The sequence below is a fragment of the Mytilus galloprovincialis genome, chromosome 7, assembly GCF_965363235.1.
Source record: "Mytilus galloprovincialis chromosome 7, xbMytGall1.hap1.1, whole genome shotgun sequence".
NCBI classification, from domain to species: domain Eukaryota; kingdom Metazoa; phylum Mollusca; class Bivalvia; order Mytilida; family Mytilidae; genus Mytilus; species Mytilus galloprovincialis.
This window is the reverse complement of record NC_134844.1, coordinates 40,427,508-40,571,686: the sequence shown is the minus strand read 5'-3', so window position 1 is coordinate 40,571,686 and position 144,179 is coordinate 40,427,508. Positions and strand designations below refer to the sequence as shown.

General features: G+C 30.8%; 3 protein-coding genes across 15 annotated transcripts in view; 1 reads left to right on the top strand and 2 right to left on the bottom strand.

Moving 5' to 3' along the window:
- Nucleotides 1-31,759: 31,759 nt before the first annotated feature.
- Nucleotides 31,760-36,708, bottom strand: LOC143081696 (uncharacterized). The gene is made up of 5 exons (XM_076257437.1): nt 36,544-36,708; nt 34,626-34,792; nt 33,440-33,553; nt 32,396-32,493; nt 31,760-31,923 (listed from the first exon to the last, which is right to left on the bottom strand). Exons 1-5 carry the CDS (start codon nt 36,641-36,643, stop codon nt 31,839-31,841), a joined length of 564 nt encoding a protein of 187 aa, XP_076113552.1. The 5' UTR covers nt 36,644-36,708; the 3' UTR covers nt 31,760-31,838.
- Nucleotides 36,709-48,160: 11,452 nt separating this feature from the next.
- Nucleotides 48,161-114,558, bottom strand: LOC143082987 (MAP kinase-activating death domain protein-like). 13 transcript variants are annotated; one of them, XM_076259061.1, is made up of 36 exons: nt 114,426-114,558; nt 108,613-109,326; nt 105,850-105,991; nt 102,472-102,630; nt 101,914-102,045; nt 100,146-100,259; nt 88,949-89,026; nt 88,219-88,230; nt 86,887-87,057; nt 86,358-86,516; nt 84,645-84,864; nt 83,333-83,443; nt 82,633-82,862; nt 82,146-82,204; nt 80,275-80,521; nt 79,665-79,788; nt 79,139-79,192; nt 77,157-77,216; nt 76,518-76,632; nt 75,780-75,966; nt 74,023-74,229; nt 72,633-72,741; nt 71,408-71,515; nt 69,277-69,686; nt 68,384-68,543; nt 67,668-67,788; nt 66,137-66,353; nt 65,496-65,603; nt 64,877-65,041; nt 63,826-63,898; nt 63,410-63,516; nt 60,284-60,331; nt 58,184-58,256; nt 54,918-54,964; nt 53,572-53,647; nt 51,842-51,981 (listed from the first exon to the last, which is right to left on the bottom strand). In XM_076259061.1, the coding sequence occupies exons 2-35, from the start codon at nt 109,230-109,232 to the stop codon at nt 53,573-53,575; spliced, it is 5,022 nt and encodes a 1,673-aa protein (XP_076115176.1). In that variant the 5' UTR covers nt 109,233-109,326; nt 114,426-114,558; the 3' UTR covers nt 51,842-51,981; nt 53,572. The 13 variants fall into 13 exon arrangements, 12 of the variants coding, with proteins under 12 accessions (XP_076115168.1, XP_076115171.1, XP_076115170.1 ...); XM_076259053.1 differs by lacking the exon at nt 53,572-53,647 and having other exon boundaries at nt 48,161-51,981; XM_076259056.1 differs by lacking the exon at nt 53,572-53,647 and having other exon boundaries at nt 48,161-51,981; nt 60,293-60,331.
- Nucleotides 114,559-140,687: 26,129 nt separating this feature from the next.
- LOC143084197 (uncharacterized) overlaps nt 140,688-144,179 on the top strand; it is a 6,590-nt gene continuing 3,098 nt past the window's right edge. Inside the window, exons 1-2 of the mRNA XM_076260609.1 lie at nt 140,688-140,693; nt 141,542-141,699. Coding sequence (XP_076116724.1) covers nt 140,688-140,693; nt 141,542-141,699 — 164 coding nt within the window. The remainder of the gene's footprint in view (nt 140,694-141,541; nt 141,700-144,179) is intronic.

Sequence of the window (144,179 nt, the reverse complement as noted above, 5' to 3'; positions counted from 1 at the left end):
TTAAACGTTTTAAAAATAAGAAGATGTATTTTTCCAATTAAACAACGATTCATCATACACAAAGTGACGTAAATGTTAGCAGCTATATAGATCACCATACGACAATCAACAATGAGTTATATCTATACTGTATATTATTCATTAAATGCCAATCTGTAAACAATTCAAACAAGAAAAATGACTCGATGTCTGTGGAAAATAGTTATTGCATGAGATACAAATCGTAGACATCAACCAAGGACAACTATTTATTACAGGCTACTAAAATGTAGGAATAATGATAACTGAAACTGATGATTAAAAAGAAGTATAAAGTGTTGTTTTTTGAGAAAAAAAATCACAAAAACTTCGAGGAAAATTAAAAGCGGAAAATGCCTAATCAAATGGCAAAATCAATCGATAAAACACATCAAACGAACAACTATTATACATCATCGCTGACACGGTACAGGCGTTTTATTATGTAGAAAATGGTAAAACAAATATTTGTGCTACATGTTTAGATGAAACACCAACCCTGCAATAGCACTCGAGATCACGGCTTATTTCGGGACGGAGTTTGTGTGTGGTGCTCAGTATTTTGTTTTCTTTTTAATGATTCAGGGCTTAATCGTACATTTGGTTTTTCTTATTGAATTATTTTGTTTTACTGTGGAGTTTTCCTCAAGTTCTATTTGAGTTTTAAATATCCCTTATGTATGATATGCAGATTTTTACGATCCATGTTTTATGTTTTTCTAAGAAAAAATATACAACAATAATTCTCAAAAAAGTTTTGATTTGTTTTCAAAGTTATACTACTTCCCGTTATTCTATACAAACTACAGATGTAGAATTATCAGATTTCAGAAAGGTAAGGTGTAGCAGATGGTTCTGAATTTACCTGTAAAAATGTTTTTCAGCAAACTCAATATAATATCTCTAGTGTCCTGTTTTCAAGGTAGCACATATTCTATATCAGATGTTTACTTTTCATTTCCGTGTAATAGCCTGAACACCGGTTATGCTTTAGTCGTCTTGTAATGAATAAAATTGCATGTGTACATAAAATTGAAATGCAATTAAAATTAAGCTAATGCTTTTATAAATGTTTTTTATAAGACAGCAAGGTTTTTTAACTTCCGTATATCGAAAGAAAAACCAGTTGACATTACTTTCCTTTTATAACAGTATTTTAAAATATATTTCCCATGTTTCACCCAAATGACGACTTATTAATGCCAAATAAACATTCAAACTAATAGATAGAATATCTAATGATAATTGAATTGAAAGGTACAACTCAAATTCAAGTTAAGGTACTGCCAATTATTCAATCTAGAATTAGATACTGATCATGATATTTATACTTATGTTTGTTTAAGTGGATCATCTACATTTGACAATTAATGCTTTGAAATTTCTACATATAATAATTGATGTAAGTTAAAGTTTATGTTTTATGATCAGTATTTTTGTACCTTGTAGAATATCGCGAGTTCTTAATTTAAAGTGCATAAAATGTGAACTTAGATAATGGTTTCTCCACTTATTCATAAAATGTCTTCCAATTGAACACACACCAAGAACAAGAAACAAATACAAAAAAAAAGTAATTTACAATCGTATCTATCTGTTAATTTTGTTTTCAATTGCATATTTGCTTTAAAATTGTGGGTGCTAGCTGTTTCATTGTACTTTGATTTGCTTTAAAATAACTAAATAATCAACTTTGGTGATTGTTTAAATGGCTACGATTATTAATGTTGGTGAAAAGATGCTTGTCTGGCTCAACAGGACGAGAATCTTTATAATGACATAAAATACAGTTAAAATGTAGCAATAAGACAATCAGTGATTTGGAAAAGAGACTCAAAGGTCTGTTCTAGTTAAATATATAACACTTGCAATTTTGATTGGATTCACATGTCTATTTTTAAAAGTCTATGTTACGTTAACTCATTTTAAGAATAAATATAAAAGAAGAATTTAGAAAAACAATATAAACGAGAAAAAACACGTCAGAGAGAAGTGAAAAATATCAGAGGAACGTCCAAACTCATAAATCGAAATGACAACACATTGGCTGAAAACAAAAAGTCTACAATGCAAACAATAGCTTACAAAACACAACAAAGTCACATTAAGGATTCTCATTTAATTTTTTTTTATCTGATTTTATAAAACTTTACCTAGATAGAAGTGCACTTAAACATTATCAAAGGAACCAGTCTTTTCATTATAAATGACAAACGTGCGTTTCATCTATGAAACAATCATTTTAGGCACTCGTAAGAAAAAAGTAAAAAAATCGGACTTGAAAATTTTGTTTAAGGGCAAGCTGAAGTTTGCTTAGAAGTGCGATTTTCCCTCGCTGTGCTGAGGACCAATTGGTGAACTTTGAATACTGTGTTTTTCTCTTTGATCGGATTTTTTTCAATGCATACAAAATGCATAAAAAGTTATTTAAGTTTCTTTTTTTTCAATGTTTGTTTTTCTGTCATGTACTTTTCTCCGGGAAAAAATGCAATTATAAGAAAAAACATATGATTGTTTACTTGAATACTATACTTCCTGTAATGATATACCAACTGCATAAGTAACATAATCATATGTCGGTACAATGAACCTGATCAGATGGTGCAGAATTTACCTATAAAAATACTTTCTATTTACCAAACGCAACACGTCATCAACTATTTATCTTTTTATTTTTGATATTACATTATATTAAAATATGAACATTTGAATGTACAGCAGAAGTGCTATAAATGAAGTTAACATATGAAATTATCTAAAATATCTAATACAGCACCACATATTTAAATTATCTTTCGGGTATCTTAAATAGAATCAATTTGAGTTTGCCTGCCTTTTATAACAATATTTTTTAATATATATGTACCAATTGTTAAAGAAAACTGAAATGACGTCTAGATAATAAAAAAAAAAAAAAACAATCACACTGATGAATTGTAAATATTAAGGTTGAACGGAAGTGACAATTGAACTGAAGGCACTGCTAAACAGCTCTCTGAAATACCAAGTCAAGAATATAAATGTTGTTTTTCACTCGTCCCGTTGGTTGATTAGTTTTATTTTGTCCTTTTTTTTACGAATACGAACAGCCTTTTTATTTTATACGTCTTTGTTAATTAGACTGTTTCCTGTAAAGATTTTCATTATACGCTAACAAAACTATAAATCGTTTGAATCAGCAAAAGATCATATAATACAGACAAGATTATATGTTGCAATTTCATTTTGGGGACTTTGCCCCAAATTGAAAATGATGGAGATAGATTGCTTCCTCATTGACCGCTGTTTTTCAAAAATATGTTATTTTATCAATTTGGGGCTTTTGCCACACAATATACAAGCCTGCCAATATCAAATCTATATCTCGTTTGAATCAGCAACATAATCATATAATACATACACAATTATATGTTGTAATTTCATTTTGGGGACTTTGCCCCAAACTGAAAATGATGGAGATAGCTTGCTTCCTCATTGAAAGCTGTTTTTCAAAAATATGTTATTTTATCATTTTGGGGCTTGTGCCCAAAATATACAAGCCTGCCAATATCAAATATATACACATTTCATTCAAATAAAGTGGGAAAAAGAGAATAAAATAGATTTTCTCTTTTTCAAATAGAAATCGTTTTTCTCAATTCTATTCCAGAAAAAAATGTTTAAAGTTGACTTAGAGACATGTGAGAAAGTTAAGGACATACGATACAGTTTTAATTCCGTATTTACAGTTCGATGAAAATTTCCATATATTTAAATTATGCATTTTTTTCAGAAATAACTCATATTTATCAAATGATCATGAATTGAGAAAAAAACGTGATTTTTTGCTGTATATTTATCAAAATTAAAAAAATGCACTATTTACAGTTTTATAAAATTTGGTCCACATAATTTCCCTGCAAAATGAAACAAAATGTCGTTTTCGAAAATAGGGGTCCATGCACTAGTTTTCAAATTAAATCAGTTTGAATGATAAAAATCAGTCAAAAAATGCATCTTTTCCTGATATGTCATAGTTTGACGTCGCGAAAATAACATTTTATGTTAGCAACGTCATTACCTCCCCTGTAACTGTATCGTATGCCCTTAAATAGAACTTTTAGTGACAACGTTTTATTCTGACGTGTTGATTTGTACATCCAAATTAGGTCAAAATGAGAGATTTTTGACGAAATTTGAGGAAATTTGCCAGATTTCAAACGAGTTTTGGGCCAGGAAACATAAGGCGCAGGTATCTACAAAATAAATATTCAGGATAGACATGTAAATAATTATCAAAGGTACAAGGATTATAATTTAATACGCCAGACTCGCATTTCGTCTACATAAGAATCAATTTCCACTACACACATCATTTTGAAAATATCTTTTTTTTTTCGTCAACGTATGCGCTCTATGTGTCCTGTCTAAAATTTAAGGTAAATGTACCAGCTGTCTTTGATTTTTTCGTGGAAAATTAAAATGATTATTACTGATGACGTCATGAATAACACGAAGGTGTTTAAATTTTCAACAAAAGGCTTATTTCCTATCCTATGTCATGTAAAAATATAAAAAAAAGTAAATGATAAAGAAATTCAAGTAATATTTCTTTGTATGTACCTAATGGTTTCAATTAAGTGCTTATTCTTCTACTTATATACGATATGAACCAATGGCAACGCTTTTAGTTCGTTTTGTTTACAAGTAAATTACTTTTTGTCCCCATAAATATTATGGAAGTATAAATGATTATTGTTATATGTAAATTACTAGTATGGTAAAGGATTCTCTACACTTTTTTGTTCTTTTTGTAATCAATGAAAAATTCATCCCGTGATTTTTTCATTTGACTAGTATTTCATATAAACATTTTAAACTTGAATTGTCTTTAAAATATGGTAGAATGAAGGATATCGGATGCAAGCACAGCAAATCTTTTTCATAGGAATTTGAACATCACTCTTCGCATATTTTTTTCGGAAAAACAACCATCATTTTGCATACATTTTGCTAGTATGTATTTACGCCATATTGCAATTCATATTATGAAAATGCCGTTCATTGGCAGCTGAGTTTTTGGTGGGGTTATTGTTTTTAATCTTTGGTTTTCTATGTTTTGCTTTGTTCAATTGTGTGTGCTTTGGTCTTTTTTGTATTTGTTGCCGTGGCATTGTCCATTTGTTTTCAATTAATGAGTTTAAATGTCCTTTTTGTATCTTTTCCTCACTATTTGAAAGACGTTTTAGATTTTGAAAAGAGAAATAGATATGTATCGATCTTGTTATGTGCATATGAGTAAAAGTTTCACAGAATATAATCTGAATAAAACCTCCGCAGTAAAGCTGATCACTAATGCCTTAGAAGAAAATTTGAATGTTTCTTTTTATCTTTCGACCCTCTATTTGAATAAAAAGTTTTAGCTCTTGATAGGGAAACAAGTAATATGTGTCTATCATGTTCAGTGGTTATGAGTAAAAGTTTCACAAAATATAAATTTAATAGAACCTTCACAGTCGAGCTGATCACCAATACCTTGGAAGATAATTTGAATGTTTCTTTTCATCTTTTGCTCCTCTATTTTAAATAAAGTTTAAGTATTGGAAATAGAAACAATTATGTGCCTATCTTGTGTATTGCCTATGGGTAAAAGTTTTACAAAATATTTTTTCCATAAAATCTACAGCGTCAGCTGATAACTAATGCATTAGAAACTAATAATAATGACTATTAAAGTTGGACTTTGGGAAGTATTATTTTATGCATTTCAAAGCTAAAATTAAAAAAGAAAGGCCAAGACTTATCTTTTATAACCGACCATACAGTAGGTTTTTTCTCATTATTGAAGAAGGCCAAACAGTTGCTTGTAATAACTTACATTCAATTCATTTGAACTTTGGTGGATATTTGCTTTCTCGACAATCACACCACATTGCCTTATTTTAAGAGTGTGTACGTGACAATGTTCTTTTCACTAATAACAAACGATTATTGATGACATCAACAATGCATGTTGCGTTTAACTAGGGTCAAAAAATGTTCGTGTTGCTAGTCTTTAGTTTTTTCATGTTGTGTTTTGTGTACTTATGTTTGTCTATTGGTCTTTTCTTCTTTCTTTTTTTTTAGTCCTCGCGTTGTCTGTTTATTTTCGACGTATAAATTTTAATATTCATTTGGTACCTTTCTTTTCTCTTTTTCGGTATCATAAATACATACTAGTACCAAATAAGGAAGAACATTTCTGATATAACGGAACTGTAACAAGAACGTCAAATTAGAAAAAAACAAGAACTATATGAAAAGCTTGTTTAAAAATGTAGGCTAATATATTGTGTTGTGAGTACGACAGCATTCAAATGTTTATATAATCCAGAAGTTCAGTATCAAGAAAATGTCGACAAAGTGTCGCTAAAATGATTATCTTTTGACTAAAATAATCATCTTTTCCTTTCCTGTAGTTATGGATTGTCTTCAATGAACCAGTATTAGTCCCGTTTTACAGTTGCAGTTATGAAATTTACTTAAAAAATGGTTATTGTGGATAGGAGTAAGCCATTTCAAAGGACTGTGCATTCGGATAGACTGTATGATTGAATATTTAAAAAATCGAAGTCTTACCTAGAAGTTTAAAACGTGTTGATATATGATTTTCTTCATTGAATTTGCATTACAAAAATAAGTATATTACACTATAAGTAAATGCGATAAGATGAACTAAAGCGTTTGTTTTTGCTGCAATGAAATGGAATTGACAATTGGAATGTGATAATCTTTTCTTTGATAATCTTTTCTTTGATAATCTCAACGATTATAGTCTTAAGTCGACCACGTGCACTGTTATCGGGGAAAGATCAAGTTATGAAACATACTTTCTTCTTTCGTTAGTATTCTTGATTAACGTTCACTGGAATATATGAGATGTAAGCACTCATTGTAATGTGGGTAATGGATGACTGAATATCTCAATATATCTGAAAGTGAATTGAGACCTAAACAAGATGTTTTTCGTCGAGAAGATTCGATGCGAATATTGTTTCTTATGGTTACAAAACAGTAAGGACAGTAGCCGTGCACAAAAAGTGCCGATTAGAGAACTTACTGTCTTCTGCAAAATTTTATCCACCAGACTCATCAAATAAGTTATCAAAGTACGGCATATTGATGATATTATAATACCGTTTGTGGTGATAATACCGTTTGTGGTGATCAATATGGTTCTTCACAAAGTAAGTTGTTTATGACATGAAACAAGGAATTTGTTTCTACGTTTTTATTTTATTTCAGAATTTAATTGATGAAGTGATGTAGTCGAAAGATACATTAAATCGTGAAATATAAAAAAAATGATAATGATTAGTAAACAAAATGCACCCAATTCATTGACTTATCACTTAAGAAAGACATTATAGAATACTTGCACAAGCTAAATCTGAGTTGAAAATCATAAAATCAAACCATTATAGATTTAATGTTTACACAAATACACTTATTGAACTCAGCACGCGTTTTTATCTTGCTATAGAAAATCATCATTATTTTTACAATTAGCGTAAGAGATCTACTGATATGATAATTTTGGAAAAAGTACATTGTAAATCTTTAATAAACTGGGTTTTTACGTCTGAATAAAACGTCATTGATGCGCGAAAAACCCCAATAACAAAAAGACAAATTTGTATTTAGAGAGAAGCATACTTTAAGTTTGTAACCTTGACCTACCTGATTGTTTCAAATCTTTAACAAGGTTAGTGTCAATTTATAAATCCGAATGTAAAAATGTACCTTACATGTGTTATATTAAGAAATACACTGACCTTATATAAAAACAAAAATGGTTTCAGAATAAAAAGAAAAGGATGTATTTTTTTTTTGTTTGGGCAATGAATTTATTGAATTTTTTTCTTTAAAAAAGACAATTTCTTTCTTTCTTGTACAATACAACTTCGTTTCGCTGATGAATGTCTAATAAAAGTTAAAGTAGCTGAAATGTTTATGACAAATATTTTCTACATGTCAATTTTTTTCTGATGAAAATTATTCTTTTGTTCAAGGTGAATAATATTCAATAACTGAAAGGACCGTATAAGTTCGTTCTCCTTACAAAGGAAGGTTCGATATCAGAATCAGCGATGATTTGACTGGTTCTTTTCGTACCTAGAATTTCACCTTTTGTGATGATGATGATGATGATGATGATAGCGATCAACTGTTGGTAGCTTTTTCATGTATGAAATCTAAAAAAAGAATACAGAGAAATTTATATTTGCAAATTTGCAAAATTTAGTTATATGTTTATAATATTACTAAGTCATAACATATAATAGTATTTGAATGTTTGCTTTTTAATGTTTATCTCTAATGCACTTCAATTTATCCAGCATGTTCTTTTCTTTCTATATATTTAGTGAATTTAAAAAAATTTAAGTTAATTTGTTTTCCATTAATAATCTTGGCTATCGAAGGTTACGTAGAAGTATGATGTGCTCTCTTGTTACGTCGCTACTGGATCATGGTAATGGTTTAATGTATGGTGTGACTGCTCAGAGTCTATCAAAACTTCAACGTGTTCAGAACACAGCTGCCAGACTAGTAACCCGCAAAAAGAAGTTTGAACATATAACTCCAACACTTATGACTCTTCATTGGCTACCATTTAAATTCCGATGCTAGTACAAACCGTTGCTTTACGCATTCAAAGTCTTGCATGACGTTTCAAATTCGTATCTTAGTGAACTAATACATTTTTACAAACCAGCACGATTGTTGCGATCTGAAAATGCCATTTTAATCGAGGTGTAAAAAAATGCACAGACCAAAATGTTTGGTAAACAGAGGTTCGTTGTAATGGCCGGGACTCTTTGGAATAGCCTTCAAACAAATCTTCGAAATGAACAATGGCTAAAACTGTTTATATAAGAAAGGATTAAAGACGCATTTATTCAAAGTTGCATTTGTAGATCGCTCATTGTTAAGACATGGAACCGTGATTGGTTGTATTTGACTGATGTTGATTTTTGATATTTTGTACATTTTAGTCTGATTTGATGTATTTCTGTTTAATTTAATATCACTTTTTTTATAAGCCGATATGTTGAAGTAACTTATTTAAAATACAAAACAGAAGTAGCAGTCAGCAATTTTAGAAATATTTAGTTAAGATAACAAGTACCGGTATTTAAATATTTACTTTTCATTGATACTTCTTTAATTAATTTGTAACCAGGTTTTAAGAGTCTTAACTTTTATAGTTGATTTGATGTTGTATACTTTTAAACATATTTTGGTTTATTTTAACTCTGTAGTTTTGTGTATGTACGAACTTGTGAACCTTTGTTTTAACATGTAAAGCGCTTACAGTTATTGAAGTATTATATAATTTGCTTTTTAAATGCCTTATAATAATAATAATAATAATGTGGTCTAAATAGATTTTAGTAAATAAACTGATCATAGATAAGACGATCTATACGACTTACTTGTAAGAAACATTCAAGAAACATTCGTTGCAAGTTTTGGACTTCATTGTAGGAAATGTAAATGAGGATACTTCCAATGACTAATTATACAATCGAGGGAAATAAAAACTGTTATCTCCGATTAGTTGGTATTCAGTGAAAGACAAATAATGGACTGACGCGAGGTATAAAGCTGATGCATTGTCAAAGTTTGGCTGAAATGACGGGAAAACATCCACACTATCTTTTCATAGAATACTTTGGATGTTGTACCCAAGGACTATATTAATTTAGTTGTATTTTACAAAGCAGTCCGGACTTTGAGAACTTAAATCATCTTCAACTTCGTATTTTAATGTGGTTTTGTAGCATTGTTTTTGTATTTTTACTTTCACTTATGATTGCTTAGTTGTCGACAAAACGCGTTATACATATAAGCCTTGTATATATAATTAGTTTATTTAGATTGACGAAATTGATTACAATACTGTATTATCAATTTCCGTTCATGAGAATTCAGATATTAATGAAACATAAGGAGCTCAAACGTCGTCGATATAGTATTTTCCGTCAAATGCAGATTGAGATAGACAAAAGTACTGTTATGAAACAACAGTAACATTTAAGTTATCCCTGTTTGAATAAAGTCAACACTTTGAAAACCATGTGTCCTGTTATTGTTTTTCGTCAATAGAATGCGACTTAGATTAAAGCCTTTTAAATGATTGAAGCACAGTAACTTTGTCACAATCATGTTAATTTCTTTATTTCTTTTTATTATTTCCCTTGGCATCACTGGTGCTAAACTGGTAATCGTAACTGGAATTACAATGAATTACGACGCCCAATATGGCGACTGCACAACTTGGTAAAATCTTTTCAGTCATTTTTCTTAAATATCGGCTGTTGTTGTCAACAGTTACTCAGCTGCAAGGATTTTCTATACCATTACCATCATATTTGAATCGTAACCGTGCACTATAATTGTCTAGACGCTTAGAAATTTGCCGTTGAAAAATTCGAATTAATAATTCGATGGCATTTTTTCTTTTTTGATAATTGTGATTTTTTTTTGTCAGATAATAGTTACTGAAAAATAATAAATGTGTCTTACAGTTTTTACATTGGATTTGGTGTGTAAAAACGACAATGTCCCGTTCAACGGTGACATTAACGCAAAAATGAAATGAGGCAATTTATAGGTTAATATCTTGGACAAATTAAATAATATATTTGGAGTTATAACTGACAGCAATATGCATAACCTTTTAATATATACATGTACCTATTTAAGATATGAAAAATGACGCAGCTGTCGAGTCAGTTATTGTGGTAAATATATATTTTAATTTCTTTCAAAGTTTCAATGTTGTGTTTACGGTTTAAGAAGGGGGTATTACCAATATCCCATATTCCAAAAGTGCAATTCTTTCAATTCATTGTTCCCAATGAAAATGCTGCATACCACATTTTGATATGCTGTATGTTTTTCCTCAAATATTGCATAAATCCAATCAAAATAATCAATAAAAAGGGCAAATTAACCTTCCCTATTCCAATATACCCTATACTACGGGGATGGATGTGGGTTACTTCTTATATAAAGATATAAGTCATAACATGAATCAGAGTATTGTTCTGGGCAATTTATGAATTGGGATGTTTTGTATAAATTCCAGCAATATGCTAGAAGCGACCACCACCCCTTCCCCGTGTCCTATACAAGCCTAATTTATTATTGGATCGCTGCCAGTTTTGAGTCCCATTTTATTAATATTTAGGAATTGGTCCAGAAATTTTGAAAAAGAGAAATGGAAAGGGCGTGCTATAAACTTTTATACTTTTACATTACGTTTATACTTAAATTCTGCGCGAAATGGACAAACTTGTCCATTTCAACAGTCTTGTTTTTTTTTTACATGTGTTATTTTGGGGTCTTTTATAGCTGACTTTGCAGTATGGGTTTTGTTCTTTGCTGTAAGCCGTACGGTGACTTATTGTTGTTAGTTTTTTTGTCATTTGGTCTCTTGTGGAGAGTTATCTCATTTGCAATTTTATGATTAATTACTAATCTGACACGCGCGTTCCGACCGACGATTACTGTCATATCTCACAACTTCCATTCTAGTTGTCTCTTTTCTCGTTCTTATATTTTTGGGCATTCCTAGTTCTTGGAGTTTTTTGTATTTTAACATGGTCGTGTTTTTCCATTTTCAAATTTCCTGAACCTTGTTCCCCTTCAAATTTTATGATATTCTATGTAGCTGTTTTCACTAGAACCCTTAATCATATGTGCTCGAAAAGAAATGTCATAATATTTTGGATTTTTTTTCTTGATTAATTCATCATAATAATTTTATCATATGATAACCGTTTTATATATGTGTCAATATAAATCAAACACTATCTAGTTACGATTATCTGCTCTTTTTTTAATACTGGAATTACGATTTTCGTTTCTTCGAATAACGATTATCCTCCCGACATTTTCGACGGCAATTTTCTAAGCGCTTACACACTTACAAAATGTATAGTGTACCGACACGATTCAACTATGATAATAATGGTGTAGAAAAACTTTAAAGATAAGTAATTCTTGACAACAAGAGGCGATATTTGAGAAAAATGACTGAAAGGTTTTACCAATTTCTACCGTCGCCATATTGGGATCGTCGTAATTCCAGTTACGATTATCAGTTGAACACCAGTGGGCATGGGCAGATCAAATTTAAAGAAATTACCAAACACCGTGTTTCATTGCCCATGCATATTTTTGTATAACGCTTAAAGTTATAATCCTTACAACCTTCAACAATGAGAAAAGCAATACCATATACTAAAAGTACAATCTATAAAAATCACATGAATGACAACATCTTCTACAGTTTAAAAGACAAACTAGGCTTGTTTAAAAGTGAACAGTAAACTAAAACATGAGGATATGTAAAAAAACCTTCAACAAGAACTGACCTTACTGATTTCTGAACGCTCCCTCTAATCTTGAAAAGTGTTTGTATTACACAACAATAGTGCAAACTGTAAACAAAACAGGTAGTCAAGGATTGATTCAATAATAAATATTAAAACTAAGAATAAAAACAACTACCAACAGAACTTATTCCAACTAAAAAATAATACCATATACTAAAAGTACAATCTGTAAAAGTCATAGACATGACAACATTTTTACCGATTTAGAAAATAAATTCAGACAACCATCAACAAGAACTACTGACCTTATGTGAGTTCTGAATTCACCTAAACTTGAACAATGGTCTAATACCACCATTAGTACAGACTTTGAACAAAACAGTTTGTCAAGGACATAAACCCAAGGTAGCGATTTAAGTTTCCCAGACGACCGCTTATAATATAAGGTAAACCAAGTTCAAAGCTTATTCCAATTCAAATATAAACCTTTTACACATACTTTTATTTTAATCTGTAAATATCTAATTAAGTATGGTTAATGATACATATTTTGAGATACGTATGGCCTCGTAACTGTAAAGATATACGTATCAATAAAAAGCAGGTTAAAAATACATGTATCAATAAAATAAAAGTTGAGTTATAAGTCAAGGGTAATGTTATAAAACAATACAGACAGACATATGTACGTCATTTAAATGTATATGTGTTGTCTCAAATGGTAGACAAATGTTTGGATGTATTTCAAAAATGTGTTTATCAGCAAATCCTTTAACACATGACTACACCACTTTTTATGATTTGACTGAAAACAACAACGTGTTCTTAATTCTGAAAAGCACAAGCTAATGAGCCTGGGTTTTAGTATCCAACCGTTTCATTTTAGTTACAATCAGATTTTACAAATTCTGCCCTTGAGATTTTAAAGAGATTGTACAATGCTTTTTTACATAGCAGCGAAAAATATCAGAACATGTAAACAAACAGAACTGTGTGTTTCCTGATGCATAAAAAAACATAAAATCTATGCGTAAAATAAGTTCCTATCCTAAGTTTTTGCAATACATAAAGAAAACAATGTTGGAAATGGTATCAATTTGCAATAAAACAAAATTCTGCTAAACTTTATGAATGATTTTGGCACATCAACAAGATGGTCAAATCTGACGTCATACAAATTAAAATGGATTGGTTTATGAGCTTCGATCATTGCTTGCATTGGAAGCTATACTTCGATATGTCAACTGTGGATTTGACAATACATTTTAGCCTATGAAAAAAATGTTCTATAAAATTGTTGGTATAAAAAATGAATATTCATTCTGATTTGTGATAACAATTCATGGATTGTGGAATTGAATAAAACTTTATGTTACAAAGGGAAGTACGTTTTAATACACGTTATTTCATTGGAACACTTATCAGACTAAACAACAGATCGGATCTCATCGGCTGTTTTTAAACAAATGGTATAGTCAGTCAGCTTGCACCGTTTGCCGATCGTAATATTTGAGATCCGTCTGACGTCCATTTTATTTATCTTTGATTTTTCTTTGTTCACTTCTATTCATAATTCATGTGAAAGATCGATTTGATTGTTTCAATTAATATAGCTTTTCATCAAAAATGTATTATGTAGATACTAATTTTTAGGTTTAGGCCTTAAAAAATCTTACTTTTGGACGAACCATCCTGATTCCAAGATGATTTCATCAACATGTTAGACTTTCATTATCAACATATTTATTAAAATAAATATTTTAGCAAACAGTCGGTATTCCAATGAAAACCTATTGTACATCATTACTGTCTGGTCGGTGTTTTGTATTTATATGAAGGAAATGCAGAACCTTTGCAAAGACAAACGGAGAATGTTGTTTAAATTGACATTTAGATATATTGATATAGATTCCTACACTGCAACAAGTGTATTACGATATTTCTCCCCTCGAAACAGTTAAATTTTATTATTTAAAGCGCGAGAGTGGAGAAATATCGTAATACACGAGTTAAAGTGTCGAAATCTGTTTCTCTAATGCTTTTTATTCTTTTTAATCAAATTTCGACTAATCATTTGCCGAGATCAGATTTTTCACTAGTGAGGAGAAATATTTTTCTCAGTAATTTTGATCAGTAATTGCATTTCATATCCCAGTGAAAGTAAAATAAAGGATACTACTGAAGACAGATGGTTCGCTTCGTATCTTGATCCATTCCGCGGTATTGTCAAAGATGAACATCTTTAAACTCAAATATATGACCGAAGTGATAATTTAAACTTTCGAATTGTCAATTTTCCATTTTTAAGCAGCAGTGAAATACCCTCTGTTCAATCATAATCAGTTTAGCCTTACTTTCTTAATGGAAATTATACTCACGATGGATAAATGAGGGAATGTGTTTCAATCTGTCGAATAATTTTGTACATTAAATGAGTCTAAACAATCAGGAAAAAACCTGCAGAAATCATAAATTTAGACCAAATAGTTTGAAATTTAACACAACTGTGAACAAGAAAACATGCGCTCGTTGAGGGCTAGAAAGAAAAGATATCATGAAGGTTATCAGTACACTAAAAAAACCAGTATACTTGTCTCTAATTTTTGTTTTAAACATTGGTGAACTACGGTCGCAATATTCACTTTAAGGTACTATTTTCCTTATTATTGAAAGCAAAACGAAAAGTTTACATTTTTGTACTTTCATCTCTGTTTGATAGCTATCATGTCATCGTGTTTTTATGGTACATTTTGTTCGTGACAAAACGTTAAAAATAGTACTGTGAAATGTTTTGTAGCGGATAAATATATTATGAAGTGAGACTTTATCAAATACCAGGTACAATTCATAAAGTTTCGATTATCTAACATGTGCCTGTATCGTTTCTATATGGGTATAAAGATGACCTGAGTTTATGGTTTTTATTTTGAGAAACGTTTATTTCTTTATAAGTTTCATCTAAAAGATAAATATTCAAACTTGTGAAAATTAGGATTTTTGTGATATCCAGTTTTATATAAGTATATTTTCTTTTATACAAACACTAAATGTTCCCTACTTCATTGTCCCTCAAATTTGACTTCATACAAAAAACTATTGAGGAACTTCTTTAAGTGGCAGACATATGATGTAATGAGATTCGAGCATAACAAATGCTTGTTTATGGATACATACCATTCTGACAAATGTTGTATGTCATGTTTTCATTTACCCTCAAGAATAGATGGTGTATTATTAATGCAAACATTGCAGAATAGTTCGAATTGGAAAAAAATCTTAGATTGTTGTATTGTTGTTTAACGTCATGATATATTTGTATGCTGTGTTGTCATGATAAGGCTTGAACCAAACATTGTACATAAAACTGCATATGTTTTATATTTTGGTCTTGATGTTTATCAGTAAACTATACTTTTTTATTCATTATCCTGCATATTTTATATTTTTAATTGTCGAAGGCTACAAGTGTAATTTGTAAAATATACACTTTTTTCTAATGTTTCCCTTCTCTGTTATTTCGATGTTATTTAATAATATATAAACATATGTATAAAGTCATTTTAACTTTATATATGTCATAATTGCATTCAACTATTTATAACTGACATATATTTCAGTGCACTGCGATCTATAAAAGATCCATAATTTCACTATATTCGATCCAAATCTCTATTTTCTTTAGAAAGCTGAGATTTAAATCAGCTGAGACTTATTTGTATGTATATTGCATACCAGTGTCAGTTCAATGATGATATACACAGATTCATATAGTCTAGGGGTTTCCAGAATTGAAATAGCCATTTAGGGACTTCACTGTTTAAAAGGTCTTTTACCTTTACATATTATGTACATGGTCGCTACAAAGTATATTAAATAGTTAGAATTTGTAAAAACTCTGGTGAAACATGTTGAATGATCAAAATAGTAATTTAAAGATTGAAATATGTATTGTTGATCCAATGTTAGACAAATTCTGGGGTTTTTTTTAGTAGGGAAAATAAAAGCTAACTTGTATTTCTGTAACTCTTTCCGAAGCCTATAAATAATCTGAAGTGAGACTTTTTTAAATGATCAAGTAACTTTTCATTCAAATTTAATAATTCAATAAGCGTCTGTTTCATACCTACATGAGTACCCACATGACGAGATCTAAAGTTTAATAAGTCGAGAAATGGCCAATTGTTATTATATTCCCTAGTAGAACATTATAATTATGACAACGGTTTCCACATGTGGAGCAGAATCTGACTACCCATCCCGAGCACCTGAGATAATCCTTAGTTTTTATTTGGGGTTTGTGTTTCTCAGTTATTAGTTTAAAATGTTTTATTTTGTACACATTTTTGTCTTTTTATCTTTGTCCTTTTATTTACAACGCCGATATCAGTTTATTTTCGACATCTTAGTTTGAATTTCTATATGGTAGCTTTCGCCTCTTGAGAAAATTCTGATTTTGATATCTATTTTAATACAATTATCTTCCTGAACAATAAACCAGCACTCTAAAGATGACTTGGTTCTTCAAAATGTGAAGTTATACTTAACTGAAATATGTGACTTTTTAAGATGTCATAAAGCTGGTTACAGCTAATTTCCTAATGCTTGTACAGTTAAAATTTGGTTGGCTTGTTCTCTTTGTTTGTTTTAATGTTAATTCAAGCTTTGTAATTAAGATTGACGTCTTCAAACAATATATATAGGCATGATTAAACCCGTATATATTATATTTAAATTTTGTTGGACGTTATCCCAATATAATTGAACAATATACGAACAAAGCAAGCAAGCTAACCAAAGTCTTCATTTACATGCATTAGGAAATTAGCTGTAAAGGCAATCTATATCAGCACCTAGCATTGGTGCAAATGGTAGTGCTTATTAGGTGGGACATTCGATCGTCATTTCTAACATTATCATTTCTATTCACGACATAGTTTCAGTTTTTTTATATTGACGCTCGTTCGGATCTGAATGCCTATTTTTCAACTGTGTAAAGAAAGCCCTTTCTCATTTCGATGACCTTTGAAAAGGTGTGATAAAATTCGTGTGCAAATTTGCAAACATTTAATGTTCAAGGTTGGTCTAAAACTAGGAAACAAAAAACGGCCAACTGTTAACGTAAATTGTTTCGTAAGGGAAAATCTATGTCACATGAGTGCTACATTTATTCTTTACTTGTTTCGGTTTTTATTATTCATGGCGTAGATACTGTCAGTAAAGTTTCAAATATAAAATCATTAACCTATAAGCATTGAATAGAAAAAAAATGAACTACATAAACTTTTAATAAATATATTTTGATACAGTTCAGACATTTGGTCGAGTATTTTATCAGACATTAACTCGTTTCTCGTTTTTATATAGATTAGACCGTTTGTTTTCTCGTTTGAATAGTTTTACACTTGTAATTTTGGATCCCTTTATAGCTTGTTGTTCGGTATGAGCCAAAGCTCCGTATTGAAATTCGTACCTTGACCTATAATTGTTTACTTTCATAAATTGTGACTTTGATGAAGAGTTGTCTCATCGGCACTCATACCACATCTTCCTTTACCTATTAAAGCAGGTGAAGTATAGAAGGTAAATGGGTTAAAACTGTTTAAGAATTATTGAAACTTTCTGACTTTTACATTTGATCAAGATTGGGGACGACTTGTTTAGACTTTTCAGTTGATACATCAGACATGTTTATAATATATCTATAGACGCAGCACGATTTACAGTTTGGCTTCACAGTTTAGTAGTTGTTTATATTCACAGTATCGTTTTAAATGTTAAAAGAAGAAACGCTCTTGATAATAAGAGAAATATGAATCGATATTTGAAATTTAGTTTGGATGAAAAATGTGCAAGTAAATTATCGTCATGACATTTTGTGTTTTATGTTCTTTTTTCATATGGCAGAAATTCTTATATTATTTGTATATGATTTTGACGCGCATTGTTCATCCATAAGACATCATTACATTTTCCTGTTAAAAAACCATTACTGGTGTTCAAATAGAAATGTCCTGAGCCAAATGATTTTTATCCTGCCTTTTCACCTTCACTTATATAAATGGTTTACAATAACTGTCTTGAAAAAGGACGATTTTGGGGACATAGCATGACATTGTTTTTTGTTTAAAAACTTGATAACACATTTCCTTTCATCAAGATGGATGCGTGTAAAGAAAAGCATTGATTAGTGATAACTTTTTAAAACACATAAAATGGGAGTCCATTAACACTGATCACATTGAGCATTAACTAATTTCTGTCATCTTTCTGTTAAAAAAAATACATTTGCTTTTAACTATTTTAAGTTTAAGACAGTTTGTCCTAAATCTATATTTGTTAGTATTAGTTAGAGCATCATATAAAGTAATGATTGCGAATAACAAAACAATGAGTGTTCTCTCGTTTCAACGTTCTATAATTCTTAATGATAAATTTACCATGTAAACAACCTAAAGTATATTTAGTTTCTTATTCCAAATAATAGATATGTTGCCCAAATTATTAGTATAAGTTTAATAACATTGAAAATGGTAACCACCGTCTCATGACATTTTACGACATTTGTTTTCAGACATGTCTGGAATATATTATCTACATGTACACATTAAAGACATTACTTTATGACAAAATAACAAAATAACATCTCAAAATGATCTGACCGATGGTCCAAACAATCAAATAGTCTCAATCATTGTTAATGTTGAAATATAAGAAAAGGGGAGTTAATTCAGGTAATATGAAACATGCCATATAACTAGTAAATAGATGGTGTCGATTTCAGCCATATTTTATTTCTGTTACGTTAATCTAAAAATAAAACAAAAACAGTCAAAATTTTGTTGATAGGAGATACTTCAGTTTAAACATATTTTATTGTTCAAAATGACAAATGGTTAAGACACAAGTTTTACAACTTAGTAACGTCTTCTCCAAATGCCACAATTAGACAGGCATTCATTTAAATCTTATACAGAGAGATACTTTATTGTAACCTTTTTTGAGTACATCCTATTTAATTCGTGTGCATGTCAAATAAATTTCGTTGTTCAGGGGTCTATATACAACACAAACACCATTTTCTAAAAGAGTAAAAAATTATATCTGAACAAGTAAAAAATCATATATGAAAAAGTAAAAAAAAATAAATCTGAACAAAACGCATCTGACTAGCAGGTCAAACTATATATTTATGTGTGTGTGTTTGGCTGAACGTTGGCAAGCAATTCATTTGTCAAATGCCAGTAGGAACACTAGATGATGATTTCAATTTCAATGTTTATCACACTGTCATTGTCACACTTTTCGTATTGACACTCAAAACTGTAAAAGATGAGCAAGGTCCGGAAGACCCGGTTACTATTTGTGATAAGGCTATTTACTCTTGCTCCGTTATATATGCATATTCTGCAGTGTAACATGAACAGACAGACATACAGGGATTTGGTGCTTATAAACATTGTAGTCCTTCGTTTCTATAATCACCCACCTGCGTCAAGACTCTTGTACATAGATGACTATACTAACTACACAGGGCAAGGATTGTTACACTTTCTTTTGGTCCTCCATGTCTCCAGACATGAACCGTATCGAACATGTCTGTGATGCCATTGGCAGGAATCGAAATCACAAAGATCAACCTTTGCAAAATCTTGGCAATATAAGAAAGGCAATTATTAATGAATGGAATAGATTTCCTAAACTCTTGTTCAGAAGGTTGGTAAAGTTTATGATTAGCCGTATTTTCGAACTGTACCAGAAAAGAAGTGATTACACATCCTTCTTTACTCAAATATTAAAATGAAATTTGCCGAATATACCTTTTTAGAGAATTTCAATAATATGAAGTGATAAATTTTGTAGAAACATAGAATCACAGTGAAACATATATTCAATTTCTGATTTTTATTTTTGGCACTTTCCAATGGACGCAAAAATTTAAATGCATAGAAAGTTAGCAAAATTGCTTCTTTAATGTTTTTATTTTTCGATGAATAACTGACTTTTTTAAATGAAAAATGGTTCGATTAAATTGATGCAAATTTTAAACTTGTCTATTGGACCAGAAGGTGTGAGTGTGTTACAAAGTAAACATACCTTATTTTGACACCTTGGTTGTTCTTGAATTACAGGTTTTGATTGGTTGCTGATACATAGATAAAAGTCGAACGATGAACACAAATTGATAACTTGCTTTCACAATTCGCACATATCAATGATGACTTTCGACATGCCTAAGAAATATTTTAGAAAAAGGAAGGAGGTGAAGGCACTAAAACGAAAGCAATATTCAGAGGATTTGGAAATGTTGTTTACAGCAATGGACAATGGGAGATATAAACTTGCGAAAATTTTAATTTTAGGAAAACTGTCCGTCAATTGCAAGAACATTGATCATGCAACACCAATAACTGTTCTTTGTAAAAACTATTCCAGTTCCAATGAAGAAGATAGACTAAAGTTTATAAAATTTCTTTTGAAGCAGAGAGCTAAACTTAATATAAAAGATATTCACGGCATGGATGCTAGTGACTACATAAAACAAAACAGTCTTCAAAAAGTAATACAACTTGTGGATGAAAATCTGGAGGAACTTATTTCTTTTGTCATGCTTGTGGCATAGTAATATAAGTGAATAAAGACAATTTCAGTCGAGAAGAAAAATAACTCTTGAGTTGCTAGACTTAAAATCATATTTTTTAAAATTGTTTGTGTGTAATTTTTATACATACTTTTTATCAATTTACTATAATTGTGTATAAATATAGATTCTACCACTGCATTGAGTGTGATACGAAATTTATCCACTCGAGACAGTTAAATTTTCAAATTTAAAACGCGATGCTCGCCGAGCGTTTTAAATATTTAAAATTAAACTGTCGAGAGTGGATAAATATCGTATTACACGAGATTTGGTGGTGGAATCTGTTTCTCTAATGATTTTCAAACAATACGCAGGTAAACTTATTCCTTCTTTACGACTGATCTGCAAAAAGATGTGTTCTTTCTATGTGACGTCATCAGGCATGGTCGCCTTTTTTATGCCGTCAAAATAGGAAATTCAGAGGAAAACAAGTAAATTCGACGTCATAACCGGATTTTAACCAATGAAGAACTGAGATCAAATGCAACAACACGTTGATTATTTTTTTTTATACAATGGGTGCAGAAAGCGATAAATTGCCGAAGATTAGAGAAATATAAATAACTAGTTGTAAAACAGTGGATTAAATGATATTAAGCATCTATTTGTTTTTATATTTTTCGTCTCACATCTTTAATTATATTTTTCTAATGGGTTTATTTGGAAAATTATTTAAATAAGATATATTTTATATATGATTAAAGTTTTCGTAAACTTGAAGTCTATTCAAATTGAATTGGTGTTTTCATCTGCAAAACGTTACAGGCTTTCGTTAAAAATTGGGAAAAATTATAATTATAAAAGGGCATATAATTTTTAATGTACATTTTACGAGCCAAAGAATTATCATATATTCCAGAAGGTTGGTCAAATGAAAATAAATTTAACATACTATTTCGAGTGTCAAGTAGAATAAAAATAATGAATTATAACATGATCTAAACACAAGTAAAATTTTATACAAATATTTGAAACTGTTGTGAATAAATATTATAGGACACGATATACATGTACTTTGTGTATATACAATAAAACATAGGAAAATGATATAGCAATATAGAAGTCTTTATTTGATACGTATGTGATTGCTAGTTTTGTATGTAAATTGTATGTATGCTGTTCAATTTTAACTTTTTTTTATGTACGCATGTTCAATTTTAGCTTATTTATGTACCCATGTTCAATAAATTAAAATGTTTATGAAAATATTCGTCCTTTTTATTTTGATAAATATATATACAGGCGTGATAATCCGTGCATTTGACAGCTATTTCACGACACGCAACAGTTGAAAATGGCATTTGGATATACTATCTTTAACAATATTGTCTTTCATAAGACTTATACTTCCAATTGCTCCAATTTTCTGGACAGTGTGAAAATATGCATTCCCAGTTATATATATGAAGTATGCGCTAACAACACCAATGTCATCAAGATATAATAAACCTCAGGTGAAAAGAAAACAACAAACAAGGATTGTGACTAAAACATAAATAGAACCACTTTGGGGCAGCTGATATAGTTTCCAGAACTAGCACAATAGTTGTCTGACTTGTTTACTTACTGAGTGTGTCATTTCCTCAATTGTGACATTAAGACTGAGTGTTGATTCAAATGTCGGTTGATACATGCATGACAGAAAACGCTTATCTTGTCAGGCTACTTTTATTAGTTTAAGAGAATGCTTCTGGATCTGTTTTTTACTTTTATTTGCATACTCTTAATTGATATTTAAACTGCGGCTAACAGCCCTTGCCTTTTTATTTTTAAATTATGCCACTCAACTTATGTTTGATCAGTGTGCTGATAAAATTTCAAAATGGACGAACAATTATTATCTATACTTGAATTACTGTTCATTTGGTATCACTGAATGCTCGCAATTAATAGAATCAAACACACAGATACAGTTAATATAAAATCATGACGTCGTCTGATATAGTATTGGCTGTGGTGTTTTTTTTAACGATAACGTATAACTTAGTTATAAACAGTACAGGACAAAATTACACATAAGAAACGTATACAAGAAAGCAAAAAAAAAACAATGTACGGCATAAAATGACAGAGTGACTGACTATACATTTGCGTACTTCCAAAAGAAATAGAAAAAATACCACCGACAAGTTACTGTTAATGCTGATGCCAAATAATGTTATTGAGAAACAAGATCAACAAGGTACCTTGATGTAAATAAAACTTTTAATGATTTTATTTCTTCATTTTTCTAAAATATTGAATGGATTTTCTTTATACAGAGCCAACTATGTACAGAATGGGCAACAACTTAGTTACTAAAAAGCATGTTCAAACAATATCTCTTCAGAATTCCCAATCTTTAATATTAACATAAACTTGATATTTTAAATAATCGAACAATAGCTTAAATAGTTTTATAAAAGGAAGTTTTATTTTACGACAACATAATAATTCCAGGTTAGTATTATACTTTGTAATACTTACAGTACCAGCAAGTATTATTTGATGTAGCACATTTTTTTATACGCTGCTATCTGCTACTATATGGTCAGGGATATGACATTTGTTATCCATTAGTTTGTTATTTTGAACTTTTGATTTTGCCATTTGATTAGGGACTTTGCGTTTTGAAGTTTCCTTTGAGTTCAGTATTACTGTGATTTTACTTTGTACTATGTTGTCTGATATACAATATGTACAAGCATGCACAGTATTGTGTTTTTTTTTAAATGATTTAAAATGATTTCTATTGAACTTCTTTTTATTTAAGGGGGTAGGCTTTGGTTCAGGGAGATAACTCTTTAAACCAATTAAGCGTTTGTAAAAGTCAAGTTCGTTAATGTATTTTAAGCATTTACCTGAAACAGATTAAAAATATTCTTTGTAACCTAGAAGCATAGAATATATTTTTGAAAATGGTTGACATAAACGTACTGATGATTTCAAGAGTTATTTCCCTTAACCTAGGTCTACCTCCTTAATTTTAAATTGAAAATGAAGACTGATATCTGAATTAATTATATATAATATAAGCCTTGCTAGTCTCAATTACAGAACCTGGTCATTGTTGGTTGTGTTCTTTTATGTTCACATCGGTTTTATTTTTATGAAATGAATTTTGGTAACAGATATAATATAGTTTGTGTTAAACTTTAAAACTTTTCTACACTCATGCTGATATTGAGATTGACATAATGTAGAGACAATTTCATAATTTAGAAGAGTATTTTTGTAAGTTCTTGTTTTGTTCTTGTTTTGTGTTATTATTATCTTGGAAACGTGATAACAAGTTTTTCGTTTTAATGTTTAAACAACATACCACTTATGTGTGTATTTTGGCTAACTAAACTTAAGAAGAATTGGATTACCATATGATTAATCTAACTGTTGAAACAAAAATTAATCTACAACAGCGCCTTTTAGTGGAATGGCCTCAAGAAAATGAATACATGAAGATAGTATTACTGCATTCTTTACTAATCTTAGTCTATTTTCACAACGTTAAGTTGTATTCAGATGTCTTTGTTTAATCCTTATAATAAAAGGGTCTTTAAGAATATTCTATGATAATACTGTGTCCTGGAATGCACTGTTAATGCAAGGTTTCTTCGTTTGATCTGCAAATTGTGCTGTATATTACAATCATGCAAGTTAACATTTATTCAAAGGCATAAATAAATGGATGGCATTGAAATAAAAAGTGGCAAATCAAAATTTCAAAATTCCATATTAACTTTGTTTTTGTTTTTCAGTTGTTTGTTTTATCAATTTGCTTGTGACATTTCGTTTGTTCCATTTTTTTAAATTTTGCTTTGTTGGTTGGGCTGATTTAAACAGCCTCATAAAAAAGATGCAATATTTGCAAATACTTCATTGTTTTGTCTTGATCAAACAGTTTTTCCAATCGATATTTCATTCGTAAAACTATTATATTGTGTGACATAAGTGTTATTGTTTGCGTCGCCAACATTCAGTTTACAAAATTGGAGACGAAAGAAACATATAACATAAAAGAAAATCTGTACTTATTTTGAGTGCTGGTTTTGTTAAACAACGTTTGTTATCTAACTAATCATAATTTAAAAGGTCATAGTTGACATATCAATTTCTATCAAGCCATGTGCTTGTTTGTGAAAATTCAAAAGTCAGTGTGCTATCCGAACATACACTGTTGTTAATTGTGTAGATGAAGGTGTTAAAGGCAGGTGTTCGATGGTTTGCTTCATTATCATTTTTAAATAGCCTCATGTGATGAGTATTTATACAATTACAAACTAGAAAAGTCATTTTAATTCCAAGAATGTTTCTTTTCTTGTTAAAATTTTCTTTACAAAAAAACGTTGACACTTGCCTACTATTAAAGATGAAAGGGCTTTTTATTCTTCTATTTATCATACTATTTTGTTCGTCGCTATGTTTGAGTCTCATTGAAGTCAGCACACAAGTTTTCTTTTCTTTTTCTTGATCATTATTATTTTTTGTAAATACGTGGACGAAATACGTTTGAATGCATGCCTAAAATGGATAAAATTTGTTCTTAAACAACACTAGAATGATGTATGCCAAAAAAGGATCCAATAACCGAAGAAACATATTAAATGTACATCTGCCATTTGTGTAATGTTTTTCACTTTTATAGATGGTTTAAAAAAAAGAATTTCAAGTTTGACCGTCTGTAAGATTAATAAAATATTTATATATTTATATACGATGCGTTCGGTCACAATTGTCCATCGACATGTTGATATTTCCATACCAAAAAAGTCGTCTGATTTGTAATTCCACCAGTTGTGACCTATTCTGACATTTTTAATATCTGCAAATGTGCATGACAATCAATGCACGCATAAAAAGAAAAACGTGTCATGGCAATGTTCCCACTCTCGCTCAATTTTGGCGTACATTTGATTAAGACTAAATGTGTTATTCTAAAGTTGCTATTGCAATGGCTAAACTAACATTTTCCAAGTTTCATAGTTAAAAAATGCTTTGTCTTTTACGATTTTTATTATATTGTCAGTATTGTACCCTTTGCTAAATGGCTGATCTAGGTTGTCAAGCAGGTGGTTGGCATATCAAAACCTACTTTAGTCTCGCCATTTTCTTGTTTGTGAAAAAAGAAGACATATAGTAATGTGTTCACGTATATCAAAATGTTTTTACACTGTGTAGACAATTATATACTATTCTATTGTTGAAGATTGCAAGAATTATTTTATTTTTTTCTTCATTGTTATATTCATGTTACCATGTTGCCAGTATTTTTAGCTTTCATCTGAGTTTTATTCGAACTTGAATTCCAATCTTTTGTTGTTTTCCCTTGTCAACTGATTTTTTATAAAATCTTACAGCGAACAAAACTGGATACAGCAAGTTTTAAATCGAATGCGTTCGACGCGTGTTTCTTGATTTGCCTTAATTAGGAACGACCAAAGCCAAATATTAAAAAGCAAATGATGTAAAAAAAAAAAAAAAAAAATGAAGAACTCTTTAACCAAGCAGGACCTAAAACAAATAGCTGCCAGTACCGAAGTACGTCTTTCATAAACTAAATTCGTGACAATAACGTTAGTTACTAAAACATTCCTCATTTTTCACAAATTATAAGTTTGATAAGAGGAAAGTAGATATATACGAATTACATTGCTTTTATGTTAATATTCATGTATGTCAGATTTTTCCCTCAGTTTTGGTTTGTTACCCCGATTTTGTTTTTTGTCCATGGATTTATGAGTTTTAAACAGCGGTATACTACTGTTGCCTTTATTTTTATATTCAAAATGGTTATAGTATATCATGTGTATATGGTGTTCTCATGTGTATAATAATTTGTTACAGTTTTGCTATTCTTTAATATACATGTAGATCTTGTCTACCATTTTACTAAGGTAAATTTGGCTGCAAAATTTGATCCACGTAATATTTCAACGACGTGAAAGAACCGCAAATGGCCAATGTACATGTTCTGTTAGGATAATCGTTCATGAAATAAGATAAAGACTTTGACCTCCACCAAGTTATTGCTATTACTGACGTCAAGATGACTACCAGGTCGCGGGTAAGGTTAAAAAGAATACTGCTTGTTCAGCGAAGTCAAATAATGCATTATATTTATTGCTAGTTTCAAAACCAAACAGACTTTGATGTGTCAAAAGATGTGGTTTGAATATAGGTATCAAAAGTACCAGGATTGAAAGCAGCTATTGTCAAGCTTAAATAAGATACGTGGTAAGCAATCAGAGATAAAAATATACATGATAAGAATTAGGCAAAAGATGTGGTTGGACAGTACCTGTTAGAACCTTTCTTATGACACTAAACAAATACAAGTGTTTGGAATAAACTTTCAGAAAAATATCTGAAATGGCTGACTCAAAAGATGAGAAACAGCTGTTAGAATGTTCACAATGTAAACTTAGTGAAAAAAAAGGTTGGAAAATAACGCATTCATATTTATTATTTTGAAGAAGTATCACTGGTATGAAACCAGGTCGATGTTCAGTATACGAGCTTGTGGTGAATTTCGTAAAAATTTAAAGCATATATTTCATCAACATCTGGTAAACATAATGGCCATTCAGCCACTATTTTTAGATTTCATCTGATTTTTTCTCAAACTTTAATACGAGTCTTTTGATCTTTTTCCTAAATGACAGATTTTCTTAACACAGGTTAAAAGTTTATAAACATTACATTGAACAAAAAAAGAACATCACTTTATACGAAGCGCTTTTTGTAATTTGCCTTCCTCAGACCAAAGCCAAACATTTGAAAAATCAGTAATAATGTATAAAAACCGGAACAATCAAAGAACTATATAACCAAAAAGTACTAAAAGAATAGCTGCAAGTACCGAAGTACAGACTTTCATATACATTTTGTACTTAATTTGTATTTTTTCTTGTTCTGTTGCGTGACTTTAGCGTTAGCCACTGAAACTTTCATCAGTTTTGTACAATCCATAAATGTATTAGGAAAAAAGCAGCTATATTGTAATACAATGTGTTTTATGCTAATATTTATGAATGTTGGACTTTTAAAACAAACAAAAAACATATATTTTGGTTTATATGTTTGCTAATTTGTCACTCTATAGTAGCACATCAAACTTAATTTTACAATCCTCAGGAATCACTTTTTGCTATTCTATAGTATAAATCTTGATTATCATTTATGTGGTTCTATTTAGTATTACTATACTTCAAATTTTATTAACGTTATATTGCAAAGACGTCAATGAACAGTGAATGCTCAATGTAAATGTTGATATGTTTTATGATAATCGTTTATAAAATCAGACAACGACTTTGTTCTCCACCAAGTTATTGCTATTAATCGGCAAGATGACTCCATGATCGCAGGTCAGATTAAAATCATACAACTCATACAAGTATCTAGTCTTAGGGAGGGATAAATCCTACTTTGTAAAGGATCACTCTGATTCGAACAAAAAATTCTCTCAAACTGATATTATCATGATGCTTGATTTCTTGATTGACAACATATTTGTTATGTTCGGAGGACGTTAGCACTATCCTTTAACTCTACTTTTCGCTATATAGATAAATAATTATCATTAACTATGTGGAACGCATATATCCAATCGAGCTAGAGATAAAGGATACTACAGATACAGTTAAGTCGGCCTCATATCTTGACTTACATCTAGAAATTGACAATGAGGGCCGGTTGAAAACAAAACTTTACGACAAAAGAGATGATTTCAGGTTTCCAATTGTGAACTTTCCATTTCTAAGTAGCAACATTCCAGCAGCACCTGCATACGGGGTATATATCTCCCAATTGATACGATATTCCCGTGCTTGCATTTCCTATCATGATTTTCTTGATAGAGGGTTGCTGCTCACAAGGAACTATTAAACCAAGAATTCCAAATGGTGAAGTTGAAATCATACCTTCGTAAATTTTACGGACGCCATCACGAGTTGGTTGACCGTTATGGAATAACCGTATCACAAATGATATCGGATATGTTCCTTACGTCGTAACTACAATCCCCTTCCCTTTCCTGAATGTGACCTACCGAATTAGACTATTTACCGGATTTGTTATCACATAAGCAACACAAAGGGTGCCGCATGTGGAGCAGGATCTGCTTACCCTTCCGGAGCACCTGAGATCACCCCTAGTTTTTGGTGGAATTCGTGTTGTTTATTCTTTAGTTTTCTATGTTGTGTCGTGTGTGCTGTTGTTTGTTTGTCTTTTTCATTTTTAGCCATGGCGTTGTCAGTTTGTTTTAGATTTATGAGTTTGACTGTCCCTTTGGTAATTTTCGTCCCTCTTTTTTTGTACAAATGATACATTTCACGTTTCTAGTTTCAAAACAAAACAGACTTACTGGCACAAAGATTATGTTGTTGCAATTAAAGATATAAAGTAGAAACAGTTAGAAATTACAACAAAATAGAACTCAACACAAACGTGAAAGCAGACTACATAATAAAAAGAATATGGGTTAAACCTCAATAATGTAGCATATTTACCGCTCAGTAAGAGGAATTATACAAATGATATCGGACATGTTCCTTACGTCGTAACTACAATCCTCTTCCCTTTTATAAATGTGACCTACCGAATTAGACTATTTACCGGATTTGTTATCACATAAGCAACACGACGGGTGCCACATGTGGAGCAGGATCTGCTTACCCTTCCGGAGCACCTGAGATCACCCCTAGTTTTTTGGTGGGGTTCGTGTTGTTTATTGTTTGGTTTTCTATGTTGTGTGCTGTTGTTTGTCTGTCTTTTTCGTTTTTAACCGTGGCGTTGTCAGTTGTTTTGGATTTTTGAGTTTGACTGTCCCTTTGGTATCTTTCGTCCCTCTTTTATAGGACAAGATATCTAACAATATTTTAGTGGTCGAAAAATGAGAAAGTCCTCTTCATTTATAAACTCAAACACTGTATCTACATTAAATATTTTTATATGTTCCTATATCTATATATGATTAACATTGTGTATTGGTAGCCTAGATATATATAACATCGTGTATCATAGAGACCCTAAAATAATTGATTTTATAAAATAACATAAGATAAAAATGGACAGTTAAAGTATAATAGCTTGAAAAATCTTATTTTGAAAACCAGAACATCGATTTAAAAATGCCATTTCAACTTTTATGACACATTTTTATTTGCATATTTATTTAAGTTTATTTGTTTACGGAAAATTTGTTCGCAAACATATAGGATTTTATCATTTTTTGTCGACATTTGAATGTCAATCTCCAGCCTAATTTTATTGAATTAATTCTATTCTAACTAAAATTATATTGATTTGAGGAATTTATACAGACATTTGACATTTTCAGGTATTCATAAGCTATATTTAGTATAATAGTTCATTGTTTTATGATAAGTATCCCATTTTTATCTGGTTTTTGACACATTAACATTTAATTGCTGCTATGATTTGATTGTCCAAAACGTTAAGAGTACATATATAAAAAGCATTGTAGTTACCTAATTAAATGAAAATGTCTAAAATGATTTCACTGATGACAATATGCTGAGTAACAAATCCGACAGTACCAAACCACTTAACCCTGTTACATGTAACATGTGAAAATAGATACAGTTCAATTTCATACATTAACGTTAAGAAAAACAATGAAATTGGTACTCTCTCTCTCTCTCTCTCTCTCTCTCTCTCTCTCTCTCTCTCTCTCTCTCTCAAAAAGTGTATATAATTTAAACAAAGTTGCATGATGCATATTGGTTGAATTGATGGTTTTGTATAGCCCAGTTCAAGAGTTGTGAATAATTCAAATTGTTTTACAATACATTCACCATATATGATTAAATCTGAAATTACAATATGGAAAGTCTTTTATCAAATGGCATAATCAAAAGCTTAAACACATCAAACGAATGGAAAACAAAGTCATATTCCTAACTTGGTACAGACTTAATTATATACAAGTTAGTGTGTCAAACCTAGTTTTCTAGTTACCTCAACCTCTTACTCAACTAAGTGTGAGTAAAACAAACAGACATAATTCATACAAATGACAACAATAGGGGTACAGCAGTCAATATTGTCCTATAATCCGGATTACTAAAACATTTATAAATTCAAACAACTATGACAACAAAGAATTACAAAATGGCATACAGAATTCTATAGACAAAGCACATACTAATAGGCAAACATAGAAGGCAATAATACAAAAACTGACTAAAGCACAATTAAACAACGAGATTTATGACAATAAATAATAGTGAATCAAATAACTGTCATTTTCGTCCGAATTCGGTCAATAGAACCTAACCAATTGGGGACATAATTTTTTTAATAGATGCTTTTCAGACAGGATAAAAAATTTAACATTCCAGGCTGAGAGTTTATATTCTCTACGATTTTGGATTATAGAATATAAATCCTAGCAGAGAAGTCACTGTATATCCTGTGACATTTATGCTACGTCATATTCTGTTATTTTTATGTTCAACGAAGGAATAATATTTGCTAGCAGTAAAATCCCAAAAATACTGAACTCCGAGGAAAATTCAACAAGGAAAGAACATAATTGAATGACAAAAACCTACAGCTCGAACGAATGGATAACAACTGTGTGAATTTATTATGAAATTAAATGATTCATTATGATATGGATTAAAATGCAATTCATTGGAAATTATAATGACAGCACTGCACTTTCAAATTGTCAATTAAACAAACAAACAAAAACAATTTACTACAAACAGATACAATTATATAATAACACGGCCAAATATTTTAAGTATAAGTATATTGATTTCAATTTAGTTCAATACTTTTTGTCTTTGTTTACTCCTCCTTCCAAACTACTATTTGCCGAGGTATTTAGAAATGATTGCCTGTGATATATCTACATGACAACGTTTAGCAGCATTCAACACCTGATTGATTAATCTGCAATAGAAATAATGTACATTAATTTGCTATACATTAAACGTTGCTGTATAAAATTTTGTTTGAATTAAAGTTATCGATGTTTTAGTATATCGAGGCATGACTGGATATAAGCATGTTAAAACTTTGAACTTGCCAGCAGTCACTATAAGAGAATTATTCAAAAACGATGTATGGTTTTGGCTACTTTCGTCTTGTTTTGTTTGTTATCTTTCGTCACCTTAAACTTATACTAGTTTTTTCTGGTTTTAATTGTATGAGTTTATATACCTATTGTTGTTGTTCGATCAACATTAAAAATGGGATTTGGATCTCGACAGAGATGTTAAACCTATGCACGCGACCTTCCATGTAAACTTTGTCAAACATTTTGTTCTACAATATCTCATCTATATATACAAAAATCGTTCGGTATATGTTCATTCTTTTGATTTCTGTAATTGATTTACCTATCAAATAATATTCAACTTACTTAAAATTTAAAAAGTCTGCTTTATCGAAGGTTTTTAAAAACCCATCAAAATTATCCAAAACGACATCACAGTAACCACTTTGAATGTAACAGTCCTCCTGAAAAAATCATATATTGATTATCTATTTGTATTTCATTTTTCACGTATTTTCAAATGTTTGCAGTTCTGATTATGAATGCAAAGACATATGATATATTTTCTGTGATAACATTCACCATGTACAGGTTGCACTATGTAAATACAGCTCTTGTAAAACCACGAGATATTTTAGATTCCTAGTTTTTTGGGGTTTTTTATCTACTGGTTCCCAGATAGGATATCTGTTTCATCTCGTTAAGATATAATTTGGGAACGTAACCAGTATAAAACGACATAATTAGCAGTTATGAGGAAGACAAAAAGTGACATTAGAGGTAGTAAAGACTTTAAGTAGAAGTTTAAACTCTACGAAGGTCGGAGCATATGCATGTTGAAAATATGCCGCACAGGCCTTTATTTTGACCTTTGCAAAATAGTAGTACTGATGAACTTTCCAACCAGGATATATTTTTTTACGAAACGTAAAGGTAAAAGTAGTACAGTTTAAGCCGTAAAAGGAGTTTCTTTGGGAAATTGCATGGTCTATATTTACAGACGAGCAACCTAAATCGAAAAAGTGTTAAAGCCTTGTCATGTGAAGGTGTTCTTTTGTTTTATATGATATTTTGGTATATGGTGGACAGTTGTTTCATTAGTAATCATTTTTACTTTATATACATGTGTGTTTGTTATGACATATATTCAAGTTTGTTTCAACTGGACTTCTTTTTTTATAATTGTTACAAAACTTAACACGAATATTAGCAAGGCAAAATTAAATTTCTTCCAAACTTGTATACGAATATTCTCGAGGATGCTTAATCAACAGAAGTTGCTGGAAAGAAACCTTCAGTAAGCTTAATAAAGAGCAGTGGTTGGATAGCAATTATTAGAACCTTTCTTTTTGAAGCTTCAACAAGAAACGTGGTTGGCAAATTGATAATCCTTGATCATATATAACTTACCTGATGTTTAAAAACCATGTCGTATTCTGTAGAGCAGGTAATGGATTGCTGTTCGTAAAATGGTAAAACTGCGTCCATTTCACATTTTGACATCTTGTCGAGAAAAACTTGACCCTATAACAATCAAAATATTTGTTATATATGAAAATCAATTATTGACTTGAGGATTTTGAATAAAAGATTTTTTATAGACAGTCTTTTTAAATTTATACATACTTTATTTTCGAAAGCCTATGTTTTGTATAAACCGCTTAATTTTATCATCTTCTTATTCAATTTAACAATCTTTATGCTTTTCAATTTTCAATTCAACTGTAAGTTTGTATATTTTGCAACTCCCTTTAAAAAAAAAAAAAAAAGGTTACTCGTTACCGCTCTAATTTGATAAAATTTATATCGGCATTTTTTGAAACTTGGGATTTTTTTCCATTAAATATTTTTTTATCTTTAGCAGCCAAAAAAAAAAACAAATGAATTTGTTTAAGTTGAATACTACTCTGTCCATACAGTTTATAAACGGCTTGTTAGTTTCAGATCAAGCAAGTATATAATTTTGTATAACCCAAAAGATGTCATTAGAAAACGATATCAGAGCCTGTATCAGGCAATTGGACCGATGATATTTTTTTAAACTATTTACAAATCAGCAATGTAAAAAAGAATCACATGCAAAGAAATTTGAAAATAGAGTTTACTTCTTTCATTCTGCAATAACTCAAATAACAGGTTTATACAGCTAGTTAATTCTTTATTGATATACAACGCGCACAGTAATATCAATTGTCAAAATTGCTGTTTACGTTACCATTTGTTTTCATGTCCTTTTGGCGGTCTGTTTTTAAGCAATGCAGATAAATATTCTATAATATATGGATAACTGTTTGGAATTAAAGTAAATCAACGTTTGAGTAGCAACATCATATTGCAGCAATTATATACTTGCATTGTCGAAAAGTTAAAAATGTTTGTGCCCAAAACGTAATAGGAAAAATAGTTGGTTTGATTTTTTTCTTTCCAACTCTAAAATCTCGATGTTGTTTCTATGATAACAAGGAACAAAAAACATAGAGGGAAACATTTTCCCCTTGACACAAATATGCAATAATCAACTAAATAACTTGACAGTCATCTGTGACGTCGGCAGGTACAAATGATTGGTATAATCAAATCAATAAAAAAAACTTACTGCAGCATTAAATAAACTTCTGAACTGAGGCTGTTGAAATTTTCTGCAGTATTTACCACCATATCCTAATGCATAACCTGAACTTCCACATGGAAATCTTTGTTCAAAACAATCATAAAAATCACATGTACCATTATGTGCCCAGTCAGTACACTCAGATCGCACATCTATTGAACAAAAAGTAAAACAAATTAGTTATCCAAAATCCTTCAATACAGAAAATAATTCAAATGCATGTTTTCCCAAAAAAGCTGGAATAGCTCAAGAATCTACGTTGTTTTAAGAGATTGAACCGCTTGATTAAGAAACCGTTCGCTATTAAGTGAATAACCCAGCATATTCGAAATGTTATGGTAAAGCAAAACTCTACGTATATATACCTTTCAATGGATTTTTTTTAATAAAACATAGTCAACTTCATCTATCTGCATTCTGTTCGATTATAAGTGCAATCAGTAAAACAGATTTGACTAAGTTAATGTTTACCATTGACCGCTACATTCAGATCAGTTTTAACAAAACAAAAAAAAAAACAAAAACAAAAAAAGTACCGTGTTATCGTTACAACAGAATCCTCAATGTTTTAAACCTATGGTATCGTTACAACAGTATAAGCTTCGTTTAAGGTAATGAGCTCTAACTTTGATGAACATTTGTTAATAACAACAAGATATTATTCTCATCAATTACTATGTTATCACTTTATTAGGGTGAACTTAGTCCATTGTTACCATGTGACCGTTAAAACAAGATAAGTTTTATCTATAGAAACAATGTGATCAGTAAATCTAGATGTATTATTGTAGATCTTATTGTAACAATGTTAACACTACAGGGGTAAATTCAGTAAAAAATCTCCCATTGACTTTAATGCTAATCTATGTGTGGAAATAAATTTATACCTGATTTACCTTTAGAAATTAAAAACTTTCATATATCATTCATGAAAGTACAACTGTAGCTCTATCTTTTGCAACAATAAAAACATAGGGTCATGCGGCATTTTTGGGCATTCACATGGCCTTGTTTACAAACAATGTAGATTCGCACTGAATTTCCGATACTGACCCCCATTTCTTTTCAACCCTGTAGGGGAAAAATAGTACATTCAGCATTTATTTTTTATTTTTTTTCAACTCTAGCTTTGATCCATCTACCATAAAATATTTATTACAAACATTATCTACCAATCAGAAGAGCACATGACTTCACTTTTAGACAGAAAGCTCTCCCCCAAATGGGCGGTCCCTGATGACGTATATTTATTTACTGAATTTACCCCTACAGCAGTGTGAAATTAAGTTATAGTCTGATTGAGGGTGTTCTTGACTTTTATTTTGAATGTGATTATTTTTGCTAGATGAGATAAATATCCAAAATACCAAAAGAATCTTTGGACACACCAATGACATGAAATGGAGGGTACAGCATGTGCAACTTTATAAGATTCAATATCTCGGGCAGTTTTTAACTCTGTCTTAAAAGAACCTATTACTCTTTGTCTAAATTAAAGCAGTTAGGTACGAAAACCATTTGTTAACATGGACATGTTACTTGCATTTTTGCAAAGTACTATGTCGTTTGTCAATGACAAGAAGTAATGTGTTTTCATCCTTGCATTTTCTAAAATAAATTCCTTTTGATGTAAGTCATTATTTTGTAAATGGTTTAAAAGTGATGATTTTATATTTGATTGATACTGTAAAACAAACCTTGCATGTTGTATCGTAGAGGCGTCATTTTCGTAGTATTCTGGCGTTTTGTTTAACAATTATAGCGCATCTTCTATCATTTAATTCATTACATATAATTTCTAGAGATTGTCAATTAAGAAACGATCATTACGCGTCTATTCCTTTCAATGTGTTTTAAAATTATTATATGCTTGGTTTTATAAACCTAGAAATCTAATTTTTACCTGTTTTTGCAGTAATTGTATTTGATCCACCATGTGTATTCAGATTAAAAAGAAAGCCATTACAAACTCCTACTAAAAAGAGATAAACAACCGTTTTCATTGTTGAGAATTAATTTTATAAATTTGACTATCTCTTGATTCGACCAAATGTGATGTTGTACTATCATGTCTTGTATTTATAAGAGATTGTTTTATAACGAGTACACTAATACTTGTTACATTGTGGAAGAACACGTGAGTTATAGAAAGATAAGAAGATAAACACTCTTGAAACTTATTGATTTCTTTCATAAGCCATATGTATATCCGTTCGTTACAATAATGCGATCCTAACCAAGTTTTTCTAAAAGATGGTAGAATTTTTCATTGTTATTATTTAAGTCGTGATATTATTTATATCCCAATCTTATTAAAGCAAAATTCATGTAATAAAAAAAATCAACTTATCTAGATTGTACAATATACATAACTTTCTTTCAGCGCAAAAATACAAAATTTAAACTGATAGATATGATGATTTTGTTTTAACTCATTTACTTCATATACAGGGTATGATGTTAGCATTCAATATGAGCAGATATGGGGTGAATGCTCGTTTCTAGGGGAATGAACGCTATGAAGAATATGAAATCGTAAAGACAAACCCAGTGATGTCTAGGAGAATCAAATGCACCTATACTATTTAAAAAAATAACCATATGCTCTGCAAAGGTTTAAAACACATTGGAAAAAACCATTGACGAATGACAAACATAATTATGACTTTGTTTAGGTATTTATCACAGAACATAAATTATCCAGGGATTCCGATTAACATTGTGTGAGAGTGTCGCGTAGATTGATCAAAGCGAAACATCACGTCATTTCTTAAGCTTTTAATTGTAGTAATATGCTTTGGACCTTCCAATACCTTGGCCTCAATTATCACTGAATAGACATTTGTTATTGTCAGGCGCATTATGTGTAGTTTCAAATTGGTACCGTTATGTTTGTATAGACATTAATGATCTGTCTCGAAATATTCTACTCGACTATTCCGTAATACTTGCCCAACTATGACTCTGATGCAAAGTTAAATAAAATAGCTATAAATAATTTCGTCAATTGAAATAAGATTCTAGGTACTGACGTTGTTTATCATCTTAATTACGTGTTATATTGTTCTTTTATTTGAATGTCTTTGTATAGAATAAGTTTTACTCTTTACTACTTTAGTCTCTTTTTGTTCTGTGTGTATACGGGAAAAGTAAAATAACAACCATACCAACAAAAATTCAAAACAGAAAGTCCTTTAATATCAAATGGCAAAATCAAAAGCTCATGCACATCAATCGAATGGAAAACAACTGCCATATTCCTGACTTTATACATTTCCTTATGTAAAAAATAGTAAAATGAATATCATACGGTAATAGATAATCGCACTGTGTGTGTATATGGAATGAATGTTACAGAGATGTAGGTAAAAATGATGTCTGCATTTGAAATCAACATTAGAAAGTCTACATTGTTACATTTTATCGACAATTGATAAGGCAAATTATTTACTAGTATTTGTCAAATAATTTATTACGTAGTTTGCTTATATCTTTTCAGCCTTGATTTATTACTGGAGGCTTTTTATTATAAATTCATATGTTTATTAAAATATTAAGTTATCAAGAAATCAAGACATTAGTAAAGACGAGCCTAATAATTAATTAAACAGATTCTCAATTAAACAAAATAAAAGACATTTACATTTGATCATATACATGATTTAGCAAAATACACTAGAATCAACGAAATTTCTAAATTAAGTCATCATAAAACTTCATATTATGTAAATTAAATTTGAAATATTAGGTATCATTTATTTATATTGAAAATTGATGATAGAATATAAATAAATAAGAACGTGGGTATTTGTTTTTTCAAATAATAGAGAGAACAAAATTGTCAGACATATGAAAGTTGGGATATAGTCTTCCGCAATAAACAACGGCATGAAAGATAGGTGAAAAAGCGTTACATTGAAACAAAAGTTCATATGTATATTAGAATATTCAAATAAATTAATTTCACATATGAATGGAGAAATGTGTAAAATCTGTTAATAAGACGCTCTTTAAACGACATTCAAAAACAGAAATACATTTGGAGGTCAACGTACAGTCACGAAAAATAGACATGAATGAAAGGACAAGATTAAATCGTCAGTAGTTGTTATATCAATTTAATATGAAAAGATTAGCCCAGTAGTCAGCACTATTTGTACAGACATGAATTGTCATTGATATTGTTATATTTATAGATTTACTGTTTACAAATTTTTGAAGTTTTTGAAATACTAAGGCTTTTCTACCTCAGGCATAGATTACCTTAGCTGTATTTGGCAAAACTTTTAGGAATTTTGGTCCTCAATGCTCATCAGCTTCGTACTTTATTTGGCCTTTTAAACTTTTTTGGATTCGAGCGTCATTGATGAGTCTTTTGTAGACGAAACGCGCGTCTGGCGTATATACTAAATTTAGTCCTATTATCTATGATGAGTTTATTTTCAATGAAGGCTTTCAATTATCGAACGAAAATAATACTGATTTGGAAATTAAACATTTCATGTTTCTAGTTAATTGACTTTATATATAAACTCCATATAACGCATTTACTAACAACAGAGTACCAAAGATATCTCTAAGTCTGATTGGAGAGTTTTATGATGTGATCACTTTTATAAATTTCCTGATACAAAACTTTGAATTTTTCGAAAAACTAAGGATTTTCTTGTCCCAGGAATAGATTACCTTAGCCGTATTTGGCACAATTTTTTGAAATTTTGGATCCTCTATGCTCTTCAACTTTGTATTGTTTGGCTTTATAACTATTTTGATATGAGCGTCACTGATGAGTCTTATGTAGACGAAACGCGCGTCTGGCGTACTAAATTATAACCCTGGTACTTTTGATAACTATTTATGTAAGGAAAAAGATAAATAATAAGCTGGCCAAAATATTGCTTCCAAATCTGTGTTGTGCAACGCTACGGTAAAGTGGAATAACATTGGTTACGGGCATACACTTTGATGTAGAATGTTAATTTTGATAAAAATCAATGCAGTTTTTAATATTAAATGCTCTTAAAATTGATTTATTATATTTCCTATCAGGTAAATCTGTTTATTTTATATGTGTTATACGTTATTTTCATATTATATTTGCTTATTTTTATATACCCTTGATTGGATTCTTAGAATAAAAATAAAAGAAAAAAAGAAGCAGAAAATAAATTTTTAGACATAAGTAGATAACTAAAGTGAGGGTTAATAAAAAAAACCTTGCAATTGCGCTGTTGACTATCATCGAATATGCTATGATGTACAGATTGAAACGAAAAATGCCAGATACAATCCATCGTTCATGATCTGCAGTAAGTATTAAAACAATTTAATATGACACATTGTAAAATTTATTACCATTGACAGACGATTTTTCAACATTTTTTTGTGTTTTTACAAAAACTTTAGAATTCAGATGGAAACGAAACTTGTAACAGCAAAATTGATTGGCGAGACCAGATCTACAAATTATCAAACATGACCAAAATCTACAGTTGATTCCTAATGTCATTGAAGAATCTGTTTACCAATTTTCTTGTTTTAAATGAAAACTATAATTGATCGCGAGAATTTTTTGAAACTGTATATGGCAAACAATGATCAACAGGACAAGGTACGCTGTAAGTAATATTGAGGTCATTATAATTTGACTCATAATAGGAGATATTGTTCTTGAAAGACGATTTGTTAACCGTTTACTAGTAGTTTTGTGTAATTATTAATAGTACTTCAATAATAACTATCAGGAGCAAAATTTAATCAATAGGACAAAATATACTAATCAGTCAACATGGCCAAAATTCTTTTGTTCACTTCTTTCAGGAGTTATCGCCCTTGAAAAACAGTTTTTGGCATTTATTGCAGGTTTTTTCAGAAGCATTAAAGATGCAGAGAAACTGTATGTAGCAAAATTGACCAAGTCACGATCATCTATTAAGTTAACATCGCCGAATTGTCAGTGGTTTTTCACATTGATATTATTGTCTTGAAATATAATTTTAGCAGTTCTGTGTTTGTTTTTTATTGTGTAAACTACAGTAGATGGAGATAACTTATACAATGCTAAATTTATCAGTTAAACCATGTGTTACCTTTCAGTAGACATACACAATTAAGCGTTTATAATCACTTTTTAGCTAAATGCAGTGTTCCAGCTAGGATTTCAAAGGGCATGGTGCCAATTCTGAAAAATGTCATTTAACGCGTGATATGACAATATGAAAAGGGCATGTTTTAATAAAGATATTAATCAAACATTGTATTGCCTTTCAAAAAATATTGTTAGTTATTTTAAAACAATCCGATTTCACAAACGCACACATGTTCTAAATATTCAACTTCAACTTTTGCTATATATTTCTTTATGTTTTAATACCGGTAGTTCATTGTCTATTAACCTACAATGTATCTGTAACCTCCGAAAACGATAAAACTGGCTTACGAAAGCACAAATGTAAGGTTCATGAATTTATTATACTGTATTCATATATTCGAATTCACATTATACATATATCGAAAATAACATTAATTATTGGCAACGATGAATAGTTCAATATTTGTGTAAAAATAGAAAAACACAAAACATCATAAGACTAATGAAATGCAGATATAAATTAACTTTAACTTGAAATAAAGATTGCTTTTTCAAATATCAATTAAATACAATAGAAACTTTAATTTGTACAAAGCTATATAAAAGCTTTAAGAACACGATTATCTCCCTTTCTGAATATTACAATTCATAACATTTCTCAAATCAAAATATGAACACAAGAGAAAGTCTTCAAAGTAAACAACATTTGTTTATGAATAATCAATATTTTTTCAATTAGAAATACCAAAATTAAACTAAACATAATCATAATATCAATCAAGGGCACATAATTACAATTCAATATACATACCCTAAATAAGGAAATGGCAGACAATTTTACTGTAATAATATCATCTTCTAGTATGAAAATCACATAGATCTACCTGTGAACAATATTTATTTTAATTTTATCAGAACCTTTTATATTTAAAATGTAAAACACATCTTTCATAGTATAAATATTTCTCAACAATGCCTATCAATAAGTTCAATAAAACTATATTTCAAATTCAAATGATTAAACAAAATTTCAAAATCATATTTGCATTTGCAAAACTTCAGATAAAAATATAGAATGTTATTTACATGTACGTATCATATTTTTGTTCTTTTTGTATTTTATAAAACTCTTTTATATCAAACAATCATATTCACAATCATTATAAATATTTACAAAATACACCAACCTTAAATCTTCAAATAAACTGAGACACAACTACACCTGTCGATCAGTTATTTATCAATAGTAAAAACATACAATGTAGTGAACAGTTTTTACCTGTACACTAATTACTAGAATGAAGTAAATAATATTTTGAAATACCTTTAAATAATATTTGGACAAAATAATCAAACTATATCATAAATATGATTTGATAAAATATATAAATGCTAATATAAAAATTATCTTTTCTCTTTTTTCCAATTTTATTTAATTTCCAAATTTCACTTCATTTGCTTAACTCTATACAAAGAGAGATAACTCAGGAATTTCTAATGTAAAATTTGATGTTACAAAATTTCAAATGCTGAACTTTTTACATTCTAATGTAATTTTTGACATGTTACAGATCATTTCTCACTTTTCGTTTTGTTTATGTTTTGCTGCTTTTCTTTTGTGTCTAGATATAATAAAACAAACACACACCTGTATCAAACTATTCATTTTCAACCTTGTGTTCTTCGATTTGAAATTTAAATGTTTATGAATCTTTTCTTCCTTTTTAAATTTGGTTTTGTTTCTGTCTCAAGGTTCACACAGTCTTCAGGTTGTATGTAATTTTGAAGTTGTTAAGCGCGTCTTATCTTACGAATTATAAGACTGGTATGATCACCAGCCTAGTAGTCAGCACTTCGGTGTTGACATAAATATCAATTATGTGATCATTTTTATAAATTTCCTGATACAAAACTTTGAATTTTTCGAAAAACTAAGGATTTTCTTGTCCCAGGAATAGATTACCTTAGCCGTATTTGGCACAACTTTTTGAAATTTTGGATCCTCTATGCTCTTCAACTTTGTATTGTTTGGCTTTATAACTATTTTGATATGAGCGTCACTGATGAGTCTTATGTAGACGAAACGCGCGTCTGGCGTACTAAATTATAATCCTGGTACTTTTGATAACTATGATCTCCTTTTTTTCTTTTGTGGTTATGTTTATAAAACAACCCACAACCACAAACGCAAACATGGTCAAAATATTCAACTGAATCATTGTTTTTCTTCAATTTTGTAGTTCAAAGGTTATTTACCTATATTTTCCAAATTTCGTTTTTTTTTCGCAGCAAAATGATGATATTTACAAATTATCTAAAATTTGTTTTCAGCTCATTCGAGAGATTGCCGTTTCTAATTGGAGATATTGCCACCAAAATTCAAGTATTTTGTTAACTCTATTATCACTCAAACACAATCTTTGATAAGAAGAAACCGAGACTTGTGATAATTTTAACTTTAGATCAACAATCATCAACTATATTTGTCATCTATAAAAAGTTATGAAAATTGAAATCTCTCTTCGAAAACCATATATTTCAGGTTACTTTAAAAGATAGCAATTTATGACTACGACGATAGCCACATGTGGAGCAGGATCCTGATAACCCTTCCGGATCAATTGAGATTACTTACAGTTTTTGGTGGGATTCGTTTTCTCTGCTTTTTTTTTTTTTTTTTAAGTTTTCTTAATTGCCTTATGTGTACTATTGTTTGTGTCTTTGTCTTGTTTTATGTCATGGTGCTATCAGTTTATATTTAAATTATAATGAGTTTGTATCTTTCGCCTATCTTCTACTTTGTCATTATGACTATAAATTGTTGTTTTAAGTGTAAGATTTGACAACTTTCAAAATTAAGCTTTCATGGCGATAGTAGGAAAATGTTTTTTTTTTAACAAATAAACTTATCCATTCCCTTTTTTCAGTCTTTTAATCTTTTATAAATAAAACATTTTAGTATATTTGTGATAGGAGAGAGAAGTCAAAGTCAGTGTCAAGTTCTAGACGATGTACATGGAATTCCTTTGTCCGACTCATTTAAAGAAAGGCTAAAGATACCAAAGGAGCATTTAAATCCGTAAGTAAATATAAACTTGTATACCATCGAAAATAAAGTTAAAAAGAACCAAAAAAATAAAGAACAACAATCAACAGACAAACAACTAAACAACACGGCTGAGCAACACGAACTACACCAAACAACTGGGGTGATTGCAGCTCCTGGATCCGTTGTGTTGCTAAATGTTACGACAAACCCAGTGATACGTTTAATAATGTAGTTCACATTCGGGGGAAAGGGCTTTGTTATCCTTGTATAAGATCGTTCAACGTTGTTCAAAAAGACAGTAAACTTATGGTTTTGAACTTCTATTAAGAAACAATTTTTAATTCACAATTTTGTAGAGATTTGACACGTTACAACGGTGTGAATTTAGGGAGTTGCCATTTGGTTTTCATAAGAGGGGGGCTAGGATGAAATTTGAAAAAAAAAAGATGACAGGTATAAAAATGCAGTATTTTTTTTTAACATCCTAGCCCCTCCCATAAAAATTAAATTGAAGCTCCCTTAATTAGTTTAAGGTTTCATCCCACTTTATTTATATTTATATAATTGGCAAACATGAAAATATTTGTATTTTAATTTAAAAAAAAGAGTGTGAATATAGAGAAAAATATCACTTAAATCAATTGTCAATCGTAAAAAGTTGTGTAATCTCCAAATGCTTACTCAGAGGGGAGCTTTCAAAGTTGTCAAATACAGCTACATTTAGCACTCGAAACTTGTTTCTGTCATATTCTGAAAGGGTCTTGTTCTTTTGAAAGGTTATAGAAAATTAAAGGATTCTTTCATGAATTCAATTAAACTGTGATCTAAGTTCAACTCGGATGATCTTGAATATACAAATTGTATGTGATAATTTAATTCTATTAAATTGCCACAAATAATAAAATATTAACGTCTTGAATTAGATCCAAATGAAGTAAAACAATTTTGGGAATTCTTTTTAAAATGTTATCAGGCAGTTTTATTTCCAAATCAGGTCAAAGGAGATAATAATAATCTACCAATTAAATTGCAGAAAAGGAATCGTTAAACATTAATTAAATATGATAATTGAAACCATTTGAGTGACTTCTGCCGTAAAACATTTCAATCCTGGTATCCATGATGAGCTTGTTATTCAAAATAAAACACAAACTACATCTAGAACTTTTTTAAGAAAATAAAGTCGATAACTTGAAACAGTCAAACCTATAATAAGGTCTAAATAAAGACAACAGTAGTATACAGCTGTTCAAAAGTCATAAATCGATTGAAAGAAAAGAAACCAATCCGGGTTACAAATTGAAACAGAGGAAACAGAAACACTAAAGTACAACAAAAACACTCTAAACACATAGAAACGGACTATTTGATAACACCTACCATATTCCTGATTTGGTGAATAAGATTAAAAACGGAGCGCATGAATCGGATTAAAGAAATCTTATCTCCACCGGGAGTCGAATCTCTATATTACAACTCGGTACTCTGACCAGCTGAGTAATAACTGCTTACGATTTGCTTAGAATGTATTAAGTAATATCTATACTTCAAGGGAAGCAATCCAAGCACAGTCTAGATGTTTGTTTGTTTTGTTTCTGTATTGTACAGCTAGTTTGTCTGGCTATTTATGACCGATTTGTTAGATTTCTATTGCAGGTGTAATTGATATGTGGTATATATTACCCTGTAGATGTTCTACAATGCAATTACTCAATTTGTTGGATGATCTGGCAAAGATCTCTGTTTACATCGATACAAGAGACCATTTTGAACAGTCAGTGCGGCGAGAAGTTATGTTCAATGTTTTGAGCCTTACTCATCAGATGCAACTAAAATAGGTTAGAATGAGATTCAGTTTCCTCGGGGCTTATAACTAATTCGTGTTGGTCGTGCCTGCATGGATAAATATTGTTATACTTTAACTGAGGTCAGATTTCGGTAAAGGTAAAATAATATTAAAATTACAAACTGTATGAAGCAGATAAAGGTACAATATTATCTCAATGTCAGAAAAATATCAACTTATTGGTATGAGGCTAAGAAACTGGGGAAGGGCGAGGTTCACCGAGCCAGTCTACCTTTTCCTGTCAAATACCAAAAAGTTATGATTTTCCTGACATGGCCTTATATTCTTTGTATACTGCATATAGACGTGGCTACAAAAGCTATGCAAATGAATAAAGCGTATATTTCATCTCTTAACGAACCCCAAATTGTGAAAAACAAGAGTGCACACGTTGAAATGTCTCGCCTTCTTTACTAATCATTGATATTATGTTGATGGTCCTAAATATAAAGCTTTATTACAACTGTCACATAAACTTACCATTAACCAAGATAATTAAACAAAGACCAATGAAAGATGAACCATGCCAGGCAGACATGTACAGCTAATAATGCTTCAATACAACAAATATAGTTGACCTATTCCTTATAGTTCACGAAAAATAGACCATGCCAGGCAGACATGTACAGCTAATAATGCTTCAATACAACAAATATAGTTGACCTATTCCTTATAGTTCACGAAAAATAGACCATGCCAGGCAGACATGTACAGCTAATAATGCTTCAATACAACAAATATAGTTGACCTATTCCTTATAGTTCACGAAAAATAGACCTAAACACAAAAATTTAACACTGAGCAATGAACCATGAAAATGAGGTCAAGGTCAAATAAAACCTGCGCGACCGACATATAGATCATAAAATATTTCCATACATCAAATATAGTTGACCTTTGACATCTAATATTAGATTAAAAGACCAAAACTCAAAAACTTAACTTTCACCACTGAACCATGAAAACGAGGTCAAGGTCAGATGACATCTGCCCGCTAGACATCTACACCTTACAATCATTCCATACAACAAATATAGTAGACCTATTGCATAAAATAGGAGAAAAACAGACCAAAACACAAAAACTGAACTATGACCACTGAACCATGAAAATGAGGTCAAGGTCAGACGACACCTGCCAGTTGGACATGTACACCTTACAGTCCTTCCATACACCGAATATACTATACCAATTGCTTATAGTATCTGAGATAGACTTGACCACCAAAACTTAATCTTGTTCACTGATCCATGAAATGAGATCCAGGTCAAGTGAAAACTGTCTGACGAGCATGAGGACCTTGCAAGGTACGCACATACCTAATATAGTTATCATATTACTTATAATAAGAGGGAATTCAACATTACAAAAAATCTTTTTTTTCAAGTGGTCACTGAACCATGAAAATGAGGTCAAGTTCATTGGACATGTGACTGACGGAAACCTCGTAACATAAAGCATCTATATACAAAGTATGAAGCATCCAGGTCTTCCACCCTCTAAAATATATAGCTTTTAAAAAGTTAGCTAACACCGCCGCCGCCGCATCACTATCCCTATGTCGAGCTTTCTGCAACAAAAGTTGCAAGCTCGACAAAAATTTAATGTGGCACAACATATCCTTTCATTACATTTTTTGGTAGATAGACAACAGGAAGTGTAGTCGCTGCAGTATTAATATCTAAAAATGTTCATGATGTTCAAAATCACTGATAGCTTTTGCTCTTATTAACTCATTATTTGAAGCTTGCTATCCGGTGATGACTAGAACTTAAAAGATGTGCTTTCAATCTTACAAGTGTTATCTTTGGTAAGTTTTACTATCATCTCCATCAGTTTGAACACTAACATCAACACCTTTAAAAGCTATTAACATTTGAATTGTTATCTTTCTTTTATTATCTTTAAACAACATCTTCCAGTTGTTCTGACTTTAACAGATAGCCAAGGAATCTCGTACAATTATATGTAACAAGTCAAACGTAAATAAATATACAATCATAAATTAGTCAATCAGTGACAGCGACAATAAGGCTCAGTTTTGAAAACTTTTTTCTTGCATGAAGGAGTTAGTTTTTTTTGCTTCTGCATATTGTGAAAGTTAACCAGCTTCCCAAAAGATAAGTTTAATAGCCTTAGCACAGATGTATTGCTCCCAAATGTTCTAGTAGACCTAATGCTAGAGGAAGTCTAGTCTTTGTCCGAAGCTTTGTTCTCAGTTTCTTTGGTGCTGCCTAAAGTTAGACAGGGGTAACCCTTCAACTAAATCAACACCCTTAGTGTCAATCATTCTTTTGCAGAAAATGGTACCTCTGAAATATCAAGTAGACAGAAACATCTGTGTTGTGTGTTTGATTCTGTATTTTAGGGTTTAAGCATGCCCCTTTCTATGTTTTTCTGGGACAAGCCCCTAGACTTTATGAAAGACCACAACAACATGCTAGAGATGAAAAAAATGTTGTACAAATCCTTATTTTGATTTTAAGGGATGCGTTTTCAACTATTTCAAGGAATAACAAATAACAATGAAAAAATATGTCTAACAGGCTTTATTACAAGTTTGTATATATAACATATTCAATATTAACAATTTAATTATTGCACGTGCATCATTACTTTCTATATACAACTATATTTATCACAAAGAGCAAATTAATACACTGTTAGGTATATATATATAGTACACAAAAACATAAACATATGTAAAATAAGGATTTCTATAATATCAACAAAGTTAAAAACTAAAAAAAAAAGTTTCAAATGGATTTCATTGAATGAGTGGTTGCATAAAAAATTGTATTCTTATATATTCTTAAATGCATTGCTAAACCAGACAAAGAATAGCAAGACATTTATCTTTGTAACTTTACCAACTAAACTGTGCTGTTATAACAAATATTTTTTCCCATAAATCAAGTATTCTTATATTTTGACTGTATTTACTTTCTTATAAATTGCAATTAATTAGGGCAACCAATTCAACTGGTGATAAACTCATATAATAAAAAATATTTTCTTATAGATCTGAAGCACTTTAGCTTGTACATAGTACTATAGAAATTAGTTTAAAAAAATCATTTATCTCATGTTTTTAATGATAAAATGAAAATGATACATTAGTACTATAATACAAAATAAATTTAAACTATAATGAACTTAAAAATAAGTGCACTAAATGAAAATTGTCATGGATTTCAAATCAATCAGAACTTGGCCTCCCATATCACATCACAAATTTAGGTTAAGGTAACTAATTATGTATGTCAAGATCAATTTTAGAGCACAGGCAAGGTTTTCAACAAACAAATTTATTCATCTTACATTTCATAATTTCAGATATTTAAAGAAATGAGTCTAAAAATAGCAATACCGGTACCTCTGTTTTTCTCTGTTCCTCTTTTATACTTTATATTTATTATATAGTGAGAGAAAGAGACAATCAGAGAGAGAGAGAGAATTTATTCTTAAATAATATGAAGCTATGCTGGTTAAAGCTACTTCATCACAGAGGGATATTGTAAAAGAGACAACATTATTTATTTACAGAATGCTTCACCATTTCTAACAACTTTTGTTTTATGTCAGAAACTCAATTATAGTCAATCATAACTAACACAAAGCTTCCAGTATATTTCAATACTTTCAATGCACTAAATCACTACATGTGTTTGTGAATAATTAAAACAATGCCAATTATTGAATGCAAACTTTCATTTTTCTCTTTAGAACAACCCAAAATTTACATTACACAGAAATTTTTCTAGAGATACTACAAGTCTTTTATATTGACAATTGCATAATTCATTTATATGAATCAACAGCATATGGATATGTTTTTGAATAATAATAAAATAATGCCTTCAGTTTCCTTGTAACTAATACTGGAATAATGCCTCAAATATTAGTAATAATGTAAACATACCATAAAAGAAATAAATTTCCTGCAATTTTTTTCCCTTTTGCTATTAAGAAATATGTGCAGATATCCACCACTTAAATTTGATTATAAAAATCAACAATGTATGTGTGAAAGACAAAACATTTGGGAGAAAATTCATACCTGTTCAAAAAGTTACAAATTTCAAAATATCTCCTTTTACAACATTTTCACTTCCAATTTCCTGTAAAGTTGGAAACAATCTGTTTGAATTTTAGTATAAATATTATGGTTCTTATCAATATTCGAAATTAAAGAACCTTAATTGAACAAGCTTATATACCTCAACATACTTCTACAAAGGAACAGATTGTGGTAACTTCATGGCATATTTTATCTAAGTTAAGATTTTTTTTCTGTTTTCAGACAGTAATATTATCTTAACAAATCTATATGTTTAGTAGCGTTGACCTTAAACTTAGACCTAATGACTTTGTTATCAAAAGGGTTAAGTGACCATATATCCAAGTAAGGTTACAATACCATGTAAAATATTTGATTTATAATTGAAAACCTAAAATGACTGACAGACTGTGTAAATGAAGGACAGGTAATATACACCAGTTTCTTTGCAGCATGGGCTATAATACAAATTATAATGCTAGGTATTCAGATGAACTCATGTAAGAATCTAAATGAAGGAGAGGTAGACAAAAAATGCTACTTCTATGAAAGGTTCTCACATTTTCTTTTACAAAAGCGTCAGATAAAAAACAAGTATATCTACATCACAGAAAGTAACAGTTAGAATTTATTAAAACACAACAAGAATTATAAAATTGTTTTTCTACAAACAACAAATTTATCACAAAAACATCTTTCGCATATTAACACAGTCAATAAATTATCTAATTACAACCTTATATATATAATTCAACTATATGACATTACAAAGGACATAATTTGCATTGTTGTACACATTGTTTTGTAAAGCAAATACAATCTTAAAATAGATCTTGACCGGCATCCAATAGGTCATGGATAGCTTCAGATTCACAAGTAAGTCTAGAGAAAAGTAATTTGGATAAAGTTTATTAACATACTTATATAGAAAGGAATATTGGGCGATTGATTTTTTATAAATTCTATAAATAATCTAGATATTTATCTTTTTTTCAATGAATAGGCTCTACCTACTTTAGTAATAAAACACAATGCAGATATTCAAACCTCAAAATGCTATACTCAGATCAAATAATATTAAATTTGTTTAGAAAAATTCCAAAACATTTTTAACACAAAATCCCGTTTGTTTCAGATCGTTGAATGAGAGCCTATAACAACTGACCCTTTGTAAAATAAGAAAATTGAAGTAAAACCCAACAACAATAAGATCAATCTGACCAGAAATATAGATTAGATAGACTAGAAAAGTTTCTAAAGACTAGCATAAATTCTGATCAAATACAGTCAACAAATTTCCATACATAATCCACCTGTAGTTTATATAATAACAATGACAAATGTTAGACAAATGCAAATCATATCTTTTTTTTTTAATTTGTGTAAATATATTATTTTTTTCTAATTGCAACATGAACTAATCCTATGCTTTCTCTAACATGAGGCAGAACCCAAAATACAACCAAATTTAAGGTACATAAACTATTAGATCTACACATATAACTTTTACAATGATTATATCATATAGCTATCTATAGCTCCAACAAAGAAGACAAACACAGTTATAAAAATACATTTTCAATTCAAAAATAGAAATTTCTATTATAATTATTAAATGCTTTATAATGTAAGCACTGATTTTTTAATTACTTGCAGCAGTTCTTTGGTACTTTTAATCTTTTTGACACTTTTGATTTTGGCAGATTAATAAAAATACTGCAATAAGTTTCTGAACATTTTTGGTTATATATGTTCTTGAATGACATTTGTTATGGCTTACCAGGTATTTAAAAAGAGAAAAATTACTGAAATTTTAAATAGACCTTAAGCGATTCAAAATTTCACGATTTTACAATATAAAGACAAAAACAATGAACATTGAACATTTTCACGAAATGGCAGGATAGTTATTTGAATAATTAACATTATCAAACTCTGAACAAATATACAACCAATTTTATATATATATATATATATATATATATATATATTTTTATTTAAATGTTCAAAGAAAACATCTTAAAGGGATAAGAAAATAAGCTATTCTTTAAACAATAAAATCTATTTTTAACAAGATCACATTTGATGCTGACAAGTAAATAAGTATCGTTGGTTAAAAAAATCTGAGCAAAATGAAGTGAAAGTAGAATATATTTGCTATGTTTGTCTTCTTTGATGCTGAGCTAAGTTTTGCTGTTTATCTAACAGTAAATGTTGTTTATCTTGTTGTTCCTTTTCCATTCCTGCAGCTACATAGGAAAATACACACAACACTGCATAACATATCTGGTCTGCCTACAAAGAAGAAAAGTATATCTTCAAAAAGGATTTTATGCATATCTTATACAAACATTAAGCACTTCATTACATATCATTTTCAATCGCAGGAAAATACAGCAAAATTTGAATACAGATTGTTTGTATTGAATAGATCCATTTAAATTTCTACTTTAATTTTTCCTCTTTCAGGCCTTAAAATACGTGTGTCTGCTATCAAACCAAAATTTAGATTCAGAATATGTACTCTACAGAAATGTTAAGGAATTTAAAACTCCTGACACTCGTTATGAATTGAAAAATATGAACAAAATAATCTTACAACCAAAATAACCTCATAAATTTCTTCGTGATTACATATAAGGTTTGATTATATTACTTTAATTACTTTTTAAAAACATTTAAATATTAAAATTTAGCTTAGAATTATTTTTTAACAAGCCATGCTTATAATGATATATCTTTTCACTTTTTATTAATAGTATTTAAAATTAAGTTAATTATCTATTACAGAATATGCAAAATTTCCTTGCATTATTTTCTAAAAAAATGGTTTAAAGGTATGGAAAGTCTAGACTAATAAAGCAATAACTAAAAAAACAGCAAAACAAAACATTAGTGCAAAAAGGTTAATAAGCTGTTAGTAAAACAAGAAAAAATGAACAGATGTTAGAGGTTAACATTTACAAGCAGAAATATCATAGGGTATAATACTGTTTATATATAGTCTGTAAAGGTAGTGAATGTCTAATTAAATTAAAAAGAAATTAGTATATATTTTTGTGCTTGATTATTCTGTTTTTAATAAATTTACAGATGCCATCATGAGTAGCTTGACCATTATGGAAAATCTACTTCACAGATGATATCAGATATGTTCCTTATGTAGTAGCTACAATCACATTTTCTTTTCACAAATGTGACCTACCAAATTAGACTATTTACTGGGTTTGTAATAAAATGAGCAACACGACAGGTACAAAATGTGGAACAGGATTTGCTTACCTGTCCAGACCACCTGAGATCACCTCCAGCTGTTGTTGGGTTCGTGTTGCTTAGTTTTTAGTTTTCTATCTTGTATCTTGCGTACTATTATTTGTCTAGATTGTCTTTTTCTTTTTTAGACATGGAGTGGCCAGTTTATTTTTGATTTATGAGTTTGAATGTCCCACTGGAATCTTACACCCCTCTGTTAATTACATGGGAACTCAAAATGCAAGAATACTATGACTGGGCAATTGTTTTTAGAAAGCAGTAATATTGGAATAAAGGGCAAACTGGTATTGGCACGGGCATTGGTAATAAATTTAACCCAGGGCGAAAATTTTATGCATTGAAATTGTGTAAATATTTAAGTTTATAGCACATGAACAACACTTAAGAACTTCATGAACAGAAATTTTTGTTTACAAAAGGAAAGAATATTTATAGATCCAAAACTATTAGAAAGAAAATATATTTAACTACTTGTACATATTATTCTGAATATACTACCACCTTTACACACTATAGATAAACAGGATATTGTATGATAAACTAATACATATGTTAGTTCTACGAATAAAACTGGTTAGAAAAGCAAAATGTAAAGGAACTAAAACTGCATACACTAATTTGACAACAACTCCAGTCTAGCAATCTGAACCGCTATTACTCTGTGTAACATCAGAGCTATTCCCTGAGCCTGATAAAAAAAATAAAACAAAATTGTGTTCTTGACTGGTATTCTAATAATACAACAATTCATGCAAAGCTAAGACCAAAATATTAGTAACTTGTAACATTTTAAGGAAAAAGCTTCAAGTAAGTTTTTCGCTTAAAGTTATTGACATGTTAATATCTCTGCAACATTCTATCAATTCAAAAGCAACTAAAGAAAAATAAGGTGCATAATTAATGTAAAATCTTAAAATGAACAGCAATGAATTGTCACAACTTTTAATACCAAATTCACATTAATATTGTCTAAGATTGTGATTTTTTCCTGATTTAACCTAAATCCACTCAGTAATATTATACAGGAGCGCAAACATCAGCATTAACAAGTTATAACTTTTAATTTTTATTACTTGGGGAAAGATAGAATGCCCTGGACTGTCTGTTGTTAAATAGCCTAATTATATTTCAATGAGACATGAATATAGATATTCTTTACATTGTAGTTGTTGGGATACTCTGAATCAGGTTTCTAAAGTCCAAGTCTGCAAGAGACGTATCTATTTAAACCAGAATTTGCTCTTATTCCTAATTATACTATTCTTTTACTTTGAGAAAAGTAGAAAGTACCAATTTTTAAGTCTTTGGTTAGGCCCAAAGGAGAATCAATACTATGACCCCCCAAAGTGTATGTCAGTATGCTACCAAAAGACCACATAAGTAAATGCAAGGTTACTGAAAAACACTTTAGGTATCATAATTACAACAGATAGATAATGAGGTAAAGTACTGGTTCATTACTTTGTCGCATGCATGCATGCACTATTTACAAACAGTGGAAATTAGACATAGAACTTAGAAGTTCTTTCAACAAAAATAGTTATAATTTTTACCTCCCACATATTGACAAGACAAGTTGTTTTTTCCTATTTCTAAAAGTCATAATACCAAGCTTGGAAGTTAACAATTTTGGTTTTTATATACAGAGTTCGCAAAGGTACTGGACAGTTCACAGGACATTTGGTACTCTGAGCAAGTATCACTTCCAAGTTAAATAAAAATTCACAGACTATCAATGGTCATTTGACTTGGTTTCATCATATAAATATGATTTTTATTAGGCCAGCAAGTTGTCCTTTGCAAACTGTTTAATTTCTATATGACCTTAATATGAAATGAATGAATCTAATGTACTGAAAAAAAGCAAAATCTGTCTTAGAACACCAAAGAGAAAGAAAATATAAAACCAAAGTAAAAAAGGAAAAAATATCACATAAATGAAATAAGTAGATATTTACCATTCTTGACTTGAATTTGTGCATGGTTACTTGCCGATTTTTGGGATCTGAAAATAGAAGCAAAAAGTTAATACCGCAAAGGAGTTACAGTAAAATTTTACATACAAACTGCTTAAATAACTATTTCAGACGAAAACATAATTCTATTAAAACTCTCTTTTTATGAATATCAATATTTATTCTCATTCAATCATTTGAAAACTCTCTGTTAATGCTACCTCAATAGTAAAATTCATTTAATCATTTGATGCATATCTAATTTCTAGACTTAAGTCATCCAAATTTCTATATATTCATTAATAGGTCAAAAGCAACATTGACTCTTTTTTAAAATACTTTTGTGTTTAAATGATTGTTCTGTTTATACCATTTAAAAGATGTGTACTGGCTTAATTTCAGTTCATTAACATGTAACTTATCCAACATTTCAAAATTAATAAACCATATCTGAAGTTGCAGGGCAAAAACAATATGTTAACCAGATGCTCCACAGGGTGCAGCTTTATACGACCGCAGAGGTTGAACCCTTAACGGTTGGGGCAAGTATGAACACAACATTCAAGCTGGATTCAGCTCTAAATTTGGATTGTGATTAAATAGTTGACACAGCATAGATTTCTGACACAGAATGAATGTGGTCTAATGAACTTAAAATATTTTGTTTGCCTTTGAGCAATTCACTATGCTGTTGAATATTAATATAAAATTTCTTACTATTGCACAATACTTAATATAATAATTTTGGAACCTGATTTGAACCAACTTGAAAACTGGGCCCATAATCAAAAATCTAAGTACATGTTTAGATTCAGCATATCAAAAAAGCCCAAAAATTCAAATTTTGTTAAAATCAAACTTAGTTTAATTTTGGACCTTTTGGACTTTAATGTAGACCAATTTGAAAACAGGACCAAAAATTAAGAATCTACATACACAGTTAGATTTGGCATATCAAAGAACCCCAATTATTCAATTTTTGATGAAATCAAACAAAGTCTAATTTTGGACCCCGATTTGGACCAACTTGAAAACTGGGCCAATAATCAAAAATCTAAGTACATTTTTAGATTCAGTATATCAAAGAACCCCAAGGATTCTTTTTTTGTTAAAATCAAACTAAGTTTAATATCGACCCTTTGGACCTTAATGTAGACCAATTTGAAAACGGGACCAAAAATTAAGAATCTACATACACAGTTTGATTCGGCATATCAAAGAACCCCAATTATTCAATTTTTGATGAAATCAAACAAAGTTCAATTTTGGACCCTTTGGGCCCCTTATTCCTAAACTGTTGGGACCAAAACTCCCAAAATCAAACCCAATCTTTCTTTTATGGTCATAAACCTTGTGTTTAAGTTTCATAGATTTCTATTTACTTATACTAAAGTTATGGTGCGAAAACCAAGAATAATGCTTATTTGGGCCCCTTTTTGGCCCCTAATTCCTAAACTGTTGGGACCTCAACTCCCAAAATCAATCCCAATCTTCCTTTTGTGGTCATAAACCTTGTGTTTAAATTTCATTGATTTCTATTTACTTATACTAAAGTTATTGTGCGAAAACCAAGAATAATGCTTATTTGGGCCCTTTTTGGCCCCTAATTCCTAAAATGTTGGGACCAAAACTCCCAAAATCAATCTCAACCTTCCTTTTGTGGTCATAAACCTTGCGTTAAAATTTCATAGATTTCTATTCACTTTTACTAAAGTTAGAGTGCGAAAACTAAAAGTATTCGTACGACGATGACGACGACGCCAATGTGATACCAATATACAACCAAAAAATTTTCAATTTTTGCGGTCGTAGAAAAAGGAACAATACAACAGCATACACGTATATAAAATTTTACAGACTTGTCATCAGTCCTTGCCCTTAAAAAGTAATATAACAACTATACCCAACTGCAATAAAAATTCAAAATAGAAAGTCCTTAATCAAATACATCTAACAATTGAAAAACAACTGTCATACTCCTGACTTGGTACATGCACTTCCTTCAATAGTGAAATAAACCTGGTTTTAAAGCTAGCCAAACCTCTCACTGAAAACTGAATTAATCAAAAACTAATAGATGCCAATGTTCTAAAATCAAAAGAACCCTCACTGAGAGGATGGGCCATATAATACCAATATATGAGATGTACTAATGCCAATATAACTGCATAATAATCAATCCCAAATACATTTCAACATTTGAACTTTGATAAAAATTTAAAATTAAAAGACCTTCACTGAAGGGCAGATGTGCTAATACTTATACAACTGCATACCAAATATCATTAACTTACTATTAGTGGTTTGCCTTAAACTGACCTAATCATAAACTGAAAACAGAACACCATATCTTACATATAAGACTTGTAGAGGCAAAACAATAACTGCAGTAATTAAGCCAAGACAAAAAAAGCGCAGCAAAATGAGCAAAAGTAAATGAGATCAACTGCCTATTACTTTGTTCAAATAGTTCAAAGGAATGAAAATCCTAAAAAATCACTTCCCTCCTGCTATAATCATTCACTAATAGTGTTATTATCCTTAAGTGATTTTAGATTTAAATATCTTGCATAGAAGTTGTCACAATAAGCTACATTAAAAATAAGAAATCAGCTAAAATATTTCTTAAAATATTTCATTAAAGTTATCGATAGCAAATAAAACATAAATGTACAATGCAAATCAAATGTTTAAAAGTTAAAGAATTAACATGAAATATTAAATTGCTTACTTTGGCAAAAAAATACCAATGAAAAGGTTACAGAAAACTCCCTTATTTCTTTTACTTGACTGAAAATCAAATTCAAAAAAATATTTCTGCTACAAAACTGAAAACAGTAGCACAACACCAGACATTTGACACTCAAGCAAAAATGCAATCATCCACTATCCCCCACCCCCACCCCCACATACGACAAATAAATATTACTTAGTTTTTAAACATGTATATATATTATAAATATGTACTACATTCAAAAGCTATATTTACAACAACTATATTTTCTAAGTACAACACTAAATGCAACGACACTGTCACAGTATTTCTGCTCACCTACAAAATAGTAAGAAATTATGATAAAAGCCACAATTGCCATTTTTTTAAATCTCATTTTCAGCCGTAAATCTGAGATCGATAAATCGTCATACTCTTTATTTCGAGTATGACTGAAATATCAATCGCAGATTTGAGTGCAAAAGTTAATGACAACATCAATTAGCGACAAAAGAAGAGAAAAAAAGTAAAAAATAAATTGAGCCAAAAACCTTACCAAATTCCTCAAGAACAAATATGCCTCCTTTCTGTGTGAAACATTTCTTGATACGACCTAGCTCAATAAACAACTGAAATAAAAATATTGAAAGCAACTTAGCTATGGAGTTTGGTTATTGACACATTAAGCTTGTGTTGGTGGAATTGGAAGAAATCCACAAAAAAAACATGATTTTTAGATTCTCATTCCGTTACGATATGATACTTCCTGTGTCGGATGTTTTTTGAAATTGAGAATCTAAAAATTTGTTTTACACTCGCCACTAAGTTTAGTTTGAATTTGGAAACACTGCTGATTTCATAGTATGGAATTGGTAAGGAAAAATAAAGTCATGAGTCAGAAATAGGCTATACACAAAAAATGAAACAGAAATAAAAACGTGCTACATGAGAAAAATAGGGAAGGCTAGCAACACTGCAACATTACAACACTAAACAGCAAATAAAAGACAAAAAGACACAACATTTGCACAAGTTTGTAGATCCCTTATAACCTCATTTATCAAATTTCATACGATTTGTGAAATGTTTTCTTTTATTAAAATAAATGACCATAGCCAAGATGTTTTATTAAATCTAGACTATGTAATCTCTTAATCAATGATAAATCAAAATTGTGTAAAATTTTCAAAAAAGGTCAATTGTGCAATAATAAGATCTACGAACTTTATATCTATATATATATATACACATTTACACACTACAATTACCTCAAAGTCCTGAATTCCCAAAGGAGTTAGCAAAAGGAAAAAAGAAGTTAAATGTTAAACACCATCACCACAACAAATACAGCAACACCAGGCAGCAAAATAGAAAATAGTCAAAAAATATTGTTAATAAGTCAATTCTGAAATGACAAAATCTTACCGTTTATATACAAAACTTTCTTAACTGCTTCAAGGGCTTTTTAAAATAATTATAACTCTATCCATTGATATAATATATAACCGGCAGTTGTCACACAAGGGAAAATATTTGTTACATGTCTGGTTTTTTTTAATTTACTGAACTTTCAAGCTTATTCTTTTAAAATCTAACTTCATCCTGGCTAGAAAAAAATGAAATTGAACTAAAAGTATTAAGGTAAAAATAAAGAACGACACAATTTACTTTCTACAGGAGAAAAATATATGGGTTGTATGCATGGGTAAATAAAGGGGAAAAAGATAGAATTTGTATACAGTCCTTGTAGGTCAACCACATGAATATTGAGTAAAGTTGATTCAATTTTCATGCAGGACAATCTATTAAATGACAAGTATTTATGTAATATGCAGTTGCTGATTCAGATTATTTAAACCAAGTGCAATTTCTAGAAAAAGGAAAAAAAAGTTGAATGATTTTGTTCTAAAAACCTATATATTTTCCAGTCAAAAGAGAGGTGTTGCATACACCTTCAGTACACTGCAACCCCTTTTTGAATCCAACACGGATGATCAAATATTAGAAATGAAATATGTAATGTCAAAAGTTGACATGAAAGTACATGTACTAAATCGTTTATGTAAAGATAGAAAAGATGATGCTGGACAGAGTTTTAGAAACATCCTATGGGTGTTGAATGCAGGGATTTTGATTCTGGTAAAATGGGCTAATATTGTCCATGACTATGACTTGGCCTTGTACAAATGAAATGAACAGGTTTTCTTATCCACAGTATTTAAATTTTCAGAAAAAGACAAAAAGATAAAATTTGAAACTGCAAAGCGTGAGAAAATTTGACTTATTTTGTATTAAAACATATTGAATATGTGTTTGAAAAAAAATGAATAAAAACAAAAATGTAAAAATTTACAGTGCTGGTCTTATCTTTAATGTATGACGAACTGAAGTTCATGTTTCTCCAAAGTGCATGCTCTGTTTTCTTTCAGTTTTGATAATACTGGATTTAATCAATCCCTAAAAATTAGCAAATATATACATCAGAATATAGATCTAACATTCCAAAATTTGTTATATAGTTTTGTTTTGCTTCTGTGGTGTTATATATGGGATGAGGAAATACGGCAAGATTCATACTAAGACATAAAGCAAGCATGCAACATTCAACACTCAAAAGCCAATCCCAACAAAGTACAACATTTAAATCTAATGTTACCATGGTTACCCCTTGATCTGTTTTCTTTAAAATTGCATTAAATTTTATCTGTGGGATTTTGAAGAGAATTTAAGAAGAAATCATAAATATAATCAGGTACTAATAATGATGTTATCTTTTCAATTTGAAACAATTTGTACAAATAAATAACGCAATGCAAATAATATAATGATAAACTGAATAGGTAAAAATTCATGCGGTATAATAACTTAATTTTCATATTCATCAAAAGCACCAACATGCATGTAAAAGTACACTTGGGGTAAAAATAAGAGAGATAAATAATAAAACTAAAATCCTTACTAGTCTTAAAATTTGTAATTTTCTTAAAATTTCTGTTTTCTTCAAAATTAGATACAAGTGGGCCATGTAGCAGGTTTCTTAATTTCAGTTAAGATTTTTGTGTTGCCTGATAAAGGTTGTTTACATGAGCAAACATTATTTTGGAAACCATGCTCATTTTTATAATGTGTTTACACATTATTCTATAATTGCAATCTCTTTCAATTTTACGTACAATCTTAAATGATTTGAACATACAGAGGCACCTACTGAAGTATATAAATTATGTATATTTAAATGTATGCAGTACAGTGCAGACCATTTTCCAATAAACTGTGCTTTAAAATTATTTCTTAACAAATGGCATTGCCATAAAAAAATACATAAACTTAAACCAAAATTATTAATAAAGTATTAAGTCATTTGTTTTCTATTTCATGCAAGTGTGTGCTTAAAACCAGCAGTATTCAAATTTGGTGGAATGTAAGTGTAGAAACTGCACTCTTTAATATATAATTCAAGCAATGCACACAAGATATCAGTGTATACCTCAGTTAAATGTAGGCCACTATATAATTTTTTGTTTCATGCTAAATTACTAAAGTTTAAATTGATGATATGACAGTTTAGAAAACCATGTATTATTTTTTTTACCAGATTTCTTACACATCAATAAGAAAATCCAAATAATGTAAACTACTTTAAGTCTGACATCAAATGGCTTTTAGGTTTCATATAAACAGAAAACTTAGTTAAGAATGTTCCTGTAATAACCATTATAATGAAAATATTTGGATAACATATACTAAATCTTTTGTGTTACCATATTCTAAATGATTTGTTTATTAAGGTAGCACAATACAAAGATTTTTTTACTTCCAATCACTAACCTTTGAAATGCTGTAACTTTCTTATAAATGCATAGAAAATAATAAAAGAGGTATATATAGATAGATAAAAGATGAATGAATGCAATATTTTTATTATGCAATCATTATGTAATCAATTATTATGTAATTAGTGGCAAAATCTGGGTAAGTTCACTTGAATGAATTTAGCTCTATCATCTCTTTAACTATACAGAAACACACGGAATCTTAATCAACACATCATGGGCATCAAAAGAGTGTCTCAGATTGTCTCTATGGTGTTCCATTCTCTCATAAATCTCTAATTAGTGTAAGCATCCTAACCACATAAAAGAAGATAATGTTCAAAGGTGTAAAATTTGTTCTATACATTCTATCTGAAATCTGAGACACATTTTTGTAGATAATGGCCATAGGAACAACATATAATAAAATCAACCCTCTAGGGATACCTATGCCAAAACTAATTTCATTTGAAAGAGGAAATTTGGTGAAAAATATTTTAGACACAGTTAACATTATAATTGGTTACATAATTGTTGAATAATACTAACATTGCATTTATTTGAAAGAGCAATCTGTTAGCTATCCAAAACTACCAATTTTATAAATTTTCAAGCATTATTAAGAAAGTTACAGCATTTTAAAACTTGGGAATTGGAGTTATAAAATCTTTGTATTGTGCTACCTTAATAGAATGGATTCAAAGTAGCCCACACCAAATTAGCAAGTTTTAAATTTTTCTTTTAGGCTAAAATTTCAAAATATACAATAAACTATTTAAATAATGACATTGCACAAAAAAATATATCTGTGGCCAATAAAACCTATTCATGTTAATATATACATACTCCTACTTTCTAAAGCATTCAATCTAACATATTGGTATATTGCTTTATGCAATTATTACTCAACTTGCAAGTCTCATTATGTGCATGCTTCTAAGCTATACTTAGTAAAACAAACAAAATCTGAAGTTGATATTTTTTGATTGAATCTTGTGAATTAAAAAAGGAATCAAAAGCAGATTTTACTTTCTTTCACAAAGTCAAATGTACTCTTTTTTAAAAAAAAACTATTTTGGAAACTGAAGATCCATATTATCCACTAAAAAAGATGGTATACAAGGTGTATAAAAGACATTTATCTTATATGATAAATAAAATAATGAAAATTTCTCAGAAATAGTCAATGTATTGTTGTCCTTCATCTTGAAAAGCTCAAATTGACAGTTATAAGGTTTTGGTTGTAATATAAATCAATAGAAAAAGTTATTTAGCGGAGATTTCTTGCAGTTATCAGACTTCTAAATTCTAATTATCAACTTAAATATGACTGATAGATGGATGAGTCTGACCCATCAGTTGTTAAATTTACAAATAATTGAAAAATGCTTTAAAGACTACTCTATTACGAGATTTGCCATTTATAGTCAGTTAGAGTTAAAAATTAAAACCCTCTTTAATTCTTCATGTGATTGTTGACCGTCCTAGAAATAAAGACAATTTTGATTTTAATTCATGAATTAAAATCAGAGCTATAATTTCAAGTATTTTTCTTCATTTTTTTTCAACAAAATTCTGTTTATCTTTTAACAATCAAATCCAGGAAGTAATTATTTGTGAACAACCTATATAAATGAGAAAGATTGCATGCTTTTTTGAAAGCCTGTCTTTGAAATCATATTCATTGAAGGTGACATGTGAGTTGTACTTCAAAATATATATGTTACACATGTATATCATTACTCTGTGCACACTAGATCAACACACAAAAAGGCTCTAGTCTACAAATAGACAATTCACACAAAGAGAGTTATCTCCCTTCATTTTCATATACATCTTTGAAATAGTGACATATTTTTTTTTCAATGCAAAAATACTGAAGAGAAAAGTCTCAAACATAATGTAAGGGAGATAACTCTATGAGGTGTTTAGGTGACTTCATGGGAAGAGTCCATTATTGTGATTCCTACCTTGCTATTGGCCAGTAATAGTCCAATCCCTTCCATACAGACTTGGAGGAGTCCACCTTGTCCAGACTTCAAATCTTGTACAGGGAATTCTCCACCAAGTTCAGTGGCTGAAAAGTTGTTTCAATATTAGAGGGTAAACAACATGGTAGTATTTTTTTTTAATTTTCTTCTTGTTTTTGGTGTTCAATGCTTAGTCCATTTTTTAAAATACAGTCTGTCTTAGTGTTTAAGCAAAGTCAGAATTTTTCATTGGAAAATACATAGCAAGTATTGAAAATAAAAATCTATTTTTTTTTCGATTGTTGTCTAATGTAATCACCCCATCTCTGGACATCAGTAAAAAAAAATTATTTTGGCACACTTTTTAAACCAGTGTGAGGTAACTATTTCCCTGTTTTATTTAATTATAATCTTACCTGGAACTTTGCCATTGTTCCTAGATGCAGCTTTTTCCATAGCTTCTTTTACACAGAAATATAGTTCTCGACACTGAAAAAATATGTATTCATATCAAGTTTTTCTTCAGTAATGTATTTTGTGGTAGAGCATCTTTATGTTTTATAGCTGGAATTTTTAAGTATGAACTTGTTTGAAATATCTTCCATTTTGAAAGTGAGCTTTATGAGATACATATCACAACTAATACACTGCAAATTGCTATCAATATACATTAACTTAGGAACAACATCAAAAGATCAATGTAGGATAGAAAATTTAATTCACATAGTTTTTTCAAAGACCACTCTACCCCCTTGGTAACTTAATTTGAAGAAAAAAAACGATTATCCAGTATGATAGCTGTTTCTGCAAACAGAAAATCAATGTAGGATAACAAAATTTGCAGCCTCTTATACCCCCTACCCCCAAACTATGTGAATGAAGTTTTTTTTTATCCTACATCGATCTTTTGATGTTGTCCCTTAGTGAGAAAATAATTATTTATCAGCATCCTCAACTGAACTTTTCTTCCACAAGAATGGAACATTTTCAATAATGCTGATGACATCTCAAAATATGTGAATTGCTGTGAAAGAAAGTATTCCATCAAATTTGTGCTTTTGATTTCAAAGAAAAATCTGTTGATTCAATATAATTCATAGGAAACGATTTTAAGTTGATATTGTAAACTATTGATTATTTTATAAACTTATTTTCAAACTTTGGAAAAGCTACTGACAAAAGCAGTCTGCACGGTTAGCAACTAGTCCGATGCCCCAGACCAGTAAAATTTCATTCGGACTAGCAAGTTTTTGCAAAATTTTATTTGGATCAATAAGAAAAATGTCAGGATATTGGTCTTCGGACTAGCAGTTGAAAAAGTTTTTGGTGCAGACTGCAAAAGGACAAAAAAAATAATGAAAAACAAATATGACATACAGCAACCAATGACGAACTCATGACTTGGGGCAGGAACTTAAAGAAAATATGGCAGGGTTAAACATGATTGTGATTGAATAACCTTCTTACCTTTTTAGTATAAAACTGATTGAGTTGTACTTTTTCTCCATGTTTTCTCCACAGACACAGCACCTTAGTTTTAGGACAATAAGTCATATTAACTAGCTTCTCATACCACCATCGATCACATATTGCACTTGTCACACTACGTAATATAATACAATCATCACACACCTACAAAAAAAACACAAACTCGTATACATGTATCATAAATATATAGAACTGCAGTTTTGGCAAAAAGTTTAAAAATGGCGTCAAATTTTGCATAAATCTAAGTAAAGATTTAAAATATGTTTTTCTTTATCATAACTGAGTACATAGGATAATAAGAAACTGGGCTCAAAATTATGTTTAGAATTATTTTGTCAAATTCTGGTAGACTTTTTTCTTACTCTGCTTGGAAAAGGTATATTCAACATATATATTGTGTTGTAATAAAGAAATCAAATCATATTATCTATGAGACTTGATATCAAGCATTGGTGCATTCGTTAAAGAGAAAATACATACAAATGATGTGTTTATCTCTGAAAAAAAATGTCTGTCCGGATTGATGGATTTGCATTATTTAACTCAAGATTTCTGTTGTCTCAAATTATTCAATGCTGTTTATGACAAGTAAACAAACCTCCATAAATAACATGTCTCCCGTGTTATCTGTACCCCAGTGTACAGTAAATGATTGTTTCTGCATAAATCTACTGCCAACTGGTTTTAGATCTATATCATTTCCATGCTGAAACATAAAGTCACAATATTAATACAAAGAGAAAATTGCGCACATCACATTAAAAGTATGTCAAAGTTAGTCTACATAATGTCAACATTGGTTTATAGATCTGATTCTACGTTTGTATTTTGTATGATATAACTCCAACCCTATAAATTATTCAAAATGGTAAAGAAGTTAAATTTTTTTAAAATTAAAACGAAAAATTTTGATTATAAACTATTTTGTTGGCAAAGATTGTATTCATCATTGAGTGTATTTATCATATCAATATGTCCAAGGTTTTTACCCTCATGTTACATTTTTTGTTTTTCTTCTTTAATTTTACTTTTCTACTGTCATGAGACAAGTGTAGTATATTTTTAACTATAAGAGATATTACTACCCTTAATGATCATGGAATGTATGCTTCTACCCACATTTCAGTACTTGTGAATGTTTGGCCTTGTTAACTCTGATTAAACTGTTTCATGTGCAGCTGATATGAATTTCCTTAATTACATTTTAAAACTATATTTGCAAATGTAAAATAAACTTACGAGATTTGGTATATTATCTAACAAGAAGTTGATTTCTGAGCTGTATGACAAACCAATATGAGATTTGCCAAGTAACCTTCGTACTTTCTTGCGTATTTCTTGTTTAGGAACCCGCATCATCACCATAAATGCAACAATATTATAAAGTATCACAGACATTAATCTATCTTCATCTTGCTCCAATCGTTTCCTTTCTGACTGACCCAGGGAGGTATACCTATAAATACATATTAAAATTATACATCATTGGAATAAATATAATTTAATCATAATCATGATAATAAAAAAACATTCATTAAAATTTATCCTGCAATTGGGTGTCTAACTATACAGATACAGCCCTACAGATATCGTTATGCTGTATCTGTATACTATCCAAATATCGTTTTAAAGTTCCTGACTACGTTTGTGTATTGCTGTTGATGACTGTTGTATGAACCTGCGTGACCTCAGAATGTGTATTGCAGTCGCATTCCAATGACGTATTGATGGACCTTATGGGAACTTACGATGAATTTTATATGTTCAGTTTGTTTTCAAACATTTCTTTAGAGCTATAACAATTAAACCAATTTTCTAATAACAGACAAATATGAACTAAATCAAACATGTCAACTGCAGCATGCATGTTAAGAGAATTTCAAGTTCAGTTCAAAACTCTGAAGCGTAGGACAACTCTTACATTTCTGTTTCAAATTGTACAATGTTTTGTTATTTGTTTTTACTGTCGAAATTAGTCGTTATGTTAAAATAGATAATTATACACCTTGAGTGATGTATTATTGTTGACCATTCAAGATTCTTTTTTTGCAAACCTGTCTTCAGCTAAATGTGATTTTAATAATGCTAAGTGGGCCTCTTGAAAGGGATTTTAAATCGAAAATAAATGCAAAAAATGTGAGTTTTATGTGTCTTTAAAAGAACAAACAATATACAGAATTAATTGCAGGATAAAGACAATAACTGTTTAGTGTCTTTAAATATCAGCTGTATTTGTACTCGGCTCAAAACAGGAGTAACAGCTCGCTAAAGCTCAAATTACACCTGCTTCTTAGCCTCTTACAAATACAGCTGATATTTAAAGACACTAAACAATTAATGTCTATATATTTGAGAAATATCATTTGACAAGCAATATTTAGAACTAAACATTATGTTATCAACAATCAATTAATCACTTCAAAAGCTGTCTGAATATAAAATTTCATAAATTCTACTTCTAATGAATGAAATTTACCTTACATTTCTATGCACTAATTGATTTATCGTATGCTTGAGAATATTTTTAGAGCACTGTATATCACAAGATTTCTTTAGTCAACGTAAACATTTTATGTCTATATGACTACAGGTACTGACCAATTATGGAATAACTATGAACACTAGTAAAATATAATAACGTTTTTATGATTAATTGATTGATTCTTTGGGTTGAACACCACTTCCAGCATTATTGGTTATGTTGTGAGGGTAAATCATATTCTCAAGCTTAAGAAGTGACATGAATTAGACTTATGAATATTCTACAAACCTTTCCATCATTTCCCCTGGTCCTTGGTCCATGCCTATAATATCCCTTTCCTGTGCTACAGCATCTAAATATACATCTTCCCAAAACTGCATCTGGTCCCATAATCTTGACCTGTCTTTACCTGCAAGATAATACCCAAAATATCAACTCAATTCTGGTAAAAAAAAATAAGCAAGTATCATAATTTAAGCATTTTCATTCATGTCACATCAATAGAAATTGGGTACAACCATTCTTTCATATTAGTCAAAATTGAGCAGTTTTACCAACTCTAAAAAATAAAATTGTCCTTGTGCTATGTGGATGAGAATTTGCAACTTTCATAGATACAAGCTAGAGAATTTGAATGTTAAATCATTTAACTAAAATAAAAATACAAAAAAAAATTACAAACATAACCTGATGCTCAGTGGTTGTCGTTTGTTGATGTAGTTCATAAGTGTTTTTCGTTTCTCTTTTCATATAATTAGGCAGTTGGTTTTTGTGTTTGAATGGTTTTATAGGGCCCTATTATAGCTTGCTGTTCAGTGTGAGCCAAGGTGCCATGTTAAAGGCCGTACTTTGACCTATAATGATTTAGTTTTAAAAAATGTGACTTAGATGGAGAGTAGTCCCATTAAACCTCAATACCACATCTTCTTATATCTATAAAGAAGAAATAAAATAATATATAACCTAAAAATTCTTGACTACATTACATGTATATACCTCCTTACCTAGTAAACCCTCAAAGAGGAACATCCTACCAGTATCAGGACTATGAGGTACAGGAGAGGTACTGATGACTTTACCCTCATGATATCTGAACCCTGCACTAAGGGAACTTTTATTACTCCACACACTGGGTGATCTACTTCTTTTATTATAACTTACAATCTGCAAGAGTTCACAAATATATATAATTGCACCCTTTTGCATCTAAACAATAACTAAACTGTGGAATTCATTTAATTTTTGTATTTATAGTCTTTAAATTTTAACATAATATATGTCATACTCATATACTTACAACCCCCAAGGGTGACTGGGGAATAGAAATACGGTCACTTGGTCTTCTCCCGACCGGCAGTAAAACGCTTGCCGAAGTGGGGCGTCCGTTTGGCTGTGCGGGATGTATTAAGTTCGCAGTCACGTCCGGTCAGAGTGGGGACATTAAATCTGATGTCTCGTGTAAAGAGAGTGCCACGCTCTTTGTACGTTAAGAACCCTTGCAACAACTCTTTGAGGGCCCGTAGGTGGCCTGTTGCAAGGCAAAATTTCTGTCCCTATCCAATATACCCTAATTTTTCCAGTGGCAGTCCAAATTTCCCCGACCATCATCCCAAATGGCCTCTATCATGACAAGACCTACCTATTGTATTAATTGTAAACTTGTTCTCGTCTTGAATATGCATGAAATATTTGCCACTGGACGTTAAGCAACCAACAATCAATCAATCATATACTTACAATATTGGAGTTTAACGATATTCACTACTGAAATTAAGATCGGTCTTTCTGATTGGTGCTTTAAAGCTCTCTTTCAAAGACGTAGCAGATAAAACAAATTTAAAATCATTCTTCTCTTAATTTTATTTGGTTAAAAACAAAAAGGAATTAAGATACCAACCCCCGACATTTCCATTTCACTGTCAGACATAGCCCCTCTGATAGAATGGTGGTTGATCCTCTTCTTCGTTCTTCGTCCACCATCAGTCCCGTCAGTTTCAGAACTAGAACTTATCAACGTATTGGCTTCCGATACTTCAGAGTCAATACTACACCTCTTGTCCAAACCTTGTGAAGAGTTTATAATTTCCTTATTTCTGACGATATGATGTAATACGTCAGTCGGAGATTTTAAGTCTGATGTGTCTGTTTTTGTCACAATAATGTCACACTGTTGTCTTACAGACAATGATTTTGGTGTATTTCGGTTTTGGTCAAGAAATTGTTTGTTTGAATCCAATGAACTGCCTTCATCGATTTTACGAATTTCGATATTTTCAAATTCTTCACCATTGACAATAACTGGTGACCCTAAAAATGACAAAAAGAAAATGGAAGATTAATCAATATGCTTTAAAATATCCTATAATTCAACAGAAAGTGATAGTAGCTAAACAAATCTTTTAATAAATATGCTATCAACAAATATTCATCAAATTTTCTTCATTTACCAGAACAATGGTTAAATCACCCATACAAGAATGACATTAATGCTTAACTCTCATGAGTTTTTGCTGCAGTATAACTTACTTCAAGAGGCTAAACTTTTCACTAGTAGATGGATATCTAAAGAGTATGATTACTTAAGAAAGTTCTGAGGTAGTTTTTTGTTCAATTAAAATCTTTATATTTTACATTTTAATGCTAGTCTATGACAGGATCAATGGCAAAACTTTAAATCTAATAACATACAAATTATCAAATATGTCATCATTTCACCAAAATTTTTTATGGTTGAATCAATTACATGTATTTCCCTATTAATATCAATCACAAACTAAAAACATATGTAATCACATCTATGAAGCTAATGCTTCACTTCTGTAAAATTTTATTGTTGTTTACACTTGATTAATGTCTAAACTATTAATTCTAACAATACTGTTTCTATATATCATTTTCATGCACTTGATTAAAATTAAATAGCACTTCATAAAATTAAGCTAATTAATATATATCATGCATACTCGAATCAAGTCACAAATTAGTTTTAACATTTGCCTAAATATAAAAAAAAATCAAGGAAAAAAAAATGCAGAACTAAAGTCAGAAAGATAGTACAAGTTGTAGAATGTACAAGACCAATCTGATTAAAATGCAGATCCTGTGTCCAAGCTTTGCTTACAATAATTTGACATCCCTCTGTTCTATTTTCTGTTTTAGAAAATCTTACATCAGTCAATCATTGAATGAAATATCTACCTCCAAATTTCTGAAGGTGTGTATCATTATGACAAAACCCAAGGATCTTGAAATCTTTTTAAAAATGTTGTCTCGTAAGCTAAACCTTCTTGATCTGTATTTCATTCAGATTGACAGAGATAATATGTATCTGAAGAAGATAGATCGAAGCAGTTCTAACACTGCCCAAACTAGAAAAAGTAATGGTGTTATAAAATAAAGTATGAAAATTCATATGTCTAAGTTAAAGCTAATTAAGTATTCATGGCAAACTGATCAAGCTTTTGGGAAAGAACTATTTTTCAGGTTTGTGAAATAATCATATCACAGGGTGGTGAAATTCAGCTATGGCCAGATTACTGGAAAAACATGCATGAGTACTAACAGATATAAAACTCCTAACTACCTAACATATGGAGTATATAAGATGCACTATTTCCTGTGTGTCTGGACTATAACACTGTCATTATATTATCTAAATGGCAAATCCAGGCTGATCTGGTCATATTGTTATCAAATCAAATATAGACTCATTCATTATGCATTTATATCATGAAGTTTAAAATACAGCACCAAAAGATATCTACAGAAAAATATGAATTAATGCAATTCTGGGTTTTTTTAATAATTATTTTCATACGTTAAATATTGTGAAAAATAAATTGTCAACTAAAAAGGGTTAAACATAACCTTTGCAGGGCTTTTATTACTATCAAGGAATAATATACCAAGCAACTTATCAAGACAATCATATGATAAATTGTGATTCTTAATGATTTACAACAACACAATCCTGGATCTGCCTTAGTGTTGATGACACAGTGCATACACCCACCACATCAAATACTTGCCTGAATCAGTGCTATTACATGAAGTGATGGACAAATCAGAATGTTGGGAGGACAGTGGGTGGTGGTCCGCCCACCAACCCTTGTTATTACCATAAGCTTCACCTCGCCCTGTCAACCAATGAAAAGTACTCTAATTTTTTGTCAAAGTTTCTATTCATATACACTTCATGGCTGTGCATCTTTTATAAAACATTTAATATCTTTTAAAGAACAAATCTTCTCTTGTATGCGATTCATGCCATCAACAAAATATGATTGTGGGATCTAGACAAGGAATTTGGTAAACACTTCAAATATCAGGGGTAAATATGAATAGTATTGATTGTGGGGGAGATTTACAGATGTAGGGGACAAATCATTTATGATTAGGGTTAATTAATTATATTTACCCTGTAATATGAAAAACAGTATATTCAAAGCAATCAAGGTTAAAATTTGTAAAAGGATCAAGCTTTCTTTCCAGGTTAAAACAAACAAAGCACAACACGTGTAACATTGCAGTGCATAAGCAAAATAATTAAGTCTGAATAATGCTCAGTCGGTTTCAATAGACTGTGAAGAATTTATTTTTATTGTGAAAAACTTAAATTAAGTGACAAAATTTTCCTTTAACTTGAAAAAGACACAAAATAAAAATTCATTGTTTACAAAAATAACAATGAATAAGTCTGTACAGCGACTTGTAATTATCATCTTTGTACATTAGTCATATATCAATAGATATCTCATTGGCATGCATAAACTGAATTGATGGATTTTTACAAAGTCAATATTGCACTTCTTAGATTTATCTATGTTTACACTGGAGGAGCATGTCATTTTAAAAACGCTAAATAAGTTTAACCAGTCTTCAGTGATTAGCAATAATAATGCACACATCATAGCCTTAAGAGGGCTTATTCATTAAAAGTATAATTTCTTCAGCATCTCTATTGTTTATTTTTGATGAAGTTCAAATAGAAATCTTGTCTTCAAATTTGAAGGTTGATAAGACACATATCACAAGACATTACATATATTTAATTGGAATAGTGAATGTACAAATGTCTGCATACATATACATGAATAATTTCTACTATACGTCACTGACCATGGATAAATACTATATTCAATTATTTGTTGTTTCAAAATCACACCTTAAATGATTAACCCAATACATGCTAACCCACCACAATAATGGACATTAAGTGACAAGCATAGGGATATTAGTAAAAAGGTTTCATACCAACTGATGCAATGGAGTGTTCATCATGCAAACTAGACGTTTCCTGCTTTTGTGGAGAGTCATCATTTCGGGAAGCTAAACTTTCGTGACTTCCAAATGGAGAATTCCTCTAGAACATGGTAGGTTATGGTTAGTATATTCAAAACTAATAAAGATTTTTATTGTATAGCAATATAATATTTCTCATAGAAAGTAACCAAAAGTTAGCGTGCAATAAATTCTAATATTGCACTAGTGCAATAAATCTTCAAAATTCATGACGTCATCAATGACAAAATCTTAGTTTAAACCAATTTTTACTTTCAAATATCATATTGTTATACAATAAAAGGGTTATTGCATGAATATTGGGGAATATTGTCCCTCGTAGAACACATATTGCACTGGCAAGCTAGTGCAATATAAAATTCTACTCGGGACAATATTCCCCAATATTCATGCAATAACCCTATAATATCATTCAATTCTTGTATTGTTTGGTAAGAATACATGCATTGATTATATGTAGATTTAAAGGTTTCTTAGATTACAAGGATCTTGTCATGCGTTGAGAACACGGGTAATACTGCACATGCTTAGATTTTTATGACATGAGTAAAAATTTTCATTTCAGTACAATTTGTATACTTGTTCATATCTGCACAGGAAAATAAATTATAATTGTCACAAGGTTTATTTTGTATACAGTACCTGTATCAAGCCAACAGATCAAAGTAATAGTTATAAACATGCAAAAGGCAGCATTTCTATGCTTAAAACATCTATAAGTATGAACATCAAAGTTGTAGCAATCATAATAAATCCATAACTAAGTTCATTAATAAAGTGAAGACCCTTTCACCAAAACATTGTGAGCAATAAAACTGTGTTAAAAATCAATTTTTCAGGTTTATACCTTGTCCAATAGACCTTGATCCACCTATCCTCAACACTATACAACAACTTTGAGTTGCTTCAACTTCATATATCTTTACAGTAAATATATTTACATATTAATGATGGGTTGAACCAAACATAGAAACATTTGAATATTCAATTTTTCATGTTTTTTTGTTTTTCATTAAGCTTTATGTTAGGTAACACAAATTGTACCTATTTTGTAGATGTATTGTTATTAACTGTATCATTTCACAAATCTAATTTTGAATCGATACTGAATCATAGAAAAGTTTGTTAGTATCAGCCTCAAAACGACTCAAGATTCAATGTTGAGGAGTTCCGAAATTTTGTACATGCTGAACTAATTACATCGAAAAATCAAACAGCTGATGTTTTGTTTTTGTTTTGTTTAAAAAAAATTCACATATATACCATTAACTGCAGAAAATTTCATATTTCTTGACATATCTTTTACATGTGGTAAAATTATCAATGATTACAAATAACCTACATCAGGTGTAACACTAGTATCACTCCGACTACTTGATGGCAGTTTCCCCGTAGCGTCCTTTATCCAGAAGTGGGTGTGGTTAATCTCTAATAACATGAAAGCACTGGCCATTCCTCCTAGCCCATGATTTTGGTAGGTATGTTCTAGACCATGAATCAAAGCTTTAATCAGGGTTAGCATTCCTTTAAATACTGTCTTTGACAAACTCTAGAAAACAAAAACCACAAAAATATGCAATACATTCACTGTAAAATTAAATAAACATACATACACAAAACAAACACGCAATTGAAATGATACAGCTAAATCATAATATTTTGAACCAAGTAAACTGTAGAAAGACTGATGAACGGTAGTTTTTGAACTCCTTTTTCCTGTAAAATATGAGTCACACTCTTTTCTTTCTGTTTTTTTCCTTTTGTTTATTTGTATTCATTTGCATGTTATCATTATGTTTAGTTTTGTTTGATTTTGTTTATTTTTGTTTTAGTAAAATATTATTTTTTACTTGTGTTTCTATGAATGTTGGCCAACTGACAATCCGATTATTCTACGTCTTTACAGGATACAATGACAAATGATTGTAGATATTTTTCAAAACAAAATAATCTTGTTTACTGTATTATAATTGTCAAAAACTTATTTTAATGAAAACCAGGTGCTCCGCAGGGCGCAGCTTTATACGACCCCAGTGGTCGAACCCTGAACAGTTGGGGCAAATTTGGTCACAATATTCAAGCTTGATACCGTCTGAATTTTGATTGTGATCAAATTTTTGACATAATATAGGTTTTTGCCACAAAATTAATGTGGTTCAAGATCTAACACATCTATTGCACAATACTGTGCAATTGAATATTTCTTATTGAAACTTTTCAAAATTTGAAATTTGAAAAATGTTGAAAAAAAAAAAGAAAATCCCTTAAAAAAATGGTAAACTGAGATCCCCCCCCCCCCCAATTTATTGAAACCCCCCTTGGAGCAATAACCCTTCAACTCAATCCCATGCTTTCCTTTGTAATATTGAACCTTGTAGTACGATTTCAGAGAGATCCATACACTTAAACACAAGTTATTGTCATGATTGTTTGGAAACTAGAAACATGCTTCTTTTTGGCCCTTTTTTGGCCCTTAATTCCTACATATTTTGGGCAATTAATCCAAAACTTAATCCCAGCCTCCCTTTGTTATATGGTACATTGTGGTACAATTTCAGAGAGCTCCATGCAATTACACACAAGGTATTGTCTGGAAACTAGAAAAATGCTTGTTTTGGCCCCTTTTTGGCCCTTAATTCCTAAACTTTGGCCCCATAACCCCTTAAATGAATCCAAACCTTCTACTTGTGATTTTAAACACTGCAGTATACTTTCAGAGCAATTGAAATACTGGTAAACCAGTTATTATCCTGAAACTAGAAAAATGCTTGTTTTGGCCCCTTTTGGGCCCCTAATTCCTAAACGGTTCGGACCATCATCCCCAAAATAAATCCCAACCTTCCTTTTGTGGTATTGAACCTTCTGAAAAAATTTAATTAAGATCTATTCACTTAAACTAAAGTCATTATCCAGAAACCAAAGTGTCTTCGGACGACGACGACGCAGACGACGACATCATACCATTAAACGAACCCAAAATTTTTTTGGGGTTGTATAATAAAAAATGGATTTAAATTGATAAAGCTGTATGTCACTTTTCTCTTGTACAGATATAATCCTAATGAATAAAGTAGATAATTATATAAAAAGTTTCAATACCACATCTTCAATATGTTGTGTTTCATCATTTAATTTCTTATCCAAGTTTTTGTTTATTCTGCTGACAACAAAGTTACGATAGTTCTCGTCCTCCATCAATCTTCGGACACGACCAAGTTTTAACCAGCTGACACCTTGTCCTTCCATAACACTGGTTACAATCTCTTTCAAAAACTGCTGATTTTCACTGCAACAAAAATCAATTTTTGTATGTTATGTTGCATAATATACTGTAAACTCAAAAGTTATAGCATGAATTTATTATTGCAATTTTTGTATAATGGAAGAAAATGAAGATTAATTATTGCAATTTAAGGAAAATCTGCATACAGACTTTTAATTAGATATCTGAATGCAATTTCTTATCATAGTGAAACTCACCCATTCACACTATTTGCATTAATGAAAACCTTATAATAATTTCTTAATTTAGTGTTGTATACAAAATTTGTCATCTTCTTTGAAACACATATACACTGGTGATAAAAATATCTTTTATAGGCAACATATTTGTAAATATTATATTGATACAATCCTTAATATTTCAGAATCATGCATATAAATATATTGAACAATTCAAAATGTAGTTTACACAAACCAAGAAGATAGGTTTTTAAATCTATATAAGAAAATTTTTTGAAATTTTGCTTTTAATCATAAAATTTATAATTCATTTGTTGATCTGCTCTTTATAATCTTGAGTTGACTTTATCAAATTATCCTTGTCATGTACATTACCTATTAGAAGCAGATCTACCATCACTTCCACTAGCTTTCTGAGATTCTTTTGTTTTTCTTGGATTAGTGGCATGTTTAACTAAGCCTGATTTCTCTACCAAAGCTTTTCTGTTACCTGAAACATTCAAATATTCATTTATACTTATTTTAATTACATATGCATTAATATTAGACTTCACGTTCACAAAATAATTCAAATTTCATGCATGAAGTTTATGCTTGGCATTACACGATGTAGATTAATTTTAAAAAATAGTTGCACCTTTTACATAAAATAATGATGAAATACACAGAACATCCTTTCAAAACCAGTCAGTATATTCCTGTTTAAAGGATATTGTTTTAAAGTCAATTGTTCATAGCAACAGCAAAATCACTTGAAAGAAATTACTTTTACTGTACAGTGTTCAAAATATTTCTATGTTTTCAGGTAAATTACTACCTAATGCAATGTTTATAATTCTACTACATATACTGAATGATTTGTTAGAGCAAGGATAGTAATATCCAGTGTACCAAGATACTCAACAAATAAGGAGATAAGTTTCAATGGTAAAGTGTCTACAATTATCAGTCCCATGATTTGTTCACTGTAGGTTTCATTTTAAACAATTATAATAACTAAATCATTTGAATTACCTAAAGGTGCAAAAGGCTTTACTGGTTTGGCATGATGATGTTGTGGGCTTCTTGTTGATCCTACAAGATAAATTCTAAAGCATAACAAAAATGCATTATTTAATCATTATCGAAATTTATCAAACATGCTTTCTAAATCCTATAATAAAACAGATTAATAAATTCATTGCTTAATGAAACATAAATGTATGACAATTCTGAGGGCAACAACTTTTTAAAATTTTAAAAGAAATAGAAAAAGATTTTTCTTTGAGTATAATATTTACCAGTAAAGGGAGATAAATCTAAATTAACTGCCATTGTTTTATTTAACAAAAATTGTAGTTTTCCATTATGATTTTAGCCAGTTTTTACATGACATATATACAAATAAGAAAAGTAAACGATAAAAAAAGAAAAAAATCCCATGACCATATAAAATATTTAAACTTTTTACAATAAACACAAAACTTTAGAATGGAACTCAAAAAAAGATATTGGAAAAGGAAATTGAATGCTTCAGTTTATATATATTGTATGATAACGATTCCCTATATTTCCAAGCAAAAACAGCAAACAATACCACTTGACAACCTGACCTCTTTGAAAATAAAAATAAGGATTTACCAGTATAAAGCTGCTTTCATATATATTTTTCAAACATGCAAGTACAATTTATCCCAAAATGGTTGTAAACCACAAGAGTTCATTTACCCGGGTCTGATCTCTGTTCAAGTATTTCATCATCCGATTCTATTGTTTCTATGTAAACAAAATAACTTTACAATTTGAACTAGCAAATACAATATAAGAATCACCAGTGAACATTTCTTTTGAGCTTTCTGCATTTATTATTATGACTTTTTTAAACACTGAACAGTTCTTGTTGACAAAAACTATCTTATGAATCAAATTTGTACATTTCAGGTCTTAAAAATACATAAATTAGATAAAAAAAACTTCATATTCTAACTATTGAATTGTTAATCAATCACAAGGAAGTGTCTGTTTAGTGTTGATTTGGAAATATTTCAAATTTTGATCAGAGACAGTTTTGTGTCTTAATTAATTAATCACTTAATCCAAATGCACTTACTTATTGGTAAGTTATGATATTAGAAAGAGAGTATGATGAAGGAGAGATTGTTAAAGAAACTATTCACATACCTGCCAACCTCTGAAACCTTCAAAGAGGGAGATCTCCCTCTCAGCTATGACAAATTATATATATAAATATTTTTTTTTGTCTTAAAGCATACACAATCATTTAATTGCCATGCTTTTGTATCCTTTGTTCAGTTCACATTATTTTAAGAAGGATAACTTAAAACAGGATTTATCAGGGGAAGTACATGTAATCCGAAATTTCTTTGAAATGTTTTTATTAACACAAAGCTTGAAACAAAAGTCGTTAATGATCATAATTAGTAGACACCCAAGCTTACAAGTGAAGCCATTTAATTTATCATGGTCTGTGATTTGCCATGTTTACAGGTAACAACAATCTTCAGCAGTGACACACAAACGTAATTTATGATGACTTGTCATTCAAGGCTGAAGTATCCAAAGGGGGAGGGTACCGGCAAGCGGGAGATTTCCCCGAGTTTCAGCATTGAGCGGGACTCTCCCGCTCAAAACGGGAGGGTTGACAGGTATGTATTCAGTTAAAATTACTACTCCTGGCCTCAGATTCAGTAATTACTGTACACTGTTTACTATGATTCAACATATGTGCCCCCTTAAAGTTCTACTGGATCCCCCTTGTGTCGAAATTCCTGCTAGAAAATTATTTATTATATTCACTAGAGGCTATGAATCTTAGATCAAATAAGATCAGTTAGATAAGATGTTAACTCTGACAGCCATGTGTAAGTGGACTACCGTAATGTGTTAGTGGACTATGATTGGTTAATATATCACACAGTTTATTTCTAATCACACAAACAAGGCTGTGTGCATAAAAATGTGTAAGTCACTACGTCTTTTTTTTAAAGTGATAATACCTGGTTCAGTTTTCTCTTCAATAATCTCACATTTCGGTGAGAATGAAAATTTGTCTGTTAAAAAATAGTTTCAATCAATAATTACAATAAGGAATTTTGCTAGTTACCACTTCATTTTTTAATATAATTTAAATTTCGATTAATTCTAAAACTATCTTTTTTTTCACAAAATTTTCCTTCATGTTTTGTTTTAACTCTGTTGGTATATTTCTACAAGATATATTGCATAACTTTCTATTCGTAAAAAATCAATGGCCAAAATCAGTTGGTTTACTGTATAAGGAATGATTATTAAGATGAATGAATGTGATAACTTCAGGTTGATAAAATAGGCGAGAAAAGATTTGAATTTTGTTACAATTATGTAAATTGATATTTAGTTAATATTTTAATTACACTAAAAAGGTTGTTCTGACAGCTAGACATTTTCTAAAGTTAAACACAAAGTCACTAAAAGTTAATAACACGAAATAAATATATGATGAATTTCTATTGTTTAAACTAAGAATGAGTGGGTGAATCTTACCAAATAACTCTGACATTGTACTGCTTGCTGATTGAGCCATGTCTGTCAGTTCATTACTGATTGTTGATATCAATGATGAAGGTGTAGAGCCTCTTTCTGGTAATTCTCTGTCTCCAGGAACTGACTAAAAAGAGAATTCACCATATTTTATCGATAACAGTTTCATTTAGAAAGGATAGCATCTTAACTATTTTGTAAATTTGATATTCAGCAGAAAAAAAACATCCTTTTAAAAAATTATCAAAACAAATGCAACTTATATTCATTTCCAAATCATTCTTTTGCATATGCTTGTCTTTTTGGCTTTTCTATGAAATGCATGTTTTACATAGAAATGCATGTTTTACTTTATTTTTTGTTATGCTGCATGTATTTTTCACGGTTTATCTTCTTATTCATTAAAATGAAAAGGAATATTCGAGAGAAAAGAGGTAGGGTGGAGACCATGACTTTTAAATTTATGTTCTAATGAATATTCCAACCCCAAATAAAACCCTTGTTTTGCATTATGTTTTTGTTTTATTATTAACTCTTATACTAAATACAGTTAAGCTGGTAAAAAAATGTATGTGCTAAAAAAAATCATCTATCTGCTTTAGTTATCAATTACCCTTGATCCACTACTGTTTTTACGTATCCTAGGGTCTGTGCTACTATTACTCCTTATCCTTGGAGACTGTGGACTCATTAAACCTGGTGAATTCCTTCCCTTTCTTATTGTTGGTGACAATGGTTTTTCATAAGCTTCAAATGCTGAGTTAATGCTCCTGGTTAATGGAGCTAAAGGTGGAGGACGTTTTGGTAACTCTGGAGTACTGTTGTTTGATCCAATACTGTCAGAGTGGGTCAAATTTGAACTGAAATAAAATAAATAAAGGTGAGATTTAAATTTCAACTTTTTAACTACTTTTAAAAGCAAAAACAAACTTGAAAGAGTTGATGTTTAAAAATCGTCTTCAGATATTTTTGCTGATGAAAGACCTTATTTAATATTTTGAATTTTTTCATCAATAATTTTCTTCCTGAAGTGTAAAATGAGATCACATGCAAAAGATCAAATATTACTATAATCTTGTAATTTGTATGGACAATTGGAGAAGAGTTAAATAGCACTGAAGCAAATATTGATGGTTAAATCAGATAATGAATATGCAGCAAAGATAAAGAATATCCTTATTCGTCAAATGTTATGAACAATGTACAGCATATCAGAATTCATGAAACCAGTAACATCAAATTGTAATGATCTTGCAAAAATGTCTTCAGAAAGATTAATGCACTAGAATGATTTACATGTTAAACTAATACACTTTTACATGTTTATATATTTCTTGAATTCTGAACTGATTTATACTTTCCTTAAAAAGTTGATTTTTTTTTATTAATGTGTAATCTGCTCTTTGGTTGGGTTGTTGTTGTCTCTTTGACATACTCCCCATATCCATTCTCAATTTTTATTCAATAGATTCCCGCAGTGCTTCATTGGTCAAAATTGGTCAAAATTCAATAATGAGTTAAAAAAGAAAATGCTATCCTGATTTGCCTTTTTGCCTTCCAAAATAAAAGATGAATGACAACAGATGCCAGCACTTGTAAATTTGCAAGAGTCAATGTACTAATTCTTTTGAGTGTGGAAATGAAACATTTGGTCAGTAGAGTGCGGATAAAAATAATTTTTCCAGTTGTAAAGAGGTAAAACTCAAGAACAGTCAAAGTGATAGATTGCACAAAACGTATTTGCCAATTTTTCCATTTATAAAGGGAGATAATACTGGAGAAAAGTTAACATCAAATTTGAACTTTATCTGTGTTTGGTGGTAATGTGTATTGTGTATAAGTTTTCTAACATTTGGTTTTGGAAAGTAAAGTTAGAGTGTGACATGGTAAATTCAGCAGTGTTTCCATTTATATGGAGACATAACTCAATAGCGATGAAAATGACACTACCCAAATTTGAACTTGATCTGTGTTTAGTGGTAAAAAGCATTGTGTATCAGTTTCTAAACATTTGGTTTTGGCAAAGTAAAGTTAAGAGTGCTGAAACGGCAAATTTAGCAATTTTCCATTTATAAAGGGACATAACTCCAGAACAATGAAAGTGAAACCACCCCAATTGTACTTGATGTGTTTGGTGGTAGTAAGCATTGTGTATAAGTTTCATTACATTTGACTAGTGTAGTGGGCTTAACACATGTTTGATCATGTCTCAGGAAAGAACATAATCTTTGAAAAGATTGTTGAAAAAGAAAGATAAAGTTTGACACATCATCTAAAAACCATAAAAGAAACAGATTCCACCACTATGTATGTCTCAATTGATTCGAGATTTCTAATCTCTCTACAGTTTAATTTTAAATATTTAAAATGTCTGTCAAGCATTGCATTTTAGATATAAGAATTCAACTTCTTGAGGGAAAAATTTTGTGTAGAACTTGATTCTGCGGTAGAATTAATGTAATATATTGTATAGTCATACATTACCTGTTTAAAGATCTGCTAGTCGCTGAGACATTTCCTGAATCAAATATAAATTCTGACTTCTGAAATAAAAACAAATTCAATTTAAGTTTTATAAAAACAAAATAAAGTCAGTGTTAATATAAATCAGCCATTTTTTTATCAGGTTCAGTATCGGGGAAATGGACCAAATCATGAAAACTTAATGTGAACCAAAAATTGAGGTAAAGGTCAGATGAACACTGTCTAATGGACATGTATACCTTGCAATGATTCTATGTACTTAAAAGACTTGTCTTAATACTCATTATACAACATATCATGTGATAAAAACTATAAATTTATGATATACAAAATTTGATTTACCATGGTCTACTTCAAAAACATAAAGCTTTATAACAAAAGGATACAAAGTAGTAGCTGGATTAACATCCCTTTGTCTTGCATTTTGCAACATTCTTTTGCAGGTGAGACATTTAAATGGTTCTTCAAAATTGATAAATATAAATACCTTGTCTACCTTACTTGGAGTACTTTTCGCTGAGCTTTGATCAGGAATATCCTGAGCAAATGTTGGACTCCCTGACCGTGATTCTGATTCAGAACTACTGACGTCACTTTCTGGTAGAGAATTAGCTGAATCACTGGTATTTATAGGTGTTTCTGGAAGCTGTAGTTTGTTTGGTGGTGTATAGAACTTTGATTCATCCACTGACAGAACTTGCTTTTCTAGAACTAAAGCTGAAATGTCAAAATTATGCAAACAAGAATGTGTCCAAAGTACACAGATGCCCCACTCGCACTATCCTTCTTAAACTAAATCAATCAAATTTTAGGAAAACAAAAAGATCAGAGCATTGTGGTCTGTTGGATGTATACCTTTACATTTGGAACTGTTTTACAACATTCTTCTCAACTCTATAAAGTATGCATTTATTATTACCTTACAGAATATGAATATCAATTTAACTCTAGGGAAAGGTGACCTATAGCTATAGTTGCCTAATCCATGTCATTTGAATTCTGAAGGATGCTTTTCTCCTTGGCAACCATACCACATCTCCTTATTTTATATTCTTGACATTTCAAAATAATTACGAGACTTCAATTTGAACCCCACTGGTAGGCTAAATAAGCAAAATACACAGGTAAGGAAGGTTGTGAGAGAAAAAAAGCTGAAAAGTCTATCAAATCATTTGTTTTTTATTTACCTGGTGTATCACCATCTATCTCACTGTTGACCATATCTGTGACAAAATCGCTGAGAGAAGAATAAGATGAGCTGGTACTATCTGCTCCATCACTGTCACTACCACTTTCATCTGTAAAATAGTCAATGAGTTCAATAAGAAACTATGATTCCAATTCCATCAGGCTTTTGGTTATTCTTTTTAGGTCCTTTTTGGTCAAATAGCTTTAAACAGTTCTACATGTTTATACATCCCTGGTTTTCAATTTTTTTGGCTTTAAGGGTTTTTAATGTAGGTAATAAAATTGAGAATGGAAATGGGGAATGTGCCAAAGAGACAACAACCCGACCATAGAGCAGACAACAGCAGAAGGTCACCAACAGGTCTTCAATGCAACGAGAAATTCTCGCACCCGGAGGCGTCCTTCAGCTGGCCCCTAAACAAATATATACTGGTTCAGTGATAATGAACACCATACTAAACTCCAAATTGTACACAAGAAACTAAAAGTTAAAATAATACAAGACTAACAAAGGCCAGAGGCATTGTTCAAAATTTATAAAGTGTTAATGTTTTTTCTCCATTCTGTCTGACTTAGGTCAAATTAGATATTAAATGCTTCAAAGTCTTTTAATAGTGTAATTTGCTTTGTTCTCTATACTTTATCAAAGGTTAGCAAATGATTTGAAATCATTTAATGATTACTTTGTTGAGGTCACTGTTAAATGATATACCACTTTATTTAAGATAAAATTAAACATGTATCTGTTAGTATTTATTAAACAACTTTTTGTTAAATCCGACATATTAAAGTAAGTTTCCAATGATGATTTGCTATTACAAATTTTACAGAATATTATACAAAGGTGATATCCAATTTATCATTTATTGTTCACATTTTACATAGAAAAGGCTATAAATTTGTTTATGCCAGGAATAATTTGTATAATTCTTGTCAAACAGAACAAAAAGTTGTAACAATACACCATTCTGGAGTTTTTATTTATGAATGAGTAACATTGGTTGACCTGGGGGCAATCAGCGTATACATAAACAATGTCATCGAATAATCAGTTCTTACTGTGACATAATAACAAATGCATTGTGACAGGAAATTTACAGGTAAGTACAGGAATTCAAAAGTCGTCCATACCTGTTGGGTATTCATCACTGAGTGTTTCCCCTGTTGTTGTAGACAGAGCAGACCCGAGAGTTGACGATTCAACATACACTTTAAACTCACCTGTTGGGTATTCATCACTGAGTGTTTCCCCAGTTGTTGTTGACAGAGCAGACCCGAGAGTTGACGATTCATCATACACTTTAAACTCACCTGTTGGGTATTCATCACTGAGTGTTTCCCCAGTTGTTGTTGACAGAGCAGACCCGAGAGTTGATGATTCATCATACACTTTAAACTCTATAGCCTGTAGCTGATGGGCATACCACTTAGGTTTGTCTCCAATCAACAGGGGGTCAAACACAGATGTCTGCACACGTAGGAATACTACATTCTTTGGACATAGTGACCACTCACCAAAATACTCTGTGGCCTGTAATACAGCAAAAAATATAATTATCATAATTGATGTTCTCATAATAAATATTCATTTGAAGACACACATTGCATAAATTATAAATATAGGTGTCAAAAAAAATATTTTTAACACAACTTTGCTGGTAGATGTGTATAATTATATATATATGCTAAATTTAATTTAATTCAAAGTGTTTTTTTTTTTAATGTCTGTACTCCTGATTTAACTTTTAAAATTCTAATTAAACCCTGTTCCAGTAAATCATACATTGGACACAGCGAAGGCACCTTTAAATCTCAACAATGGGTGGGTGTCAGAGTACAGTAAAAATTTCAGGGAACTTCTAAATTTTCCTTTGTAGGGGAAGGGGTTCTATTTTTAAAGTGATCTTCTTCAGTTGTATTCATGTTAAAACACCCAAGATAAAGTAAACAGCTGCAAGGTAAAGCAACATTTCTCAAAACAAATCATTTAGAAAAACGATTGGAGTACATATGTCCTAGGTATTTGTGTTTCTATCAATCAAAGAATTGAACACAACTTGATTTTAAACTTAAGTAACCAATTTATTATAAGGTGAAAAGTAATTTTCAAATATTCCTTAGAGACTAACACATAGAGACAAATTACTAATACAATATGCGTGTGGTGGTAATAAAATCCTACAATCCCAATACTCATGGGTATATTTTGTTTAGCGTAATATCTTATATCTGTATGTAATCTAGAAGGTATTCCATCATCAACAACTGCTGGCCATAAATTTGATATCAATAAGGAGTTAAAATGAACATTGTATAAGTAAGATTTAATCACACCTTATATTGGCAACCATATTCAATAATTAATAAATAAATAAAACACCTGAGGTCACTTTTAGATAATTAATATTAGAATGTGGTAACAACAGAATCGTCAATATTGTTAGCAAATATAGATTCTATGTGATTGACCAAGTAAGTCTTAACTATTGAATATTGCACATGCCATTTCAAAGTCACAAAAAAATAAAGAACAAGTAAAGAATAGATTCATTTTCTCCTCCCATTTCTGAAGCACTTTAAAACCGAATTAATTTGCAGAGTTGCAAATCAATCATTGGAGTGATGGATGGACTTCAAGCAAACATTGAATTTTGACATTTGGTTTTCCCTTTTTATAAATGATGATGCTCTTAAATAAATGATGAACTTTTTAAATAACATGATCATGACATACATTCCATATCTATCACATAAGCATGATAAGAATGGGAACATACAGATTTTTCTCATCTTTTCAATATTGATATTTATCAAATCCAATTCTTCTATAAAAAGAAAATTATGCTTGGGTAAATGAGACATATAAAAGCAAGTTTCTTTAACTTGCAAATAAAAAATAATTTTCCTGAAAATTGTTATAATGACAAGTGTCCTTTTGATATTTCTCTATATCCCTCTCTGTTGTCATATTTTAAATATAACACTGACAATAAAAACATCCTATCATCAGAACTATTGTCATACCTGTGTTCTTGCCATTCTGGCAATAAAATGGCTTCTTGTTGGCCGAGATTTGAGAAAGCTGTACATTTGGAATGCTACTACTGGCCGAGGATAAAGTCTTAGTGTTCTTGTATGTTCAGAGAAATTACCCAAAACATTTGCTGAGTTGAAGAATCGTATCTGAAATGGATAAAATATATAATTGATATAAATGAATTATAGAAGTAAATGATCATTTCAAAAAAAAAGATTCAGATGTGGTTGCAATCAATTAAACAATTAAATACATTATACGGTTACTACACTTGTGCTGCAAGAATTTATGGGAAGAATTGTTTAAAATATATCAATACATTAAAGAAGATAATAATATGTTTTAATGATACAAATCCTGGGAGACATCTTTTATCGGTACACAATGTTTTTTTTCGTTTATAAAAATGTTTTAATTTTCAAAATTATAATTTCTAAACATAAATATGTATAAAGAATGGCAACCCTTGACCGTAATTAATTTGTTTCAATTCACAGGCCTTCCAAGCTAACTTACCATGGCTACCCTTGTAGCAACATCAACAGAATCCACATCGTTACCATAGATAAGTGGATTGAAACCAGTCTGTGACGAAAAACTCTCCCGTCTTTTCCAGGTTTCAGGATTATGTGCAACTGTATCAAGATTTTTGATTGGTTGAGGTGTCATACTCATACTGGCCAAAGCCTAAAGCAAAAGCATGAAATTAGCATAGAAGGATTAACAATTGAACATTTTTTAATGACCAACAGATAAATGTGCAGTACAGCTACATAATAAACTATATCAGTCCTCTAAACTATATGTTCTGGCTCTTCTACTTCCTTTTAACATGCTGGAAAATTGAGAAATAGTCCATAATGCTTCTTTTCTAATATTTATGTTTTTTTTTTTCTTTTATATGTATTCATGTTTCTCATTTCCATTCTGTTATTCCCCCATGTCCACTTTGCTCTATTCTACTACCTATTGCCCATGCACTAAATAGGCCATGAATTACTTTCAACATGTTCAAATTTATATGATAATGTAAAATTTTCATTTTACAACCAAAATCCTACAACCAATTTTCTTGCAAGGAGCCAAATCTATTTTAATCTGTTAATTATATGAAAAGGTGTTTCAAATTCAGTCAGGTGTGAAACCAAAATTGCTTAGGTGAAACATGGATCTATCTTAGGAAAAGACACCTGAAGCAAGCAGTTTCAACTGTTAGAGCAATGTTGATTTCTATACCAAACAAACGTTTTAATGGATCTTTGTAAATTTATATAAAATTTGTATAAAATTGATTAGAGGCAGGAATATTAGTTAAAGTTTGCATTTTTGAACATGAACAAGTGTATAGATGATCTGTTAGTTGTTAGTAAATTTGTTAACACTGGTGAAAGTTTGTCTTTCAAGTTGCATGAAAATAAGTAAACACAAAGTTAAGATAAAATGGTTGTATGCCTTTTACAACAACACAAATTATATAAAAAATTAACTATACTTAAACTCATTATTTTATAGTAGGGAAAAAAATATGAAAGAAATATTTGTTATAGAAATGTAAACACACAGTGATTATTTTAAGTAGCTTGTTAATCCTGTTAATGTTCTGCTCAAGAGTCAAACATAAATAAAAGTTCGTATTCATATATATAGTTTATGTAAATGACTTTTACGTGTACATTTGTATTTATGAGAAATATTAAATATTATCAGTAGAACCATAATAGTACTGCATGTGCACAGGTTATGTTCTAAGTGTATATAGCTGACCCTAAAGAAAGCCAATGGCAGGATTAGATAGTATATATTTAATGCAGATGAATGAATCTGTTTATAAATGTCCATTATACTTACACTGTATTTTAACTGTTAAAACAAATGCATGCAAATTTATTTTAAGAAGTTACCATTTCACAATTGTATAGTTAGATTAAGAGGACTATAGAGATTTTTTTCGACTAATGGCCTTTACAATAGTATTAACAAAATCTTGTGAAAAATTAAGAATTGGAAGATAGTAAATGGTGCACATGAGGAAATAATTGATTTATCATTCGTAAATTGACTTCACATCAGTGCAAAAAGCCTATACTACTACAAGAGCCCTAAGGAAATTAAATTTTGTGGCCAAATTTTTGTAGTTTACTACGAAAAAATTCATTATTTCAAACAATGTCTAAATCAAAGGTGAATTCCTTTTTTTTTTAATTTGGCCTTGAACTTGACAAGTCATTGAATTATAGAAGGACACAAATGACTTGACAGTCTGAAACAAGTAATATTGATTCTCTGGAAATCTGACACCAGTATCCCAGAAATTTGACCGAGGAATGACTCTTGTCTCAAACTGAGAGATTGAATTTGACACATAATGTTTAAAATAAATCATAATATTACATTTATAACGATGGAATTTTGCTTTGATCTTAAGAATTGCTATAAGACAATCTGAAATTAAATCAAAATGTTATTGTTATGCTGTCCATGAACCTTATATATGATGATGCCATGTGTTTGTTTACTTTTCCATATTCAGAATAATGACATCAATGGAGTATTTTAAATGCATTATGGGAAACATTACCTGTTTAAGATGATTTTTTAGTTGAGTTCCTTCTGGTTCAGGTAAGGGAGGTAACTCTTCATTTTTTCCAATTGTCATCTGAAAAAGAAAATAAATTAAAAATTCAGAACTATAAAATTCACAAGAGTGCATGCATCCCCTTCTTTATTGATCATGATTGGGATTTATGCTTGAGAAAGATTTTAAGATGCAGATTTTACTACACAGGCATGACAGGCATCAAATGGGCTAAACATTATCTGTGATCCATGAAAATCAGCTTAAGGACATATAAGTCCTACAAGGCATACATGTAACCATACACAGAGTATGGTTGGCCAAGGTCAGGTGAACCCTGTATGATGGACATGTATCAATAGTTCTGATTCTATTAATTAAAAACAACTATTATATTACATATTATAAGAGTGAAAATCACATTATGATTAAAATCTAAACAGTTTTATATGTAGTTTATTTCTAAATAATTACATTAGATGTATATTTCATTATAATACTTTATTCTGATTGGTTAACTGCACATCACATGTTATTCCTTAAGCAATTGCATTACTCAATAAAACTTTTCATTCATGATAACATGTGGTCCCACAATAAAGTGCACAGGTGAATTAAATAAAAAAATTATAAAATTCGTGTTTTCATGATCATAGATAAAAAATGTATTGAATGCTTCTTTTTGTAATTTCATTGGGTTGTAAAAGCGTTGACCGTGCGCACATTTTTAGAATACAAAATGTACTTTGGTTAACGCTTTTAAACCCCAATAAATAAAGCTTTCCACATGTATTTTAGGATCCATATGTCTCACATTCTGCCACATTTTTCACAGATATTACTATAAAACATTTTCTTTACATTAGATTCATATTTGTTTTACTATTAATTTTTTTCATTATGCAGTTTTTAATACATTCAAATCTTCGCCCTCAATTTGTGCTCTGACATTGGATTCTAAGGTCCATATTTTCTAGAAACCAATTTCATTAATTCCCTTTCGATTAAAACTTGAATTTAATAGCCAATGAATTACAAATTTACAATTGATTTATTCTAAAGATAAGGTGAAACAACACATTTCAGATTTAACAAACTTGTTATTGACTTTTCAACAACATGAAACCTAGTGTCTACAAATTACAAAAGCAATGCCATTGTAGATCAAACTATAGATTAATTGCCATACAGTAGAATATGTTTAACAAGAGTGTGTCCACAGTACACAGATGCCCCATCCGCACTATCATTTTCTATGTTCAGTGGACCATTAAAAAGGGGAGGAAATCTCTAATTTTGCATTCAAATTAGAAAGATCATCATGATCATAGCATAGGGAACATGTGCACTAAGTTTCAAGTTGATTGGACTTCAACTTCATCAATAACTACCTTGACCAAAAACTTTAACCTGAAGCGGGGCAAACAGACAAATGCACAAATGCACAGACCAGAAAACATAATGCCCATAAATGGTGAATAAAAACAAGGTTCAAGCTATGTAAGGCAAAGTTAACCAAGATTTTTTTACATAAATTTAAGTAGTTCTTTTTATAACTTATTTACAAACAAAGGATTTTTTAAAAAATTTTCTACAGAATGATCACCATCAATCTGTTAAAAACTTTAATACAAACACAAGGATACTGTGCTGTCTGCGAAAGAAGACTTTCAAAATTGTCACTTTGGTTCCTTCATCAAGTTATATACAGGGTAAATGATAAGACTGCCTACATCAACCAAGAAAAGTAACTCTGTAAGGGAAGTACAGAACTTTGGCAGCAAAACTGAGAAACACATCGGTAATTATACCATATTCCACTTAAAGTCATCAAAAATATATGACATAACTCAATACACCTATATATAGCTAGTGAATAGAAAATAACTGATATGAAATTGAAAATACTATATTTGAAACTATATTTAGCATTTGCTAATGCAGCTTATACAGGAATTCCTTCAAGCATTAAACTTTTATCATGCAATACTTCCAAAGCTGTGAACTATATGATTAAACATTATTGCCAAATCAAGAGGCAAGAAATTTATAATTTAAATGACATATATTTGGTATATATTATTCATAGAAACATAATTTCTGCTTAAACACAGCAAATAATTAGTGATGTACCAAACATCAAAGCAGTTACTCAATCACAACAGAATAAAATTACAAACAATAGGGTTACATAATTTAGTATTTATCGTGTTTACATCAAGCATTTAATCCTTTTATTCCAAACACATAAAACCTAAGATTTATAAAAATATTACCGTAATATGAATAATAACCACATCTGGTGAAGAGTATTGTAACACTTTAACAGTGATAATATTGATTTAACAACAGATGCTCAACTTATGTATAGAAAGTCCCACATAAAGGCCTGTCAAATAAATAACACACATATTTCTATCATTTCATTTGTACTGCAAATTCTGAATGTTTTTTACTTCCATTCATTATTGTGATATTTGACAAATGGACAAAAATTCCAGATTGAGCATCGCAATTGCATACAATTCAAGTTATTAGAATCTTAAATGCTACTCCATGGCAGTTTTGCAATACTGATAGTAAATACATCGTAAACATTTCTGAATTTACAATATAAATGTACTTTAAGTTGTATATCTTCATTGGTGTTGACAATTATAAGACTAATCCCTCAAATCAGCTGATTTCATGATGCAAGAAAAGTATGTAATCCAATCATGTATTTGAATAATCTTTTAGAGGTGCAAATGACGTCAATATGTGTAAAATGAATTCTGTCGTTATTTCTCTATATAGTAAATCTGTTTTATTGTACATTATTAAATAATTATTTGCTGTCTTTAAAAGGGCAAAACATAAATTTTGTAGACGAAACATGCTGAATACAAAATTTCCATCTTCATATCAATGACAAATTTATTTGTTTACTCATATCAATATTAATTATTAATAGAATGACTATAAAATCAGCACTACATCGTTTAAATGGCCCAATTACAATTAACAGATACAGGTATTTAACAGAGGAAAACAATTACATTTTATCTATCCCCATTATTTCATTTCCAAATACGGTAAAACAGATATTCAAGATGTTATATATGACTAGTTCTTGGTAAAAATATCAACATATAGAGATGTTCAAAGCATAAAACTAACCTATTCATCAAATAATGTGAATAACTATACTGTACTTAACTGCATTATGAAAAAGACAAAAACCCTTACAATATAGACATCAGAATAATAACCATATCAGAAAGATAAAGGCCAGTTTTAAGCTAATATCAAACATTGAATGAAAACTTATTATGACCAAATGCAAACTGAATATGAATATCTGCAGGCATGAAAAAGTTCTGACAACTTTTGATTTCCTAATGACATGAATATCACTACATGCACAGTTAGAGGCATATAAGAATATGATTTATGTATGTGTTAAGTGTAAATACACATTGGGAATGTGTGGGTTGTAAATACCTTTGGGAGTGCACATACCATGTATACCCTTTGGAAAAAGTTGTGATGGAGAATGAAAGGATCATATTTTTCATGAAAGCTTATGTTTATAAAAGTACCAATCCAGTAATTGAATTTCCCATAATGCAATTAGTAACCAAACATTATATAGAGATCTGTATTAACATGGTAAATCATATCTCACAGGACTAATGGATTTCATCATAAAATCTATGTTGTCCTTGAATTAATCTAAATATGCATCTGTAATTCATTTGACTAACGGTAAAAAAATCATTACTATGATTAAATTACCATGTAAATAACAGATAACTGCATGGACATGATCAATGTTTTGATCAATGAGGTTTCATTTCCATATCATTGACAACAATTTGAAAGCATTGTAAATCTAAATTAATAACATGCAGTTATCAACTCAATAAGGTAACTAGATAGTACAGCGTAAATAAGTACAGAATCCTGGACGACCAACTTATCAATTATTAACAATACCATTTGAAATCACAGGAGTAGTTCAATTTTTAAATCTTAGTTATTTAGTAAAATTGAAAATGGGAAAGTGCCAGAGAGACATGCAACAACCTGGCCAATGATTAGAAAACAACCAAAAGCAACCAAAGGACTAGTCTCAAAACAGAATTGGTATTCTTAAGTTATCTTAACACTCAAATGACATAATCAATTGCTTTGACCATTATTAATGTGCTATGGGTTGCCATTTTTGTCACAATGGGAGACTAAAAAGCAACATTTCTTCTGCTGATCTGATTTCATCTATGTTTACATTAATTGCTGTTTTCTTGTATCTTTATAAATCTGCTTTCTTTAAGTTCATATGCGTTTCATTAATTCAATCTATATATGAACACAATACAATGCATTGTACATCAAGTTAAACAAATACACACTTAAAAAGTGTAGGTGGCTTTTCAATAGGGTTTTAAAATATTAAGTTCTGTAGTTTAAATATCTATTCCATTTAATATTAAAGTTTTAATAACAATTTTTCCCTTTATTTGAATTAAAGATTTGTATCATTTCTTTAATATTTTACAAGATTTGTTTGATTGTATATACTGTACAAAGTGTAGTACAATACCTTTAAAAAGTTTATTTTCATTATAACTGAATTAAGAATATAATGTGTACTATTTTGAAACAAGTATATTTTAAGTCCCTTTTAAGAGTACATGTGTACTGCTATTTGCAACAGATCAGGAAAGCATAAATCCTTGAATAAAAAAGTTCGTTGGTCGAGGTACATGGGAGAAAAACATGAATCTATTAAAATGTATTCTATGAAACTTGTGGTGTCTTTTCTATCATGTGCTACAGTCCTTGCAATTTGTACATGTAGCATCTTTGGCCCTTTTAGTGATAAAGAAAATCTAACACATCTAGTATTGCTTTTCTAAATTTATTGCATTTTATATTGGGCTGCTAGTTCATTGATGTATATACATATCCTTTCATTTACACAAGTAGCCAGCCTGAATACTTGGTAATAAAGCATAATAAATCTTAAACTGTTTCCGTAAACTTGAGGTAAATAGAATAAATAAATGTGCCTTCTTTCCTCATAAAAAATATTTTTTAACCAGATCCTCTGCAGGGCACAGCTTTATACGACTGCAGAGGTCGAACCCTGAACAGTTGGGGCAAGTATGGACACAACATTTAAGCTTTACAGCTCTGAATTTGGATTGTGATTAATAGTTGACACAACATAGGTTTCTGACACAGAATGAATGTGGTCTAAGAACTAAAACTTAAAAACTTAATTTAAATTGGACATTTACCTATTATGTTCCAATATCCAAAATCTAAATACATGGTTAGATTCAGCATATTACAGAACCCAAAGAATTCAATTTTTGATGAAATCAAATAATGTTCAATTTTAGACCCTTTAGACCTCAATGTGGACCAATTTGATAACCGGGCCCAAATATTAAAACTCTAAATACATGGTTAGATTCAGCATATTGAAGAACCCCATATATTCATCTTTTGTTGAAATCAAACAAAGTTTAATTTTTGACCCTTTGGACCTTAATGTAGACTAATTTGAAAACGGGACAATACTGTGCAATTGAATATTTCTTGTTATTGCTCAAAACTGTGCAATTGAAAATTTCTTGCTATTGCACAATAGTGTGCAATTAGATATTTCTTGCTATTGCTCAATACTGTGCAATTGAAGATTTCTTGCTATTGCACAATACTCTGCAATTGAAGAATTCTTGCTATTGTGCAATACTGTGCAATTGAAAATTTCTTGCTATTGCACTATACTTTGCAATTGAAGATTTCTTGCTATTGTGCAATACTGTGTAATTGAAAATTTCTTGCTTTTGCACAATACTTTTAAATATAATAATTTTGGACCCTGATTTCGGCCAATTTGAAAACTGGACCCATAATCAAAAATCTAAGTACATGTTTAGATTCAGCATATCAAAGAACCCCAAGAATTCAATTTTTGTTAAAATCAAGCTAAGTTTAATTTTGGACCCTTTGGACCTTAATGTAGACCAATTTGAAAACAGGACCAAAAATTAAGAATCTGAATACACGGTTAGATTTGGCATATCAAAGAACCCCAATAATTCATTTTTTGATGAAATCAAACAAAGTTTAATTTTGGACCCTTTTGCCCCTAATTCATTGGGACCAAAACTCCCAAAATCAATCCAAACCTTCCTTTTGTGGTCATAAACCTTGTGTTAAAATTTCATAGATTATTAACTTATACTAAAGTTATTGGCAAAAACAAAGAAAAATGCTTATTTGGGACCAGTTTTTGGCCCCTAATTCCTAAACTGTTGGGACTGAAACTCACAAAATCAATCCAAACCTTCCTTTTGTGGTCGTAGACCTTATGTTAAAATTCCATAGATTTCTGTTTACTTATACTAAAGTTATTGTGCGAAAACCAAGAAAAATGCTTATTTGGGACTTGTTTTTGGCCCCTACTTCCTAAACTGTTGGGATTGAAACTCCCAAAATCAATCTCGACCTTCCTTTTATGGTCATTAATCTTGTGTTAAAATTTCATAGATTTCGATATACTTTTACTAAAGTTAGAGTGCGAAAACCAAATGTCTTCAGACGACGACGACCCCAACTTGATACCAATATACGACCAAAAAAATTTGAATTTTTGCGGTCGTATAAAAAGTCCATTTAATCAAAAAATATGTTGCTTTAAGTGCTTCTTGTGTAGAAAATATTGTTTATTTGATAAAATCATATATTCTTCTAGTGCAACAGAAGTCAATTTTATTTTATCAAGGTTTAAATGAGAAAAAAAATCAAGGTCTTTATTTAGAAACACTGAAACAGTGAAGAATTATATATATATGACATAATGTTATTTAAATTTGAGTAATGGTGGTATTTATATGACATAATTTCCTATAGATTATGTGAGGAATACCAAAATAAGTACATTTACAAGGTTAGAATAATAAACTAATTCTATACAATTCTCTTTTTCAATAAAGGAGTTGTTTATTCAATTATTTCATTCTAAGGTTTATTTATAGGGATTAAACTACTTTAAACTTTTAATTCATCTCTCTATCTGAATAAATTGATACCCAGTATCAATGCTTTTGTGTCCCACCACTATTAGAAAAGTAAATTAATTTTTGTGCTGAGAGTGTCATCTTTTCATTAGAACAATTTGTAAGTATTTGGATTAAAATGTTTATATTCCTACATCAATCAGAAGTTGCTGAAATGACATATAGGAAAATCCAAAAAATCTGATCAAATTAAACTTTGAAATATTTTTTTTTTGTCAGAAAGACCAAATTGCGTTTTTATAAATTGATAATCAATAAATAATATATTCAGTACAAATTACCAAGAAATTAAACACACAAACTTGCTTTTCATTCCTATACAAAAGATTTTTTTTAACCATATACATGTACATGAACAGACCAATATTTCTTACTTTCTATGAGATGAAAATTCTTAAAATATTTGTACTTTTGCATGTCTTTAATAGGTAATCTGTTACAGATATATTTGTTCTTTCATAAAATCTACTTTATAAAAGTCTAATTGCAGCAATTGCACCAATTTGGTATCCATTGGCAACTTCTGATGTCTGCTCGGATTTCTTAGAATGAATTGTCTAAAACGAGTCTATAATTATATATAATAGATTTTTCTTAAACTGAGAACTATTAAATGTCTGTTTTTTACAATACTGACACTTGAATATCGACATCTACAATCCACATTAAGAAAGCTTATAGATTACAGCACGTCTTGGCCTAATTAAAACTCCTCAATCAATAGATAGAAGTAAAGGCCTAGGAGGATAAGAGGTTTGGTAGAAATCAATCATAGTATACAGGGAGATAAATCATTCATTGCAATATTGCCAGTAATTACCACACTTGTGGAGCCTGAATACTAATTGGGATGATTCCGACAGAATTGATTGCTCACTTTTCAAGTCTTTTGCACATAGTAATCAATATACGCTCTGAATAGGCATTACCAGAAAAGGTCAATTCAAATCAACTAATCCATGTACAACTATGACAAAGTGTTTTTATTATTACGAACATTTCATTATATGTTTTGAAAAAATAAAATCTTGCAATGACAAATTTTGATAACATGATTACTTGTAGCATTTCCTGAAATTATAATACTTAATCTTGCATTTTATCAACTATCGAACAAATTAATCATGTTAATTATCAACAAACACAACATTAAATGCATGCAAAACATTTCTAAATTTTACAGTATACATGTATGACTATGTTCCACTTGACAAGATTACAAATCTAATCTGTAAACTTATCTCAATTTACTGTGGACATATAACATTGGGCATTGGAAATTTCTTATCACAATCATGATAATGTGTCATTTATACTCTATGATAAAGAATTGGTCAGCCTGTTATAGAATAATATCATATAATACCTGATAAGAAATAATTTTGTTTTATTCTGAAAGCCTAGACTTAGTATTAACCATTTTTCCTTTGATGAATTTTATGCAAAGCTGAGTCTGGGTTCTGATACCATGTAAATACACTTTTATTCTAATAACTGAGGAACACAACAACTAGAGCAGGATTGCTTACTTTGCTATACATTGTAAAAGAAAGGGTTATTGCATGATGAAGAAATCTCCTGTAGAATCTGTTAACACTCATAACTTAATCCATTATAAACAAGAATGTGTCCTCAGTACACGAATGCCCCACTCGCACTATCATTTTCTATGTTCAGTGGACCGTGAAATTGGGGTAAAATCTCTAATTTGGCATTAAAATTAGAAAGATCATATCATAGGGAACATGTGTACCAAGTTTGAAGTCGATTGGACTTCAACTTCATCAAAAACTACCTCGACCAAAAACTTTAACCTGAAGCGGGACAGACGGACGGACGGACGGACGGACGGACGAACGAACGGACGCACAGACCAGAAAACATAATGCCCCTCTACTATCGTAGGTGGGGCATAAAAATCTTTTTAGGACTACATTTACCATTAGTCGTGCAATAAACCTATATTATCTTAAAAACAAAGAATTATTTGAATCTGGAACAATTTTGAATTCTGGAAAATTGAATAGAAATGTATATTGAAAACTAACCCAACTAAATAGGGTAAGGTCAATTTTACTTTCACTATCATTTCGGTATGAACTAACTATAACCCCCCTTAGCCATGTGGGCATGGCTAACCCTATTTAGTTGGGTAAGTTTTCATCAAAAATTTCTCATCAATTTTCCAGAATTCAAAAATATTCTAGATTCAAATAATTCCTTGTTAAATGTCCTTCATGGCATTTAAAAGTTCTTGTCCAGACTAGACACAACAACTGAACAAGCAGACAAACAGACAGACTGGACAATGCCTATATTCATACCCTGATGTTAATCATGTTAGCCTAGTTTAGGTTGTGGGAAAATTATTGATGATTTATGACAATTCTGTAAATGCAAATACTTTCAAACAAAAGCAAACAAGAAAATATCAATAGAATCATGATGATAAAGCATCTTCAGACATATACTTCACATTTATACTCTCTAGGAATCTTTTACAATAAATAATTAATCCCTCTTGCAATGGCTTTCAGTTCTGATTCTCAGTATTGATTTCGACTAGAAATAACAAATATCTATTAGAATTTATACCGAACGCTTTCTCTTAATTTCACAGATGACGTTATATTGTCAATTTCTATACTTTCTAGCATTATTGATTAGATTACTGATTTTTATGCCTGACGTCAATAGCGTGGTGATTGCATGAATGTTGTGATGTCACAGGGAAAAGCACGTACACATTCCATTCAAACATTCCAATAAAATGACATGTTAAAAACCAAGAAAAATCAATAATGAAAAGACTATCCTAAAGTAAACATGTAGCAGGACTAACAAGTTCCTTTAAATATAGCACCTTCATGAACTGACACCATTTGAGCTAACATTTACCAGTAACACAATATACCTGACCTTATTTAGCAGTGCTATGACTTACATTCATGACATAAATTTCAACAAAAATCGACAAAACAATGTACTATAACAATGGTAGGCATTTGTTTTATTGTTAATTTTGTGTAAAATTATTATATATTGACAGACCCTCAACATAAAATTGAGAATGGAAATGGGGAATATGTCAAAGAGACAACTGCACCAAAGAGCACAAAACAGCCGCCAAAGCCACTAATCACTAATCGGTCTTCAACACAGAGAGTAACCTGTACTCAAAGGAGGGCTTCAGATGACCCCTAAACAAACTATTTTGAACTCTTGTAATGCCCAAAATTAAATGTGCATGTACACATACTTCTGCTTAGAGATAGCAGCCAAAACATATGAACTTTTAATGTTATCATACTTTTCAAGAATAGCTATAAAATGATGAATTCAACACGTTATAAATATCCTGATATCAGAAGAACTTTTTCAGGATTTACCTTCATACATATGATTTTACCAGTGCATCATTAAATATTCATAGTATACAGACTACATATAGAACAATACAATTCAATTATTTCATCAATCCCAGAATAACAGGAAAAAAACACTCATTAGTTGGAAAGCTAAGAATGGATTTTCTGGATTACGACTTAATGAAACACTTTGACGTAACAAATTACTGAATGGAACAAGAGCACCATGTTGTGATTGATAAAGTAATCATCTCTCCTAATGATAGGGATTGGACGAAGGGGGAAATTAATGTCACAAATGTGATGCTTTTATTGATTAGGATTGTTAGAAAACAGCTGAAATCAAAGCACTAAGTATGGTAGTTTTGTCACAATAACAAGTTAGAAATTTCAAACTTCCTGTTGAGCTGGAACCTACATATTGTTCAGTTATATTCTTAAATGATATCCTGTACTTTTCTTTTGTGACAAGTTCAATGTTAAAATACAAAATAAACCATGATCAGGCTAACCCTGAATGTGTTAAAACTCTTTTTGTTTGATTTTGCAATCCTGTGCCTTTTAAGGTTTGGAACGTGGGTATATATTGTATTTCTTTAGAATGCTTGGAACCTTTCTTGACTTCCGACTTTCTCACCCCTATGTGTCAGTACAGAGTTTGGTCCTACCAACTAAAATGCCATATTCCTATGTATCAATAGCTTCTGCTAACAATAAGTATACATGCAGACAACATTAAAGTCAAGTATACCATACCTTGTTAGAATCCAGATCTACAAGCCAGACATCATCTGGGATTTTAAATTCTTTCTTGTATGGTATAAAACTGGCAGGAACTCCAATAATAAAAGGTGTAGGGGCACTCAGCAGCTGTAAATACAATAAGATATGTATAATGTACAATGTAATCAAATGTCTTTGAATATAGCTACAGTGTAATAAAAAGGAAATTTGCAAACATGATACAATCCTACATAATTGATAAGCTTTTAGAAATGGAAACTATATATGTGCAGGTGCATTAATTCGACTCCAATCTTAATTGACTAGGATTGTCAGTTTTCCAAAGGAAGGTTGGTGGTTTTCTCCGCCTTCCTCCACCAATAAAAACTGGCCGCCACAAAAATAGCCTAAATATAGTGCTTAAAAGTGGTGTTAAATCACCAAAAATCAAAATTAAATCAATTTTGAAGGATCTGGAAAAAAAGCACCAACATTGATCTTTATAGGTTGCACCCACTATTACTGTCCCTCTAGTATCTTTACCCCTCTATGTCAGCATGACTAAAAGCTGTCGTAGAAAAAGGGCCATTTCAAGGGAAAGGATTATTGACATCGTAGGTTTTTTTAGGGTTTACTTTTGTAAGTAAGAATTTCGTTTTTAAAGAGCCCATCTAGGTTTGAAAACATCTGGGAACTTCACCCCTCTATTTTATGGAGTACTGATCTTGCATTGACATGCATACTCTCATTCATTACATGTACTTGTGCTGAATTTTAGGTGTTTATGTGCCAGATGATCTACAGAGTACATACAGTGTATTCATGGTACAATTTTAATTCAAAGTGATTAGTTTTATACAATTATTATATTACATTCACTGTAAGCCAAAGATCACTGTGTTTAGAGGTCAGATGTTCTCTTTTTTACCTATTCACTTTTAAAGTACAGTTCACAAGGTAAATACCCTCTATTTTTTACTTTTTATGTATGTTAAGTATGTGGAACATCTGGATATACTGACAATACAGCAACAAATGTGACAAAATGTCACCAATTATTTTGCAAAAGTATCAATATCTAGTATGAAAAGGGGAAATCCATTATAAAGTTGGTGTAAACAAATGTGCATTGCAAAAAAGTAATTCTTATACAAATGATGAGTTAAAACATAAGAGCTAATTGATACAAAAATGTAAAAAAATTTAGATGAAATATCAAGTATATTGTGGATTCAATTTTATTCACAAGGTATGTTATTATGGATTTGCGAGTATAAAAGATCCAGTTTTCAGAAAAATTGTAGAACTAATTGAAGTTCTTCAGTACTATTCTCATGTAAATGTTTTAATGTAAATGTAATTAATGTATATTACTACATTTGCAATTTCTGCTTCATGAAATTTGTAAATATTGAATGCACTCATTTTTTACACATACCATCTATAGATTGTACAAACTTGTGCTCTCATTGGTCACAAATTCAGTCTTAATCTGCCATGGGTAAAGAGGTGGGGCTGCATTGCAATCCTTTTTTAGTGAAGATGAGTGAAATACTGAACTGTTTTAAAATTAAACTGGTTATAAATTAAAGTACAAATGTACCTCTCCTAAACTGTAAAGATAGGGTCTGTTTGAGAAACTGACTTTCTGGAGTATATCATTATTCAAGTTTTAATCTTATGTTCATGTTCTTTGTCTTTTTAAAGAAACATCATGATGTATGGTCAGCATGTGTGCATTAAATAAGATACTTAAGTAATAAAGAAATAAAGACATAATAGACTTATAAGGAGTATTTACCTGTTCTCCTGACGACATGCAGGTTGGCAATAATGGTATAACTGGAAACATATATTCTAATGGGTAAAGCATATAGACAAATGCCATCACACTCATTGTCAGGGCATTATAATCACGAGATTGCATCACAACCTACAAGTAACGAAGACTGTTGTCACAAAAAGTATAAAACACCCTTGTATAGTTAGCACACACAAACATATATATTTAAGGTTCCAAAAGAAGCCTGTGTCTTGCCTGTCATTACAACTGTCAAAGAAAAAGTGTAATAATGAAATTTGTATATATATCATGTATATATATTAAGTAAAATATGGACAAAAATAAAAATAATTCCATTCATTTTCTCTTGATGCCATTTCTTGATATATCTATTGGCTTTTCCTTAGGTCAACGATAACAAGCAAAGGTCAAGACCACCATCTCCTCCTCTGTGGCATACAGCTGGATACAACTAGATAAGTAATTTATGAACTAATAAACACAATATTCAAATTTGCTCAAAAAAATCACTTAGGATTATTTATCTATATAAATGTTTATTTTACATGTGCTTACCTTATATTCTAACATGATAGCGGTGAGAACTTTCAGGCATGTATCAACACCTAACAGCTCTAATGGTAAATGTAAGGGGAAGTCTATAAGTGAAAACCGGGTATGATCTGGCAAGGCAAACAACAATGGGGGCTGTAAATCTTTAGGTAAAACCTGGACCTGAAAAAGAAAAAGAAGAGTTGTACGACTTCTTTTTTTTTATGTTATCTAACACATATTTCAGATTTTTTTTCATTGTATTTGAAATGTGTTGGTTTATAAAGCATCAAACCATCATACAAAATGTGCTTTCTTTTTTTTCTCACTTATTCAATTACTTTATTCTAAAATATTATTTGATTTACAATGAGAGGTCAGATGAATTTCCAGAGAAACAGATAGAGACAGTACTGCACTGTAAAATGAACAATGAATATGATATGATATGAAAAATAATGAATAAGACAATATCAACTTAAAAATTTCAGTGTAAAACACCTATTTGATTTATAATACATGGAAAAGGTGAAATTTTAAATAATATAAAAAAGAAGATGTGGTATGATTGCCAATGAGACAGCTATCCACAAAAGACCAAAATGATACTTGTTAATTTGTGGAATGAGTACCATAGAGCAAAGATTTACACATAAACCCATGTTAGGGGCTGTCTTGACCTTCAAGTGACAGATGTACAAGTTTTTGCTCCTTGTTGAAGACCCCACTATGATGTCGAGATGGAGGATAGCAAAAAAAGGCACTTTGTTAAGTGCATGCAAAGAATTTGTGTAATGAATTTTTATGAACCATATGCCTTATTTTGATTATTGAAAACTTTTCTCGTTATAAATTATTGGTACAAAAATTAATGCTTTATTAAAGAAAGAAATAATGCTTTTTATCCATTATAATATTCATGTAAAAAATTGTACCTTTACTTTTTTGTACAGAGCAATTCAAGTTACTGTTATGTACATATAAATATACAAGGTTCATTACTTCATTTACCCTCTTTCCAATCTTATCATGCTTATAGTCTTAAATAGTAGTAGTTTGTAAAATAAATTATGAAGTTTAAAAATATAGTATATATACCAATACACATAATTAACAGCGCCTGGTGATGTTTCATAGCCTATGAAACATCACCAGGCGCTGTTAATTATGTGTATTGGTATATATACTATATTTTTATGCTTTTACATTTCTCTCACTGATACACATAGTTAATATGGCTTCTACTAACGAAAGCTCCATTTGGAGTTAATGTGTTTAGAGACTTCTTATGTCAGTACACCTTTCCTATATTGCCTAAATTATGAAGTTTAGTTATGTTGAATCAATGTACATGTACAATGTACTTAAAAAACAAATTTATAAATCCACATCTTGAAATAGGTCAATATATATATACCCTATTGAAAATGTCAAACGTCTCAGATTTAGTAGCTATATAGGTATTTATGTAGGAGGATAATAAAGTCACATCGTTGCTATATTCAATTGAAATATTTTCCATAGAAAAGTGTTTTACACAACTTGATTTATCTTTAAAACAGCCAATTTATACAAAAGGTTAAAGGAGCCTATAGTTTTTCATTTATTTCATCAAAGTTTTATGTTTTAATAGAAATCAAATGACATTTTGAGAAGGTGGGAGTACTACTTTTTTCATGCAGGAAGGTGATAAAGGAACTGATAAATTATATACCAGTGAAAGGAATTAAAATCATGTGAAAATGGTTCTAAATTTGTATTTATAGCTCAAAGCATGTATCACAACTTTTGTTTCACTTTAAATTTAGATTCATTCATAAGTTTCATGGTGACAAAAAAGTAACATCTTTCAAAATAAAAATCAAGGTATAAAAGGTTTGATTTACAATTATATTGTGCAAGATATCTTTTTAATCATTATGTTTTGAAAGCATGAAAAGTCATTTCAAGTACAAAATTTGTGACTTGATTTTGTGATAAATTTTGTTTAAAATGCACAATGTGTTAAACAAGTAAGTTATGTATGTACCAGGGGCACTAGAATAAAACTACCTTTATAACAGCTGTGAAAGTAATAGTTATTACATCCTATGGGTTTCTTTGTTAAATTTTAACACATGTACGGCAAAAATAATATAGGAATTCACACTTTCAATTGATGTATTATTTCCCAATGGCAATTTTAAGCTTATTTATCTGTTAAGTATAATAAAACAATTTTTTCGTTGAGTTTTTTAAGTATTTGAAAGTAATGCTTAGCTTGTTCACAACCATGACAACATCAACCATGAATGTAGACCAAAAAAAATATTTTTATCAGTTGCTTGCCTTCCTTCCTACATTTGTCCTACAGTTACTCTATAAATTTAACAACCTTAAATTTATGAAACAAACAAAATATCAATAAACTAAAGAATTACGGCATTGCATATTTTGTATTTTATCAAGGACAGTCCTTAAATAAATGACTACATGACTAATGTCAGATAGAAAGTAAGAAAAACATAACAAACAACAACTTAATAATGGATCATTGGGAAACAAAAACACTTAAACATGTGACTTTTATGATACATGAATTTATTTAATTCTGTATTAAGCAATGATTAAATGCTAAAAAATTGCAAGTATTACTTGAAAAAACGCACCTTAACAAAATCTTTAGTTCTTCCTTATAACCATTGATTTCAACTTATCATGACATAATCATATATCAATACTATGTTTTACTGATCTAAAGTATTCTAGTTACCCAAGCAAGTGATTGATTTCCAAATCAAGGAAAAATCTTTTACAAAATGTCAATTACTGTAACGAGTCTGAAGCATTTCTGAGAAGATTACACTTAACAAGGGCAATTTACTGCAAAATACTTTTAGTAAAGGTCCATCCCACTTTCTTTAAAAGAGAACTTGAAGTGAAAGATTTCGTCAAAAACAATTTGATTCTGCTCCCGTTCCAATGTTATTAACTTCTTTGAAGCTCATTAGATGTCAATTTGACGATTTTCATTTGCAGAAAGTTACATCTTAGAAACCATTTTAATGGAACAAATTTCTAAATCACCTTCAATTTCGAAAGCATTTAGCTTTTAAGTCTGCCAGTTAACTATGCTCTAGATAGAAAAATTATCAAGTTCAGTGCATAGACTCATTTTTCCAGCTACAGTACTAGTCATGCTAGTGTTATAAAAGATATATGTGGTAATAACTTAGACACTCCAATGTACAATCATGAATGTATGTATTGCAAACAAAGTTTACAAAGTACATTTTCAAGTAAAATAGGCTTTGTTTTTAACTTATACCTTCAATATATTTATTTTATGGTTTTTTAAACAATCTAATTTTTGGTCCAACTGATAAAATCCAAATAATGCAATGTAATACATGTAATAATAACCTCAACTCTTGTCTTGCCAGGTACTGGTACAGGTGCACTTAACAGTCTCAGGATCCATGTCTCAATCTCTTTGACTTCATGCATTACCAAACCTGTCAGATTATCACTTCCCTGTCCTGTTAAAACTCCCCATACTGTGTCCCTGAAATGGCAGTCAAGTATTTTACATGTGCATGCTTTAAAATGAGTTATACATTTAAATTTTCAATAAAAAAAAAGATGCTCCACAGTGGGCACCAAGTAAGATACAACTGCAGAGGTGGAACTCTAAATGTAGTTGGGGCAAACATACATGTATAGCATGTATAGGGACACAACCTTAAACAGATTAAATATTTGACACAGCATAAGTTTCACATTTTCTGACACAGAATGAATGATGTGGTCTTAAAAATTTAAATTGGACAATTGGAAGACAACAACTCTGTCCACTACATTGCCATACCAATATGCCTATCCATAAAACTAGAATAACTAATGGACTTCAAACATTAATAGACAAACAAAAACATGCATAGATGTATTTTATGCTGTTTAATGATTTTCTGTGTAAACATCATTTACACTGGGCGTATTACAAACTCCTGCTGACAGTTATGCACACAAATTAATTTTTTGAGTTGCCATACATAATATTGACTGTTTACAGAATCAATTTCAGATGTGAAGTGTAAATAAGCAGATTCAACTTTCCTTCTATAGCAATTTACAATGTCTATAGGCTACAAATATCTAACCAAATCCAATAACAAGTGTTCAGTTTTTTCTAGTCTAAACCATCCTTATTATGCTTCAGACACATTCCAGAATGAAATTAAATCAAACTTGTCAGTTTGTCAAAAAAAAAGTAATCAGAATTCCTTTTGGAGGTTTCAAAGACAATGATACTGTCATTATCATAAAATGTCAAAAGTTCAACCTACACAAAATGTAATAATATTTAATATGATCATGATCACCGAGGATGGTATTATACAAAAATAAAATGCTATTAGTAAAGATTTCAAAGTTCTATGCAAAAATGTGCTATGGAAAGTTTAATTATTCATATACATGTTATAGGGACACATGAAGGGTTTTGGATTCCTGAGTCTATAGTTAAAAGCCATGCTTAAAAATTTGGTCAAGATTCCAACAATACTTTATAATTTTCAATGCTGAAAAACAGATACAAAAATGATGTATTTAACACCAACATTGACCAAGATGGAAATTTTTGTTAATGTTCATGTTGAACTTGTTGAACATGTACAAATGTATGTAATTATATAATTATAATACTGCATACAAAAATGTACATGTAACAGTAATATGAAGCAGGTATTACCTGTACGTGAAAGGGGGCAAAGTCTGTATGAATTTTTTTTTCTTTCAAACATATTTTAACTTCAAATTGTGTTAAAAAGGAAACAAGAAATACCGTTACGTTTCTTTTTTTGGTTTTGTTTTTAGGGATTTAAATTGTGCCATTATTTATGTTATGACGTCATATTTAATGTAAATGCTATCATCAGGTAATGTTTTTTCATATCAAAGAATTATTAAAAAAGACCTTAATGAAATTGGTATTATGTTCCTTCTGAAAAAATATTTAACTAGACTGATAAATATGTATTGTATTCAAAGTCTTATGACAACGCAACCAGAAGAAGGAAGTAGATTTTTGCGCAAATGTGGGAAATAAAAAAGTCTGAAAAAAAAGTTAAGGAGTTTGAGTTCATTAGCAGAACTAAAATTTTTCCTGATTGTTTTTTGTTTTGTTTTTTGTACTGTAATACATGAAATAAGGGACTTCTTCCCTTATAAATGTATTACTTTGTTCTAAGTTCTAAGTACAATGAAAAAGTGTAAATTATACAAAATGCATACTGTATGTATTTGAAATTCAATAAGGATTTTTTTTTATTTAGAACTTGCTGCAAAGACAGTATTTCTAATCAATAGTAGATGACATGAAATGTCAATTTTAATCTTGTTAGAAAGAACAAAATTCAATCAATTTATTGGTATGTATAAAGATATTCTTGATTACATTGTACTTATAACAGCATGGAAGCTTAAGCTTACAATAAACAATTGTACTAAAAACTTTTATGAAACAAGTCCTTCATGAACTGAGTAAATTTGCCTCAACAAAAAGTCAAATGATCTCAATCTTGAGTTTATTGTTTACCTTCATCAGCATTATCATACATGTCATAATGCATGTCAGTACTAGTCTATAGCTAAATAATAGTAGATGTATATATATGTGGACCAAAACTTTTTTGGGGAAAATAATATTCAAACATAAATCGTCAATGTTGAATATAAACATTTTTCTATTTCTTCATGGCTCACTTTTCCTAACCAAATAATATTTTTTTCTTACCGATTGGTCGGGTTTTTTTTACAATTAATAACATCATGAACATGTGCATGATGTACTCACTACCATGACTACTGTGGTTCCTTTGGTCTCAGTTCTTTGTTGGCCATGGGCACAGTTCAATTACATGTATAACACCAAATTGTCTTGCTTCCTCTTAATTTCCTTTTAATAGCTACGGTAAATGACTGTATACATGGTACGTGTGAGGTCACAATAAAAAGTGACCATGTCAAGTCAGACATTGTACAATGATGTGCAAATTGTAGCATGAGCCAAGGCCTTATCCAAAAGGATATTTTGCTAGGATAATTCTTATAAAAAGATGTGAAAGGACAATGATGTGAGTAAATAGAGGTTATTGTAGGGTCAATGCTTCATTATAACTGGCTTACCTTGATTTATCTCTAGCAGATGAAACACCAATTCTTTTGGAACATGTTCTTTCATGGCATGCATCAATGAGTCGACGTAATATGAAAAGACATTCACGAAACGTAGAAAAAAATGGATGATGACTAACTATGCATAGTGAGGTTAAAACATTGTTCCGCACCATTGATGCAGTTTTCATTTTACGACTACTTTTCGGAGATTTTTGTTTACTTTTTTCATGGTCAATAGTTAATGAATTGCCATTACCATCTGTACTAGTCCTATTGTCACTTTTCCATTTTTCATGACACTTTTTTTCGAAAGGTCGGAAAAAGTTTACACAAATACCATATCTGATTATTCCAGAATCTTTTTCTGTTAATGTAAAAACAAAAGACGTGGTCTCCCGAAGACTCATTCGTTTTGGGCCAACACTTATGCATCCTTCTGGCTGACAAAAGAAAATAATATCGGATGGTAAGGCAAAATCTTTGTGATCTTCTAGAGGATATCTCCTTAGTAACTCTGGTGTTTGAGCCACATTGTTGTTTTGATTTGGATGATGGCTGCTTACGATTGTAATGTAATCTATTAGACGTGGACAAAATAGTCTTTGTGGCGTAGATGCTGTATCTGACATGGTGATGGTCAAACTGGACTTGTAATTACCCTTTACCTAATATCCTCTCCTTCAAAACTGACAACTTTACCGTCTTAGTGAATTGAGTGTTCATCTGAAAATATTGAATAAAGTTACAGTACAGAGCTCTGTAATTACACTGTAAAAAAAATATGGGTCCAGAATTTTAAAGGAAAGTAATGATTTGGTATGTACGTACAGCTGAAAAAGGTTAAAAATTAGCACTTCAGAAGCTGTCAAAAGATTTAAGACACCCTTAACATAAAATTGTCTATATTTATAGTTAGAGCCTATGAAGTTTTCTATAATTTTGATATAATTTGTCCCAATGTAGTAAATGTACAACACACTGTAAAACTTTCATTGAGAAAGCGCAGGTTGGATTTTTTTAATTTTCATTTATATTCAAAAAGAAATGCACTACGAAATAATTGTGATTGCGGACCATTAATAAATGTGTAAAAACAAGAATGTGTCCATAGAACACTATTGCCCCACTTGCGCTATCATTTTCCATGATCAGTTGACTGTGAAATTGGGGTCAAAACACTAACTTTAAGCATTCAAGTTGGAAAGATCATATCATAGGGAACCATGTGTACTAAGTTCCAAGATGATATGACTTCAACTTCATCAAAAACTACCTTCACCAAATCTGCTAAAGCGTGATAGACGGACAAATGACAGACAGACAAAAGAAGGAACAAACAAATGTCACAGCAAAAAATTACCTTTCAAGACTTCTTACTTTTTTTTACCTTTCTACAATCACATCATTGCACCTACATGTACAATATTTTGTATATTAATATTTATATAATATATATATAAATTATAAAATTGAGAATGGAAATGGGGAATGTGTCAAAGAGACAAAAACCCGACCATAGAGCAGACAACAGCCCAAGGCCACCAATTGGTCTTCAATGCAAAGAAACTCCGGTACCCAGAGGAGTCCTTCAGCTGGCCTTTATACAAATATGTATACTAGTTCATCAGTCATTGTCAGTGATAATGGATGTCATATTAAACTTGGAAATTATGCATTCTTTCGGACACCAATTGATTCTAAACTGTAACCCTGCAATCATATAGAGCTGATATTTTCTGTATACTGAGATTTGTCTATAAATTATAATTATGATCTTGAATTTCTGAAACCTATTGTCAAGACAATTCATCAAGACTTGTGTATATGTAAATACTTAATAAAATGACCAAACCAGTAATCAGGTAATATGGTGTGAAACAATTTATTTCATACTTTTATTTCATAAAATCTTCTGTACGCACAGTTTCACACTAAAATTTGTTTGTAATGTCATTGTGTGTGTCCAAAATTGGGAAACCCCTGTTAAGAGAGTTCTTCAAATGTCCTCTGATTTCGTGCATCCCTTATAAAAATACATTATTTGATAAAAAGAAAGATTTTCCAGTACAAAATATAATAATAATAATAATAATAATCTTTATTTCAAGAGGGTATGCTCAATTAGTAAAAACACTATTCTCCCTTGAGGCCCTCACACTCCACTCACAATGCATCACACAATTTCTTCATCAATGTTCATAACATACATGACATAAGCATAAGAAAACATCATCAAAATTGACAATGATTGATACATAATCATTTAAATAATTCCTTGATTTTGAAGTAAAAACTTAAAGGTGGGTCTCATTGGGGTCTAAGTGTGACGCGGGATTGCCGATTTTTTGTAAGCATGGCACGTGAATGTCAAGTTATTGTGTTGAGACCACGGGAAATGCAGTCTAGCGGGACCTGGGAAATGACCAAAAAATGAGAATTGCTTACGTACATACATGTAGTGTAAGTGGGATTCGGGAATCCAAAAAACAGTAAGCGGGATCCGGGATCAGGACCCCCCAATGAGACCCCCTTAAAGCAGTTTGTTAAGTATTTATGTTTGACATGAGTCTTAGTGCTTCTGGTAGTTTATTCCATAAAGTTGGACCAGAATATGAAAAAGATCTTCTAAATGTGTTTGTTCTTGCCTTTGGTATATTAAGTAATTGGATAGTATTTGATCTACATTTTGTAAGTTGCATTCCATTTTTATTTGTAACATACATGACATAGGAGATTTTGTAAGACAAATATTCTGGGACACAGTGTTCTCCCCAGGCCATTTTAGCGCCGCGATTTTCAGCGCTATTTCAATTTCCCGCTGTCCTATTGCACTTACCGCAGCGCTATCCCACTCAACCGCGTCGCTATATTTTTTTTCGCATTTTTTTCAAATTTCCCGCTTATTTTACTCTTTGGATCACGTGATTGACTGGTTTACGATTTTTGAATGAATTATTTCCGTTGTATTAAAGTAACTCCGCTGGACCAGTCTAATAAAAATGGCGTCTTTGAAAGATCAAAATAAACAAAGATTTCGACATTGACATCTATTTTTTCAATTAAAAGAATATATAGAGGCATATATGAATGAAATGAGATGAAATGAATTGACCGCATTTCCCGACGACACTCACAAACTTGTTTTACGAACTTTGAACAAACGATGATTTTAAAAACGATCAAACACCGGGGTTTGTTACAAATTATTTGCCGGGTTTACTATCCATACGAACCCCGAAAATGAGCAAGTCTTTGAAGTATTAATTATCACCTATTCAAACTTATAATTGTTTAGTCAGAAATTCTACCATTTGAAAACAATTGAGAGGATATGATTAGAAAAACAAACCCCAAGCTGATACGACTTGAGAAATTTCACTTTCTCGATGTTCAGCTTGGATGAGGCCATTTAAATATTATAAAACTTTAAGGTCAGACAAATGAGAAATCTTTATGCTAAAAAAATGTCAATTCCTGTCAAATGTCGTAAGGTAAACTGTACACTGCTACAGTGGGTTACAAAACCAAACAGAAGCTGACAATGACTTTATTGTTGGTCCTACATGTTCTGCAACATTACCTGTTAGTGCTAAGAAATGTTCACATAGGTAGTCTGGTGTAGACCCATCATGGAAAAAGACTTCTCCTTCAGTTTTATACATTGATAGTATGAGGATTTAATATATGAATTTACAATGGAGGAAAAAAAAAGACTCTTTTTCTATATCATGTGTATCCAGACAAAAACATTAACAAACAAACGGGTACATTGTAACTATCATGAGCATGATGAGGACATCATTACAAGAGAAAACATCAATAGCATAATATAATAAAAACACATCAAATCAATTACAAACAAAACGCGCGCCGCAATAAAGTTACTGAGAATTGTCGAAAATTACGCGCTTACCACAGCGCTATCCAAAAATCCTGGGGAGAACACTGGGGACAGATCCGCATAAACATCTATGAACATACAAGGCCTTGTGGTAAATTACACGATCAGTAAATTGAAGCCATGATAACTTTTTAAACATGTTAAACATTGTATTAGATGGAGTATCATAAAGGAAGTTCAAGAATAATTTTAGCTGCTTGTTTTTGAAGTTTATTCAATCTATTTGTATTTTGGTCACTGGTGTTTCCCCAAATTGTACAACAGTAATCCAAAATAGGGAGAATATAACCATTAAAGTATAACTTTAGTTTTTCTAGGGGGAGGGATTTCTTTATACTAGACAAACAAAATAGTTGAATTGGAATGAAATACACTGCCAAGGATACTGTCAGAGCAAAAATTTTTGATGAAATTTGAAAAAAATAGACAGGACAGGAGTTTTGAGTAAAAAAACTAGAGGCTCTAAAGAGTCTGTGTCGCTCACCTTGGTATATGTGAATATTAAACAAAAGAAGCAGATAGATTAATGACAAAATTGTGTTTTGGTGATGGTGATGTGTTTGTACATCTTACTTTACTGAACATTCTTGCTGCTTACAATTATCTCTATCTATAATGAACTTGGCTCAGTAGTTTCAGTGGAAAATGTTAGTAAAAATTTACAAATTTTATGAAAATTGTTAAAAATTGACTATAAAGGACAATAACTCCTTAGGGGGTCAATTGACCATTTCAGTCAATTTGACTTATTTGTAAATCTTACTTTTCTGAACATTATTGCTGTTTACAGGTTATCTCTATCTATAATAGTATTCAAGATAATAACCAAAAACAGCAAAATTTCCTTAAACTTACTAATTTAGGGGCAGCAACCCAACAACAGGTTGTCCGATTCATCTGAAAATTTAAGGGCAGATAGATCTTGACCTGATAAAAAATTTAACCCCAGTCAGATTTGCTCTAAATGCTTTGGTTTTTGAGTTATAAGCCAAAAACTGCATTTTACCCCTATATTCTATTTTTAGCCATGGCGGCCATCTTGGTTGGATGGCCGGGTCACCGGACACATTTTTTACACTAAATACCCCAAAAATGATTGTGGCCAAGTTTGGATTAATTTAACCCAGTAGTTTCAGAGGAGATTTTTTGTAAAAGATTACTAAGATTTACGAAAAAAGGTTAAAAATTGACTATAAAGGGCAATAACTCCTAAAGGGGTCAACTAACCATTTCGGTCATGTTGACTTATTTGTAAATCTGACTTTGCTGAACATCATTGCTGTTTATATCCCCCCCCCCCCCAATAAAAATCAAATGGTAGCTCCCTTTAGGTGTATTGTACATTTGTAGTTATATATCACCTTTTGCTCGGACACCTGGGACTCCACTACAAATTGCATGCATGTACAAACCTTGCACTTGGTACATGTATGTCATTGTAAATAAAATAAGACTTCCAGATTTAATCAGTTTTAACTTGCACGGTTCTGATTTTGAACCTGCATATATCACAACTTTTGTCTCCTTTTGACTTGAATGCAAATGAAGTGGGATAGTATTCAATATATTAAAGCAATGAAATTATGTATACAAAATTATGCACAATGTCAAAGTAAAAATAATTTGTCAAAAACCGGCTTACCTTATACACATTTCAAATAAGAATGAAACAAACTAACCTTGAATGAACAATTAAAAATCTCCCATATTCACAAAAAGTAGTCCAACTTTCCATTTTTACCCAAAGAGACTGATGCAAATACAAATGAAAAGTAAAAATGTTCAGCAAAACATAAATTTTCTAGCGATCGATATCTTGACATCGCCAATCAATATTAAATAAATGTCATTTGAGCAAATTTGCAACGTTCAAATACCTATAAAAATAAGGAAAAACCTAATATTCACAACATGTGCTTACCATTTTTCAAATCAGAATATACATGTTTCGTGCTTGCATAGTTTTTTCGACAACATGAATCTTCGAAGATATCGCTCCTATGATAAACAGCCATTGACGTACCGAAACGACCACGACGCCATCTGTAAACAAATGGGAAAGATAACTCTTCAAAAGTTGTTAGCGCCAAAATTCAAAATTACCATGTTTGTTCTATTATCATGATTTTAGACATTATAGACCAATATAGATATGTTCACACTTTATTGTTTGTCAATGTAAGATAATTGGAATAACGCAATTGTAACACCTGTTTAAAAAAAAGAAGACAAACATCATGCTGTCATTGAACTTCTCAACTTGAATTGAGATCAGTTTCAACTTGAGTAATTTGTCGAATTGCGTAGAGTGGGGTGCTCATTTTCGCCACATCTTTCCATGTTTTCTACAGTTTATGTTCAGGTCTAAATGTTTTTGAAGTATACTGATATTTCTATATGAAGATAACTTCAAATGCAAAATATACTTAAGCTTGAAAACCGGTTTGTTTTAAGAAAATCATCTGAAAAGTTAGATTAAAGGGTGTTTGAAATTTCCGGATGTTTTGTCAATGGGGGACACATATTCGCCGTTTTTACACATCTATTTCAAACCAAATAACCGCAGCTTTTAACAATTTTTATCAAATCAATTGCATTATAGATGAATAGCAGACATTTCAAAGGTATAAAGAATTCAAAATTAGGGCATTCAGTCAAATACTTACTTAGAAATACTTCTTTGAAATCGTGTTTTTTATTCAGGAAATTGTCCGAAAATCGTTGTCCGTTTTTCAGTCATTTTCGGTAGGAGCCGCAATTTTGTCTCAGTTTAAAAAAATATTATATTTGTTATAAAAATATAATTTACGGGTACATTTCTTCCATTTCAGCCATCCTTTGAAGTTTTTACACCTCAAAATCCTTAAACGGCGAAATTGTGTCCCCGGCGAAAATGAGCACCCCACTCTAAAAAGATTTGAATCATGTTTATCATGTACATTTTTGTACAAGCTGCTGTACTGATAGTTCCTTCGGGGAATAAAAATCTAACAATGTGCCAGTAAAATTGACCTAGTGTAGTTGTATAAGAAACAATCAGACGGTATATATAATATGTAGGCTATGTATGCCCATTTAATTTTTGATGTATAAATTAACATGCATATAAACGTTTCGAGTTATAGGCTCTCTTCAGTAGTGTTTGAAGTCGAAATATATTGGAAGTATAGAAAAACCTTGCATATATTCGATTCAGAGCACAACTGAGGCTTGTATAGGGTATATTGGGATACGGGATATTTGCTATTTTAATTTTAGGGATATGGGATATTTGTCCTAAAAGTAAATGGGATATGGGATATTGATGCATTTATATGGATATTGAATTTTTAACATGAAAAAAAATAAGTGGAATTTAAAAGTTGAGTACAGAAATATTTACATCTTGCTTGATAAAATTGCCCCAAAAAGTTTAATATTAAAGGTCATTTTAGTGCTTTGTTGATTTTAATTGAGTTTATTGTCGTTTTTTTTTTAAAGTCATTTAAAACCAAGCGAAAAGTATTGATCTATTTATATGCTCATATGTACTGATAATTTTAAAAGTATTTGTTTTGCTTTCCATAATTCGTTCCTTATTGTTAATTTTCCTTTTTTGGATGGTGATGTTCCTTTACACTATCTTACGGTGTTTGTATATCACAACACCTCCGCTATGCCCGTGTCTGTTGTAACGTTTTTGGATTTTAATGAACGAAATCTATGTATTACTGGTAAATTATCAAGTCAGGGATTTCGTAACCACAAATCACTTAAAATCTTTACTAAATTCTAGATTTGGTTTTGAAGTTTGGTTCTACCTGTAGAAACTTATTTCAAACGGGATAGCACATCCTAATTTTTACAGAGATGTTGTTTACCGTGCCATTGGATGCTTGATGTGTAATGATTGATAATTTAGTCTCAGATGCATTACTTTTTATTAGTTGTAATTGGCTTTGAACTAGCTTTCAGTAACTGCAAGTACTCTCAGATCTGTACTTGGTGTCTTTTTGTTGATGGGATGTACAAGTACTCGGTCACGTCCACTCTCTGTTTTTGTAAGATGTATTTCTATTTGTATCCATCTGATGAGTTAAGCCTTTTTCAACTGATTTGTTTAGTTCGTTCTTATGTTGTACTGTTACACCACTGTCCCAGGTTAAGGGGTGGGTTGGGATCCCGCTAACATGTTTAACCTCGCCACATTCTGTATGTATGTGCCTGTCCAAAGTCAGGAGTCTTTAATTCAGTGGTTGTCGTTTGTTGCTGTGTTACATATTTGTTTTTTGTTCATTTTTTTTACACATAAATTAGGCCATTAGTTTTCCTCGTTTGAATTGTTCTACATGTGTCATTTCAGGACCTTTTATAGCTAACTATGCGGTATGAGCTTTGCTCATTGTTGAAGGTCGTACGGTGACCTATAGTTGTTATTTTCTGTGTCACACGGTCTCTTGTGAAGAGTTGTCTCATTGGCAATCATACCACATCTTTTTATATATTATAAGTTCATATGCATTGATAATTTTCTTGAAATAATCAGAGATTTTTATTAGATGTATCTATCTGATGAGTTGAGCCTTATTGTTGTCAATGTTTTTATTTGTTTTGATGCTTTATATGATTACAGGATATTTTCTAGTGTTTTACCTCTTATTTTTTACGTGACGAGGATCTTCAGAGGTCTCCACGTTTCACAGATTGCTTTGATGTGCAACGGCTGTTTGTCAGACAAGCTGGGGCCGAGGGATGTCAGAGCACGTCCCATATCAAAAAGTAGATATTTCGTCGAATAAACTATGTTAATAACGAATAATTACTAAATAATCAATGTAAATTAATATATTTTCTTTCTATTACTGGTGTTGTGAGGAAGAAAAGTAAAAAAAAGTAACAAAAATATTGGGATCTATGTAATTCATAAAGTTCAAGATCACAGAGTCAAATGTTGTGTTATTTCTTTGCAAAACAAGGGCTGTGCCAAATTTTGCCTGCTGTAAAAATATTGCAACAGTTAAGTGTAATGTAGGTACATTAGAAGAAAGCTTTCTTGTGTTAAATTTTGAGTTATTGAACTTGCATGCTAAATATCCACTTTTTGATATAGACGTGCTCTGACGGAAGAAAAAAAAAATAATAATAATTAAACTGTCAATTGTTCTTGAACAATTGAGAGGTCTTTCCTTTTGTAATGTAAAATACATGTTCAAATAGACGTAGAATGTATTAAAAAGCTTTAAAACACACTGAAAAACCTTTAAATAAGGTTAAAAACACCAAATTCGCTATATGGGACATGACCTTGACCTTTGACCTTTTGACCTTTGTCAAGGTCATTAGTCCCCAATGTCATTGCCGAAGACCCCATGGGTCTAGGACCTTTGGTTTTATAGTAAAAGATGATTTTGTCTTTCCAGAAACCTAAAACATGTGTTATGCCCCTTAAAAAAAGGTCAAATCTCTTCGGTCAAAATATAACAAAGTTGCGCCGTAATGACCCAAACATTTTCCACTATTTAAAACTTCTGTAAGTATAATGGTTTTTGAGTTGTTCTGATAACAAGGTGTTAGGTCAAAGGTCAAGGTCAACATACACATTTGACCTTGAGGTATTTTTGAAAGTCTCATGAATTGTTGATGAATGGTGAAGATCCTAGGTCTCTACGATTTACGGTTTCTGAGTTTTGGTGGTCCACCGACACCGGTTAATTTTCAAAGGGGCATAACCCTACCAATGAGTCGTTGAATCTTTTCGAATCAAATGTAACGAAGAACCGGGGTCTGGTCCTGAACAAATTTCACCCTTCGTTTTTTTTCTATCTATTACGGTTACGGTGTTGGAACGATAACAAGGTTTTTTGGTTTCGGAGGGATTACTCCGAACCGACAAAATATTTCGACTAACAGGGTGAGTTCCGGATAGGTATTCATGACACCGATACAAAGTGAGAACATGAAAGCGACACGTCTTACGGTTTAGGCTGCTAACTTCGTCAAAGTTTGGCGGAAAAAGAATAATAATAAACAGAAGAAATACAGTAAGGTCTTTCCTTATAGAAAAAGGAAAGACCTTAATAATCAGAACAAAACCTATAGGTCTTTCCACGGAAAGGTGGAAAGACCTAATAAGAACTGAGCAAAAACAATAAGTCTCCAAACTTTGTTTGGGAAACTTGATTAAAGTGAAAGTGAAGTCATATGCACCACGGTTTGAACAATTAGACGCCTTGCACTAAATTTATCGTTTAAGATCACATAAAAAGAGATTGTTATACAAGGCTTTAAGATGGAACACTTCATCTTTTGGACACATATATTCTTATCTAACACTGGAGGTATGCACCGTAAAATTCCTTTAACACAGTTTTGTTTTCCCAGTCAAAATTGTTGACGTTTTGATGATGAGGAAAATAAATGGGCTTGGGAATGAATTTATAATGATTTTTTCGGATATTTCAAAATAGTATTAGGGATATGGGATATTTGTAAAAAATATAAATTGGGATATTAGGGGTGAACATTATAGGGATATGGGATATTGGGATAAAAACTTAATGGGATATGGGATATTGATACCCCCCCCCCTAAACAAGCCTCACAACTTTTCGGAAGCGGTCTAAAATGAATAATAAGTGTCCTGCCAACGCTTAGAACACGAACAAAGAGGGAAGCTACACAAAAAAAGATAAATCTGTAAGAGTATATATATACATTAACTCATGAATATGAAACAGTTGAGGGACAATCATCCCGTTCCACACTTAGTTAAGGCATTTAGACTTGAAAAGAAATTGTGCGTAGATACTGGTTTTATAACTAGTAAAACATCCTTTAGGTATCAGTTTGTAGTCACTCTGACATCGGTAGCATACATAACAAGCGTTATGTCGTTTTAAAAATCATTATAGTACATGAATGCTACGAAAAAAAAAAGTCTTCAATAAGTCTACTGAGAAACTGAAAACAGACATTTATGCGACTGCCAAGATATCTACCACTTAATGTCTTGAGGAACAGTTATAGTCCAGACCTGATAGAAAAATGGTAATCATGACAGAGACATATAATAGAATTATATGTCTCTGATCATGATGAGATAAAAGCATGGTAAAATTTTCATGACGATTCATAAATGGATGTTGGAGTTATTGTCCTTTAATCGTGTTTTATTGCAATGAAAGATTTTATTCAAATACTTTTAAAAATCTTCTCGTCTGAAACTACACGACAGATTGAAACCAAACTTTGTGTTATTGTTCCTTGCAGAAAACTGTTGTGTTGAATTTTGATCTGAATACAAACCTGGCCGTTTTCACTGAAATGAAACAGAGCGTTCAGTCGTGTGGTTTTTTTTATGGAAATCTTAAAAACTGTTAGGTTAAGCCATTATCTTCCAGACGGTAAAAGTTGGCAGCATGCATGTTTAGGATAGAAACAATTGATATTCGAGAGAGGAGAAGGGGAGATTATTAAAATAAATAACTTGTCCTTACAAAAAATGAAAATAAATAACTGGGACCATTTCAAGTACAAACTGACACATATGTTGTTCTCTATATTATAGAACAACGCAATGTTTAACTTTAGTTCAAATTTGTGTTTAAGTATACATAGAATGAAATTTTGGAAACCGAACAATGAATTTAAATCCATTACCGAAGTTACTTTAAAGAGTTATACACTATATTGAATAGATAAAAAGAAAATGCATAAATCATTCTTGCTGTTGTATTTCAAGAAAAAAGTAAAATCACAAAAATACTGAGCTCCGAGGAAAATTCAAAACTGGAAGTCCCTAATCAAATGGTAAAATCAAAAGCTCAAACACATCAAACGAATGGATAACAACTGTCATATTACTGACTTGGTACATGCATTTTCTTATGAAGAAAATAGTTGGTTGGATTTGCTTTTATAGCTAGCTAAACATCTAACGTGTACGACAGTCGCATCGAATTCATTTATATTGACAACGATGCGTGAACAAAGAAAACAGACTTAATAGGTAAAATGTCAACAATACGGTAGTCAACATTATGCTATAATTCTATCACTTAAAAACATACAAACATGTAACAAAGAAGCAAAAAATGGCATACGGAGCAAATACTTTTTTTTTTAAATTAAAAACAATAATACAAAAATCTACCACAATACAATAATACAATGACGGGATGTATAAGTACATAGTTTTGTCATATATATAACGAAGAAACATAAAAAGGCATATAGACAAAGCACATAGCAAAAATGAATGACGAGTAACAAAAAAAGTTTTGTACAATTTGTACATACATTTAAATTTTATCAACAGCTAATTATATATATACTAATCTGGGTAATCAGTGGGATATTACAAGATACGTTAAGAAAAGCTTGGACTCTTGAAGTAACAATGTGACCAGCATATTTGATGAATAAATATATAATGTCGCTAAAAAAAAGAATATCAAATGGTTATCTCCTTACACTTACCCATGGAGAAATTTGGCACTGATTCACAATCTTAGTGGACATTGTTTGCCAGGTGGCGCTGATTCACAATCTTAGTGGACATTGTTTGCCAGGTGGCACTGATTCACAATCTTAGTGGACATTGTTTGCCAGGTGGGCGATTCAGGGCTTGAATGCCTGTTGTTTTATACATTTTTACAACTCACACGCCAAGCTTGCTAACTGACATGTCCTAGGTTATCTGACTGACGACTGTTTTACGTTAATAACGGTACCAGAAAAACAACAGATATGTCTGATGAAAAATTTATATGACGTCGGGTTGATAGATAAAGTAAAGATATATGCCGCATTGTGACTTTCTTCAGAAACAACTAAACTTCTCTTTCAGAGACTGATTTTAAATATACGTCAAACTATCCTAATCTATGGCGAATTATTTATTAACCCTTAATTCAAATATATACTTCAAAAGATCCTAAAAATAAGAGACATACCAAGTATAGTATCTGAAAACCAGAAAACAATTTATACAAAACAGGACGTCTCAGACAGGCTGACGATAGATGACGAAAAATGAATCTATATGATTAGGACATAAAAGTAAACTTGATTTGAAAGACTTGTTTTATATCTAACATAGCGAAAAGTAAAATCACAAAAATACTGAACTGCGAGGAAAATTCAAAACAAAAAGTCCCTAATCAAATGGCAAAACCAAAAGCTCAAACACATCAAACGAATGGGTTTCATTGTGTGTGTGTGTGTTACATTGTAGTGTTGTGTCGTTGCTCTCCTCTTACATTTTATGCGTTTCCCTCAGTTTTAGTTTGTTACCCCGATTTTGTTTTTTGTCCATGGATTTATGAGTTTGAACAGCGGTATACTACTGTTGCCTTTACTTTTCAATTGTCTTATTCCTGACTTGGTACATATATTTTCTTATGTAGAAAATGGTGGATTGAACCTGGTTTTATAGCCAGCTAAACCTCTCACTTACAATAAAAGAAGATGATATTTTATGAAACCAAACGAAGTCTATTATCATGGCTCTTATCAACAAATTACTTAATTATGGGTGACCAACATTTCTTGTTAAAGAAATAGCCACCTGCAAGTGGATGCGAATGGGAAATGTTAAAGCGTTTCCCTCGGTTTTAGTTTGTTACCCCGATTTTGCTGTTTGTCCCTGGATTTATGAGTTTTGAACAGCGGTATACTACTGTTGCCTTTATTTCTCTTATTCTGTAGATTTTACACAAATCCAATGGTGACATGAGTTCCCCAAATATTAAAAATAAAATTGAGAATGGAAATGGGGAATGTGTCAAAGCGACAACAACCCTACTATAGAGCAGACAACAGCCGAAGGCCATCAATTGGTCTTCAATGCAGAGAGAAACTCCCGCACCCGTAGGCGTTCTTCAGCTGACCCCTTTACAAATATGTATACTAGTTCAGTGATAATGGACGTCATACTAAACTCCGAATTATACACAAGAAACTAAAATTAAAAATCATACAAGACTAACAAAGGCCAGAGGCTCATGACTTGGAACAGGCGCAAAATTGCGGCGGGGTTATGTTTTTGAGATCTCACCCCCCCCCTAATACCTCTAGCCAATGTAGAAAAACAAACGCACAACAATACGCACAGAAGTCCGAGTCCGATTTCAGAATATGAAACAACAGAAAATAAACAAAATGACAATATTAATAAATAACAACAGACTATTAGCTGTTACTGACATGCCAGCTCCAGACCTCAATTAAACTGATTGAAAGATTATGTCTTCATCATATGAATATCAGGCACAATCCCTCCTGTTAGGGGTTTAGTATTATACCATAATGAAATATATGAGAAGAACATAACCCGTGTCATGCAAACAACTGGTTTTAGAATAAATGTGTGTAGTTCCGATGAAAAGACCCTATAAGTGAATCAATATTAAAGCCAAAATATGCAATCTTTAATGACCTGACAACAGTATCAAAACTACATCCCTTCCTAAAAAGACTGTTTAAAGGTTTTGTTAGCTTTTGAGGTGAATACTGGCATTTTTGTGCTTTGTAAAGAATATTACTATAAAAGATTGAATGTGAAATACCTGAACGTATAAGGTGTCTGGATGTTGAGTTATATTTACGAATTATTTCCATAGTTACATGTATTTATTAGTTACATGTATTTCTTAAACTGAAATGAGTACGTACGTATATAAGAAAAACATTATAACGAATAACTAACTCGGTGTCATCAACATGGGCATAGGCAAGTTTGTGACTATATTTCAATGTCGTTGTTTCTTTCGTTCGGTAAAGTTAAAATATATCACTTTTTATTATTAAACTATGAAAACTTGTGGTTTGTAAAATTCTGAGTCCTTCACTGGTTCCTCAATTTCAATCTTGATATAAAATCATGAAAATATTATGATATTTTCCGCCTTGATACACATGTATTTTGGTGGGTTTTTTTTTATTTGACGAGCGCTTCTAATACATACAAAAGACCCATAAGGTTCTTTTAGACTTCTTCAGAGTGCATGGACGTACTTCGTCCAATTGATAAACTAGAGAGTGGTACACAACTACTCTGTTTTATTTGTTCAGCATATACATACATCTACGATTCTATAGCATACAATTTGATAAGTCCTCATATATTAATAAGCACAACGTCGTTAGCAGAATGTCGGATATGACTTTTTTGCAAAAAAATCTTTTTCACACAAACTGGCTTGGCTATAGAAAATCTCTGATATAAAAAATATCCCACAAGACAAGTGACAAAATTGCCAATCTCAACTGTGTGTACAAGCTGCTGTCAAAATGTTGTATGTTAACTGGAAAATAGTTGTATTATGACTTTGGAAATCAAACTTGTAGATTTGTTTATCTATATGAATATAAGGTAAGTTTTTATGTTATCCAGAAATGTCCGATTTTGTATTTCATAACCATGTACAAAAATGATCAATTTCAAAATACAATATTTTGGAAGCAAACATTTCAAACAGATTTTCAAAGCCTATTTGTGAGATATTTTGTTGTTGAAAAAATGGTCATATACATGTACCATATTTTGGAAGCCTAGCGAGGACAAGTTTACACCGACCGTGTTCCCCATACTGTATTGAATGTAGGTTCCAAGGAATTCCGAGAATTAGAGATTACAAAAACAATCAAATACCCCCAAAACATCGTTTTTCTTAAAATTTGTATTTCATTAACAAGTATAGTTTCATATTTTCGTTAACTAGTAGTTTTTCTAACTAACCAATATTACGAGAGAATAGGTTTACTCAACTTAAATCTTGACAGTTGAAAGTCTTTATTGTATCGTGTAAACAAAAAGTCCAATACGTTGGTATAACATATAAAGTCATATTTTCCTGATCAAAGCATGTTATAATCATAAAGATTAGTGACATTGATATTTATTATCAGCTATTAACTCAACAGAAACAATGAGAGACTACACCCATAAATCATCATTAAACCAGTGGGTAAACAATAGTCAAACGAGTGTCACATGTGGAGCAGGATCTGCGTACCCGTCTAGAGCACATGAGATCACACAAGTTTTATGTAGGGGTTGGCGTTACTTATAATCTTTAGTTTTCTGTGTTGTGTCTTGTGTACTATGTTTTCCTGCTTGTCCTTTCTCCTTTTTAGCACAGCGTTGTCAGTTTTTTTATCCATGAGTTTGAGTGTCCCTCTGGTATCTTTCGTCCCTCTTTTTGAATTCCATCACCCCCATGCACAAGATTCTGAACACTTTGAGCTCAGACAAATCGATCATAAGCCGAGTATAAAATACAAATTAAAGGTTCAAAATCTTGCTATTAATTTGTTTATTTTGCAAGTTTTGCAAACTAATAACCTATTTAAAACGATACGTATAAAATACAACAGAATGCAACCGTTAGCTCTGAACGTCTAACGTTTGCTTTTGTCTGATTTGATGTGTATATTATTTTTATCATTACCATATATGTGGGAGGTTTGGCTAGCCATAAAACCAGGTCCAACCTACCATTTATTCTTAAATGTCCTGTAACATGTCAGGAATATTGCAGTGTTTCTGTTGTTTCGTTATTTTCCTATTGTAGTTGATGTGTTTTACACGGTTTTTGGTGTGTGACTAGGATTTGTTTTCGCATAACCGATTTATGACTATTGATCAGTGGTATACAACTGCCTTTACATATGGACTTCCAACTTTTTTTTAACTTACCTTAGAGTTCGGTATTTTTGTTAACACTTATTTTAAGTAATCTAAAAACTAATAGTAAGTGGATTCAAAATGATACATGTGCAATACAACAGAATCCAACTTAAGCTCTGAAACATGGTTAGTGGAGAGTTGTCTCATTGGCAATCAAACCACATCTTCTTCTTTTTTATATTAGATATATTCAAAGATCAACACTACATATATAACTACTGTTATCGAAAGTATTAAAAAGTTTTTGAATTTTTTGAAATACTAAGGCTTTTCTACCTCAGGCATAGATTACCTTAGCTGTATTTGGCAAAACGTTAAGGAATTTTGGTTCTCAATGCTCTTCAACTTCGTACTTTATTTGGCCTTTTTAACTTTTTTGGATTCGAGCGTCACTGATGAGTCTTTTGTAGACGAAACGCGCGTCTGGCGTATATACTAAATTTAGTCCTGGTATCTATGATGAGTTTATTTAAGGCCTAATACGATTTGCATAATCATTCAAGAGAGATCCTAAATATATCAAAGGAATACTCAAACTCAAATGTCGAAAACGAACTAACAAGGTCATGACAAAAAAAGAACCACCCGAGAAATGACCAAAAGACAGCCTATAAAACACAACATAAAAAATCTTTAAAAGGGGGACGAAAGATACCAAAGCGACAGTCAAACTCACAAATCGAAAACAAACTGACAACGCCATGGCTAAAAATGAAAAAGACAAACAGACACACAATGGTACACATGACACAACATAGAAAACTAAAGAATAAACAACACGAACTGTGCAATGAAAGGATAAAATAAGGAAATAAAATATTAAATGCTCCAGAGTTTTATAACTTTTTTGGAGAATTGGATTTTTGATTCGACATGTAATAGTTAACATGCATGTACTACATATGATTCTTATGGCCTAGATAAGTAAAACATCTAGTAGATTTATGTAATACGCAAATATCCTTTTTTCAAAGTTTACGCTATAAATATATTTACATTTGTGACAGATGTTCTATTTATAAAGAACATACGAATAAGAGAGTAAAATGAAATATGGCCATCAATTTATTCTTAAAAATAATTTCAAATATTATTATTATTCTGTTTTTTAGTTTTTACCCCATCTGCAAAGTTGAGTATATGATATTATATTGATTTATCATTTTATAAAAAAAAAATACCTGGGGTACGTTATATTTTCTCTCTCAGACCTTCATTGATCTTCAATCATGATGTTAGAATGCCTTCCATCCTTTGATTTTGCTAAAGTGACGTCAATGATAACGACGTCCATACGGTCTTACAATGTCTCATAAAACTTGAGAATTATTTTATACATTTGAAACGACCGTCAAGTGTTCTAAATTTAAATAAAATTATTGCCTCAAGGTTGGAAATATCAAATCTCAACTGTCACAACGGTAGAAAACACATATCGCACACTTACCAAAAAAATCAGATATAGGATGTTTAAGTACTGTGGATATCTTATATTGATTTTTGTGATTTGTTAAAATCTGTCTATTTGACAAGCATTTTTTGTTGTTATTATTAAATATGAAACCCCTAAAAATACCGCATAGTGTAACAGACCTCTTCAACCAACAATAATAATGAATACAGTATTTGCAAACTTACAAGTGTTGTTATCTGATAACTCACGTTTTCCCTCCGATGTCTGTCTTACAGGGCAACTTTGAGGGTAAACGAAATATATATTTCAAATAAGTTCCGCTTAACAATGTGCTCACACAAATGATATTGATATATACCATCCACTATCAACAGGGACATTGAGACAGCATAAGTTAATCTTTAATTAGCAAGATGCTAGATAATAGTTAATATCACCCTGGGTAAGATGCCTAATATTTCGCACTAAGGCTTTTCCAAATCTTTAAGCGACTGTTAGCTTATTACGGAAGGCTTTACAAAGGCCTTTTGTAATATCTTGCGCTGCATTTCTAATTAATTATCTTGAATCAACTGTCAACAAATGTTTGCATTTTTCGAAATACTTATAATTTTCTACCACAGAAAAAAAAGATTTCATTATCTGGAACAAATCCTTTCGGAATCTTGGGTATTCAACGCTCTTCAACTTCATACCTAATTTGGGTTTTGAAATCTTTTTTAAGTGGACATCACTGATGAGTCTTTTGAAGACGACGAAAAGCGTGTCGGAAATACACATATTTAAGCCTGGTATCTATGAAGAGTGCATTTGCTGGTTAAAGTTAACAACATTGAAATAATTTCAGACCAAAACAAGTACTTAAAAATATCCACTTTATGCACGTAGGCGAGAAAGTATGTTTATTAGCAGAAATTTCTATTGTCAACTTAACAATAACTGATTGTTTTGAGGTACGTCGGAAAGATCTATATCCGCTATCTAGATAGAAAAAAACACAGTGAGCCATGCCATTTCAGCTAGAAAATTGCAACATTATTTTAGTAAACTAAATGTAACCAACTGCGATCTCCATTGCAATTACTTAGGCGAAGAACCAGCAGTCAAATATGTTAGCGCCAATATTAAAAACAATCTGAAATGGGGTCCAACAGATAACGGACAAAGCTATTGCAACACTTTAACTTCCTCGAAGAATGCTTCGAGATTTCCAAAACGTAAATAAAAACCCAAGCATTCTTAGACAGACTACATTCATGAAACGCTTTCTCTGCTAGGAATCAAGCAAAGAAACCCTCCATTTTCAAATCAGAATGGGTTGCCAAAAAGCCGCCAATAACGTTGCAAGCATGTATAAAACAACTGTTATTGTCTCATACATGCTATTCCACGTGCACAGGAATATAATTAAACAATAAGGGGAAAAGCCCTTCTAAACACATTCGTAAAAAATGAAAACTATTTAAGATGTTAACTTAAAACACTTTATACCACCACTGGCTCACGAAAGGGTACAAATGCTTTCCATTGCCACACGTATGAGTTGAAAATGGCACTGTAAAATAGTTAATTGAAAACAACACATTTAATAATTTCTTGCGTCCGAAGCGCTTTTCTGGATTTACCTTCATCAGGAACATTTGAAATCCGAAGATATTTAAGTACCGAAACCGTTGAAGAGCTATATTTCAAAAATACCTAAAATAAATAGCCAAATTTGCCTGAGGGAGTTGCAACCTTAGTTTCTTAATAATTTATAAATTTATAAACGGACAATCTAAGTAAAGTTTTTTTAAAATAATTTCAGTACCGAAATACCGACTACTGAAATGATGATACCCTCGGGGACTGATAGTCCACCCGCAGAGGTATCGACCCAGTGGTGTAAACAAATGAAAACAACACGTTTGATAATTTCTTGCGTCCGAAGCGCTTTTCTGGATTTACCTTCATCAGATATTTGAAGGCCTAATTATAAGAAATTCACCAATAAGGCAAACCCAACAGGTACCTTAAATGTTTTAGTGTTTGCAATTGACTGGTATATAATTGGATTTTAAATTCGACATGTAATGGTTAATATGCATGTATTACATATGATTATTATGGCCTAGATAAGTAAAACATCTAATAAATTTATGTAATACGCAAAAATCCTTTTTTTCTTCTAAAGTTTACGCTATATATAAATACACAATTGCAATAGATGTTCAATTCCTAAAGCCACAAAGAACAAGCGTGTAAAATGAAGGTAAGCCATTAATTAATTTGAAAAATAATTTCAGTTTCAAAAAGCCGGATATGGGACCAATAAATCTACTGACAAAGGATAAAGCTCATATACGATTTCTTCGGAAAAAACATCATTTTCTCCTTCAATAAACAAGCAATTATCAGCAAGATATAACCATATACTGTCATTGCTTGTGACTAAGCAAATAAAGACTATGATACACGCAAGATGTGATACATCTTATCCCCTTTACGAAATTGAAAGTACTCATTATCGGACATTCAAAAATCAAAACAAAAAATTACTTTAAATGCCCTAGTATTTATCGATTAGAGTATGTAAATGTATTTGATTATCAATTTGACATGTGAATTACTGTTTTTTATTATGGAAAATGCATGCATTTGGATAACGGCTTTTTCTGATAATGGAAAGCAGTAAGAAGAGAACACATCCAAATGCTATCCATTGACACATTTGTATATTGATCGTTCAAAATGTAATTTCTCTCACAAAATGAAAGAATGTCAATGCCCTATCACTGGACATTCTCGAGCAAAAACCCTATGATAAATCAACAGCCCTAGTGTATAACTGATAGAGCATTACATTTCAAATTTCATATGTACATTTTTGTACATGATTATTTAGTATCATGACAAAAACATTTGAATGATATATTTTCCTGCAAAAGGAACATGTTAGAAATCAGTATAAAACAGAAACTTCGATACATAAAATGAGGTTTCTACCCGTCAAATCACAATTTGGAGAAGAATATCATGTCACATACGCATTTGATATAAGTCTAGGATATAAAAAGCAAACCAACAAAACCTTTTTAAATGAGTTAAAGCTAATCATATGATGATTGTATGCATGTCTTTTACTTCCGTTGAGCAAGTTTGAGAGTAATCAACTGCTAAAGTTGACAAAATAAGGATCCATTAATTAGTAAATACCCATACGGTAATGCAGGTGATTTAACATGATTATTTTGGTTGATATGACAACTTATTGCAAATTTGATATAAAACAATTTGTTTTTTAATATGATCGATTGCGTATTCAAATAATTTCTCAATATAAGTGTAAGCTTTGTACTATCCCTTTGTATTATAACTATATGACAACAGTGAACCATTTGATAATAATTTAGTTTTGAATGTAACACGCTTTCTGATGGGCTGAAAGAATTTTCTCCATTATCTCATTACTTTGTCATGTGACCAAGACGTCATTAACGTCTTTTTCGTGAATTACTTCTTAGAAATGGAATATAGAATTTTAAAAAATATACGGAATAGCGGTATTTTTTTCTGTCTATTCGAAATAACATTAAACGAATGCTGCACACTTTTAGATTACCCACTACATTGGTTATTCAGTATGCACCAAAATTCGTATTATATCTCATCATAGACAGAACAAATTACAGCCATTCCTTAAATATTTGTATATTTTTATATTGTAGGTTAAAACGTTGCTTTGTATTTGCTTGTTTATTGTTCATGAAAAACTGGCAAGGGTGAATGCGGCAAATTGCGAGGTGCCGAAAGCAGGGAATGAAACACTGGCCTCAATTCCACCAGTACTAGGTTCGGCAGATTGGTGGAAACTTGGTGATTATCCAGGGTAAATAAGTCCTAACTATACACAGAGCTTATGTATATAGTAGTGTATATGCAGCCATAAATACTGACTTATCACCAGCCCAGTAGTCAACACTTCGGTGTTGACATGAATATCAATAATGTTTTAAAATTTTAATTTTTCGAAAAACTAAGGATTTTCGTATCCCAGGCATAGATAACCTTAGCCGTATTTGGCACAACTTTTTGGAATTTTGGATCCTCAATGCTCTTCAACTTTGTACTTGTTTGGCTGGCGTACTAAATTATAAACCTGGTACCTTTGATAACTATTATGAGACAAAATTGTTCGGACTGTTGGTATCTAACATCCGGCACAATGACGGAACATCAATAGACAGAAGAAAGATAGGTTTCTCCTTATTTTCTTACTTTTTTATGATATCGAAGAATATATATATATATATATATATATATATATATATATACATATACAACTATTTTCTATTGTGAGATGCAATATTTTCTACAACCGCTCTATATTAACAGAGAAATAAGTAAAAATGTTATTCGAAATAACATAGAAAATGTGGAGCACACTGTTAAATAACCCGCTACGCGCGTTATTCAGTGTGCACCACATTTTTTTATGTTATTTCTTCATAGACAGAAAAAATATTACAGTCATTCCTTAAATAAACTGAATCCGTCTGTCTATATAAATTGTCAAAATATATTTACCAACGTCAGTGTACTAAAATCATAACACTATGGCGACAGTACAGACCCGTTTTTTTATATAGTAAGGTTAACTGGGTTAACCAAATGATTATTATTGAATTTTGTCGATGACCTGAGACTATTATACTAATTTATACATACATTTGTAGTACTAGTAGTATATTCACAATTAGTGATAAATGTATTTTATTTTTAATATATAAAAGATGTGGTATGATTGCCAATGAGACAACTATCCACAAAAGACCAAAATGACACAGACATTAACAACTATAGGTCACTGTACGGTCTTCAACAATGAGCAAAGCCCATACCACATAGTCAGCTACAAAAGGCTCCGATAAGACAATGTAAAAAAAGGCCTTATTTATATATAAAAAAAATGACCGAAAAACAAATATGTAACGCATAAACAAACGACAACCACTGAATTACAGGCTCCTGACTTGGGAAAGGCACATACATAAATAATATTGGCGGGGTTAAACATGTTAGCGGGATCCCAACCCTTGCCCTAACCTGGGACAGTGGTATATTCCATGATAGTTGTAATCCTTTTCTTCCTATATAGATACAGTTTACATTCATTTTCTATGTCCATTATGCATGCATATACATTTGTCTTATTATGTACGTTTATCCTTTAGAAGATTTATTTTTAACGATCATAGAAACGATTACATACATACAATGATTAGATTACTTATAAAGGTGCCCATTATATTGTGCGAGAAAATCACATAGCAATTGTGTGTTTCGATTTTGAAGACCGTGAACTCTAATTTCAAGTTTAAACATATTTTCCATAATTCTTATAGAAAACGCATATTTGAGAGCTTTAAGGTGGTACCCAACACTTTCACTTAAATTAATTTGGCTCGTTTAATTTTTATAAAATTTTGTCAAAGTATTTACTTTGACACTTTAACAAAAATTTAAAAATTAAAAAAAATTTGAACCAACCATTTTGTCAGAAAAATTACACTGGTTATATAGCAAATTGGCAAACACCAATTTTGATCATTGAGAAGCTTAATATTCCCTTTACAATACAACGTAATTAAAACGTTTAGCTGACTATACAGAGTTATCTCCCTGTGGTGTTAGGTACCACCTTAACCTCAATTTGCGTTATAACCTTCATTTCTATCTATTCTGCTGTTAAAAAATTTTGAATGCAAAGTAAAATTAAAATTATTGCACAAATTAAACAATTTCGAGGCAAGGTTCACTCAATTCGTCATTTTGACGTGCATTTTTACTTATTTCTTCGTTTATATAGAACGGTTGTAGAAAATATTGCATCTCACAATAGAAAATAGTTGTATATGTATATATATTCTTCGATATCATAAAAAAAATAAGAAAATAAGGAGAAACCTATCTTTCTTCGTTCTATTTTTGTTCCGTCATTGTGCCGGATGTTAGATACCATCGAGTTCGAACAATTTTTGCCGGTGTGGTTTAGACACAGTAGAGACATTTACAGTATAAAACTTTATACAATAATGATCAATAGTTAAAACAACTAAACATTAATCATTAAAATTGTTGCAATGATATCAATTATCAAATTACTACCATAATTTGATATTATTTAGTGTAATTTTCATTGTTATTAATAAATGTTTTATCAACATTACAAACTTATCTTGAATTCTATCCTATTTTTGGGAAATTTTTGGAAATTCAAATGTGCCTTAACTTAAATTTGTGCGTTTACCGATTTGTCTAACGCGGTTGTCAATTTTTATATGCTGGTTTAGGTTGTGTATTTATCCGTTTCTATTTAGTAGTTAGTCACCAGTTTTATCATTTATATCTATTATATAAATATTTCCTGTTTGCAAAAGTATGAATTATTATAAATAATAAGGATGTTCTTATCCTAGGCAGAAAATCCTAGCCGTATTGGCTACATTTTTTTGGAACTTTTGGTCCTCGGTGATCTTGAGCTTTGTACCTTTTTTGGCTTTAAAACTGTTTTCATCAGTCAGAGCGTAACTGGTTGGTCTCGTGTGGACGAGGCGCGTGTCTGGCATGTTAAATTTCAAACCTGACACCTTTTGTTAGCTATTATTCATGTGTTTCTTTGTCCTATATGTTCTCCCATTTATTTGTATTGTAGTCTTATCATGTAATGTTTTCATTTTAATGTTTTATTTAATGTTGCCATAACAACGGGGGGTTTAGCATGCCACAAAAACAAGGTTCAACCCACCATTTCCTCTTTTTTTTTTATTAAAACGTCCTGTACCAAGTCAGGAAAATTGCTATTGTTATATTATAGTTCGTTTCTGTGTGTGTTACATTTTAATGTTGTGTTTCTGTTGTCTCGTAGTTCTCCCCTTATATTTGATGTGCTTCCCTTAGTTTTAGTTTGTAACCCGGATTTGTTTTTTCAATCGATTTATGAATTTCGAACAGCGGTATATTACTGTTGTCTTTATTTTGCAATATTGCTATTGAATTGTACCGAGTGTTTCAATTTTAGACTTAGAATCAAACGATTCATAAAGAAACACAACTTAGAGAAAAGTATTACAGAGGCGGAATCAAAACTTGTGTTTTGTAATGCGTAAGTTTGTAATTTAAAAATTGCATTCAATTACAATTATGAATCTTCAACTAAATTACACATCACATTGGACTTTTTAACCAATGTAATAAACTACATTACAATTACTTGGAAAATGTTATTATTTCCTTTATTTCCTTTTAAAAGGAAAATAGATAAAATATTGAAAACAGGCATTTATTCTATGATAATATGTATTATACATTGCTCTACTTTAAAATTCAGTCCGTATGATAGAGAAGTAAAAGTTATATAAATGACGTTGTACGATATTTATGTTGTATTGGAATAAAGTAAAAGCATACACAGATCTGAAGTGCAAATAAAACTTTGCCTATCAGGAGTCCTTAGGACTAGAGGTCTTGTCTTATTTAATTAATGCTCAAAATCATTAAAAAAAAGCCTTATTCAATTTTTGAAAATATTTTAATTTTTATTTCAAAATTTGAAAATAACGTATTTCAATGAAAATAATTTCAATATTTTGAATTTCTTTTATTTTTTTATGACAACTTTTATCAAAATTATTTTTCCGAAGGAAACGATTTATAAAGCCCGACCTTTTAACAATATACTTTAGTTTTAATCACAATAAATTGATTTAAAAATAAATCATGGACCTAGGGATACATTTATCATGTGTATCCCTCTCTAATTGGCTTAACACCTGAACACATAACTGTTGTAATTACAGCGTATATAATTAAAAAAAAAAAAAACAAAAAACAAAAACAAAGGTTGTATTTATTGATTGACTGTTTCATTCTCAATTTTATCAATGTCTAACAATATTTATATGAATAAACAAGTCGGTAGCAAGCACCTAATTAATGTATAAGACATCGATTACTAACTTTTGTTGTAACGAAAGTAATGGCATGCTTCTACAATCTTTTTTTCTTTTTTTTTGTCCTTTGAACACAAAATAAAGAATCTCCCATGGTTGTAATTTCAGAAAGATTTCTGGAAAATATTTGCTTTGTCAAATTATTACATTTACTAGGTTCATGGCTTTTCGTAATATTTTTTTTTCAATCTTTTGGAGCTAAATTGTCAAATGTAATTCAGTTGTAACTGAAAAGTAATTGTCAATTACAGACAATTATCATGGCTATGTAATTCATAACTTTCAATTACTTGTAATTAAACAGATGCTCAATTACACATTACATTCAGCTACTTAAGAAATTGTAATTAATTACAGTCAATTATAATTACATATTTCAATTACCCCATGTCTGCATATAACATGTCAATAGTAAATTATTTGAAATATTTTTTACCATTAAAACATGTCGGATAAATTCAAAGTGAAACTTATTTCACAGTAAAAGCTCGTTCAAAGATTTACCCCAATTCGACCCCTTACCATTCTAATTTTCACGATCTGGTCTTGCAAAATTTGGCATATTCATATTTATTTGCAGTAGAGAAACTAAATTTCAAATTCCTGATCTGCCTTCAATGTTAGTAGCAGACCAAACATGCTCTCCATTTGACACACAAGTTACCATACCAGATGCAGTGTTAATTGGAGGCTATAAATGTTGGATATTGGAATCATGGCGCATAGTTAAAAGATGTAGTTATGTTCAATGTAACTCGTAAGTAAATTTATCCGAGGAAGAAACGACAAATAGGTCGAAAGATGATTAATATTTAAAAAGGAAAGATATATTTGTTTGGTTAATATTCGATAGTCATATCCTATCAACATCGATATTAACTTGCAGTCAAGATTCAAAATTACTTAAAGTAAACATGATAAACGGTAATGGATCAGAAAATTTATGAAAAAGAAGACCATGCCTTATGACGTCACCCAGATAGAGCATATCATTTTACATAACACCTCGAACGATAACGTTTGACTGCATATCTTCTCAAATTCATCAGAAATCACAAAATCTCATGGAATGCAATATTTCTTTACTCTCGACATTTAGATTTAAGTATTCTTTAACCACTCAACAACCTTCGTGGTTTGAATTTGAACATTCTAATACGATACGATATTTCTTCATTATCGACCGTTAAATGGAAATCGATTAGCTAGGAAAGGTCCCCGGTAAAAGATATAAAAAGATGTAACCAAAGAAAATAAACAAAATGACAATAAATAACAACAGACTACTAGCAGGTAACTGACATGCCAGCTCCAGACTTCAATTTAACTGATTGAAAGATTATGATTTCATCATATGAATATCAGGCACAATCCTTCCCGTTAGGGGTTTAGTATCATACCATCATAACATATATGAGAAGAACATAACCCGTGTCATGCCAACAACTGTTTTTGAATAAATGTGTTTAGTTCCGATACAAAGACCCTATAAGTGAATCAATATTAATGCCAAAATAAGCAATCTTTAATGACCTGACAATAGTATCGTAACTATTTCCCTTCTTAATAAGTCTTTTTCAAGGTTTTTATAAAATAAAATCACCAAAGAATACTGAACTCCAAGGACAAATCATAATGGAAAGTCCCTAACCAAATGGCAAAATCATGAGCTCAAAACACATCAAACAAATGGAAAACAACTGTCATATTCATGAGTTGTTACATTAAACCTGGTTTTATAGCTAGCTAAGCCTCTAACTTGTATAACAGTCGCATTAAACTCAATTATCTTGACGACGATGTGCGACTACAACAAACAAACATAAAAAGTAAAAATGTCAAAATTAGAAGTATTGCAGTCAAAATTGTGTTATAATCTTTATCACTATAAAAAAAAGCAAAAAAAAAAAAAAAAAACAAACATGTAACAAAGACACAAAATACATTTAAACAAGACACATTAGCAAAACGGAGTGACAAGAATACAAAACCCCATAACAGCACAATAACATAATGACGGGATGTATAAATACATAGTCATTTATCCCATTTTATGCAGAGGAAAAAATTATGTGTATATGATTTCTAGCTAGCAATTCACCAACATGACAATTTGGAAAATAAACTGAAGTAAATCAATGCATTATATATATAGACATTAATGTATAAATCTCTGTTAGGTCATAAAATTATGCGTTACAATCTGTTGTAAATCCTTTCATTTGATGCTATAAACTTTATTTGCATCATTATTTTCAGAAATAGAGATGACTGTCAAGTACCACGATCCGATAGTACACCTGTTCCTGATAAGTTTAAGTGCCGAGCTACAAATCCGAGGTTATTAAAGGTGTATGCATTTTGTGTTGATGACAGCAGGAAAAGGCGTCAGTACCACATGACGCATTTTACTATTCCTCTTCCTCAGTGTTGTTCATGTATTCAATTTCAATGTCTTAGAAAAGGATGAGTGCTAATTGCTAATCATTTTCTAGAGCTTTTTACTTCTTAATATCTTATTTATATCAATTTTTAAATCAAGAAATTAAAGGTTAAAATAAGTTGGTAAACATTTTTAACGTCTGTATATAGAAATGTTTTCATTCGCATGAAAAGAGATGTTACACTGAGTTCCAAAGTAGCCTGAAAAGGTTAGACAATAAGACAGAATAAAGTTGTTGCATATTCATGTACAACAAATGTTTATCTTGTTCAATGTTTTTTTGTACTTGTTATTTATTCGAATATATATTATTTGAATATTTTTTAATGACTGACGAAGGGTTATGAACAACGTTTGCACTTTGTAAATACATCTGTTTAACAAAGCACATCTCAATTTGGGAAATATATATTATTCATAGATAGCTTTTTTGTTTACGCACCGCTTCAGATATATGATCTCTATGTATATTCTTATAGAGACATCCCTTAATGTTACCTGTATAGTAAACATAATGAGCAACTGCATTGAATTCTGAGTTGGTCCCAAAAATAATGGAAGGGACGTAACAGAATTTTTGTATAAATTTAAACTCTTAGAAGTTCGGGCATAACAATGTTTAAAATATGACGGATAATATATTTTGGCCTTTAAAAAATATTAGTGCATATGAGCTTTCAATTCTAGGATATATTTTTTAAAGGAAGTTTTAGAATATGAACATATTGATAATAGTAAAGTTGCATTGGGGATACGGTTCACTGGAAATTGACACGGCAATTGTTGTGGATTAAAAATCATTGATTTAATATAAATGTGTGACATACTATAATCATGTCCAATAAAATAAAGCCGATAAATTTATGCAATAAATAATTATCATATCTTCAAAGTTTACCCTATAAATATATTAACATTCATGTGTTTCTTTGCCTAATACGTTCTCCTATTTATTTGTATTGTAGTTCTGTAATATTATGTTGTCATTTTCTAAGTTCAGTACTTTTGTGATTTTATTTTTTAATGTTATGTTTAACATTGCCATTAAAATGCGAGGTTTGGCATGCCACAAAACCAGGTTCAACCCACCATTTTTTTCTTTAAAAATGTCCTGTACCAAGTCAGGAAAATGGCCATTGTTATATCATAGTTCGTTTCTGTGTGTGTAACATTTTTACGTTGTGTTTCCGTTGTGTCGTTTGTTTTCTCTTATATTTTAGTGTGAAATCACATTACTATAAGACGTGTCACGGTACTTTTCTATCCAAAATTCATGTATTTGGTTTTGATGTTATATTTGTTATTCTCATCGGATTTTGTCTAATGCTTAGTCCGTTTCTGTGTGTGTTACATTTTAATGTTGTGTCGTTGTTCTCCTCTTATATTCAATGCGTTTCCCTCAGTTTTGGTTTGTTAACTCGATTTTGTTTTTTTGTCCATAGATCTACGAGTTTTGAACAGTGGTATACTACTGTTGCTTTTATTAGTCAAAAGGGATATAGTTACGATACCGTTGTCAGGTTATCAAAGATGGAATATTTTTGAATAAACATGATTCACTCTTATGAACTTTGCATCTGAAATAAACACGTTTATTCTATTACAACTGAACCTTATAACGGATTATGCTATATAATTTATGTCGGTTTAATACTTAACACCTAACAGAAGGCATTGTGCTTGATTTTCATAAGATTTATACATAATCTTTCAATCAGTTTAATTGAGATCAGAAGCTGGCATTCCAGTTACTACTTGTACGCGTACTCCTTTGTTAATTTATGTATCATTGTCCTTTTGCTTTGTTTTATCTGATATGTATCTTTTTTTAAATGTTTAGTTCATTTAAAAAGTTTAGTGTGACTTTCATTTTCGCTTAACTAGTACACATTTTTTGGTTAAGGGCCAACTGAAACCCGCCTCTCGGTGCTGGATTTTCATGCAGTGATGAAGACTCGGAAGGTGACCATGTCCTGTTTTCTGTTGCTCTTTAGTCGAGTTGTTGTCTGTTTTACACATTCCCCATTTTAAATCTCATTTATTGTTGTCAAAGACGTTCTGAGTTGTGGAGTAGAATATTTTCACCATAAAATTAGTTTCCTTTTTCCCTTCCTCTTTAAAATATGTATCTTATTATCATTTTTGATTTCTTATTTTTGTAAAAATGTACCTGATAAAATCATGCAAGCGGAAAACAAATGTGTGTTGTATAATTTTCAAAACAAATCCAATTGAAAACTAACAGTTCCAAAAAGTTGTGCCACATCTGACAAGTATAAAATTGTTAATGCGACAATATGCAACCAGAGACATAAAGACGAAGATGTAATTAACTATATGGTGCACAATAAGCACTTTAAACGCCATCGAGTGCCTGGTGTGAAGCATACCTCACATTCTGGAATACTTTGAAGAGTTTGTGAACAGTAAACAGGGTAAAGAAAATGAATGAATAAATAAGACTTGATGTCGCATCGAAATGCTGATTACTGCGGTTATGATACCAATGAAAATGACATAGACCTTTAACCAAACAAAACAGCGCAAACTAAGGAGGTTTCAAGATAATTCGTTATCACACTTAAATATCATGTGTTTTAAAGAATTCCAAAGAACGCTATATGTGGGATATACCAGTTGTATCTTACACAAATCCGAATGTTGGAAAGATGAAGATTTTTATCATTTGATCAGATATGATAACATTGGTGCTCGCAATCGTGTTGCTTAGTTTTTAGATTTCAATGTTGTGTCTTGTGTATTATTATTTGTCTGTTTTTAGCAATGGCGTGGTCAGTTTATTTTCTATCTATGATTTTGAATGTCCCTCTGATATCTTTTATCCCTCTTTTGCAACATATTTTGAGAAATACATACAATGAAACGAAAAGAAACCATCTGCGATTAGCAATGCACCAATTCAGAAGAAAACAAGCAGTCAAATATTTATTCGAGCTGAAATCATGGGATCAATACATCAAATAGAAAAATCAGATTTCTCATCAGGATAATCAAAACCAAAACAATTATATCCCTGCCTTGATTTTGAATACGCTTTCTTTACTTGGGACCAATCTACGAAGGTTTCCTTTTTCAAATTAGAATAAATTGTCAAAAAAGCTGCCGGAACGCACCAAATAAGTATTAACAACAATTAATGGCTCATACATACTTAACTACCTACAACGAATAAACTGATACAATAAGGAAAAGAAACCATACTAGTCATGTCATATACAATAGGAAATATAATATTTGTCATCACTGCGTCAAGAGAGAGTACACATCCAATTGCTTTACCGTGCTACATTCATGTACTTAGAAATTCCCGGTATAAACAAAGGTCATTCTACAGGCAAACTTGGATACCTGGAAGGCTCTAGTGTATAATTGGTATTGAATTTGATTTTTAATGCGACATGTTATGGTTAACATGCATGCACAACATATGATTATTTTGTCCTAGATAAGTTACGAAGCTTATGAATTTATGCAAAACGCAAATATCCTCTTTGCAAAGATTACGCGACATGGCATGTCCAAGATTACAAAGCCGATAAATTTCTGATATAAGTAAATTTCCGATTTTCAAAGTTAACGCTATAAATATATTTACATTTGTGACAGATGTTATATTTCTAAAGTACCAAAGAACAAGAAGTACAATGAAGGTAGGCTATATATTAATTTTTAGAAAGGATTTCAATTTCAATATTTTTATCTTTTATTCTATATCCTCATTGATGAAGTTGAAATATGTCTATAGTTCTTTAACGATTGATCCTTTTTTATGAAGGGTTGAATTTATTTTATGTAATCAATGTGTTGTTCATTTGAGATCTAAGTTCTTCAAAAATTGATTATAACGTCAAAATCTTGCTTTCCTCTGAGTTTTCCATGAAAAAAGGCGACCAAGCTTGATGACGTTACACAGAAAGTACACATCTTTTTGCAGAGACAACATCCCGTCCAAACCTTGTGGTTCGTTAAATTGATAGCATTACGAATAAAAATACACCTAGTGAAACCAACTACAATCTGTATTAGTATCCACATAATCAAATGTAGCTATACAGAACAACGGGATATCAGATCAATACACTAACAGATGAATTATACGCCTCCTTATCAGATGATCAAAGCAAAAAAAAAAAAACCCCAAAAAACCCCAGAAACTTTAAAGGTCATATCGTTTGATTGATAGAGCATTTAATTGTTTGAGTATGAGTACGATCTATCTTATGAATTCAGGACACACGCTATTGATAAAAAACAAATACTGTAATCTCGTGGGCTTTTTTTTTAAATTCATTTAAGAGCTATCTTATTTAAAAGTTATATCGATTTAATGTACAACATTTTCGTATTATAACGATCAATTACAGATTTTTAATCATTTCTCAATATTTGTAAGCTTACTACCCCCCCCCCCCCCCCACACACACACACACTTTTGTTTACAAACAACATGAAAAAAATGAAACTATTTGATAGCCTTTGTTCTTTTATTAATTTGTAGGTACAGGCATTGCTATGTGTTTGCCTATTTATTGTACAGGAAAAACTTGCAAAGGTAAATGCAATCTGCGAAGTGCCTAAAGCAGGGAATGAAACATTGACCTCTATTCCGCCAATATTAGGTTTAGTGGACTCAATTAACCTCGGTGATTATCCAAAGTAAGTATGTCCTTACCGTACTTGAGCTCGTCTGATGTCACTTGACCAGTGTTATTTTTGTATGTTGTTAATTTAGATATCTGCATTCATGTTTCGGAGTTTAATGTGACGTCCAATTTCTATGAACTAGTACACATTTTTATACTGGGGCTAGCTGAAGTTCACCTCCTCATGCGGGATGTCTAACTGTGTTGTTTGTATAAATTAACTGTTTGCAAAATAGTTTGTTCGAAATAAAAAAGAATTTTTTTCCAAGACATAGATTACCTTTGGAAAACATTTAGAAAGGAGTAAGGACCGATTATGACCTCAAATTTCAGGCTAATCTGACGAAAGATTTTGACCACTTTTTAAACACTTAAGTGTCTATTTCATTTGAATCAATTAGTTTATGTGAAAGATTTTAACTGAGTTAGTCATTAAAAACGATCCAATTCAAGCTCAAATATGAAAAATCTACCACATATGCCGAAAAATGTCACTTTTCGGATGGTTTTTGTCAAAAATGAAAGTGCAGCAACCGTGTTTATCCTCAACCTTTATATATGTTATGTATTATCATAAAATACAACTTACATTTCAATATTAAGGATGAACACGAATGCGGCCACTTTCGTTTTACACAAAAACCGTCTAAAATTTACCTAAAATGATAGAATTGTGAAGATTTCAGCAATTTAGCATGACGTAATGGTGCTAGTACCCGATATATGTGCATTTTATTGTCAAAAACAGCCCATATTTATGTAGCAGAAGCATTATACTGTCCAATGAATAACTAAAAGTTTACATTTTAACAATCTTGTAAAACTGCTATATTTTGGGGCCAAAAAGGGGTCTTACCGGATCTACTCCTCTTGGGTCCTCAATGCTCTACAACTTTATACTTGTTTGGCTTTATAACGGATAGTTTCTGATGAGTCCTGTGTAGACGAAACGCGCGTCTGCCGTATCAAATTTTAAGCCTGGTACCTTTAATAACAGTTAAAGACCCATTGGTTGCCTTGTGCCGGTGTCTGTTCTTTAGTTTGTGGACTCTGACACATTCTTTAACATTTTGCTGAATTAGGAATTTATATTTGAATATCTGGAAAACTTCTTTGCTATTGTATTATTTTCACAAAATACGTTTTATATACACATATAGATTCCTACCCTGCAACAAGTGTATAACGATATTTCTCCACTCGAGACGGTTAAATTTTATTATTTAAAGCGCGAGGCTTGCCGAGCCTTTTAAATGATTAAAATTTAACTGTCGAGAGGAGAGAAATATCGTAAAACACGAGTTATAATTTCGGAATCTGTTTCTCTGATGATTTGTATCATTCTTTTTCAAAGATTTTCAGAATCTTGTGTTCCTTATTTGCGACGTCATCAGGCATGGTTTTTCATGACGTAACAATAGGAAAAATCAAAAGAAAACAAAACATTTTGACGTTATAAACAAATTTCGACTAATCATTTGCCGAGAACAGATTATTCACTAGTGAGGAGAAATATTTTTCTCACACTGGTCAGAAAATGTGAAAATAGCACAAACATTAGAGAAATTTTAGTTAATATGTTATTTTTTAAGGCTGATTTGCCCACTTTTGAGATTTTGAGATTTCCTCTTTTTTTGTTGTTTCACTTTGATTTGAATCATCATGAATATTTAAACGTTGGTAAATCAAACTACTGCTGCCTATAATTTAAAGTTTTCTGTTTGAAGTTCTTGTACAAATCTTCAGTTACAAACGGTAAAAATAGATTTGGATGGAAAACAACTGTCAACGGACTTCTACGGGTAAATGAAATAACTCTTCACCATGCAATGACCAAAATGACCTTAATGTGTGTTGTTGTTTGTTATATGTCCAATGGCGAATATTGTATGCATGTTCAATAACAGATTTCTTAATGTTGTAGTTATGTCAATAATTAGTTAGATTTATCTTTATACTTGATATTATACCAAGCTCATACAACAAGTTTTTGTTGTGATATAATTAAGAAATAATTCATGGAAGCCATAGATTTGTTGGAAATTTACACATGGCCTGGGCCGTGATATTCGAATTTTATCCTGAGCGTTAGCGAGGGATAAAATTAACGAATATCACGGCCCAGGCCATGTGTAAATTTCCAACAAATCTATGGCTTCCATGAATTATTTCGATTCTAATAGGACACATAAGTTCATTCAAATACTGAAGCGAGAGTGGGTATGCCGTGTGTGAAGCTGTTCTTTTTTACTCCTTGTTAGATAAAGCTCAAATATTCTCATAAATATTTAGCTTGCATTGATTATTTCGTTAATAACCGCTGGAAAAAATATGTTAATTCTCAAACCCAATATTTCCGATTTTTAATTTACATATTTTCTCGTAAGCTACCGTCAAATCCAAAATTGACATTTCGTAACGAAGAAGCTGCCATGTTGACTCGCTGAAATCAAATGCAATAGAATGGAAAACAAAAGAAAACCTACCTCAGAA

Coding starts and splice junctions, on each gene's coding strand:
- LOC143081696 (XM_076257437.1), bottom strand. CDS start 36,643: ATGAAAACGGTTGTTTATCTCTTTTTAGTAGGAGTTTGTAATGGCTTT. Junction 33,554..34,625: donor GAAGTTTATTTAATGCTGCA/GTAAGTTTTTTT, acceptor TGATTGTTATAG/GGTCAAGTTTTTCTCGACAA. Junction 31,924..32,395: donor GCAGACTTTTTAAATTTTAA/GTAAGTTGAATA, acceptor TTTCTATTGCAG/ATTAATCAATCAGGTGTTGA.
- LOC143082987 (XM_076259053.1), bottom strand. CDS start 109,232: ATGTCAGATACAGCATCTACGCCACAAAGACTATTTTGTCCACGTCTA. Junction 75,967..76,517: donor GGTAGATCTGCTTCTAATAG/GTAATGTACATG, acceptor TTTTTGTTGCAG/TGAAAATCAGCAGTTTTTGA. Junction 54,965..58,183: donor ATTTGTTCTTGAGGAATTTG/GTAAGGTTTTTG, acceptor TTCTATTTTCAG/ATCCCAAAAATCGGCAAGTA.